Consider the following 141,834-nt stretch of genomic DNA (forward strand, 5'->3'; position numbering starts at 1 on the left):
CCACCACTACAATTTAGATTTGCTTTGGTTACAAGTGAAAATTTGACACATAATGAGTTTATAATAAGTAAGGGAACTAAATAGTTGCCTGCTTAAGTCCTCCATGATTAAAGGGGGCTGAGTGGAGCCTATATGAGGGGTATTACTGGGGCATCATGGTGATTTGGATGATTTGATTACTATCATGTACCACAGGGCATGTGATGCTCTGTCAGTGTGGAGAGGGAGGGGGGCGGGTACCATGGGCGTTCCCATTCCGGGGAGTGTCTGCCCTCAGCCAATCACGTTCCAGTCGTGAGGTTTATGGGCGTGGTCACCCCCCTCTCTCTCTCTCTCCCTCCCACACACACTCTCCTGTCCCAGCTGCATCACGCTTTTGTTCAAACTCTGAAGTTAAGACAGTCGGTCCTGCACAGAGGTGCGCGCTCCTGTGTTACTTTAACAGATGTTCACTAACAGGCTGAAAGCAGCGACGACATGGCTCCTAGCAAACACACTCAACTCGTTGTACTTTTGAGCTTCACGCTTCAGTTTGGGATGCTAGGTTAGTGGTTTCTTTTTTTTTTTTCGTCTGTGTGAAGTTTTTCAGACGGGGACAGCAAGGTGTCGCGAGCGAAGCAACTGGAGACCTGGAAGAAGGAGAAGAAGAGGAGGAGGGGAGGACTTTTTTTTCCTTCTTTTGAATCACTTCTCTGGCTGTGGTGTTGGGAGTATGACTGCTGCCATGTACAGCTGCTAGACGTTTCTCATGCTCTCTTTGACTTGAAAGGAGAGAGAGAGAGAGTAAAAGCTAACCCGACCCTTCATCCTCCTCCTCGCTGGATAGATAATCTATGGAGAGGGCGTCCTGGTGGCCGCTCACGCAGGCAGCTCCTGGAGTTACTTGCGGCTGAGACGACGGTCGTGAATGCTGAGCTGAACCCGACCTGGATAGTATAAAAAAGACTCAATTAACCTCATTTGAATGCCTTTGCAAGGAGTTTGCTGGTTTCTGTGCTGCAGGCAGGGCTTCAGTTTGCTCGGACGGGACTATGGGGAGAAAGAGGAGGAAGAGTCTTTTGAATTGCGCAACAAGGAGGACTTGACTCCCAATGGACGGGTAAAAAAAAAAAAAAAAAACTCTCTCCACCTGCACCACACAGCACAGCAGCTTTCAATACATGCATTGCACACTATTCACACACAGCATACCTACATTTGTAGAAGTTGTAGGCCTAAATCAGAGATGACAAGTACCCTAATGACTGTCTTTTACATGAGTATCTTGAACGTCTCATAAACTAGGATCAGCTTCAGGGGCATTAATTAGAGCTTTGTGCAAACAGATATGGCCTCAGGTTCTTGATAGGGAAATGATTATTTTTTGAAAAGTATATTTAGAGTGGACCTTCAAGGCATGATAAGAAATGTGGCTTGTGTTCACAAGATTACCCATATATATTTTTTTTTTTTTAAATTCAAGCCACATTTCAAGTTCACATGTTATCTGTTAACCTTGTTATCTGTGGGAATCATCAGTGTGTTCCGTGCAAGCCTCTGTCACTGATGCAGGACAGTGAATATACTGCGGCAGCCCAGTTTTGATGTTTTAGGTTTGCATGGTCTGGGGTAACACTGAGCACTCGCACACACACGCACACACACATTGACATAATGCATTTGCCAGACCCTAACCCACAAACTTAACCATCACAGCTAAATGCCTAACCCAAAACATAAACGTAAATCTACCCTTAACCCTCAAACAGCCCTTTGAAGTTGTGAGGACCGGCCAGTAATGTCCTCACAATGTCCTCGCAGTGAAGGTTTCCCAGAAAAAAAAATTGTCCACACATCATTGGAAAGACATGTACACACACATGCACATACACGCACACACACACATACATACACACACTGTGATGCAAGCTGTAAAACCCAGTGTGTTGAACTGATCCTGTGTGTTTGGCCTCTGTCCGCTCAATTGCAAATAAGACTGCGGCCTTGTCTTCTCTGTAATGTTAGTCATCTGATCAGGCACAGAGAGTTCAGCATTGTCCATCCGCTTGTGAGGGGGCATTGTTGCCTTGAATTGAGGTAGCCTCTTTCTGTATGACCCAACGTGCAGCTCCTCATGTACAGCGTCATAGAAAGATCTATCTGCAAGTATAAAAAAAATCAAGGTTTTTAAGGAGAATTTAGACCTCAGACTCATCCCAAGCTGCCTCAGCCTCTGACCTAGCACTAACAAGCTGTGCAAGTGAAAACAATACCTGACGCCACGACTTGCATATCCTGCTTATCTCTTTATTGGCCCTTTTGTCTGCTTCCAGCCAACCAGTGCAACACCACAGGGATTTGCATGAAAACGTTTGGGAATAGATAAGTTATACACGGTTACACAGTTAGTGCCTTTAACAGAAGTCTCAACAGCTCCAGCAGCAGCCAGATAAGAGCAACATCTGTTGCCCCGGGGTATCCAGTGAGGTGTTGGTGTGTGGCACTCCTCTTCTTGGCAAACATCCCCGTCTGTAGCAATAATGCACCATCTGCCTGGCTAGTGGTGGTCAAAGGAACCGAGACTGTGCCCCGTATCTGTAATCAATACAAGATTATAGTAACATGTCCCAGTGGAGAGGCCCGGTGGCCTTTTAGTGAGAGGCAAGGGGAGCTCTTCTTTCCTGTAACTTTCCCCAAATTTCTCATGAAAACACAAGGCGCAAAGGTGTTCCTTGTCATGGACTCAATTTAACATTGGTTTATTGAATTTTACATGTGTTTGCTTGGAGAGGAGCATGCTCGATGAAATAAACCCTAACTGAAGGACTGTCTTCTGTTCTGGCCAAGTTCTCCAAAAGATAAATTGCATAAAGGATGATCAGCGTTGCCAGACGTGATTAAATCTAGTGCTCCAATCAAAGCCAGGAAACCACCCAGCTGTTGTCAAAGTGCCTTAATGACAATTTTCTTTTATATTAAACGGCTAGCCTTCAGTTGTGTAAGAGAGAGCAGATGGAAAAGGAGATTGAAATGACATTTAGGTTTTTGTCAGTTATCAGTCACCAGTCATTGCATGTTGAGCCAAGCCTACTGAATGAAGCGCTGTCTCAATTCTATTAATCAGAGAGGAGGAAGTGCTGATTTATTGGACTGTAGCCAAATTATTCACCCATGGAAACTTTCCAAATGATGCAAAAACTATCACTCAAGAATAACCCTTTAAACAAAGTTGTCTTTATGTTTTAGTGGATACTTATGGCTGTGGAAAACTGTCTACTCTCAAACTCACAATGCTTCTTTCTGTACTCTCTCCGTCTCCTAGCCGTGTTGCATCATTGATTAGCCTCTTGGTTCTATTGATTATGTGCTCGTAAATATTCATAAATATGAGTCAACTTGTGCTGAACCATGAAATAATGGTCCTCTCCTTTTAATCAGAGTGATATATTCCTCTGTGAGGAGCGGTCTGTCTTAATCTATCATGTGGTCAGCCCTTCAGTTTATCAGATTAGTTCTTAATGGGAGGAACCACTTTATTGACTGACGTGACTGACACTGTTTCACCAAATGGCAGCTGCCCTTTGCCTGCTTTTTTTTGTCATAAAAAAAAAATCCACCCAGGCGTTCTGAAACGATTGATTATTGATTCCCTGGTGCTTCTAGGAAATCAGTCTGCTTCCACAAATCCTGGTTCCTCTTCATCTGTGTTATTGGTTTATGCCGGGTATTGTAACTCTGTGTCAATAGTTCACATTGAGCCAATTATTAAGACACAGCTGAGATACCAGCAGCTGAAGTACTGTATCGACAACAATAGCAGACTACTGTCTCCTGGAACTAACATCTACATATTTAGATGTTGTTGTGTAACATTTTCCTACATTTTAAAAGATATAACTGACAAAGTTTTAGTTGTTTGTTGGTGGTGATAGTCCTGCCCCCATTGTACCTGGCCAAGAGCCGGCTCCTTGGCTGGTTTGAAATTAGGCACCGGCTCCAAAGAGCACTGCCTTGCTTGAATAGGAGTAAATAATTCCCAGGGAAAGCCCTTCAGGGCTCTGTTCCCTCTTTTACCCAGAGAGCTGCATTTCTTCCCAGAGCTTGACAGGCAGCAGGTCAGACCTCCCTGGGTGTATGTGTGTGTCTCTTTTTGGCTTTGTAATGCTCAAATACTCCATTTAGTAGGACTCTGTCCAGCTCCTGCCAGGGGATGACCACAGCAACCCACAGGTCTGGTGGAGGCTCCCTCGCATAAGACATCCAAAACCTTCACCGCAATCTCCAGAGTTGTTTTACAGCATGCTGCCAGAAGATGCCACGACGTGTAGCATCCACAGCACCAAAGCCATAGGCAACACACTGTTTCTTGCCAGGACCGTTCTCACTGAGGTTGGAATCATGAGTCAGTGCTGACGCTTGTGAAGGCTTGGCCCTTAAGAGCACGGGGCCATGCCGGAACCCTTTTCCCTGCATGTTTACAGTCCTCATTCAATGAAACTGCTCTCCAACAGCTGCCCAAACAGTCACACTGAGCTGAATGCCTCCAGTGTTGGGACAGCAAGGCACTAATTTTAGGACAGGACATCCGTCATTCTCTCTTCTTTCCACGTTTCCAATGAAACTTTATTTAACTTTTATGCAACGTGAAGTCACGTTTACCAATAAACTCTGACCTCCGAGAGTTTCGTCCCCGCGCAGTTGCAAGTGTTGGATCGTGGCAACGCGGTGCATCCTGTTACTCGGAACAAACAGGTACAGTCCTGCTCTGCAGAGAGCGGGGTCCCATTAACTGTCACTGCTGCCCTCTGTCTTCAGAGGTGTCACGGTACGTTGGTTTATATTTGGTTTCCGTTGCGTCTCTGCCTCACCACCTCCAGGCCACACATCTGGTCTTCAGGCCGACACTGGCTGAGCCCAAGCATTTCCTCCTGGTTACTCAGCCTCCCAGGAGAGCTGAAGGGGGAGAGAGAGAGAGAGAGAGAGAGTAGACGGAGGGAAAGCGAGAGCGGAAGTCAGCCACGGAACGAACACATCACGGCATCTTTCCCTCTTTCCCTCCATGCTCTGCTCTAGTCTGGAGTGATTCATCCCCTGCCCGTCCAAAGGGAGAGCTTTTGCCAGGGCTCTGCATCGCACGCTATCCTTGTTCCTCATCCCACAGCCCATTAACTCCATTGGAAAGCTATTTTTCTGTGAATTGTCACGTTTGGTGCAGAATTACCCCAAAATATTCTAACTTGATCAACCTGACCCATTAGTTTATTGATCCCCGGATTAGTTTATATCGTAGATTTACAGCTTTTGCACTCGTTGATGTGATTAGTATTGATTTGTCATTTCCAGTCATAGCTGTCTGTCTGAATTTTCTTCTCCGGGTCTGCTGGCTTGGCTGAATCATTTATGGTTAACAGGCAGGGGTAGGGAATTACCGTACACACTCTGTTCCATTCACAAGTTGCTCTATGCTGCCGTTCAGTTATTCTTCCCTGTCTGGTTTGACATTTACAGCACCTCTCCCTGAGTTAAACATTAATCATATCTCATTATCCAAACCCTCATCTTTTCCTCATTTGCTTCAGAGTCCATCTGCCTTGTAAATATAACACAGATTCCATACAGGCCTATAAATTTGTAGTTCATGTTTTCTTTGTTAGTTTGGAGCCATCCAAAAAGAAGCAGTGGACTGTTTTTACAGAGCACGGCTATACTTAGGCTAGTTTGCCCAGTAGTAAAGTGTGGTGTGTGAACTGTGAGGGGCCCAGAGCTGACCTGGATAGAGTTTCAGGTAGGCCAACACCCCCCGAGCTGGGCCGGGGGCAGCCGCAGGAGCTGGCTCAAGGCTGTGGCTCGCAGAGACAACAAGTCAGGCCACGAGGGACACGCAGTGCTGCCTCACACACCAGGGAGATCGGTCCAGATTGCACACAGACCGAGCTCTGATGTCTGATGGGGTTTTCCGAAGTCAGGTTGGGGGAATCTAAAGGCCGTAACTCCGTGAAATGAGAAACATCCTCTCCCATCTTCTGCTTAACAGGGGAGTCCTGGAATGAAAAGTTCATTGTTCCACCCATGAAATTTGATTTTACGTGTCTGCCAGTGGCAGCCCCCATTTGTAGCCAGTAGAAGCACTTACTCCAATTTCTTTAGAAAACCAAGAGGGAATGTGATTTGATATGAGTGGCTGTGTAGCAGTCAGGACAACTTATCTAACTTTTATTATGGCTGTGCACGTCAGATAGTCATCATCAGTACACCTGCATTTCTGCTTTTAAGACAACCACCCCTCCCCCCTTGAGGTGTCTCACTTGCTTTTATCAAGCTAACAGCAATTTACCATCAACTGGTGTCTCTCTGAACTCGTCGATAGAGAGGCCGTTATGGGTGCAATCTCAAAACCCAGGTTTATTTTTAGGTTAAAAACCTTCACAGAGAAATAAATTGATCTGAATAAAAGCATTTTGGGGTTTGCACACGGCCGCAGCACAAAAGATTTCTCTGTTCCCTGCTATACTCCTATATTAAATGAGCCTGTTTTGCATGCCATATTTCTCCCCACCAGCTCACCCCTCACAAGTGAGAGCCAAGCATTACAGGAACAGAGCAGCTATGTGCTGAGACTGCCAGGAACGGCTGCATGCTCTACTGTAGCACAGCCACTGCAGGCAAATGGCTGCGGGACCTCTCCAACCTGTGGACTAGTTCTAAGGACAGACTACTGTTTGTGTTGCATTATCGTCTATTTACCCGATTCTCTCTCTCTTGTGTTGACAGAGTCCAGCTGAGGTGACTGTTTCTCAACCAACTCGCACAGCCAATGGAACAAACGGGTAAGGAGAGAGAGAGAGAAACAGATTTTTTTTTTCCTCCCCTTAAAATTTTTTAGGAAGTAATAGTTCCTTCTTCTTCTCGTATACTTCCCCCGGAGAGCTGGGGATTTCTGTATTTATCCTCAGGCAGTAAGTACATGCCAATCACTTGATTTTACACTTCCTCATGTGTTGTGCCTCACCATGACACATGTGCCTAACCTCATATGCTCACATGCAAGCGGACTCACATGAATATTGACAGAGTGTCTGTCGGTGGTACTTTAATTTGCTCATGGATATTGCAGCCGTCAGTTTTTGCCGGTTAACCTCTTGACTTTGTAGGTTTTTCCATTCAGAGGTCGACTTGGCTGCTGTCAGGGAGTTGCACTGGTCAATAATGTCAATTATCAGCCTAGATGTTTCACAGCTGACCTTGCGTGGCTTCCACATCCACAATCACGATCGCTTTGTTAGCTTGAAGGTTGTGCATTCAAACCGCCAGATATAAGCAAACACTATGCAACTCCATGAATGATGAAAGGGTCATGTGGTTAACAAGTGAACACTGGGGGACAATGAAAAGGAGTGATTCAGGAGCTCCTGGTCCAGACTATTAGTGCAGGGCTGTGATCTCAGACAGCGATGCAGCCATGGCTCTGATCGGCTCTATCTCTGGCATCATGCCCCTTATCATCATCCCCAGCCCCTCTTCCCTTTATCCACAATCTCCACTGTACATCTGCCGACTCACAGCCAATGCGTCACAAAGCTCGGCTGGTAGGACGATCACACACGCCATCAACGAACAAAAGAGGGTCCGCAGCGACTCTCAACATGAAGAGATCTGCCCCAGGAAGTGGTGACGGTGAGCTGAACCTGAAGGCATTTTTTCAGCAGTCATCCAGGACATGCCGTCTCTTGAGGGTTTGAAGGAAAGACGGAAAGGGAAGATGTGAGGAGGGAGGTACTGTAGGCCGACTGGACTGGGTGACTCACTCCTACCTCACTCGCAGCACTCCCAGAAGAGGTGTGGCTCAGATGTGTGCGTGTGCGCGTTTGTGTGTATCACCTCTACAGTATAGTGAAGGGGGCCTCGGGGCACATGGCATAATTAACTACTGATTTTGAAGGAGTGTGTTAAAAGCCTGGCTGTAATCGTCACACTCGGTGCAGAGATTAGCGAGCGCAGCGCGCGGTCATTACCTGGCCAGTGAATGGACACGCCCAGAAGATCAGCAGTTGTGTTTGTTCAACTAGACTGAGGTTAATATGGTAACGATCAGATACTTGGTACTTGGCTAGAGAGGGGAGATAAACCCGTCTCTGTCAGAACATAGTGATGGTACAGACACATGTCTGATGATACAGAGTGTGGGTCATTTCAGGATAATCTCCCAGAACCCCCCTAGATGAAGTATACAATTATGACTTTTGCAAAAATTACAATTTTGCTGATTTTTACATTTAGGCTCTAATATAAATAGTAATACAATTATTTTAATAGTCATTTTGATATGTAGCCTGGCATCTAATCTGGTTCTGTATTAGTTCAGTATTAGAGCAAACCTACTACAGTACAGTAGATGGTTTTGTTGCGTGTCTGTCAGGGGTCCTGTGATAGATTTGTGTGCTTGCCTCTGCGTGTGTGTGAATGATGGACGCATCTCTGCAGGCAGACTGTATAAGGTCTCACCCGTCGGTCTCTCAGTCAGCACAAAGTGCCAAGAAGCCTGTTCCCTCCTGCCGCGTTCACACTCAAATCTGTCTTACATCATCTCTATTTTTTCATCCCCACTTTCCTCACTGCTTCTCATAACCGGGGCAGGGCAGGGTACAAAGTGTACTAGAAAGTGGACACTCGAGGACCTCTGTCTCACTATTTGTTCCATCTGCTTTCTCATAACCCCACTCCCCCTCTTCGTTGATGCCTTTTGACAGTCAAAAACTTGAGACGTATTTTGGTGTGGGCTGCCAGGCAGTGGTGGCTGAAAGAGACCAGTGTTGGATGATGTATTTCATGTGTGTGAACACATGCGTGTGCATGAGAGAGAGAGAGAGAAAGAGAGCGTATGCATGAAACATGTGAGTGTTTGCGTGAAAAAGCTTAGAAGTGGGCCCCTGGTAATTGCCTGTCTGAGCGTCTGTCAGCGCGACTGTCAACCATCCAACCATCACAAACTGACCCCGTTTACAACATCGGCCGCCGCAGAACGTTTTCATTCACATCACCACGTTCCACTATCAGAGCCACTTCATTCAGACTTTCTAAAAAAGTCTCATATCATTAGATTTTGCCGGCGATTGACACTCTCTCTCCTTCAGTCACAAAGTCAGACTTCCTGTCTCACACACAAACACACGCCCCCCCACCTCCTCCTTTCTCAAAACATGACTTTTTTCCTCTCCTCTCTGCCTAGTCCAGAGTTTTCTTGGCAGTGGTCTTGAGTAAACAGCGTATTTTTAGCTGGGAGGTCATATAGGCCCAGTCTTAATCACCACATTCCCATTTTCCCACCAGCCCAGCTTCAGCCAGAGGCCTGAGCAGCCAGCCCATGCACAATGGGGGAGGGGAGAGAGGGAGACAGAGACAGAGAGATGGATTTCTACAAAGAGAAACTGTGATTATTTATTGCTGCAGTATGCCCTGCTGTATTATTAATGAAAGCTGCTTCAGATAGTGTTATTTATCCTTGAGGCTTGCTCAAATGTCTAATAAAATCTGTGTGACATGATGTACGACCGTCGTTTGTGTACAGTATACGAGCCTGGACATCCACAGAGCACAGGCAGCTGGTTTGAGTTAATTTGTTTGAATGCCTTTTTTGCCATCTGGGATTTTCAATCCATCAGATAGAGCTCCAAGTATTTATGTGACACATTACTGTACTGGTCAGTGTTTTTGTTGTTGCTGTTGCAAATGTGAATGTTTATCGTGGTCACACAACAAGGACCTGCTTTGTATGCTGGGACATGTCTCCGCTGTTTCCCGCCACGGTCATCGCAGCCCCGAGAGCAAGGACACTACTTTTCTAACTTTAATTAGCGTCTCGGCGTTTTGATTAGACCCTGGACCAAAATCAATTACTCATCGCTCCAGCAGCTACCGTCAGGCAAACGCTCGCAAACTAATCGCCTCATTGTGCTGCTCATACTCAGTTGATTTAAGTGTGTCACACTGAAAGGGCCTGCTCATCATATCGGCTGCGATGGCCCTATTTCGGTCTTTCGCTTTGTAGAGTAGATATCGCTGGATTCACAATGTCACACTCTTGAAATAGCCTGGGTTAGCTAACTTTGCTTTGTCATTCATTTGAACTGGAGCAGCTTTAAACTGTAGATCAGCTCAATCAGTTGCATTAGATCTTGTTCACTCATCTGCAACTGGTTCTTTTTGTATGGGACATACTGTCTGTCTGAAATACTCATCTTTACCAACTTCCTTATAATTAATTAGAGTTCTTCTCAGAACTGCGTGCACATATACAGTACAAAGTAACTTCGATCAGTCAGTGTGCTGCTTCCTGACTCTCCTGTTAGTTTTGTTTCACCTGTTTGGGCAGTACATTGTGCACGTTTCTCTATTGTACCTGCACATGTAATATAAATCTCCACCTAACTCGACCTGAGCAGATCTTTGCCAAACGTAACTGAAGACACGTGCGTGTGTGGGTGCTAAGGATCGTTAATAATGCAGTAGTGTGTTTTACGGCGCCATTAGTGTCTTTAAGGTATAGTATAGTATGTTGTATTGTGTTAATGTTGTGGGTTTTAAGTAATATAAGAGAGCGTTAGTACAGAATACTCAGTGTGTCCTTTTTGTTTTCTTCCACTTTCTTTTGCCATGTGGCTCTCATATACCTGTTGTTTTTAAGCCTACAAACTAATAACTAATCAAGATACTGAGAAGATTTTCAAATGTTTGAAGTGAACTGAATATCTCTGGATTTTCTAAGATTTTTCTTTTGAACTTTCTTTGGATGTGTGTGTGTGTGACATCGAGAAACTAGGACACACACAACGGTTTATAATGAACGTTTCAGTAATGAACATCTTGTTCTCACACAATATTCACAGTATAGCTCTATATACTGAGGCTATAAAAGACATTTACACATACACAAATTCACAGTACCTGAATAGACTCTGTGCATGAGATTTATCACTGAGGTTGTGTAGGGAAATATTTGTTCCTCTCTGAAGTCATGTTTCTTCTTTTCTGACTTCCCCTCTCTGACTCTGTGGGGAAGCCAGAATTTTTTTTTTGATTTCCTGATCTGAGCTGATCTATGCAATCAGGCATTTTCTTTTAAACTTCCATAAACAAATAATTGTGCCGGTATTTTCCTCATACTGTACTGTCCCCCCCCCCCCCCCCCCCCCCCTTAAGAGGAAAGTACTGACTTTTAAGTGTTTCCAAGATGAGAGCGAGTGTGAAGTCTGTGTCAGCTCGTGTCAAACAACAAACACCACACTATAGAGCAGGAGGAAATATCTTGACTTTCAACACATTTCAAGCTTCAGCAAGGAGTAGTGTGACTTTGAAATGATGTTCCTCCCTTGCAGTAGCTGATGTTAAGTCTTCAGGGGAGAGAGAGAGAGATGCTCTCACTCTGCTCTCTGTGCTGCTTAATCCCCATGTCAAATTGTTTCCTGCACTCCACAGGAAGTTGCCCACTAAAGGCCTCACTGTCACAGCCTCTGGTGGGGCTTCTGGGAATGCGTTGGGGGGGTGGGAGGAGGAGATTGCGGGGTGAGTGGGTGGGTTGGGGGGGTTGGGGGGGGGGGGGGGGGGGGGGGGTAGTAGGTCTGCTGGACAGCTGTGGAGATCCAAAGCCTTCACATCAGCAGTTGCCCCCAAGCTGTATGACATGCTCTTTTCTTCATCTGTCGGCCATGTTTGGTGTTGTTATTGATTTGATCGTGTCATGCAGATATTAAATGACAAATGTTGCCCTGGTCCCCCCCTCCCCCCTCCGCTCCGAGCTTGTTGGATGTGTGGATGTGTCTTGGGTACATGCACATTAAGGGGAAGGATGACATATAATGGGGATTTTTAGAGGAATAAATGACAACCTAGTACCTGTTGAGTAATAACACTATTGGCAAATGTTACCTGAATGAGTGTGTTTGGTTGACGGAGCTGCGTGTAATATTTTGAACCAAGGAAGTTTCACATCTCACATTTTAGCATATATTTTCCATGTGGTTTGTTTGAAACAGGCTGCTCTTGTTAATAAGTGACAGTGTTTGTTCCGTAACTGCAGAGAGCTGCAATGTGTGCGTGTGTGTGGTTGTTTTACATTGTATTATATCATAATGTCCCAGATACGCTACAGTATGGTTAGACTGTGACTGTTAGTTTGGTAAATTGTTCTTATATTGAAAAAGGAGAAGAATAACAAACAAGTCTGAGTGAAACAACAGAAGTGTGTAGAGGCGTCTTTACTTCGCTGCTGTGGTCTCCAGCCAGTCTCACAGGAAGATTTTGGACATTAGCCTGGCTTTTTGGACACAATGGACATATTGACTCTGCCAACGTTTAAATTGAAGGTCAGGCCGGTTTGTGCTGCTAAATGTCAAACCTTGGGTTTGGACTTGTTCTTCTGTCCTCCTCTAACCCCTGCTCCCTCTCCACTTGACCTAAAAGGGGGCATTGAAGTTGACTTATAAAGTTCTTCAAGTTAAAGATGGAGTTTGTCCAGTTGGGCGCAGAAAAAGAGAAATTCTCTCTGTTCTAGTTTTTACAGCAAAGTTCCCAGATTTCTGAGAAATCTGCAGACATAAAAAAAAAACAAGTTTGATGTTGAACAAGAATATTTTTCCAAGATTGACGGCCGTGTGTACCACACCTATTTTTTTATTTCTATAAAACCTGGCCTAGTTATAAATATAGTGCACAGTGTGTAAACCAAATTGAGATTAAAAAACCAAGTGTAAGGATTGCTCTTGACATTTTGGATCCAAGCCAGTGAGTCACAAACAATATCCAGTAATCCAAGGCATTGACCATAAACACGCCCGCTGTGTACACAAGTCTATATTCACCAGTGCAGGTGTAGTTTTTCTACAATTCTAATCCTTGTTCCATCTGAGCTGCATATAGACGAAGTGCCTGTCTGTGTGCATGTCTCCGTTATGTAGCAGGAGTTATTAACAACCTCAAATAAGAGACGTCCTCACATGTCTGTGTTTATTTTAATGCCTTTAATTGGGGTCTGTGGATGCAGGGCCTGTCAGAAGTCCCTGCAGGCTGCTGCTGTAGCAGGCCAGTCGGCTTAGTGAAACAGCCCGAGCGCGTATAATGTGACACAATCCTGAAACTCTCCTGCTCACTTCTGCTTTCTGGTGATGGCCTGGATGAGTTTATATACACATAGAGAAAAAACCGAGGCACCATATAGAGTTTCACAGTCTGAACATTATCTTAAATTAGAGACGCAAATCAGCAAGGGTCTTGACGCTGTTTGAGGAGTAACGTCAAATGGGTCAGCTGCTCGATAGACCATGGTATAGACACCAGGATAGGGTCAGGGCACGCAGGGAGAAAGGAAGTGGTCTCTGCAGCTCTGTAAGCTGAGTCAAAGCAGATGAGGCTATATTCAGACTCATTGATTATCACTGCCTTCCGTGAGGAGGAACCTTCCAGGAATTATCAGATCAATAAGGACATGAATCAGCCGGCGAATCAGTAGGTAACCAGAGGGCAAATATCCCAGGGAAGGATGGAGGAGGTGGAGGTGGGGGGGGTGGGGGGGGGGCAGTGGTGGGATCATTAATTTCCTGAAGCATGATCCCAGTAGGAGGAGGACAGGAAGGAAGGAGGGTCTTGTCACTTGCACCTCACATGCTAGTTAGACCCAGGAAATAGAGAAAATAAACGAGTAATTTGATAAATAAATGAGGAGAGATAAAACCTCTAAACAATCTTATAAGCTGGAAATGGACCTTGGCCTGAGATAACAGGGTCTGACTCTGTCCACAGCACTGCATGACCAGATGCTGTGAGTGTGGAAGTGGCTGCAAATTGTGATCGCGAGGCAATCGAAGAGGGAAGGGAACGACAGCGGTTTCAGCAGATTTACAGATGTTTTTGATGTTCAGATGTTTGGGTTTTTTTTGTTGTTTTTTTTAAAAAAAAAAAAAAAGCTTTCAAGGCTGTGACCTCTTGAACCCTCTGCCTTCCTCTGACCGGCGCGAGCTGCCTGGCTGGCTGGCTGGGAGTCAGACCGGCGTCGCTCTGTCACGTTTATTTTCAGTCGCCCGCTCGGCTCGCCGGGCCAAAGTGATAAAAGAGAGACGAGCTGTCCACAGTGGCGTGGTATGTATCAGTGTGTGTTTGTGCTCTTGCGTGCTGCTAGGGAGGGAAAGTGGGGAGAATGCTGGAGGACAGATATTCGTGGCACTTCTTCCAGTCTCTCCCCCCCCAACCCCCCCCCCCCCCCCCCCCTCCCTCTTCTACCTAAGAGTATCCGACTTGTAGTTGGCACAGAGTCACGTTGGAGGGTTAGAGGAGGAGGAGGAGGAGGGGGGGTTCACAGCCAACTGTGTGTCTCTGGGCCAATTAGCTATCCAATGGGGGGAGTAGTCAGGGGAAGACTCAAAGTGAGAGGGAGTTGGTTATTTACATTCTCTCCCTGCTCTTCCACACAGGCACACTGTCTCCGAGGTGTCTGAAGAGATGAAGAGCCTGATCATCGAGAAGAATAAGATGGGTCTGGAGGAAGAGCCGGAGCTGCTGGTCAAAGGTGAGTCTGAACGCAGCACACACCGTGCCTCTCCGTTACTCTGTCCTCCGTCCTTAGATCAGTACAGCATCCACCTGCTGTACCGTCAGCTACGATGAGATCAGTCATGCCGCCAAAAAGGAGAAGTCAATTATTCAATCTGGATTTAGAAACTTGGTCATAACTGCAAGGACTTCCTTTAATCAAACTGTTGCTCAACTTGAGCTCTGCTTATCAATCAACAGATTAACTGAGCGAAAAATAAAATCATCAATCTTCAGCCGAATGAGAAATTAAAAAAATAACCTTTAACTGCAGCCCTGCTTTGTTCCTGGGTTTATTAATGAAGTCCTTGCAGGGCCAGGTTGCTGCTGTTCATCTCATTTAGCGCAGTATACCCTAATTGTCTCCTAATAAGTACTGTCGCGGCTCCATGTTGCGCTGTCGCCCCATAGCCAACCCCTCTTTTGACCACATGTGGCCCACAGCTGCTCCTGCTCTCCCGCCGCCCTGTGTGCTCATGTAAGGGTAGCTACTGGCATCAGGAGCACCCGTCTTGCGTGTCTTGATGCTTTTGAGGAATGATCTCATAGGATATTTCTGTGTGATTTTCTTTTCTTTCTGTTTTTTTCTTTTTTTTTTTCTTTGCTTCTTGGCCTGCTACTGGAAGGGAGCAGTAAAATGCCAGCACTTGGATAAGTTACGTCCTGTTTGGAATGGCGGCAGTCAGATTGCCTAATTCTGACAGCAGTTACCATGCGCCCTCCCCTTGGCCTGTGCCTCTCCCTTAACTGCTGTCCCCTGTCTGTCGCTCTGTCTCGCTTGTCAGCAGAGAGAAGTGTGTGTATGCCTCTGTGTGTGTGTGTGGAGTCACTTTCCTTCCAAAACAGAGGACAGTTTCTTTCCTTGGGCCATTGATTACAGTGTCACTTTGTATTTCAGCTTGTACTCCACACCTGCATCCTTTAACCGAACACTCTGTTACAACAGCAGGACACCTCAGGGCGTTAGATAATCCCTCTCATGTCTCTCTTTGTGCTGCACAAAGATAGGTTTCCAATGTGTAGTCATTAGGGCTTCTCCTCTTGTTCTGTATGCTTTTTGTTTGTTTGTTTTATTTTTTTCTTTCTTCAGTGGGATACCCTCAGGCTACATGGGGATGAATGTTGCCCCAGTATCTAAAATAGGCCACCAACATGGCAGATATAGACTGACGAGGGATGAATTGAAAAACGCATGCAGGGGCGACAGAGAGAGATTCTGGCATTGGTTTATTGACATAGCTTTGTTGATTTACAGTTGTGATGAACTGCTTCTCACATGATGCAGAGCTTCTCATGCTTCAGTAAACTGCAGCTCAATCTGTCTGCGTCCGGTCTAGTCCTGTGTTGCTTGTACATAAATGTGAAGTTCAGGTTCATCCAGCTGACCTAATAATCTTTGGGCGTTGGAGCAAGTTGAAAAAAGAAACATAGTCCTTCAAACTGTGTGTTTTTTTTTTTTTTTTCAAAACTGTAATATGAAACCAAGTTTATGTCTTAGGGTTCAGGAGGTGACCTAAGAGTTCAGCGTTTAAAGAAGAAAATGTTTTCCAAAAGTGCCTAAAGTGAAATAGTGGTTTAATTTTAGTGATGATCCTAAACAGGTTTCTTGTGAAATACAAGCATGTGAAGGCCTGTAGAGCAGCATTTCAGAGTTCAACTCACTTCAATTGAACTAAAGTGAAGTGTCCTGTCCTCTTCATTTGCAACGGTCATATTTGATTAAAATCTTACATAATTTTATTTTTTTTTTGAAATCCATGGAGTAAACATTGAGTACTCGAAAATTGACAGGAGGTCTGCAGTAAAGAGATGGAAACGCACAGAGAGAGATTGTTTTCTCAATCTGTGTTTGAGGGGGCAGGGCGCTGGGGAGGGGGGAGGGGGGGGGGGCAGGGGTCACAAATGAAACAAATTAAGGGCGAGCCATGGCCCCCAGGGGAGACATTAGCAGGCCACAGAGATGGGATCCAGATGGAGGACCATGGGAGGTGTATACAGGGGGTCCCAGGACTCTACTGCTCTCTCTTCTGTTTCTGTCTCTCTACTTTTTTTATTTTTTTTGTTGCCTTTTCTTATCGCCTTGTTTAAAGCTCCCAAAAGCAGCAGTGTCTGTAGGACGTCCCGTGACTGTGAGAGAGTGAGAGAGAGAGGCGTCAAGGTAGCGGGCATGCCCTTCTCTCCATGTCTCTCACCCAGTCGGCTTGTCTGCCTCCCCCCTTGTCCCACATCCAGTCTGTCAGCAAGCTCAGCCCTACTTACCTCATAGTTTTTATTTATCCATTTCACATTGGGTTTTGATGCTGCCCCCCTCTGATGTGGTGTTAAGTACCTCCAGGGTTTTTACTTTGGGCTATATTGGGTGGGTTTATGGTGGGTTCAAACCTGGCACTTATATCATATAGAAGCATTCTCAGACGGGAAACATACTGTAGACTGAGAGGCTGAGCCCTCGCCCCCCTCCTCTCGCTCCTCTTATTTTTACTCTGGAGTAGTGAACGAGGCAGGGGAAGCTCAGCGCTGCGCTGCCTTGAAAACCACTTTTGAGGCAGGGATGAAAAGCGGCGGTGCAGGTGGACAGGTGGCGCGCAGCTTGCTAACCACAGAGGAAGTTGTGATGCTGGTGTGGCGTCATTGCCATGGTGGGAAGTTGGAGGTACATTGCCTAATTGTTCCCTTTAAAACCACTCACTGAAGTAAGCAAGCAAGCAAGCACACACCATATGCACTCACATGCACAGCCACCCCACATATGGCATGCTGCCAGCGGTATAGCAGGGCCTTGCCACCTCCAATAGTCCCACCCAGTTTAGTATCAGTCCATGACCCCTCTGCCAGCCTCTCCACCAGCCCTCCGGATGAACTCTGACCCCCTACCAGGACTCCTCAACCCTCCTCCTCCTCTGTCTGTTTCTCTCCAGGGAGCATCTGGACAGAGCTCTGCCAAGCTAGTTTATTTATCTACTCCAAGATTAAATATTTATTAGGAACAATTTGCACACATAGCTTAAGGGGGAGAGAGGAGGTTCACTGCTGTTTTGGAACAGTGGATCTGGGCTGTTGCAGTCTTTCCAAACCGTCGGGACTTTGGGAACACAACAGTCTTGCATTGTAGAGCCAGCCCTGGCGGGATCAGCAGGCATGCCTATGTGCTGGCTGGCTGAGGGCAAGTCTGCTTTGCTCTCTTTGTCTCCAGCTGTCACACTGTTCCAGTATCTCTCACTCTCTTCCTCTCTCTCCCTCCTTTTCTCACTCTGTCAACCACTAAAGTGGTAATTATGTTGGCTGCATGCAGGCTTTAATGCCTATGCCATTAGCTGGCTGTATTTTTATCCCCTAGTATTTACCCCAACAAGGCAGTCACACACAGGCTGCTACAAACTTTATGGATAATTACATGCCTTTGGGATTATTCTTAGTGAAGACATGGTGTGGCAGCACTGGTTCTGCAGCTTTGTGACGAGCCCACCTACCACTCAGGTCTTTTGAAGGATAATTCTCGTCTTGGCGTGTAGCTGCGTTTGAAACTGGTGATAAAATCAAAACTCTCTGCCTATATGATTCGTCAAATAGTGCATTGATGTCATTTATATTTTATTTTGTCATCATAGGTAAATTCATGCAAAACTGCTGATGCGTGTTCCCGTCGGGGCCAGTTTTTCGGCAAGCAGTCATTTGCCTCGAAAACAACACCGTCTCGTGACGTTCCGTTATTATCTTATAGTGTGGTGATTGTGCAGGTCACAATTTGTCCATGAGAGCGTTTTGGAGTTGTTGGATTGTGTGTTTGATGAGTTTGATGAGGGAAGCCCAGAAATCCCATGAGCCTCCGTAGCGTAGCTCTGAGCAGCTCGCGGCTCTGCTCCGCTGTTCTAAAAATAGCTTGCACCGACAATTAAAGGTAACAAACCTACTCGTAAAACTGTAGGGATTATGGCAATGGGCCAATTTGCCAAAATGTTGAACTATCCCTTTAAGTAAGACAAGAAGAAAACTGATTGGGAAATAATCAAGAAATTTCTATTATGGAATATTATTTCATGGTTGAATAATATGTATGTGTGTTATGTTGTTGTTATTTTAGGGTGGCTGTTGCGGGAGGTTCGAGGAAACTGGATCAAGCAGCGTCGGTACTGGTTTGTGCTGAGCCAGGACTCACTCGACTACTACAGCGGACCAGAGAAAGGAGCCCGCAGACTGGGCACCCTGGTCCTCACCAACCTCTGCTCCGTCATCTGGCCTGACAAACAGACCTACAAAGAAACAGGTGAGCAATGCATGCATGTATGTATGTTACAATACACAGACAGGCTGATGCACAGCTGACTCATGCTCTTGTGCACTTTGCCTGTACTCTCGGTAGATTCCAGCCACATCTGTCAATTCCCAGCATAGTGACTAGACTTTTTTTTTTTTTTAATTCCTAAGAAGTTGTTCAGGTTTTTTTTTACTCTCGTTTAATGTCCTGTGGTCCTGGTTCCTTTAAGTTTGGGAAGCCCCAGCTGTTTTTGGGCCATATATGGTTCAAGGTTGGTTTGGAAACCTCACATCTGAGTAATCAGCGGGGGCTTCTCCCTCCATTTCTCGGATCAAAGAAACAAAAGGCATTGAACTGAAAGAGCAGACTTGTTGCTGAATAGAAAGAGACACAGGGCTGACTTGTCCTTTTCGAGTTAATGTATTACTCAAACATGTCGCAGTCGCCCTCTGTCTAAGTCTCCGTCTGCCTGTCCATCAATGGAGGGGATTATGTCCTGCTGACTTCACCAAACCACTTAAAATCTCCAAACCAATGTACAAACCCAAATCCAAACATAGTTGTTACTAACTCAATATGCCATGGGACTTTTCTGGACAGAAGTGTGCTTTCAGCAGCGGCTTTGTCACAAGCTCCATGGGCTGTTTCACTACTGAGTAGCTTTGTGTTCCTCCTAAGCCACTTCCCTTTACGGGCTACATCCGTGGCATCTTTGACCCTCAACTCCAGAGTTAATGTAAGGGCTCCAAACAGGCTTAACGTGGGCAATGGCATTGCCACCATGTTGTAAATCCTCTTCATTTTGGGTTTGTACTTCATCGAGAATCTAAACAAAGAAGGATGTGGTGCCAAGTCACGTAGCAGGAAAGCCCGATAACAGCCATGGGGCTGCAGGCTGCCTGGGGTATGTCTAATACTTCCTCTGGACAAGGAGGAAGCACGCCTTGCGCACTTTTATTGCAGGTCATCTGAGAGAGACTCACTGAGGGGATTAACACTTGTCCTCAACCTCATCTGTAGAATGACTGTTCTTGTTTGGTTTTGGTGTGGTCTTAGGTTCCTCTCAACCTGACCTTTGATCCTTAGTGAAACTGAGAGAGGAAGTCAGAGAAGAGAGAGTCACGCCACGCCACACATGTGGGGTCTCTGTGGTGAACAAATTTCACTGGCCTCTTCCCCATTTGCGTGACTTGTTCGAATTACAAGTAGTATGGTTACATCATATGCAATGTTTTTTTGTTTTTGTATGTGTTTCTTTCAGGCTACTGGAGCATCACAGTATATGGGCGGAAGCACTGCTACAGGTTATACACCAAGCACTTCAACGAGGCTGTGCACTGGGCATGTGCCATCCAGAAAATAATAGACACCAAAGCACCGGTGGAAACGCCAACGCAGCTCCTGATCAGAGATATCGAGGTAGGCCGCACACACACACACACACACACACACACACACACACACACACACACACACACACACACACACACACACACACACACACACACACACACACACACACACACACACACACACACACACACAGTTGCTGCCTACATAGCTACTACCTGTGATAAGAACCACCAAACACAAACAATCATCAGGCCACGCATTATTTCCCGTCGGCTGTGTTGCCATAGAAACCACGCTGCCACATTGAGTCCAAAGTTTGCTTTTCTCTTTTTGAATGACCTCATCTTATTGCGCCGCACTAGGACGGGACTTAATCGCAGGCAGAACAGTCATGAGGGCATTTCCTATGAGTCAGTGCTTGCAGAAATTGTATTCATGGTGTTTGAAAAGATGCCCCCCCCCCCCCCCACACCCACCACCCACCCCACCCACCTACCTTCTCACATGGAGAGAGTGTATTTTTAAAGGACACCCATATTTTTAGACCAGGGGTTGCTAGAGAACACAGCGTGCTGGAATCTCATTGAGCAGACGGATGACTCGTCTTGCATCAGTCTGCCCCAGGGGTGAAGAGAGGGGCAGCTTTGGCAGAGGAGGTGGAGGAGGTGGAGGAGGAGGAGGAGGGCTCGGCGTGAAGCAGCAGGGCCCAGATAAGCAGTCCTGTGCCTGGCCTCCTGTCCCCGTAATCTCCCAACGAGAGTCTCTAATCTCAAAGAAAGTGGTTAATCTGTTTGCCTCCGTCTGCCCCTGTCTGCTTCACCAGGAGGGGCCAAGCTTGTGTTAAAAGAGGAAGAGAGGGGGGCTGCCTTTTAAAGTGCTCTTCGTTCATTGTTTTGGCTTTTCCCTGTGAAGACTCTTCCTCAGTCTTCAACATCGGCTCTCCGCGTGTTGCTTTCTCTCGCTCTCCGTTTCTCTCTCTCACCTTTATACACAGGCACACTTTCTCAAATAGGCGAGGTATTTCCCCCTCTCAAGTGTGAGATTAGGGCTGCTGCAAAAAAAAATTGCAGGGAGCGTTAACAGAGGAGGCTTTGTGTGCACAGAACTGCACGCTTATCTTAAAAGCATAAATTCATGTTCCAGCCACAGACACAAGGGAGAAGAAGGGATTGCAGTTTTAGTCTTGAACCCACAGCCAGAGGCCATGTGTGAAAGAGAGAAAAATGGAGAGAAGATCTGAAGAACAGATTAGTCGGGTTAACTGCTCTACTTTAAAGCTGCCACACATTGTTTAAAGGATAGCTCTTGCTTATTAACACCTGGGCCAGCTGGCCATCTTTTTTTTTTCTTTCTTTCTTTTTTGATCAGGCTGAAATCAAGGAGTGCAGCAACATTGCTGGCGTGGAAAATTACAACTAATTGGATTGTTTCCAAAAATTCTAGGAGCAGTTTTGGTTTTAGTTTAGAAACCGACTCCTGTTTTATCATCTGACTGGCTGTGTGTTTAGATGAAATAGGCCTACTGCTATGTTACCACCAGATATGAGTCATGGAAAAGTCAAAGTGATACAAATGCGAGAAAAAAGTTGTAAGAGATGATAAGAAATGAAAAAGACTGAGCCATTCGTTGTCTTTTAAATTATGATTATGAGCATAACAGTGCTTGCATGAAGCTATGTTAGCTTTGTATCTCCAATGCAAGTGTTATAAATTTCATCTAGCGTTTGGCAAGAAGGAGACCCAAGAGCTAACTCACTCACTGAATCTTATGTTACAATCTGTGAGACTTTGTGGAGAGCTTGGCTAGCTGTTCCCCTATTTTCAGTACTTGTGCAACATGTTAAGTTAATTCAGCTTCTGCACAATCATTAACAATGATTTCTCATCTAGTGTTTGCCAACAACGAGACCCAAGTGGTAAATAAATAAAGACTGAACTATGATAAATAAGAAACTTCGTACAGTGCTAGGCTAGCTGTTTTCAGTATTTGCGCCAGCCAAGCTAACTTAGCTGTATCGTCTGAACGATCATGACAGCAGAATTCAATCTAGTAAATAAAATAAAGATTAAACCCATATAATGAGGAATTGATGTATAGCTTTGTGTATTCCACCCCAAACATGACAGTGGTATCAATTTCATCTGGCAGTGGGCAAGATGAGAGGGGAATATTGAGTGTATTTCCCAAAATACAACTGCATGCGTCAGCAGAAGATCAAAGGGAGCACCTAGGGGTCCAACTGTGCGGTGCATGAATATCATCTGGGTTTGTGGTGCTGTATCCTGGTGCACGTGGCCCACAGAGCAGCATCTCATTCCCACAGTTCAAACAGACAAGCCTGTCACCAGTGTGCACCAAACACTTCAGAAGAATGTGTCAACTTTGGCCCACTAAGGAGTGGAGGGGGGAAGCAGGGCTTGTCTTGTAGCCAGAGAGAGAAAGGGTAGGTGGGTGGTTGGGGGAGGGAGAGGAGGAGGAGGGTAGGGGAGGTGAGGGGGGAGGGGGGGGGGGTCAGAGGCAGGAGAGAGCCGAGCAGTGGCAAGGTTACTAATGAGCAACAGGTGCTGGAGGGCAGGAGCATGGAAGCCATCTGTACCGCTGGAAGGCATCTATCCGCACAGGCAGTGAAAGACACAGGCGCACGAAACTCATTGACACCGACCAGCGGATAAAATATAACGTGTCAGCCATGCTAGTGTGGTTTGCTGGGTCATCACTTGACCTTCCTGCTGCTTTGAAAGTTGCCAGAGCCGAATAGTGACCCTGGTCAAATCGACCCCGGTCACCCCTGACAGACAAACTCAGACACTCAATCACCCTCTTGCTGACTTGCCTTCAGGTCAGCCACAGGCATATTGAAGACATATGAAAGTTTGTTATTTACTTTGTCCACAGATGTTATCGTCACACTATATATATATTTTTTTCCCACTTGTATACTTCAGGAGAATAAGTTCAACCCAGAGGTAGTGGAGCACATCTACCAGCACAACCCTATTCTGAAGTACACCCAGGGCCCCCTGTATGCCCCACTGCTCCCCTTCCCCTATGGCAGCCTGGAGCACACATGTAAGTAGTTACTTATGTACACGTCATACATTATCATATAAGTTGTGTGTATGTGTGTGTAGCCGCAGAGAAAAATGAAAATAATGATAAATAATTTTTACAGCACTTTGAGAAAGTGCTGATTGGCTGAGACTTCCTTCGAGCTATAACAAATGCACATCTTTACTATGCCATGCCGTGCTATGATTAGTAACTTATGTCTCGTGGAAAATGAACACTCGAGGCTTTATCTCTCTGCAGCTAAGCACCATTTTATATAACTGCACTTCAAGGACTTGAAATGCTAAGTGGAAAGAAGCGGTGTAATCGCTGTGACTACTGTGCAGTTTAAACTGCTGAGGGGCAGCATTAATCTCAATGCAGTGCAGGTCACTATCATAACTGCTCAGCTCCTTCTTTAAAAAAACTTGAAAACAGGTGCACGCCACTGAAAAAGATAAGAACAGACAACAATGAGATGGTTGTGATTCTCATTACATTGTAAAGCTTTGCTATAATTCAATGATATTCACATGAGAAAATGTTAATATTATGTGTCCCGGGGAGGTTGGGGGGCAAAACACAGCAGAGAGAGGTCAACACATTAACACAATAATGCGCCTCTCTCCCCAGACCACAGTGGGAAAGGCTATGGCTCGGTGCGTGAGGAGGCCGTGAAGCTCTTCAACTGCCTGCAGCAGCTGGAGTCGGCACGGGAGCCGATTCCCATTATCCAGGGCGTGCTGCAGACCTGCCTGGACCTGCGGCCTCTCCGCGACGAGGTCTACTGCCAGCTGGTGAAGCAGACGAGCTACACGCCTGCACCGTACACGGCCGCGCACCTCCGCTACTGGCAGCTCCTCACCTGCATGAGCTGCACCTTCCTGCCCGGGCCCACGGTGCTCAAGTACCTGCGGTTCCACCTCAAGAGGTGAGATAATAGTTTGTTTAACCCACCTGAGAGCAGGGATTTCCTTGTTATTGCTAGAAAGTTTGGAAAATTAGTACTCAAACTTTGAGTCCTCGTCAGTCTGACTTATATAAGCTGATGTAAACTCTGTTTTCAAATATAGCGCCTGTATTTTTTCCCTTTGCAATATAATGTGAATGCAGCATTCATGTTTGATTTATTCATGTTGGATTTAGCATAAATAAATCCTGCTGACTGAAGAAAGCTGTTCACATCATCTCCTACTTGTAATTGCCAGTGGAAAACATGGACTTTTTACATATTTTCTCTGGCTCTGATATGTCCCACTGGGAAACATGACTTGTGGTGGACAAGTGGAAAACACTGCAGCGAATTTGTCTATGTTGACAGCGTAAGGTAGCAGAAACCACAGTTGTCAGTTAACAGCAATATTGCAGTGTTTATTTTATAGTCATGAAAACGATTTTACAGGAGCGTGACCAAGTCAAGTCAAGTGTGAACTCAAGCTGTAGCAGCACGGTGCCATCACAGTGCCATATCACTGAGGCAGCAGACTAGGAGTCTGGGAGGCGGGAGGGGAGGGGGTGAGTGATCGAGGGAGATCAGGTTGAATTCTGGGAAGTAAAAGTAAACTAGTAGTGTGTAGTGTCAGAGAAAACCTGGGGTCTAGACTGGGGTCTATAGCGTAGGCGTCAGCATCCCTTCAGGCTCCAGTTTAGATATAGTAGCGTGATATGCCTTCACATTGTTAGCGTGTTCCCGCAGACAGCTCCAGTCTTTTAGAGCCGGATTTGCAGGTCTGAATTAGCCCCTCTGTCAAGCACGCCAATCGAAGTTATTAACAGTGCTAATCTCCTGCTCCAGATTTTCTGTCTAACGCCGTGCCATCAAACCACGACAGTTTTCTATCTATATTTCTGTACTGGGACTTGCCTCCAGCTAATGGAACAGTTGCATGCAACGGCGATTCATAATAACACTGTGGAACTCACTGCCTGTGTGTTTTGATACGTCTTTGCCGGCGCTCTCACGCACTCTCTCACTCGGTTGATCAGTGCTGAGGCTGCAGCTGGGCAGAGCTAAGACTGGAGCTGGGCAGTGGGCCCAGAAACCCTCCTCCACTCCCCCAGTGCCCTGAGAAACCCCCAGGGAATGTCTGCTGTCAGAGAGAATAGGCCAGAAGAAAGAAAGCAGAGGAGGAAGAGGAGGAGGAGGAGGAGGAGGAGGAGGGGGCAAGAGAGAAGGAAAGAGCAGAGAGGGGTGAAGAGAGGAGAGTATAGGAAGGCACACACAGACTGAGTGGAACATTCCTAATTATGTTTCAGCGGGACAAATCCCACCCTGTGGCCATATAGTTATGAGAGAGTGAGACATCGGAGGGAATGAGAGGCCCTCTCTCTTTCTGACAGAATATTTGAGGCACTCTTGTTTGCCTCCCTCTATCCTCTGTTTTGTGTATTTTGGGACGAACATCGTGGTATAATTGTTTCCTTCCTATTTTTTTCCTCCCCTCGGTGTTTACACAGGGCCGAGCTCGTAACTCAATCGGGTTGTATTTCGCACCTTTAGCAAAGTGCGTGTAAGACTTCAGGTTCCAGTTGGAGTGTGTCGTCCACTGCCTTTTTGTCCCTTTTTTTTTTAAAACACCGCCCCCTCTCCTACACACACTCACCTACCACTCCTGGATGCTCCACTGGGAGGAAGTGGCAGGTCACTCTGGTTCAGAGGAGCGGAAACACCTTTTCCTGTTTCGTGCGCTACCCAAAGTCAAACATGTTTTCTTTGCCATTTTCCTTTTCTTTGAAGGATTGAGGGATGTTGAGCCTTTTAAGTCCCTAAGAGCTAAAGTGAGAACATTTGTCATTCCTCGCCTCATTGACTTTCGAGCATTGCCAGCCCCAAAGAAAATAAAGAACCCGGTTGAATCAAAGGATGACGCAAAGTCCATAATCGCAGCATAACACTCTGCAGTCTTTGAGTCACTGTTAACATCACGCGCATTAACAAGTTCTCCCTTTTTAAGTATCGAATCTTTTCATTTTGCTGGCAAATATCTAGTAACTCTGAATGTACTTGCATGAGCACACACACACACACACAAACACATCTCCATCTCACTTTCTCACACTTTTCTTGCAGGATTCAGAGCCAAAGTCCTGAATCTGAGATGGATAACTATGCGTCATTCATCAGCGAGGCTCTGGAGAAGACCAAGTGTCGGGAGTGTGTGCCATCCTGGGAGGAGATCCAGATGCTGATGAGCAGACAGGAGATGCTGTGCACTGTGCACTATCCTGGCCCGGGATCCTGCCAGCTCTACATCAGCTCACACACCACTGCCAATGAGGTTTGGTCACATCTGTCTGCATTTTTTGTATTTTTTCTTCACCATTTCATCTTCTCACATGTTTCCCTAGCCCAGTCTGGAGTCTAGTCCAGTGACTAAGTAATGACAATCACAGCCCCTGTATTTTTTCGCCTTGTGTTTTTTTTTTCTTCCTCTTAAAGTCTAACCATCTGTGCGTCCACCTGTCCCCCCCCTTGTCTCTCACCAGGTGGTTCGAAGGATGCAGGAGAAGCTCGGCCTGCAGGAGAGCAAAAACACGTTTGCACTGTACGAGCAGAATGCACTGTGGGAGCAGCCGGTGGCGGGCAGCGCTCTGATCGCAGACATCCTGACCAGGTTTGAAAAGTAAATCAGTCGGTGTTCACCCTGTCAGACGCTGTGAGGGAGCGAGACACAGTAAAAAAAAAAGAAAAAAGAAAAAAAAGAAACAAGCAGACAGAGGCTCTATCAAAACACCTTGTCTAGTCTTAGGAATCCGAGCTGTCTGTCAGCGGTGGAGTGTTTATTTATCTTGACGTGTTCAACTCCCATAGTGAATGTTATGCAGTATCCTTGATAACTGGTGACCTTGGTCTGGTCCTGTTGGTCAAACATGACACCCTGGACCTGTGTTACTATCTCTGTCAGTAAAGCCGGCTGGCTGCCCCCCCCCCCCCCCCCCCCCCCCCCTGATCCCCCCACTGGGACAGCCAAGGTGAAGCTGATGTCATTTGGTTGTACAAGGCAAAGTCTAGAATGAAACGATAAGGCGTCCAGTGGGAATGAAAGGGAACTGTGTTTTTTTAACAGGCGTGGGCGTCCGTGTCCTCACAGCGCTGAGAGACAGGGTAAACATGAAACTCAGCAAACCGCCAAGTTACTAAACAACAATAGCACCGACCGGGGAGGGGGGCAGTATCTTGTAACATATTAACATCTAGACTTAAGATTATTGGTGTACCATGGCTGTACTGTTGTATTTGTCCCCCCACCCACCCACCCACCCACCCAGTTTGTTAACACTCGCTGTCCCTCCTCTGTTGCAGCTTCTCCACCAAAGAGTCGGAGTCTGAATCCCAATGGAAACTGTGCTTCAAGCTGTACTGCCTGTTGGACGCTGACGGCATATCAGTGGACAGCATCGAGTATCTCTTTCTGTTTGAGCAGGTAATGGAGCAGAACAAGCCCCCCCCCCACCCCCCACCCTCTAATGCCCACCCTGTCCAAAAAAGAAAAAGAAAAAAGAAGAAAAAAGGGATAGAGTTATCCTTCGAGAGCTGCTTTGTTACGGTGACCCCTCCTCTGGTGATAATGAGAAATAATTTATTGTCCTGCAGTGATTCATTGCTCGTATTTCATTGGATTATTATGTTTTTACTTAACAATCATTAATGTCTTCATGGGCTGTGATTCCAATAAAATGCACTGCATTAAAAAGTGTGACTAAGAGCACTGGCTGCGGTGCAGAATGGGGGCAAAAAGCAGCCAGCACTAGGCTTTATTAGAACATTTTTTCCCGAGGACTCCCATAAAAGAGTTATGGGACAAAATAAAACAGGGTGGGGTAGAGAGGATTGATGGAAGGACTGAGGCTATTGCTGATACACTGTACCTTATTTTGGTTCCTGTCTCTCCTCCCTTATTTTGGCCTCTGCGCCGCAGTGCCACGAGATGGTCGTGCGCGGCCAGCTGCCGGCCTGCGAGGAGGACCTGCAGGCCTTGGCCGCCCTGAGGCTCCAGTGTCTGATGGGCGACTTCAGCACGCACGCCCCCTGCCCGCCTCTGGACGAGCTCTTCCCGGGCCACATGCTGGAAGCCCGGGTCCTCATGTCCCTCTCCGCCCCGCAAGCCCTGCCTCCCTGTCTGGTGGCGGCTCAGGGCTGCCCCGCCACGCAGCGCTTCCCCACGGGCCTCCTGGCGGGGACGCTGTGGAGCCACACGGCCACGGCGGCGCACAAGCAAAAAGTGGAGCAGGACCTGCGCCTGAGGAGCCGGCTGAAGGAGGAGGCGGCGGCCGTCATGGGATCCATCTTGGAGCGTTGGAAAGGTCTGGCCGGCTACAGCTGCAGGGACAGTATGGCCGCCTACCTCACGATTGCACGCCAGTGGTCGGGCTTTGGATGCACTCTTTACGAAGTGGACTTTTATATTGTGAGTATTGTGAGGTCATGCTTTTTGGTTTCGCTCCCTCAGTGCTTCGGGGGGTTACTTGGACTCTTGAGGTAAATAAAAGGATAACTGTGAACTGTTTTGACATCTGTTTACTGCGTCCTCCCTGCAGAGTTCGACGGGGAGTTTTTCCCAGAAGCTGTGGCTGGGTGTAGCTGCTACATCCGTGTCTCTGTATCGGCAGGGAGAGGCGGAGGCCCTGGAGTCGTTTCCTTACGGCCAGATCTGCTCCTACGGTGTCTCTGACAGCAACACCTTCAAGATCACAGCTGGGGATCGGGATCTGCTATTTGAAACCACCAAGGTACAGCGGCTCATGTCCCCAATGCTAGCACACACACAGGGAAGTGAAACCCCCAAGTCGTTAGAGCAGTTCCTTCACTCTGCTTGGACGCAAACCTATCTCCTCCGCAGTTAGGATTCAGCTTGTGTACTGTGCAGGGCCAAGTGGCCTTATCACCATGCAGTGTTCTGCAGAGTAAGTGAAAGAGGCACGCTGTCTGCTCATGATACCCCCACCTCCCTGCAGCTCTCTGACCCACTTTAAAAACACTCATTAATTTGGTCTAAATAGAGAGCATACAACCTGCCGCATGCTAACCACCAAAAGTCTAACTTCCTGGCATTAAATGCCGACTGGGGGTGTGTTTTATTGCAGTGGTTAGATTAAAATATTAGGCAAAACATTTCTCAGAAACATGGATGTTCTTCCAAACAGACCTTTTTTTTCAGGGGAGAACAAGTCTTGCCTTTCACTGGGTAGATTTGCTTGCATCTTCCCACACGGAACAAAAAATCCCTCTGTGATGTCTCATGGGGCACAAAAGTGGCTTTTATTTATTTATTAGACACACAGGCAAATTGAAGTACAACTCGGAGAGGCTTCTACTTTTGTGAACTTAAGGCCTTGTGTTGCTCTGACATGGATTTTCAGGGTTTTGAGCCACTGGGCAGGAAAAAAAAAGTGAGCTGGATTTGCAGGGGGTGATTATGGTTAGGCCTTGAGTTAAGGGTGAGGGCAAGATTAGCTGCTGATTCAAGGGCTACAGTTAAAGTTGAAGAGTAGGTGAAGGTTGAAGTCTGAGGAGTCACGGCCCTCAGGCAAGCATTAGCAGGACTAGAGTAAGGGTAGCTGTTGTCACGGCGGCTTATGGTGGTTTTGGCGGTCATGTCCACCGAGGTCAGGTTAACGGAGAGACGGATGAACAAATGAACTCCTCCGCAATTCCCTCCCTCCCTTCAGTTTTTTTTTTCCACAACAGCTGCTGAGTAAAAATATATAAGTGGTGAAATATCCACACACATGTAAAGCCTCTTTTTTATGATCGAGGGTGTGTGTGTGTGTGTGTGAGTGTGTGTGAGTGAGTGTGTCCGCTAGAACCTGCCAAACAACATCATCCTCAGCTTTCTGGAGGATCCAGTTTTTCTAGCAGCTGGATGACATCATCCGTCTCCACCCTCCTGTGACAGTGCCAGACCGACACTGAGACTGCCACCAATCTGACCTCTCTCTCTCTCTCTCTCTCTCTCTCTCCCTCCCTCTCTCTCTCTCTCTCTCTCTCTCCCTCCCTCTGTCTCTCTCGTTCTCTGTCACAGCTGACTGAGATCATGCAGCTGATGAATGCATATTTCAGTGCCATCCGTCGCCAGCGAGGGAAAGGGGAAGACGCGGACATCACCATAGCCGGCAGCACGGAGATGAGCTTCCATCACCTGGCCTCCACGCCCACGCCGACCCTCCTGGAGCTGCCCTCGCACCCCGTTTGAGAGGGACGCATCGATTACCCTGACCCCCAGCAGCGTCACTACCACCACCACCACCACCACCATCATCACCATCATCATCATCATCTTCCGCCACGTGGCCCCTGTGAGGCCTAGCCCCCCCCACCCCCCTGGTCCTCAGGACCCCGCGCCTCCTCCACTGGGAACGGCACGGCAGCCAAAACAAAGAGAGAGCTGTTTTCGCTCCCCATCCGTGAAAATAAACCCTCGCTGAGCCTTCCAGCTGAAGGAGCTGGCCCGATGGAGGGAAGGGAAGGGGAGAGGGGAGGGGAGGGGGGGAGGAGGGAGAGAGGACGGGGAGAGAAGGCGAGGGGGCGAGAGGGGGCGAGGGGGGTTCTGTTTTGCGAGTGAGGCCAAAAAAACCCACAGAAACCAGTGCGGTTGCTGATGAGGTGTCACACACCCCCACACCCTATCCTGTCACGCAACCACCTCTGTTACCCTACAAGGCAACAACCCCCTCCCCCTCCCCCTCCTCCCCCTCCCCTCACCTCACAACCACCACCACCACCCCCCCCCCACCCCTGTGACAATGTGAGACGTTGGCGTGAGCCTTTGCTACAACAGGGAGAGATAGCATCACAAGAATTAAGGACTTGTGGCAACAATAAGCTGTGGTACTCTCCTCATGAAGGTCTGGCCTCCAGTGAAAACACTACTCTCTCTCCTTCTCTCTTTCTCTCTTTCTCTCTCTCTCTATCTTGAAGTGTGCCATATTTGTATTACCTTTCCTAGAAGGCAGTAGTCCCTCATGCACTGCTGGAATAGTGTTGAGAACATTCAGTGACAAACCCTGCCCTGTCTTTGGCTCCCTGTCACACACACACACACACACACACACACACACACACACGCAAACACACAGTGACGCACGCAACACACACTGACTCACTCTCTCTCACGTGCCCTTATGCTGACATGTTCATCAGAGACAGTTAGTTTTCATAAGGTCCCAGCCGGGCTTGCGTTACCTGGAACTGTTGATGCAGTGAGCCATGTGAACTTGGAACTGGAAACAGATGTTGAACTCTGTAGCTAAGTCACTCTCTGGCTGCCGCGGGACGTAAAGACTCTTACATATGGGATTATCAGTTGTGTGTGTGTGTGTGTGTGTGTGTGTGTGTATGTTTGTGTGTGTGAGTCTGTGTGTGTGTGCACCCTTGTGTATGTGGATCGTGTATTTTATCAAGAAAACCCCGTTTCCTGAGTGACACATTCAGAATCTGGGTTAATTGTGTTTCACAGAAACCAAAGGCTTTTTATTGGAGCTCTTTGTACATTGTTTCCACCAAATGCTCTGATTTGTCCTTTGTTGTGCTGCTTGTCTCGACATGAACCTTGGTTAACACTTGACTGATTGGATAATTTTTGCTTTCGTCAGTTACTCTCCTAATGCAGCTCTGTTCTGCTGAAAATAACAGGTGCTTCTCTGTTTTGTTTATCATTTTTCCACAATGTGTATATATATATATATATATATATATATATCATTGAAGAAATGAAACCCAGAGTACATATAGGATCATTTAAGTCAAAATGAAGTTACCGGTAATTGTTATTTAGATCATACACAACGAAGTGCACAAGGCCTTACTGTAGCTCAGTGTGCAGTCACATAGAAATATATTATGTACAGACGCAAACGTACATAATAAGAAGCGGCACCATATCTGCCATGTGTGGTGCTCGACCCGTCCCCTTGATATTTAAACAGAAACCTTTCCAATCAGGCCATTGATGCTTTTGTATTGTTATTTATGCAGACTTTTTTTTTTTTTTTTTTTTAACTGTCCTTCATGTCTTAAACGCAGACCCAGGTGCATTTTGATATTAGGTTTGCTTTAATTGATCAGAGCCATGACGACTCTTTTGGTTAAAACAGTTCAGATGTGTAAATCCTGTGTTGTTCCTTATGTTTATATTTCTAGTGTTCTTGTGAAACCAAAGTTTCGCCAAGTTATGGGTTTGAGCATGGACCAAAGATGTTATTTGTTTTTTTTTATAAGCTTTTATAACAAGAAATTTTCCCAAAGCAGACAGACCCCCCCCCCTCCTTCTGATTTGTATTTGACTGTTTTCACATTTATTGATTTTTCTTTACACTTGAATATCTTACAATATGAAGACTTCCTGTTATAGTACATTGCACACCTTGTTTTATTATAGTAACCATTTAGGAATCTGAGAATAATTGGTTTTATAAAGGTGATTTTTTACAGTACTGTCTGCTACACGACCCCATGTGGTAACTATCCCCAAAACTAATGTTTTCTTTACCATGGACGGCCTTGATGAGTCATTGCACAGCCAGCCCTCTCTCCTGCTCAGAAGCAGGTCTTTGCTTTTCTTTTTCTTTTTTTACTGCAGCTGCAGGCAGCTCCAAGCTACATGTATGAAATGACAAAAAAAAAAAACAGAAATTAAACCATGGATGTTGTTGCTATATGTATTATGCTTGTGTGTATGCTGCACGGTACCTTTTCATGTAATGTGTGTATAGTTAATTGCACTATTGTTTGTTTTTAACTAACTTGGAAGTGCAATAAAAACTATAAATACTGTATGTAATTAATAAAAACGGCACCATTTTACCATATTTAGTGTCGGGTCATATTGTTCAGCCTCAGTGCTCGTTTCCTCCGTTTCACTTTCAGAAAATGTGCTTTCTTGTGCCTCGACTGGTGAAGCAGTGTAAGACTATTGTTTTCACCAAGGCACATTTTCTAAAAGGCTTAAGTTTGGCGCCAGCAGCACAACTGAGAGCCCTCCCACCCCGCCCCAAGCGTTTCTGGTTAAAAACAATAGCTGGTTGAGCAAGCGTTGCTAAGTGCCTTTACGTTCCCCTGCGGTAATGAGCCTGAACTGAGTTAGATGAACGGCCACCAGGACACAGCAGCTCCAGGTGAAGGAGAAAATGGGGGTCATCATTTTGCAGGAAAGCAAAATGACCACATGTGATTACAGCAAAAAAAATAAAAAAAAATCATAGAAAAATGTGTTTATTCAGTTTTAAACAGGTCCAACAAGCAAAGCAACATGGGACAGTAGTTCCATTGAGACGATACAGAGAAAGCCAGTGAACCAGCTATTATTTAAAGTATATTTACAGGCATAGAAATGAAGTGTGAACAGAGAGCCATCCTTGTACATGTGTGTATTCATCTGCACAAACTGTTACTTTCCTTACCGCAGGTGACATGCTGTCAAAATGTCAATGCACTTAATATGGAAGGTATTCTCACACCATTTCTGGCCCGAGCCCAACTTTCAACTTGATGTTCTTGTTGGTCTTGTACAGTGGTGACAAATGAGCAACGTGTATCAGCAGCAGACAGACGGTACAAAGCACCATGTCAGAAATGTCAGGTGGTACAGGAACCTACATTAACCATCATGCAATGCACTCTGCCAGCCCTTTTCTCTCTTTATCCAAGGCAGTCACTTTGTGGAAGCTTTACTGTGAATCGGCTGTATTAGTTACAGTAGTCAGTAAAAAAATAAACCAAGAAAAGGCAACAGGTTGTCAAAGAAAGAGGCAAAGCTGAGTTATTAACAAACATTTATAGAGAAGTTATTCTTACTTTGATCTTACAGGACTATTAGGTTGAAGCTTGATTTATATAAACTAGGTTTTAGAATTTACCACTTAACCCTTTGGTTGATATAATGACAGTGGATGTTAACACTCATCCCTCAGTCTCTCGACTGAGTGAACTTTGAAACACATACACATCACATGCTGTAAAAAGCCAATAAATAGTTTTTCAACAGAAGCAGCTAAAGCCAAATGCCTGTTTATTTTGGGGACACCTATGTGCGTCATGGGACATAAATTGGGTTAGAGTACTCTAGCTAAAGGATGTATTGTTGATGGAGTTGTCGTTGTGGTACGAGCGGATCAGTCCATTCACTGTTCTTGTGTGCCCCAGGAAATGTAGTCGGGCCGCGTGGCCGCGCTGTACTCGTCCACCAGCTGCTGGACGACTTCGCGAGAGTTGTCCAGCTCGTCAAAGTTGTCCTTGAATATGTCCTCTTTGCGGAATTGCTCCAGGAAGGCCTCGCGCTTACGCAGTTTGTCATACTGCTTGCACGTCCGCTCAAACAGCTGTGGGACAGCAACAGAGAGGACATCAAAACTAACACCCTGGAAAGAGTTAAGTTTCTGGTTCTAAAAAACTTGAACACCTTCGGTTTTGTTTTTTGTTTTTTTCTCTGTAACTAGAAAAGAAAATGACTTCACTGAAACTTCTTCAGAAGACTGTAACTTTCCCTCGAGGAAGTTTGAGATCTAAAGCAATCACAAAACAATTTAATTTGGGCATTGTAATGTGGCTGCCTGTAAAGGCTTTCTCAGTCATCTCAGATGAAGTAATTTCATGACATCACAGGAATGACTCTTCCCTTGTCCTCACAGCTCATGTTTTAAACCAGCAAACAGAAAGAGGAATGGAAGTTTGGAGGAAATGTCTAGTTTGGCAGCGAAATGATCCAAAACCTAATTTTCATGGAATTCCCCCGCAAATGCTGCTGCGGCAGCTCGACTTCACTTCTTAGGACAATGCATCCCCTCAAGTATTGACTCTGAGCAAACACAGATGCAGGTCTTTACTGTATAAACACACAGAATGTAACAGAATGGGGAACGAGGCCATGTGACTGAGATGAGCACTTACAGAGGAGATGCTTGTGTGGTTGGCCATCATCAGGCCGCTGACTCTGTGGGCCGAGGGCAGGTACGGGGACTTCCTGGACAACGCCACCTGGATGCTGGCGGGACCCCAGGGAATGAAGCTGGCAAGTTTCCGTTCTCGGATCCTCTGGAGGCTTTTATGCACCTGCAGTGGAGTCGGTGGAAAAATGTTGTAACACTCTCCAGACACGAGGAACTCAAGAGATAGTTTATTATAGGAGGACACACTCATACCTGTGTGGGGTCGACCTCTCCCTGGATGATGTTGAGGATGGCGATGTAGCAGTGGCTCGGCTGCCTTTCTCTTCCCGTCGACACCATGACGTTCTTGGGCTGCAGGAGCCTCCTCATCACGTCCAGCACTGTGGTTTTTCTCACACTAGCAACCTGAGACGCAGCCGAGCGATTAAATAAATAAAAAAGTCAACATCTTACAGCAGTGTTTTTCAACCTTGGGGTCGGGACCCCATGTGGGGTCACCTGGAATTCAAATGGGGTCCCCTGCAATGTCTAGTAATTGATAACAAAAAAAATTACTGATAAAAATATATTTTTTTAACTAATAATTCATCTTTTTAAAATTATGATTAAAACACCACAAACAATCTTAAACAACTGTATTCTATACTTTCACTTTCTCAAATATAAATTGAGCATCTTGATTGACAGCCACGATCACATGGAGCAGGGGCGTCTCTAGGATTTTGACACATCCGGGGCTTAGCCCGGAAGAGTGACACATGCAATATATGCGCGCGCAGAGCGCGCGCCGAAATTTTTAGGCATAGAGACATTCTCCATCATTGGTGAAAAAGGTGAAAACGATGCAATCCACAGATCATCAAATGAATGACCCATTTTGAATTTAGTTCTATGTACTGACATTAGCTAGCTACGTAACAACACATTGTGTTTCCATTTAACACATTAGCAGCTACAGTAAAAGAGGCAGGCTGTGCGGGATCCCTGTCTGCTAACTAGCTGCTATCATGCATGAAAAAGAAAATAAACAAGATGGTTCGATGTTATAGCACATTAACTTCAGCAACTTTCCCCTCTAGAAGAAGCCCAAACTTAGTTATTTCTAGGTACACAATTCTCACACCCTACAATTGCATTTACAGATGCCAATAATTACAGATTGCTTTTTTTCTCATGTAATATCAACCAGAGCAATATCAACTAGCTGCTAGCTAGCTAACGTTAGCTACTACCCTCTTGTAGTTCCAGCTGCAACACTCTTTTCGAAATTATACATTTTTACATAATTTCTATTCCCATTACCTTTTTGATTGCTGACCACCTTTGGGGGAAAACATGGAAATCTTTTTTGTGGCATCTTGATACACTTTAGCTGCTACTAGCTACCAAAAGACAGCTGCAGCTTGCTGTTGTCAAACCTGCCTGCTGTCAGGTATTTGTTGTCAAGTTAAATGCGCCGCTGTTTTGGGTGAATGACGTCAAGTGCGACCTGGAGGTGTTAACCACTTGTGTGCCAAAGCCAAAGTAGTGGCTTTTTAAAAATATAATTAATTGTTACTCAAACCTGTCCAAAAACACTGTTTTATCGAAGCATCAACATAAGATAACCGTAGTTTGAGGATGTGATCTTAAAAAAAAAAAAAAAAAAAAAAAAATTTTTTTTTTTTTTTTTTTTTTTTTTGAAAATTAATATTCGGGGCTAATTAAAAAACATCCGGGGCTTTAGCCCCGAATGTTTTAGCCTAGGGACGCCACTGACATGGAGTCGCCAGAAATTTGATGTCAAAATGGGGTCACCAGCCAAAAAAAGGTTGGGAACCACAGACAGTATTTTAAATATTAACTGCTGATATTAACAATACTGCCAATCAAAGTGGACACTATCATTGAATGAATGTTTGCTTTCAGTGGTTCGAGCGCGACTCACCGACTGGTCGGTGGTGAGTGGCGTGTACCCAGTCATGAGGAAGTGGAGGCGGGGTGTGGGGATGAGGGATGCGATTAGGCCGATGAGGTCGTTGTTCATGTAGCCCGGGTAGCGCAGGGTGGTTGTACTCGCAGACATGATGGTGGAGACCTGCGTGTATGAAACTTTAATTAGACACACTCAGCTTTTAAAACAGCTCCTGTACAATATGGAAACCATCTACGTACACACCAAGGAAGTACTGCTGAGTTGGACTGTAAACCTTTTAGCTAGGTGTTCCTAATAAACTGACAACTGGGTGGTTATGCACCTGCAGCAGTTTACAAGACTGTCATAGTAAATTCCACTACAGTGTTGACAAGTACTCAAGTAAATCAAGTGTTATCTGGTTACGAGAGGTGCTGTCAGTTGATGGACATGTTACATCTCATGTTTTCTTGCTCAGATTTCCTCAGTGTAAAGTCCTCAAAAATGTTTCATGTTTTACTCTGCAGGAAACAATTAATTCAAAAACAGTGGATGAATGGAGGTTGTATTGGTTTGCTATACTGATAAACCCTAAAGGAGGACAGGAACCAAAAAGAAAAGAAAAAAAACACAAACTGACCAAAAATAGACAGTCAAAAAATATTATATTAAAAAAAGCAAATCGAATAAAAACCCGATGCTTAAGAATAAAAGTGTGTTTTGAGCCTGGATTTGAATGATACAGTGTGTGTGTGTGTCTCTTGTCAAACAAGTTGACATACCATTTGGAAAGTGCAGCCATGTGCAACTTATTTCCAGTCTGACATGCAACTGACTCGCCAAACTAGTTTGTGAATCTTGTAATTTCAGTGGTGAGCGACACACGTCTGGTACAGACTGTCTCAACGTTTGTCTTTGTTCAATTACAGTGAGGATGGCTGTAAATTAGAGCAACAACTAAAACCTGCTGACTGACGAGCGGATACTACGCTTTAAGTTGAGGGGAGGGGTACATCCAACTTACCAGCTGATTGATCTGGGAGAAGGAGGGGTTCTGGATATGCAGTCTGTCTGTAGCGATGCGATTTAGAGCCGTGTTATCCAACACCACCTGATGCACGACACACGCACACGCCCAGGAGGGTAATTATCAGACAAATGAAAAAGAAACAAAAAAAAAAAAGAAATAGAGGAAGAGAATCCCTCAGGCACAACAACATGGCAAAAGTCAATACACTGCTACGTAGTTAAAGAAAGAGTGAGAGGGTATCAGAGTAATGACGCAGTCAAGGAACCTTTTAAGAAGCAACACAGTGTGCTGTTGTTAGGAGAGCTGAACATAAAAGACACACTGTACGGCTGCAACAGGGGGACCAATTCTTGGACAGATTCTATTAGCTCTCCAGCTAATTTAATCAACATGAGGGCCTTATGCAAGACCCTGGAGGAAGTAGGTATTAGGCAGGAAACACCATTAGACTGTTAGAGCATCTCAGTCTAATACAATCACCAATTTAAGACTGAGATTTAATAAGTTCAATTTGTAATTCAGCAATGCTGGCGCTGCAGTTTGCTTCTTTATGCTACACAAGCACCACAGGGGCTGAAGAGGGAGCTGTTAAGTAAAAGGAACTGATTAAAATAAAAACTTTTGCACTACTTTTGTGTTTGTGTGTTTTAAATCACAAATCAGGCCGGTTAATTTAGACACTGGTTTCTGTTTCAGTGTTCAGTGTCATGAACACCATATAAACTGTGAAGATGAAGTTTATTGTGATAAGTTGAATAACTTTATAATAAAAGTGGTCAAATTACAAAACAAACCCCGAGGTGGTGAGGTTACACTGTCATAATATAATTTAATTATATATTTTATTGGGGAGTGTTTAAGACACTTGAGACAAGCCTAGCCAAAACTAGTCCAGTGCAGAACAGGTTTCTGTTAATAAAATACATTTTATACACCGTGAGAACAGTGTATAAAAGGCCTGAGGCTCAATCATATTTTATTCATTTAATATGTCTTATACAGTTTGACACATGTACGAGCAAGTGCTTGCTCCGTTTTGACCTTGGTCATTTACGTCAGAGCGCATGGAGCCAAATTTATTAAACAGTCTCATAATAATTTCATTGGCAAACTCGACTGACCACCATCTTAATAGAATTATTTGTGTTGTCCTGATTCAGCATGTCATTGATAGCGGAACAGTTTAGCTACTGTGTTGTATTTGTGCTTTGGTTTGTTCAAGTGGGACAGTTAATCGCTAATCGGGGCTTGTAAAACAAAAAAAAAGGAGGAATCCCAAATGCAGTCGTTTTTATGTCATCCTCTGAGGGTATTTAGTGTCATGGCTGTTTTGTGAAGCAAAAGGGAGCAGTGGGATTAATCAGACAGCATCCCATGATGAGGGGGTAGCGCTCACCACACAGTCTGCGTTCTGCGTGAGTCTCTTCAGCGTCAGCAGCGAGTTGTACGGCTGAACGACCACGTCACTCATCTCATCCTGGTTTGGGAAAACGGAGTAAGTCTGCACCAGCTTCTTTGGGTACCTGAAGATGGGTAAAAATAAGATTTATTCCCTCACACACACACACATACACCACATCACAAGAGTAAATGGATAATAAACAAGCTATGTGGTGTTGTTTGTGGACCTGTCATTGAGTTTCTCCAGCAGATAGGATCCCAGCCCGGAGCCCGTCCCCCCGGCGATGGAGTGACACAGGACAAACCCCTACGAAGACAAAGGGGTTACTCATTACTTGTCGTTGAGATTTACAGCTACAGCATGTGCCACGTGTGTGTAAAGCTTTCTGCAAACGCCACTGATGCAGAAAGCTGAGTGAGAGAGTGTGTGTGTGTGTGTGTGTGTGTGTGTGTGTGTGTGTGTGTGTGTGTGTGTGAGCAAATGCCTCTCTTCCACGGCAGTTATATAAATGGGAGTGCAGCCCCACCTCACAAATAGGCTCCCTCAACCCCCCCAGCACAGCCCTGTAATACCTGCCTTCTACACTTGCCCGGCTATTATCACCAGACATTCTACACGCCACACCCTGCCAACATACACACGCTCACGGCAGCCCGGCCCACCACCTTCCTATCCAATACACACACACACACACACACGAGTGCAGTGCACACACTAAATAATAATGTGGGGTCATAATGTGAATGACTTACAGAAATTGCAGACCTTAGAGAGGAAATACGAGTGTTATTTTATGGGAGGCTGGCAGCTGAAGAAAGTTCACCAAAACAAAAAAGGAAACTAAGAATAATAGTGAGGCATGGATATAAGACTGTGCTAGTTTCAAGATTACAGGCACCGCTTTAACATGTCATTTCTATCAAAGCCATTCATTTCTGTACGGGATTTTTTTTTTGTACCACAACAAGGACGAAAGACTGTGCCTGAGAGACGAAGAGAAGTCATGTGTGGATACAATCAAGTATTCCCTGATACAACTCAGACAACAGATGGACTGCTAAACAAGCCTACGGGTCACAGACACAGGGTCAGCGGGGCCACTGAGCATCTTCGGGAATGTAAATGTTGCAAAGAGAGATCCCACGAGATATGTAGACTACAGAGAGACCATGAAACAACAAAGTGACGCAAAACAACTATTAAGTAATGGAAATGACCCGACTGGCCGAAAATGACCACATCAAAATAAAAAATTGACTACAAAACAATTTTAAAGGAGACAGAAAAGCTCCAAAACGACCACAAAGAAATGAACATGTCTGCTCTCAGAATGTGTCACACAGATACGCTGATGCTATCTTGGATATTTGAGGTTAAGGCTCATGTAGAAATTTGTTCAAGTGGGATCAGAAGGTCGGTTGACTATACTAATTGCACACAGACACACACTTTTTACTTTATTTCTGAAACCATATTGAGAATTTGACACTGCCAAAGCCACATTACCCTCCCCCTGCCCCAGGGACAGCTGGTATGTGATAAATGCTGAACTTGCCTCCAAACTGTCACTGCCATCTGCCTCCCGGTCGATGATGTCAAAGATGTCTTCTTGGATTTTTTTGCCCTAAAAAGGTAAAAACATTATGTGTCAAGTTTATTATGGCTCCTTTACTAGTACAATAATACATGCAATGTAACATGTAATATCCGTTCATCACCTGTGAGTATCCACTAGCCCAGTTGTTGCCAGCACCTCCTCCATGCTCAGAGAGGTAGATGTTCTCTGGGTTGTACAGGTTTGCATAAGGCGAGTTAAGGATGGAGTGAATCACCCTCGGCTCCAGGTCCAGGAGGACTGCGCGGGGGATGTAGTGTTCATCATCAGCCTGTGGAGTTTTATCAACAAACAGGGGTTATCTGTTGAAACAGTCAGTGTGATACTGTACTTCCTACCAGGGTCTGGGTTATTTCAGTTTACACTACAAGCATGCCATCTAGTGGCAAACAACATTGTTGCAGCCCAAAATATAAACTCACCACTCATGTCACAGCAGTACAGTATATACCAGTGGTTCCCAATGTTTTCTGGCTAATGACCACATTTTGACATCACAAATTTCTGGTGACTCCGTCAATCGAGATGCACCAGCTCAGATATTTTTATATGCTGCATTTTATTTGAACTCGATTAAAATTCGAGAAAGTGAAAGTATAGAATACAGTTGTTTAGGATTATGTGTGGTGTTTCCCTGCTCCGACTGCTGCCCCCGCGACCCGATTCCGGATAAGCGGCGGACAATGGATGGATGGATGGATGGATGGATGTTTCTAATCATATTTTTTTTAAAGAATAATAAAGAGATATATTTGTATCTTTATTTTTTTATCAATTACTGGACATTTCAGTTGACCCCATTTGAATTCCAGGCGACCCCACATGGGCTCCTGACCCCAAGGTTGAAAAACACTGGTATATACAATCATCAGATCAATTTCACATCACATCAAAAAATGTGATCTCAACGACTGGAAACCGTGGTATAGTTGTTGGTGCCAGATGGGCCAAGTCTCAGTATTTCTACAGCTGCTGATCTCAGGGGATTTTCACACACAACGGTCCTGCTTCTGAACTTGGAGCAGCAGTTCTGAGGTGGGAACCAGCTTGTTGATGAAAGAAGTCTGGATGCAGTCCAGTTAGAGCAGACAAAGGAGCCATAGTAACTCAGATAACCACTCTTTACGAGTGTGGAGAGGAGAAAAGTTTAACCTCCGTTGTGCCAGGCTGCTGTGGTAATAGTGTGAAGAACATTTTCTTGGCACACTTAACGCTCATTAATACCAACCAGTCATTCTTAATGACACAAGCCATTTGAATATTACTACTGAGTACATGCCTCCCTTTATGGTGACAGTTTACAATCTTCAAATGGCGACTTCCAGATTGATAATACAGCATGTAACACAAAGCAAATGTCTCTCTAACTGGTTTCAGGTGAGTAGTATTGAGGTCAGTGAACCTCAGTGGTCTATCCAGATCCCACATCTAAATCTAGCACCACTGGGATGTGGCAGAATGGGAGATTGGCAGCCTGAGTGTGCAACTAACCAACAAAGCTATAATAGATACCGTTTTTAGGACAAGCTGCATGTGCTTTTATTGATGCTGTTTTATGTGCTTCTATGCATCATGAGTTCAAATGTGGTTTTCATGTGTGTAGTGCTTTTTATGTTTGAGCCCTAAACTTTAGACGATCTTCTACAGTATCACTAGGCGATGGACAATGGGCTTTATGCCCAGCTCCACTAATCCACTATTAATCCAGGTGTGTCTGACCATTGTTGTGAGGTCAAACACACCTGGATTAATCAATTTGTCCAATAATGTAAAACAGGAAATAAAGGAGCTGGCTTAAGTTCAGGAAGTAGTGGAACTGGGATCATCAACCTGCTTGTTTTACTTGCTACGTACCATATACACAAATCCAAATTCTCTAATCACAAACCATCTTTTTTAATTTTTGAGAAGGAGCTCAAACAATAAATGACAACAATCCAACACTCTATAAACAGAGAAGCCATCAAAACCACTGAGCCATGCACTCTGTATAACATTTTTATGAACTAATTTATCACTGTTTTGTATAATGTGACATTGTATTGTATTATATTAATGTTCTGTGTTTTTCACTAATTGTAATATCTGACTTTTCAATAAAGTTTGCTTTAAAAAAAAAAAAAAAAAAGTAGTGGAACTGGGCATAAAGCCTGAAATTATGTGATGCGTTCAAGTTCAAGGAGGTCAAGGGATATGTGTCCAACTGCCTTTGATAATAAATGAAGTCGTTTATGGAGCAAAGGGAGACCCTGCACAGTATGTTAGTAAGTGGACACACACAGTACGTTCATAATTCATGACAATAAGGTGGAGCTATATACATTAATTTCTCCAGTTACCTGATAGAAGAACACATCCTTCCTGTCGGTTCCTTCGGTTGCAAACTCCTCAACAATCCCCTCCGGACTGATGCCATGCTCCGCACACAGCTGCTTCCAAAACTCAAAACCAACTGGAACACAAAGAGACGAGAATAATCTGTTATCAATCGGTAAATTATCCAATATTTATTCATTTACAACACACCATAATATCAATTAGCATCATCTGCACCCCGGTAGCTAACGTTATCGTGTTTCAGTGGGCTAGTATTAGTATTTGGGTTAGTATTTGCTAGGTAGTTAGCACACAACCATTAGCCACAAGTTAACTAATTTATAGCTTACACTGATGTTGACGCTGTTGTCGTTTTATTTAGATTTTATCTTAACTTTATTTTAGCACTTCACGGTATTATTACGTTACACACACAGCATTGAGCCTGCTTGACATATCAGCACAGCTAGCAAACTCAAGCAGGGGGATGCTTTGCTCTATTTTGCGTCTTCCACCTACTTTGATTTCCACATTGTCCCAGCTGAAGCGTTATAATTTCTCGAGGCATGTTCAGTCCAGCGTTGCTCCTTATTTAGCTAGCCCAGTCGGACGACTTTGCTGGCTAAATAACACAAGAAAACAGGTCGCTCCTCCACCAGAAGCAGCAGCAGCCCGCTCCTTCCCGCTTGGTGCTGATGATGTGACGCTCAGAGTCAACGGTCGCAACCGATATCAAACGAGCACAGCGCCCCCTGCTGCGTCGGAGGGTGTAAAGCAGATTTACCGCTACAGTCTACCACTAAATACCTCTTCTATAACGATTTTTTGTTTGTTTCATAAGTGCCCTCGATCTTATGAAAAATAAAAATGACACTAAAGTGTTTGATATAATTGATAAATATGATTTACAAAAGAAGCCCTAGCCTTTGTTTTTTTCTTTCCCTGGGTTCTCATAGCACCTGTTCCTTTATTGAGTTGTTAAATATATAAATGTATGCCATGAATGTTTGTACATAATTATTTGTGCAATAAAAATGAATAAAATAAATAAATAAATAAAAAACTTGTGTTTTTTTGGCAGTTGGCAAGTAACCCACCACAGGGAGCATTACTGCCACCCACCAAGTATGGATCGAGAGATTGGCAGTTACAGACAGACTATAATTTACAAACAGTTCAAATAAATAAATAAATAAATATATTACAAATAAAATAAACAAATAAAAAAGTAAATTGATTAAATTCTTTCTATCAACCATGTGTTATTGAGCTATGCAAATGGTTACTTTTGGACACCCTTGGACTCTACTCTAAGTACATTTCCCAGATTACATCCTATTTTTGCACTTTCCACTGCTTCCTTGAGTATTTTCCTCCTCATACTTTCTACACTCCACCAGAACACCATGGATCTATTATAATACATCCATGTGCTGGACAGATTCAGTCATACCACAGTGCACACACTTTCCATCGGAATGCTTACCATTATCATGCAAGGTCTCATTTAAACCACACCATACATTACATTACAATGCATTTCAAGTTTGCACCATTTTTTGTGCTACCATACATATTGATAACATACATTTAATTGTTGATGTTTGTGCTAAAATTTCTACTCGAAATGGCATTGGTAATCCGGGCTCTGTTGCATTAATGGTCATAGGTACCTGTAGGATTGGTCGCAGTTGACAACACAGTGATTGTTTAGTTTTTCCACAAATAAATATGGCTCATACAAAACACGTATTTTTGGTTAATGGGATTTATTAAACAAACACTTCGTAAGGCAATCACAGTCCTCCTGACGACTTTTTTTTATTTGTTTGTCCACGAAGCAGTGGTGCAAGTAAACAAAGCTAAGATGTCCCTATTGTACCTGAACGCAGCCTGACACAGGGGCCACACGGCACACGGATTTTGATTGGACCGTTGCTGAACGTCTCTGAAAAACAGGTTACGCCATATTGTCCCTGTCCCCGAGGAGAGTGCTACATTTCTTCAAAAAATGGCAAAATAGTAGGTGTCAGTTTATCTAAAAATAATAACAATAATAATAATTACAACAGTGGCACTGATAACACGTTTGCTTTCTACACAAACAGGCGTTTATTATTTTAAAACGGAAACACGTTGACTCAATCAGCTAACGTGGCTAGGCGGCGGTTAGCTCAAATCCGTTAGCGCAGCTCTGCTAGCCGCCGGTGTTGTGAACGGAGCGGCTCAGAGTCGCTGCGCTCTTTACCTGTTTTTACCACAAGTATTTTATTTTTTTACAGGCTTGCTGTATATCTATGGCAGACACTAAGATGGCGGCTCACACCGGAGCAATGGAAGGCACATCTATGGAGGATTTCTGTAGCAAGCAGGGGTCTGGTGTGTGTCTGCGGAGTCGACCGTGCTCCAGCGAGAGAGACGGGCAGGTACGGGCTGTCAAAGCCGCTCTCCAGTCCAGGTTGGGGCCCTACGAGCCCGTCCTGACCTACCTACAGTCCGTCCTGGTGTGGGAGAGACCCTTTCAGTGTGTGCTTCTCTACGTTGTGGTCAACGTTGTGTTTTGGTGAGTTTCATTACAAACAAACATTTTAATGAATGCGTTTTAATGGCAGATCTTGTTATGTGTCCCCAAGTCCTTGTTAATTTTTTTTTTTTTAGCAACCCACATTTAGACAATACACAGACTGTTTTGGTCGTTTGGGCGAGAGGCAGCGTGACTAAAAACAGCTGGTGCTTGCTTTTACACAATGCAAACATTTCACCTGTCAATTCAAGACAAGACAGATGGCTGGCTAGTGGCTCCATTTATAGACCCACTCAACAGACACGAAAGACACTCCCAACCTTGTTGTTGCTCCTAACTGAACTGGTTCCTTTATATTGTGAACGGTGTGAATAATAAGCCTGAATAATGAGTCGTACCCTTTTCATTACTAATGCTTATGTGTATGGGAGATTGGAAATTGAAGCTGCATCTGAAATTTACAGGCTAATGTGTTGTTTGTGGCTCTGCTAGAGAAAGTCATCAAGTCATTGTCAATGAAGAGCAGTCTATTTACTGTATGTCTGTCTTATCATGTAGCCAAGTGTATCAAGTACCAGTTGTGGTTAATGGAGCAGTATTGGAAGATAACATCCCATGTTATAAAATGCACAAGAATAAGAATATCATAAGTTCAATGTATGTTACTATTTTAAGAAATTCAGAGTTATATTTTATTGCCTCCAAATTACCCACATCTAATACTGCACCAGTACATTCATTTAGCTATAAAATACATGTAGTGAAGAATAATGTGCAATATTTCCCTCTGTAATGGGGGTTTAAGTATAAAGCATTTACCCACTAGTAATAATTTTTATTCAGTTGTAATATTATATCAGCTTTAAACTTAGAAAGCACTTAAACGAGAAACAGGAGATGTGGGGCAGGTTTTGGCTGGATTGGGTGACTGTAATATTCTTGTTTGATAAGAATCACTGACCTGGGTCACAGCAGAGGGAAAGTCGGGCAGGCCAGGCCACCCTCCTTGTGCGTCTCAGGAATTCAGCCTTTATTCGATTAGACCACTGAGCATGTTAGGCCATTCATGCCGTCTCCCTTTTTACTTGTGCTCCAGTATACACTAAAGTGGTGCAGCAGGGTAGTTTCTGCCCAAAGTGATGCATTCCCATACAGTATAATGCATGAAGCGACAGATGATGGTATATCACATGGAGATGGGGAGGCTATTGAGGTTTATTCTTAATGCACAACCCATTTGAACAACCAGGAGTGAAAAACGGATATGATACAATAAAACCCTAATACAATCACTGTGTTTTGTCCGTATTGTTGCCGTGCTAGTTTTTATTTTTAAACTAACTGTTGCCACTAATTGCACTGCTACCACAAATTCTATTACATCTCATCCTGCCAACAAATTCTTTGTTAGGTTAATCTCTCACTGCTGATTGGCAGAATCCTATAACATTGTGGTGGTCAACAAGTTTTGAAGTCTTGTGATCAGAAACCAGGGTGAGGGATTTTTATTGAGGACAGTGAAATCCAGTTGTTTGAAAAAGGACAACACCTGAAACACCACCTGTGATATCGCAATATAGATTATGAACCTTACTTTATAGAGAGTTTTCAGGAGTGAAATAAATTCATCTTGACCAAAGGAAACAGTAGATAATCCCTCGAGGGTTTTGTAGTTTGATGAAGTTTTATGAATGCACTAAGTTGTTGAGTTACATAACTTGTTCATTGTTTACTCCTGGGGTAACAGGCATGGGATGTACTGTCTGTTCATGTGTTTTAATCCCCTCCAGGTTCTTTGCGCTGACTTCACTGCGCCTGCTGTTTCTGCTGGCTTCTGGTTTGGCTGTGGTTGTCTGTGTTGATACCTGGAGAAACAAAATCTGGCCAGAAATTAGAGGTGCTACAAGTTCCCTCAATGGGGGCCTTTATATTTCTCTGTGTGACATGTTCTGTTTTTTTTCCCTTTACTTTAAACCCTGAGTGCCTTAGGTTTCTTGTGCTAATTGTATCCCAGATATTCCCCGGTTTTATATGATTGCAACAAATGTACTTCTGTTATCAAAATAGACAGTCAGCACCCTGCACCATGGACTTTGCAAGTGTTTTGTGTTACATATGGAGCAGTTGATCTCATTTACCTGCTTTTGAACTTGAGTTATGTACAGAGTCCTGAGGAGACTTTAGATGGAAGTGACCTCAAGCTACTTATTCTACACTCTATACTTTACAATGCACAGTAACAAGTACACTACAGCCTATGTGAATATATCATGCACTCTGTGGTATGTGATGTTTCCTCAATTAATCTCTTCTCTTTTTTTCTCTCTCTCCTCCACAGTCAGGAACAAGGATGAATCAGAAAACGAGAGGTTTGTGACCTAAGCCACAGCTTTGTGTTGACTCTGACCACCAGCCACTGCTCTGACAGCGCTGATGATACAATAACATGTTGGATAAAAAGTATTGATAACACTGTCTGTCTGTCTAGTTGGGGTCTGGTGCAGCCTGGCGTCCTCAGTGTGCCTGAACTGTGCCACCACATCGCTGAGGCCTGGGTCAGCGCCAAAGTTCTCACATTCAGTATGGTGCAGTACAAAAGACAAAACCCTGGAAAGGTGAGGAGGAGCATACATACCACAAAAAAACGTCCATCTATATATATAACAAAGTGAAAAGTTACCTTTTTAAATGATGACCCTGTTCCCCTATTATGATTGCCTGCTGTCATTGTCATAGCACAATCCTGCAAATGAATAATTAACCAAGTTTCATGAGTAAACAATGGAAATGCACCATAGTCCACCTGTATTATTTTATGCTGACTTTTGTTTTGTTGCTCCCTTGCAGTTTTGCATAATGACCTGTGGAGTGTTCACCTGCTTGGCTGTGGTTGGACGCTACGTTCCTGGCCTGGTGCTCTCCTACTCCGCTGGTGAGTCGCGGCAGTTAAACTTTCAGCAGCCTCCACTACTTTTATCTGCTCCTCTTCACAAGACCATGGTGACAGGGAAACTCAGCCTGACTGGTTCTATTAAAAATGCATGGGTGGTGAAACCAGATCTGCGGTGCCCCAATAGAGAGGGGGCCCTAGCCCAGTGAGGTGATTAAAGCCAGGATGAGACACAAGGGGCAGGAATGAAGGTGGGAAGGGAGCCAGGCAAGAAAGCTAAGGAGGTCAGTCTGTGACCGGGCTAATCTCCTCACCTCCAACCAGTGTAGGCTGCAGAGCTGGGAGAGACAAGCCCTGCCAAGGCCCCTCCAATCTGACGTCTAAACCGATCCACAGCAGCTTGTACTCTACACGTTAACTCCCTGCTGCTCCCTCTGTCTGTATCTCTGTGCTGGAGATGACTCAGCCCTGTGAGGGTCTGTCTGCAGTTAGCAGAGCGTTAGATACAGTGTGTGTGTACAGATCATTTTCTTATCACGTACAGCAAACAACACCACAGAATGAGTCTTTCTTCACAATGACTAGTGTTTTCTCCCTTTGTCCTCTAGTGTTAGCCACTCTCCTGGCCCCTCTGGCAGCCTATAAGAGGGTTTTTCAGCATGTCTGCGTGAAGCTGGAGCCAGTCCTGCAGCGGCTGGACTTCAGCGTTCGTGGATACATGATGGCAAATCCAATTGATAATCAGTGTAAGTAGTACATCCAATTTTATTCTATCTGCATGCTGGTCTTGATATTAAATTAGGAAGCCACAAATGAACCTTTAACGAACAAATAAGGTTTAAGGTTAAACCTTATTTGTTCACAAACATAGTCAGACAAATTAAATAACTGACAATGCACCGAGTGGTAATCTGTTGTGTTCTGCTCTGCAGTTCTGCGGAAGTCCATCCGTGGTGCATCCTCAGGTGAAGCCAGTGATAGTGAGGAGGAGGAGTTGGCTGCTTTCTGCCCCACAGTAAGTCTGTTTAAATGATTGAAGCCGTCATAAACTCATTTTTCACTGATGTTAGTGAGCATCGTCCTCTTATTTCCTGCACTGTTACTAAAATGAACCAGTCATTGAGCCTGCCTTGCATAGGTTTTATATATTTCGTACTAAAAGTAGTAAAATTTATAGTTTGTTTTTCTTTCCGTCGAGAATTGAAAAAGTTTGTTCCATTAACATGCTGCCTTTTTGGCTTCCTGAATCTAATATGTACTGACTTTAACATGAACATTTGTTTTAGTAGTTCTATTATGACGTTAGTACATGTCTAAGCTTGTCTACTGAAAATATCATGATGGTAAACGCCTCTGTTGTGTTTATGGAGTGTGTGTGAGTGTCAACACCTGTGTCACATTGTTTATTCAATGTGAAAGTTGGCTGTTGGGAACTTGGAAAAGACTAATTCACCACATACCTGTAGCTCTGTATTTCATCAGTGTTATTTACAGTAGCAGATCTAAGTTACTTCCTGTTGAGGTCAGGAACTTCACATGAGTGCTGTGTTGTGTTTTGTTTTGCCTAAATGTGTACATGTGCGGTGAAGCCTGTACAGAGTATGAGCCCATATGGAAAGTGAAAGTAATGGTGGAACATAGTTTGCAAATGTTTTGTGGCTGAGCAACAGAGAGAAAGTTTTTGCATACAATTTGATCTAAAAAAAAAAAAAAAGCACACAACTTAAAAATATCTACCTTTTTATATCTGCTGTCTTTCAGTTTGACGATGCTGTTGTTGCGAAGGAACTTGCACTGACAGACTCTGAGCACTCAGATGCTGAGGTGTCCTACACTGACAATGGAACTTTTAACCTGTCGCGAGGCCAGACCCCGCTCACCGAGGGCTCTGAGGGTAAGTACGGGGGCGTTTTCTTTTCTTTCATTATCTTATCGTTTGTTCTTGAGTCTGATTTTGTTCTTGTCTGTGTGTTGCTCAGACTTTGACAGACACAGTGATGCTGAAGAGTCCTTTGCTCAGGACCTCCCAGACTTCCCCTCCATAAACCCCGATGCCACCCTGATGGACGATGACGACGACACAAGCATCGGGCTGCCTAGTCTGGGTCCAGCCGGGCTCGCCAGCCACCGAGCTTCCGTGCTGGACGTGGACGGTCATCTGGATTCTGACCAGGACGATCTGGACACAGAACTTTCTCTTAGCGGCCTTCCACCTATCACTGATTTCACGGGAGACTTGGCCGGAGTCATCGCCAGCAACATGATCCAGGCGGCGCTGGCCGGGGCGCTGCAGCCTCGACCTCCTGCCACCCGCCACAGAGAAGCACCTTCCAGGGCCAGAGCCCCCCGAAGCTACCGCAAACAGTCCAGCTCCGAGCTGGACACAGACTTGGACGGAGAGGACTTTGAAATGCTGGATCAGTCTGAACTGAACCAGATGGATCCCCTCGGAGGAGGAGGTCCTAGACGAGGAGAGAGCCAGGGGTCTAACTTCTTATCTAGCCTGCTGGGTAAACCGCAGTAAGGTGTGTATGTGTCTATAGGCGCGCGTGTGTGTGTGAATATGGATGAGCTGTGAATGTGTGTTGTGTGAAAGACGATTTTAGGTTCCAGCAGCCCTGCTTCTGATCGGCATCAGTTTATCACTGTGAAGTATTTTATTTTTTCTATCTTTTAAAACTCTCTTTCCCCCTTACTTTTAAACCCCAGTCATCCACAAGACTTTTTACTTTGTAGGCTGAGCAATAGAATAAAATGCAGCAACAAAAATAAAACGCATTCAGACATTGAATAAACCAGCATTATTGAGCCTTGTTGCCATCGTGTAACTTCATGCACCCATCAGCTACAAGGGTACCTGTTAGTGACTATAAAATGAAGAACAACAGTGCCCATAAAATCTTTTCTACTAGGAAGTCTAGACACACAGGGCTATTTAACATGGGACCAAATATCACATTCCTGTTGGTTGAGCTGAGCCATGTTGCTTTGATAATGCCGTTATGAAAAAGCATTTCATGTCTTAAGTTTCTTTTAGTGGGTGGAATAGTTGGAGTGGTCAAACCGGCCTCCACTTTCCATCGCACGTTGTCAAAGAAACAGCAGCTTTTGTCACTGTTGGTCCTCCATCTGATGTTACAGGATTTGACCAGCGATTCTCTTCAGTCATGAAGATGAATAATATTTTGACAAAAGTTTCAATTACTTTCCTGCGTGATTTTATTTTCTTAACTTTTTTCCTTTCCTGCTGACTAACACGTTCATACGTTAGTAGGAGCTTATTTTATTTTCCTAAAACAATGTCACATTGCAGTCTGAAGACATCTGACCCAGAGGAGCATTTAATATTATGTGTGTTGTTCATTGTATTTATGAACTTGTGCCCAAGGGTGAGATTTGCTTTTAATATTTTCCATGTCCCTGCCCTTTAATACAGCTCAATAACATATTGTGTCCATGTTTAATACCTTGAATGAGCCCTCAGCTTTGTGTGTATTCTTTTTCAGAAATAGTATTTTAAGAAAAGGTCCAACATCTTTGTATTTCATGTAATCGACAGTCATGCTGAACATTATAAGAGAAAAATCAGGTCTTCAGTTTATAGATATTTTACTTTTTTCAAGGGGAAACATGTTTACATCAAAATTGGTTTAAAAAAAAGTTAGTTGTTCCTTGTGTCCTTTTTTAAAGTGTTAATGGCTTTGTGTGCTGGTCAGCCTGATTTCCTCTCGATGGACACACCATGGCAGTATGTTGGAGTTTTACAGTGGAAATGGCACTTCAAAAATAAATAAAGCCAGAGTTGAGATTTATTGAGATCATATATCAAAGAGTCTTAAACATGCTGGGTTTTAGATAGAGGAAAAACATATTGTTCGCATTCATTGTGTTATGTTTGAGAAGAAAATCATAGCTGCGAGAGATGTAGCACAATAGTTTAAAAAAACAAAACTGCTGGATACAGAGTGACTCATGGAGGTGACAGAAAAAGTGTGCACTTAAAGGAAAATGCTGGTATTTTAGAGCTACAGATGAAGAACAGGAGGAGAGGTTAACTTCTGTGTCTGACCACCTCAGTCAACTAAAAAGTTGCTGATTGCTGCTTCACGAAGAGTCAGTTCCTCAGTACGAGTGATCTGTAGTCAGTTTGATAATGTAATGTGCATAGAGGTGTATTTTCTTCTCTGTAACTGGTTTTGATATGTTTTGATGTGCAAATCGTATTGAATAAAATGTTTGCCATTAAGTCTGTCTTTGGTGAAATGTGTACTAGATTAAGAAGCTTTTTGTTAGATTATTTCAAAGTGTTTGATTCAAGACTAAAATCACAAAGTCTTTTTGGCTTCATTTCTGTCTTGAATACACCACAGCTGTAGATTTTGAAGCCTACTGAGCAAATTGAATGGACCAGTCAAGCACACAGTGGGTATGACTGGCCCAGATAATTTCTTCTTTGAATTGGTAATTCATATTCTTAAGGCACACTGACCCCTGTGGTCCAACGTGCAAGACCCATTTCTAGTATCTGCCTTTTTATTCCCCAAATGCAACACAGTATGAATGTTTTTTTTTTATTACTAAAAATATGGTATTTGTAATCTTAATTACGGAACAGAACCTAATTTAGCGTTTTCGGATGTTGTTTACAATATGCTATTTTTAATATCTAAACATTGTAGGCAACAACCCTGAATTTACTGGCACAGAGCAGCCGAAATCACAGAGCTCCCACTCTGATCTCTTTTCCAGATGTCGTAACCCTCCAGAGAAGCTAGGAGCCATCAAGTCATCTACAGCTGTAAGAAATACTAGGGCCGCATTAACATTGCTCAAATATAGCCTTGTAAATATGTAAGAGTCTAATAATATCCACTAAATATTAAATGTCGGGGGTGGCTCATGAGCCATAGTTGTCCAGAGGAGTGATTTCAACTTGTATGATGCATCTTGTCGGATAAACGATCTTTGTCGTGACGCACATTTCCCGCGAAACTCGGTTTGGAAAAGCTAAAGGGAAAGTGGACTCGCGAAAAATGAGTAAAAAGGATAACGGTGAGTCAAAAGTTATAACGTTATACGAGATCTGTGGCTGCTGTCTGTGTCCGACTCTCGTGTCGAGAGGACGGTGTCTGTCAGATGTCACGTAGTTATTTATTTGTTTGACGTGTTAGCCAAGAAGCTATCGGCTAATGTTAGCTAACGTTACGTAGCCTACGCACTAAACTGACCGTAGCTCTCAAAACAATGCATGATTCAACTGCAAATACGCAACTTTAACACATGATACATTTCTTTTAAATATCAGACAATGAAATATATGTTTTACACATCACGTATAGGGCAACTTTAATGTTCGATAGAGAGGAAACTGTGGTGAAAAAACACAAAGATATGTTCACTCTGTCGGGACTTGGTGAAATTAACACAAACTAATGTACCAGCTCAGGAATAAATCAACCTTCATGAAAGTAGTTATGATCATGGTGTTCAGTTAGCTTGGTTGCATTTTTCTGTTTAAGTTGTTAGTCTGACATGTGTTTATATTATGATGTCTCTAGAACAAGTAAAAAGTAAGTGTGGGTGGGTTGAATAACAGTTTCACCAAACACAAAAACATGTCATTTATTATTGCAGGACTGCTGCTTTAGTTTTTAGCTTGAAGTGTTTCTAATACATTATTATGGCAGAAAATGATGAAAGGTAGCATTTTTAAAAGGAGAACTGAAAACTAGTCGTGGTATCTAGATATATAAAATACAATGCTATAGAGCAGCGAATGTGTGTTTGCTCATATGATATGCTGTCCTGCACAGGTGCATCACTCATCCTCGCCTATCTGAATGAGAAAAACCGGCCCTACAGTTCCCAGGATGTCTTTTGTAATCTACAAAAGCAGCATGGATTGGGCAAAACGGTAAATCTAACACTTCAATCCATTACATGCAGTGGTGTTTGTTTGTAGTTTAAAATGAATGGTTAATTGTGATATTTTGGGACTGACCAGGCGGTGGTCAAAGCCATGGAGCTGCTGGCTCTGGAGGGAAAGATAAAGGAGAAAATCTACGGCAAGCAAAAGATTTATTTTGCAGATCAGGTTTGTGTTTTTATCTTGATTCTGGTTTTGTTTTGGACGTTTGGCAGAGAGATTAACATATGCACAGACTGTTATGTTGATAACCCTGTATGATGCAGTTGAAACTGACTACTGAGTGACTGCTTCCCCTCCCTGCAGGCTCAGTTCAAAGATGTAAATGATGGAGACCTGAAGGCGATGGACGGTGACATCTCTAAGCTCAGCACAGAGTCACAGTCCCTCACACAGACCTGCAAACAGCTGGATGCAGGTGGAGTAAACTGTCAACCCTACACCTTCACAGCATGGTTTATGTTTCCTTAATGGCTACCAAAATATCAGCATGTTGACAAATGCTTTGCTCACAACCCATAAAAAAGTTCATTGGCTATTTTCTTCTTTAACGTGTTTTTGAAAAGGGATGTTCTTGTGTAACTTTGTGTGAAATCTGTGACTGCAGAGCTAAAGGAGCTCAACAGCTCGCTGACAACAGAGGAAATTACGTCAGAGATCAAAGAGCTGAAAGCAGAGTGTACGGGGTACAAAACACGTCTGGAGAAGATAAAGTCGGCCAAAAATCACGTAACACCTGAAGAGAAAGAGAAGGTGTGGAGGAGTCCATTATTTATGTTTTCAAACTACAGCCCTGCATCTTAAATGGACACTGCTGCTGTTCTCCCCCCTATTTACTTCACATTAAAACTCATGTATTTTAATTTACAGGTTTACAAAGAGCAGACTCTTTATGTCAAAGAGTGGAAAAAGAGGAAGAGACTGGTAAGGGATGGAGAGATGCTACAAGCGGTCGATTAAATAGATAAATCTATTCTGACGAAGAGTTTCAAGACAAATGTTCCCATTAAAGCTTTAAACCTTATCCTGCCTCGTTTCTCTCAGGCTTCAGATATGATGAATTCGATCCTGGAGGGCTATCCTAAGAGCAAGAAGGAGTTCCTGGTGAGTGAAAGCAATACAATTCACTTTCCAAACCTATGCACATCTTCCTTGAGATTCTGTTGACAGTACAAATGAATGACATGTCTGGTGTTGCCTTTACAGGATGAAGTTGGAGTGGAGACTGATGAAGACCATAAAGTGGTTGTTCCGAGTACTTGAAAGAACAAGAAAGCACTTGTTGAGCTACTTGAGCGATGTTCTGGAGATAATTACTCATCAGAGCAGCCTAAGCCACGGCACATTACTTTATTAAGAGCCTGTCTTTTGGACAAATAGTACACTGTTAATAAAAGTTGAAGGGAGAAAGCTTTTGCGATTTGAGGTACATTTGTACAAAAGACAGGTCTGTCAATTTGGAGACGCGACTTCACCTCATGGACAATATTGTTTTTCCATTTCCACGCCATGAAACCAGAGTCGTGAGCCGACAGTGAAAATGTCAACAAATTATTTATTATCATTTGGACAGGTTTACCGTCTTTGTTCTTATTCCATGTTTGAATCCATTTTGCTGCCATGTTTTGAAAGGATTAAAAAGAAAAAAGTATATTTTGTTAATCACACGTTGTACTGTTGATTCATTCAGTATTGTGGATATTAAATTGTCATGACACTGTGGTTTGTGCTGATTTTTGTCTGAAAACAACACAGTTTTGGAGATAAAAACTCAACTGACATGACTTTAGTGAAGGCAGGAGCTGTGTATTGGATTACATTGAGTGTATTGGCTTTATAACTGTCAAAAGAAAACACTTTAATCAACAAGACAGAGTCCAATTCCCTTATGTTTAAGGCAACAATAAAGTAAAGTGGTGTAAACTGGGTGAAGACCTGTGACCGTGTACAGTTCATCACAGTGATTCAGATTACCAGACCATTTCTAACCCATTACTGATCACAGAAGCCTCTGATTAAAACAAAGCAAACAGCATTTCCCACCATGCTCATCATGGCATTAAACCAACTTATGTTCCAACTGTTCAGATTTTGACTCGAGAACAAAACTGAAATTTGACAAATTCATCACAATCAACTCTTTATATTATAACATTCATCTTCCAAATACACACACACGACATGTATTACTGCAACTGAATAAATGTCCGTCGTCGTATATAAAGACAATCTTCACAATGTGGGGGCGTTGCTCACTTTAGCCAACATACTGTACATAAAGATTCATATGCTTATTACATTGCACCTGTCACCCATGAGATTTCAGCATCTTTTAATCAACACCTCGGTTTGTGATGAAACGCAGCCCAGAGCGTCTTCCTGATAGTGCAGTTAGGAGAAGTGACAGACACCCTGCTGTAGAAGAGGAGTGCAGCATTTTCTATCGTCTGCTATGGTTCAGGTCAGGAGTGGTGCGGCTGACTCACACAACTGTGTGTGTGCGTTGAAGCTGAGCGGAGCCCTTGCTCAATGTGACAGAGTGTGAAGGTGCAGGCTCACGAGTTTTCCATCCCCCTTCTCTCTCTCATTTCCACTTGAATTAAAACATTACAGAAGCAACACCATTAATTTACTCAAGTCATCATCATCGTCTGGGATGAGGCTCCCTGCCTGATGCATTTCATTTACACATTCATTTTTGCAAACTATTGTCATCCATGGATTCTGAAGTGTTGTGTTTCCCTGTGTTTCTTTAGCAGAGAAATAATAGAATGAGACATGAATAGTCAGCAGAGGCAGAAATATACCCAGGTTTCCATGTATGTACACTTGTAATCAGAGAGAGATCAGAAAACGATCTCCCTTCGACAGAAAAAACGCTCAATCCGATGCAATTTATCATCTCAGCCCATACCCAGGGGTTGAGGTAATCCAATTGCAGCCAGGGAGTCACGGATGAGCTGAAGTTGAGTGTAAATACTGTGATTTTGGCCTGAGGCTGATAAAAAAAAATGTTGTCTCTCCTCCCTGAGAGGCTAGAGCAAGAGTTCAGTTCAGAGGTTTTTGCTCGATCAATAAAGCTGACCGCTGAGCTGCCGCAGCACTCCGACAACAAACTCCCTCAGCGTCTGGGGAAGAAGAGAAGCAGTGTAATTATCTCCACTTTTACAAAGATGTGTTTATGATCGTGTCCTATCTGCTGCCTGCCGTTACAATAACGTGACTCCGTACCTGTGGTTTGCAGTGCTCCTCAATCCAGCTAAAAACGCAGGCGGACAGTTCCTGGAAGCTGTTCACTGACACAGAGTTGCTGAAGGACTGGAACAGCGAGTCCATGATGCTCTGAAAGATGTTGAACTTGACCTGGTCAGAAACCTGATCTCCCTGCTGTGGGTTGTCCTGGTGGGCCTTCACTATGTGCTCATAGTTCCTATTAAAAGAAAAAGAAAAAAAAAGACATTCACACAACTTCATCTACAGCCAGGGTATGAAGAGGATTCAGACAATTTGCATTCACAGTGAGTGTAATGTAATAAAAATCCTGCTGCAGCATTTAAAACCTGTAGTTCTTTTTTTTTCTTTTCTTTTTTTTAGATCTGATAGTAAGTTTAGTTAATGCTGTGTAAGAGCTGCTATCGAAGCATTTTTTACTCAGTTTTTCTTTCTGTCCAAGATCAGCATTTCCTCTCAAATCCATCTTTTCATCCATCTCCGAGTGCAGAACATTCAGGACTTTGGTATGCAAATGAGGCAAAAAAGAAAAAATCTTTACAGCATTGCGAGACAATTTCTCACGTTTTCATGATCTTCAATGCCATCACTTCTTTTCTTAGCACAGACACTTCCTCCTCTTGCTTCTTCTTTTCTTTATGAAGAAAATGGATGTAGTCAATTGCTGAAAAAAAGAAAATGCAAAACTGCATCAGTCAGGGATTTCTACATTCGCACAGACCAAAGTACTTTTTGACAACTTTCTATCAGCCTGAGGGTGTTGTCCCTCCAAAATCTTGCCATTTCTGCTTTTTCCTCTTTTAAAGAGAGAAAGTGGAGAGATCTCTGTGCTGTGAAATATTTGCCTTGTGCAATGTGAGTTTGTGAAACTGATGGCTAAATATAAGCAGACATGCAGATCTATGACACGTCACTCGGGTTTATGTAGCATGTTGGAAAACTACTGGATAATAATGACAAAGGTGGACAGCAACTGATGTTTATTGACTTTCTGTGAATTGTCAAATTAAGTATCAAGTACTTTTCCAAGTAGTTGCATCAGTTTCAGGACTGACTAATCGCTGTTAATCCTTTAATTCAACATCTCGTCTTACTTTTCTGCAGAATAGTAGCCTTGCTGATCTTCTGTGCGCCCACTGCGAATTCAGACTGCTGCTGACAGGTTGGCACTATAGTCTGGAGGTCATCGTAGCCTTTCTGGAGTTAGAAATAAGAAAAGTCGTTAAGAAATAAATGTGGTCCATCTGAGGTAGGTCACAGAGACACACTGCTGCAGCCTCACCTTGATCGCATCCCTTCGCTTCTGCTCAGCCTGCGTGTGTGCTTGTCTCCGTCGATCTTTATACTCATCTTTATATGACGTCTCACGTCTGTAGTCACTGTCTTCGTCATCTATTCATGGACAAAAAAAATATGATATGTATTAAAAACAAAGTAAGGTATGTAACTGTTATACTTTTTTTTTTTTTTTTACTCATTTAAAAGTTGGTCCAAAAACTGAAGCAATATTATTCTTTTCTGGCTGTGGGCTTTTTAATCTCAGAAAGACATAATGAATTCAAAAGTGTTTGTAGAATGAGACTCAACGTGCAAAGATTGAGCCATCTCAGTGGAGTAAATGTAAAGACGATGTTTCCTGTTTCAGTCAAGTAATTGATTTCTGTAATGCACTTTGAAGCAGCCTTATCAAAATATGTATCGACAACATTGATTATTTTTTTAAAGTTCTCTGCCTTCATTATATGTTATATATCCTGTAAATTATGTGCTCTATCCTATCTGTGTCCCATTTTACAATGACCTTTACTTTAAATAAAAATAATATACAAATTAGCTGTTGTTCATTATTTTTTAGGAATCAAATTTAAAATGTGTAACAGGATTAAAACAGCAAGTATGTGGATTTCACAGAAACCAGTCTGCTTGCTTTTTGCAGTCAAGCATCACTATCTAAATCCTCTCTTTTGACATAATCAAAAATGTCAGATTGAATTCGTCACAACCACAATACCTGTGTTTGGTACTGAAGAGGCACTTGTCGAGCCGATGCTGTTGGCCCTGGACACAACGGTTCCCTTTCTGCTAGTTTCAGCAAAGAAACCTACAGAGAGAGAAAGAGAAACATCAAACATATTTCACAGTGAGACCAGAATCGCAGAAACACAAGGCCACCATCACAAAGGCTAAATATCAAACAACGGGATATGAACTGACTTAGTACTTACTATGGTCGAAGCCACTGTCGCTGAAAGCACCGTCTGTCTGCCGTGCCATCACCAGACAACAGAGGATGGAAAAAGGAGAAAATAGAGACTGAGAAGCTGAAATAACAAGGACAAAAAAATTGTTCTGCCCTAAATGCATTTACAATAGACCAATAACTACCTGCCTGGATAAATGCCCTAAAACCCCCACTGAGTACTGCCCTGATTTGTCCTGTTTTACAAAGGGGACTAAATTACTACCTCAATCACAACCTGCACAATAGTTAGTCTGATTTATGGCTTCCGGTGTTAGGTCCAGTTTTTTACAGTTTCTATTTTATTTATTCATTTATTGCCATAAGCTTCAACAAAACCCATTGTTGCTATATGTTGGCAGTGTTTGACAAGGACCAAAGGTTTCTCTCTTTCCAACTACACTAGAGCAACAATGAACGGAGGACTGCTGAATCAAACCTGTATGTTTTATGACAGCTGTAATGAACACTTTTAATCATATGTCACAGACAGTCGCTCAACCATATTTACTGCTGCGTTATAACCAGATAAAACAGAGAGATACGGATTATTCACCGTGTTATGTTATGCAAAGCTCAGCTGTAGTAGATACGTTCAAGCATGACAACTTCACAAATCCTATCCTAATCACACATTCACAATATCATGAACCTACATTAATGTTTCCCAATTCCCACAAATTGAATTTAGTTCAGGTACAAACACTGACTTTATAAGCTAAATAACGACTGTGCATAATTGCAATACGACTCTTCAATTAAACCACACTTGGGGGAAAAAACTTAAGACAAAATTTAAATGTATTATTTCGTCCGTGAGTGCAGTTTGTAGTTGTGTTTCCTATTAAAAAATGAATTGCCCCCGGCGAACATGAGTTACCTCTTCATGACGCTTTGTTTACTTAACTAGCTGCTGACAACTACCGCTTTGGAGCGAGCATGCTAACGTTAGCCGCGCTGCTAACAAAGCCCCGTGTTTCCTCCATAAAACGTGAGCAAAACGTACATTTTCCGACAAAACATCGTTTGCCACTCGTCGCTGCTGTCGGGAAACAGACGTATGAGTGAGTTAGACTACAAGTCGAGGCTAGTTAATCATGAGTTAACTTACTTTCCAGTGGTTTTCTGGAGACGCTGACGGGTCCGTCATTTTGCAAGAAGCAATTTAACTACACAGCCGTGATGCGTTCACGTGCATCCCGTAAAATCCAGCTGTAGTACTCTTCGAAAACTTCCGGCAAACTGAGCTCCTTGCAAACGTTCAGCATTGAACTAAGACCGAAACTAACAGGTATTTACCTTATTAATTACTATATTAAATCAGTTACTCTGCTTTGTTTCTCATTTAATCGACTTTTAATTTACTCTATATTGATTTCAACAGGTTAAAGGCTCCCATACGTAAATTTAAAGGATGTCAGATTGAACTGGTAATCTTAATGTTAAAAACTATCTTGATTGAGATAAGCAGTTCATACATGTGAGGTGTTAAAATGAGGGGGGGGGGGGACCTAATTTTAACATGCAGTTAGGTAATTAGGAGTTTCCAACATAAGGGTCCAGTCAAAAAGAATTAAGAAACATGAAAGGGAAAATATTCAAGTACAATAGTAGGCTAGTAGTTCAGAGTTGTAGGCTAATTAAATAAGTAGGCTACTTCAGTAACTGTGGAATTTGCTCTGTTGTCTTTCACACCTGAAAATATCAAAATATCGGCTAAATAAAATTGATTTCTCACAGGCTCAACAGTAGGCTATCAACTCTAAAAGCTTTTATCACTTTTATCCTTTTAATTAATAATTGCTATTCACAACCAAACCATTATTATTTTAACTCCAGAAAACTAATTCACATTGTCATCATCAACAACATGAAGACTTTATGCTGAACAACAGATGCCCAAAGTTGATCTTTATTCCGTTAAATATCTAACCAATATTTGTTTGAGGGTCAATGTCCAGTCATTTAACACATTACAAACGTTATACAACAACTCTGCATGTGTGGTGGTAAATCACCTAAAAGCTGTAACTTGACAACCACTATAAAGCAAAATCAGAAAAAGCAGAAGCAGCAGCTGGAAAAAAAAGAGTCCAAACATGCAGTAACTACTGGATTCTACCACAGAGGGGCGTTGTTGCACAGCCTTGTTGTCACACAGCAGCAGCCACTCTTCTACCTGTCTGCCACAAACAATCTGGCCTCACTTTAAGCGAAATGACCAAAACAAATGCAGCCCCAGGCCAGGCCCTAAGCTGCCTTCAAGAGGATGAATGGCTCCAGTGCAGCGCATGTGGACTCATGGTGAAGCAGGAGAAAGTTTCTTGCACTTCATTCCACATCTGCACTTGCTTGGTTAGTGTTTTGGTTAGTGGTTTTCCTCAACCCTGGAGTCCTTCTGCAGTTTTTTTTTTTTTTTTTTTTTTTTAAATATCTCACTTATCTCACTCATCATCCACCTACTGCATGCATGCTGTAGCCTATAACAGTCACCATGTTTATCTTCCACCCCCTGTCCTCCACCCCAGGTTCTGTTGCTGTCATGCACAGGAAGTAACTCTTCTGCTTTTGTGCTTTTGTGGTTTCTGTCTGTGTGTTACATGGTGTGTGTGTCACCTCCCTCTCCTTCCTCTCAGAAACACAGCCATGTACTAACCTCAGCAGAGCAGAGCAGTTTTCGGTCAACAACTACAGAGAAACGTGTCTTGAGGTATAGGTGGGGCCTTTCCTTAAGCCCTCACAGGCTCAAAAAAAAAAAATCTTATTCTCAACGGCATTTGTAAACAGAAAGTGGCAGGTGGATGCGAGGACAGACATGAGGACAAACTACCGTCTTTCATCACCCAACATGTCCCCGGGGCCAACGCGGCGACAGTGAGCCAGCAGCTTGATGTTCCTCTCACTGAAGACCCAAAGACTTGGTTTGCTTTAGGCTTGTTTGTTCTTGCCATTTCAGAGTGACCGTCTTTTTTTCTGTCACTCTGTTTTGGAATACACTGATTTCTCAGGAGTTTGTGCAAAAGCTTTCCCCCTGGATTACTTGTGGAGATTAGTGATGGGGAATGCGGCTGCAGGGGGTTTGGAGCAGCAACCGGCCGAGGGCCAGAGAGAGGCCAGGAACTCGGTCGGGGCAACTCCAGGAATGAGTGACCCCGCACCAACTTTGCAGAAGAAGCAGCCGGCTCCCCCCAAACTGCCCATGCCCCCAGAGGAGGAGCTGGAGGAGCGCTTCAACGTGGTGCTGGTGAGTGGCTGCACAGACACAGACAATAAGGCGCACACGAAAACACAGAGATAGTGCACTTGGTGGAGATTGTTGCAGGAGGGACAGAAATAATTCAACATCTGTATTTTTAAATTGTTATAAATATCAAATGTTCTGAGTCCTCTTTTGAACATTTATGACTCACTTCTTCTGCCAGGAACTAATTCACACTCTAAATGTGGAGTCTGCTTTTTCCTGTCAGTCTTAGAAGATCTTAATCTAGTGTAGCGTGTACAAAGAGCCAAACTTACAGGTTTCTAAACATTGGCCTTCGGTGGACTACAGGCAAAGTTTCATTTGACCTTGCATTTTATCATAAGCTCCTCTAAGAGTAGGGATATCACAACCCACAAGATTTTTTTTTATCATCAATGTGTTATCAGATTCATCACAGCACTTCTTGCCCTCGCTGTGCGATTGGAAAATGTCAAAGTAGGAACATGGTGATTAGTGAACGCACAGGCAGCAGGCCTCAAGGGGAAGTTGAGCAACACATTTACATGAGAGAGACCATAAGACCGGAAAGCAACTGTTTCACCACTCTTACAACAGTCTTACAACAAGTTGGAAAACATAAGGCTTCACAATGAAGACTGTGAAAATTCAGGGGCATCATATTCAAAGGCATTAAAAGAGGCTGTTTAGCATCAAGGACTTTGATGCTCTTATGCTCATTGCTCAATATGTTTTTGTTATGTAGCTACTGTATCTGAACTGGAAGAAACAGTAACAACAATAGTAAATAATTTATTAATAGAATAATTTATCTTAATTTAAAGATCTGTTTTTATGTGTTGTGTTATTGAGTAAAAAAAGCCCCAGAAGTGAGTTAATTAAATGCAATAAAGACCATAAATGTGATGTCATCCTGACCCTGTGCAACCTATGACATCAACACACAGTCTGACTCCACTGTCAACCTCCTCAGCTTTTACACCTACACTGGCTCCATTTCCTCATAGTTACAACTTTGCTCTCTGCTCCCCTGGTAAAAAAAAAAAAAAAAAAAAGCAAAAAAGCAAGGAAAATAATTGCCTTTCATTTTTTATGATGCTGTATGAAAGTATTACATCATGGATTATCAGAGGGACAAAGTCTTTTCTGTCTCTGGGTGAACAGAATGAGCTAAACCAGTTGACTTGATTTAAGGTACAAGTGAAGGACACGTTCACATAAACACACAAAAAACAAAAAACAAAAAACAATAAAAACAACAAAAGGCATATTAAACGTAACCACCCACACAAAAAAATGAGAGACAGTGAGAGACAAACACTTTCATAATGTTGAAACTGTGTGTGAAGATGACAAAAAGTCATTTGAAAATGTAAATGTCACGATGTTTAAGGGCACAAGCAGCACTCACAAGAGCAAAGGTGGCATGGCATTAGCTGACATCATGACCTCACTTCCTCTTTCGGGCAAAATACTTCCAATCCAAGACAGATGTCATTCTGTACTTTTCTTAAGTGTTAGTGTGTGTGTGTTGATCAACTCTGAGAGGAAATGAGTAGTTGTGCACTTTCCTCTTCTTCTCCAAATTGTTCTGCTACTGAAGGAGCGCTTTCTGTCACGCTCACGTAAGTTAATGCAACTGAACATGTACACAAAATAAGGCCATGCAGTTCATCAACCAAGTGCTGAAACCCACACTGAGACCCCACCCTTACCTCACCCAGGGCAGAGGCTCTAGCAGCAAAGCAATGGGGCCATTTCCGTTTCTACTTCTCTCTGTGTCTCTCTCTGTGTCTCTCTCTGTGTCTCTCTTTTTAAAAAAAGGTGTGAAATAGAAAAATTCAAATGCTGAATGTGCACAATAGCAGCCCAAAGGACAACACCCAGGATGGAGCAGTTACACACAAACTAACTCATTTGGTTCAGAATCAACAATGTTAACTTAATTAGGGTCCATTAATCCATCTGAATAGGGGGAAATTACCTGAAGGTCTGGACTCTTACATGTAACTGTAGGTTGATGGTGGAAACTCATATTGAAACTTTAACAGTAATGTCAACTCCTTAATCTGCACGAAAAGGTTGTGACAGTGGGTGGGGAGGATCTTCATCTCAAGTCTCCATACAATTGAGGGGACCAGACAAAACTGCATTTTATTCTTCAATATTTAAAATTTGATGTCATTAATATTAATATTAATAATAATAATGTTTAAAAAATCAAAACGTAAAAGTAATTAAAAATGGTCTGTGGTGCTTAGGTTGCAATATACAGTCAAATTTAACCTCAAGTTTAGTTCAATAATTAGTTTGCTATGGTTACGTAATATAACCACAACAACTTACCGGTATGGTAGCCTACCGGTACCCACTGACAACCATCAATACAGACATGTAAACACTGAGTCATGCGCACTTCCGGCAGGTAGTGAACACCCTTCTGTTTTACTTTTGAAAGTACATCTGTGGTTTTAAAAATGTTAACGTTGTTACATAAGCAGGAAAAATGACGAAAAATAGCAGATATCAGAATATCACACAGAATATCAGATAAAGATATAGCCTAGGCCCACCTAATGATAGCGGGCTGAGCAAAAGTGGAAATGTGGAAACGGGCTGTAGTGTGACAGACATGAAATGTATGGTTTCTTTCTGAGTCATTTACTTTCATCACTTCAGATTCTTTTGAGTGTTAACATTTGTCTTGTTTCTTCTTTCAGAGCTACATGAACTTGCCTCCAGATAAACTGAAGCTGTTGAGTCAATACGACAACGATAAGAAGTGGGAGTTAGTCTGTGATCAGGTGAGAGCTTTTTGTATTTTTATTTATTTATTTATTTATTTTAACCAATTTCACCTCATCAAACGTCATCAAACAGAGAAAGAGTGGATGTGCGGTACAGAGGGAGCAGGGTGCACTGAGAAAACCTTTGCAGCACAGTTTCTGTGGTGGCGAGTGTGATAGAGGTGTTGGCATGGCAACAGTGAGCGGTTTGTGTGTGTGTGTTCTATTTACACACACACACACAAACACAATATGAACGTCAGATGCTGCTGAGTTCAGGTGCCTCCGGTCTGCATATAGGCCTAGTTGTCAGGCTATTGATAAAAAATCTACGATCAAAAGCTTCAGTTTGACTCTGAATGTTTCCTACAGGAGCGTTTCCAGGTGAAGAGCCCCCCCTCCACGTACCTGACAAAGATCAAGAGCTTCTACCAGGACCTGGGAGGGGTGACTCGCAGGGTCAGTGTGAAGCAAAACATCTCTTCTTCATAATATATTTTACACATTGTCATTTTCCTTGCTGCACAACTGACTGTGTCTTGACTCTCTCACGTCCTCTTCCCCCTCAACAGAAGAAAAGGATCCAAGATGCAACTCAGGTGCTTAAAGATCTGGAGATATCACTTCGCACAAATCACATTGGGTGAGTTTGTTGAGTCTGGATGTGTCCCACTTGATGTTTGATCATTTGTTTATGTATTTTTTTGTTTTATCCTTTACAGTTTTTTTTATATTCCATATCTTTCTCATATTTTCATCATTTTTTAATCATTACTGAAAGATGCCTATTGCATGTGCATTTCATAACTCCACAAGGCATCGTCACCATAAGTGCTATAATTAAGTTTTCAATTATTACCGTTATTATTATGAGAAGTGGTCAGTTTAAGTTCCCTGGGCGTTAAAGGATTGAAGCATATTTGCAACAGTAGCACTGGCCCAGTGAAAGCATCTACACAACAATGTCGATCAAAGGTTTTTTGATATAAGCTACTGGTCACACTGCTGAGTAAACTGAATTGAGCAGAGTGTGTTTTTATTGATTATGAATTCAACATTACAGTCCAATCTCATCACAGAGCCTGTGATATCTGATGAATAAATAAATATTAAATAAATATTCCTCTATCAATGTTTCATGTCTCTTGCTTTATTGCTTTATTTTTGCAGATGGGCCCAAGAGTTCCTCAATGAGCACAATAATGGTTTGGACGTCCTGGTGGAATACCTGTCCCACGCACAAAGTGACGCCTCGTGAGTATAGCAGCAGGGTGTGAACACAACCTCAGGATCTGATGGTGCTTTTACAGTATGATGAAAAAAATATAAATGATTTTGTCACGGTGGCTGTTTATTATAAATTTTTTTGTAGGTTTGATTCGGAGAGCGTCGAAAATGGTGGCACCCTGTCAGAGAAAGCGAAGCCAGCAGAGAGGTCGATGGAGGACCTGACCAAGAGCTCCCACTCCCACGGGATGACGAGAGCCGCTCGTGCACTGACCGTCAGGTGAGAAGCAACTGACTGACTGTTTTAACGGTGTGTGTGTGTGTGTGTGTATGTATGAAAAGTGACTGAGTTCACTCCACCACATCATGGATTCCTCTCAAAGAGGAACTTGGTGCTCAATGCTCATACAGTTGCACAGAGTCAGAAAACAGAATCACGTAAGTGAGAAGTGGTATGGTGCCACGCTGTAGCGTCACTCTCAAATTACCTGCTTATTTTGCATATCTCGGTTCAAAGCCACAAATTCCTCATAACTAGACATTAAATGTATCTCAATTATTAATTACTACTGTTTCCTATCTTATCTTTTTGAAAAAGTCAAAGTCTGCACACTGTTGTAGCTCCTCAAATGTTTATTGTAGGCTGTAAGATCAATGTTCCGATCACATAGATCTTCGTCAGGATAAAGGACAAAGGAGACACCTTGCTCATATAAGTAACTGGTCCCAACCCTTTTTCAAAAAGTCTGTTTGTTTGTTAGTCCTGCACCTGTAATACTTTGGATGTGCGTGCGCTATCCCACTATTGTGTCCTATCTTATCTTAGACATTAGTTCCTCTTCAAACTGTTATCAAACTCAACTGTTGAGAGCTTCATTCTTTATTTTCCGTTCCACATGATGACACATGAGCTCGCAGACAGACACAGTGGATGTGCTATAATTAGCTAAATATACTGAGAGCTGTTGTCTGCAGTGTGTCTTATTATTTCAGGGGCCTCTGCACACGCATGAACTTTTGTTTAAGTGTCCACTGACTTGTTATCCCTCCACAGAATAAGCTCCACTATAGGGCACAAGATGCACAGGATGAAGTCCCAATCATCCAGCCAGAGAGATGACGTACACGTGTGCATAATGTGCCTGCGAGCCATCATGAACTACCAGGTAGAGCGGTTACATCCTCAGCTGTTCTTACTGTGCAGAAATCTGTTCTGTTTTTTTTGTCAATGGGTTGATGTAATCACTCTGCAGTGTTATAATCTGCTGGATGAAAGAAAAACACTAACATGCACAAACTAAACAAACACTTTTGCTGCATATTTAAGCACATCAACATCAACTCCCTAGAAGCAGCAGCTCTTTATTTTCCTTCTTTTTCTTTCAGTCTGGTTTTAACCTGGTGATGACTCACCCACGCTGTGTGAACGAGATCACCCTCAGCCTTAACAGCAGGAATCCCAGGTGAGTGTCTGTGTGTGTGAGACAGAGCATGTGTTATCTGTTTGTCTGCAAACATGTCCATCATTACCACCACCTCTCCTCTGCTGCATCAGGACCAAAGCCCTGGTGCTGGAGTTGCTGGCTGCCGTGTGTCTGGTCAGGGGAGGACACGATATCATCCTCTCTGCTTTTGACAACTTCAAGGAGGTGATTTGACTTTTTCATAGTAATTTATAATGTGATGTGGCTTCATTTGACTGTCTGCTCTTTATTAGACATCTCGTCTCTCATTAGTCATCCTGTGACTGGCAAAATCCCCTCCTCTCACATGCACTGTGTTCGTAACGATAATGCACAACGGTCAAAGCTGAACTGTTTACCTAGACTAGGCTACCACATGTAATATATCCATCTATGCCTGCTGATGCCCCCATGTGGCCCAAAAAAAAAGCACATTCAGAAAAGTTCATATTTGTTCTTAGGCAAGCAAAGAAAGGAACCGCTTTGAGAAGCTGATGGAGTACTTCATCAATGATGACAGCAACATTGACTTCATGGTAGGTCTATAACTCTATTAGCCACACATTAGTTAAGCTGTAGATGTACTTGAGCTTGAACTGTCATTGTGTCTTTTTTCCAGGTGGCCTGCATGCAGTTCATAAACATCGTGGTCCATTCGGTGGAGAACATGAACTTCCGTGTTCACCTGCAGTATGAGTACACTCACCTCGGATTAGACAAGTATCTAGAGGTATGTATATATATATATATTTTTTAAAGTCAGTTTGCCCACAAGACCCTACTCAGACACATTTAGATGCCAGCTGGTGAACATGGTGGAGCTTTAACAGCTCAAGAGTCAGATATTTCCCTCAGGAGGTGGTGGAGGAGACCCAAAGTAGAGATAAAAGAGTGTGAATATTGAGTTTACGTTTTTACCAGGTGGCCAGAAACACCACTACAGTATATAAATAAATGCTAACTGTTGCTGACTAACTGCTGGGTGTGGGAACAAGCAGCTGTTTGTTAACTCGTTCAATGCATCAACGTGCAAAGTTAAAAGAAACAAAAAGCCACTAACAACTGATAAGTATCTGTAACTTCGTCGTGACTCATCACCTTTCTATATTTCAAAATTGTATGCACATCATATGATGAGTCTTCAGTAACTTGTGTCCAGCTTCAGGTCAGGTCTTGTGCACATCCTCTTCCTCATTAAGAAGGATGTGGCCGTTGCATGTTTGCTCAGTTTGTTTTAAAAAAAATTTTTTTTGTTAAAGACAACTTGTACCGTGTACTGAAAAATAACTTCCCTGATTTAAACTTAAATGCTGGTTTCTAATTAAATGAACATTTTGTCTATAGAAAAATCAAACAGTGCAAAACTGAATGCTTAAAACAAGGGGAAGTAACAGGAGCTCCCAGTTACAGAATAACAACTTCAGTTTACATTATTACTTAATAACTTGCAACAAATATCATATGAGTTCGAGTGTATTCCAATAATCCATTACCTCTGGGTGTGTGTGTGTAGCGTCTGAAGGCAACGGAGAGCGAGAAGCTGCAGGTGCAGATCCAGGCCTACCTGGACAACGTGTTAGATGTGGGAGCCCTGCTGGAGGATGCTGAGAACAGAGGAGGGGTGCTGGAGCACGTGGACGAGCTGCAGGAACACAACGTACAGGTCAGTGGGAAAACAAAGACACAGAAATCCCAATGAGCCAAAAGAAAACGTAATTACATTAAAGTGGTTGTTGTCTGTGCTCCGCGTTGCAGCTGAGCGCCCGGCTGCAGGAGATTGAGGGCCAGGCGACAGGGCGGATATCTGAGCTGGAGACTCAGCTCATGCAGGCGACCAAGGAGGCAGAGCTGCTCAAAGTAAGTGACACGTACAATGTTTGATACAATTAATCAGCCAGGGAAGATGGGACGTCCGCTGTGATGAGGTCAAAAGAGAGGCACTTCACTTCATTTTAATAATCTTAATATGAAAGTGAAAATACATCATCTTCACCAGTTGGCAGCATGACAGTGTCAGTCTGTCGGTCTGTTCGGTCAGTTGCTCCAACAGATATTTGATGAATTAAAGTCAAATGCTGAGAGACGTGTGTCGTTCCAAGAGGATGAATCCTAATGATTTTGGTGGTTTTCCTCCAGCAACACTTTGTGAAATGTCTCGACAAGTGCTGGATCGTTTACTGTGAAATTTTGTGCACACACTCCCGTCCCCCTCAGGATGAATTGTTCTAACTTTGATGACTTTTCTACTTTTTTTCCCCCCAGAACATTAACACACCAAGCTAAGATTGTAAACATGACAAAATGATCTCCGTGTGTTATATGAAGTTAAGTAGTGTGTGCAGGGTTCCTACGCAAGTATGGAAAAGTATGGAATTTGATTTTATACATTTCCAGGTCTGGAAAAGTATGGAAAATGGAAATTATTGCATGGAAATATATTTATCTTAATACTTATCTGGTTTGGTCTTATCTGAAGTTATCTGGGTTAATTATTTTTGTATGCGCTATTGTACCTATAGCTACAATCTCCTGGAAATGATTTGGTTACATAATGGCATACACATTCAGAATAATGAAAACAAATGATTAATTGCATGATTTTTTTTATATAATGCACAACTATTTACTCAAATGTCACAAATTATTTGAATTTTTTTTACCGAGAAGTCTGGAAATTAGGGTCTGGAAAAAGTATGGAATTTGGAAAAGTGTGTGTGTTATATGTGTTTTGTTCTTTTTACCTTAAAGGAAAGCCTGCGGGAGTCCTGTTCCCAGGTCAGTTCTTTGCAGCAGAGAGAGAGAGAGCGGGAGCTGGACAGGGAGAGGGAGCGGGACAGGGAGCGCCTGAGCACCTCGGCCCCTCAGGCTTCCTCCTCGGAGCTGGAGCAGAAGATCCAGGAGCTGCAGGACAAGGGTCTGATCCGCCTGGGACGCACGGCCTCCGGAGGTCTGGACGTCCAGGTCGTGCCGGTCACGGTGGTCGAGTACGTTGAAGTCCCGACCCCGGCCGCGACCCCAACCACGACCCCGACCTCAGCCGATCAGCCCAGCCCTGCTGGTTCTGCCCCTCCTCCTCCTCCACCTCCCCCTCCTCCCCCTCCATGTGGTGGAGAACAGACTGCTTCTCCAGCTGCGGCGCCTCCCCCTCCTCCTCCTCCTCCTCCTCCTCCTCCCCCCCCAGGCTCCGCTGGACCCCCACCACCTCCGCCTCCCCCGCCCCCACCTGGTGCTGGACCTCCACCCCCTCCTCCCCCACCCGGTGGCGGACCCCCACCTCCGCCTGGTGCCGGACCCCCGCCCCCTCCCGGAGCTCCAAACGGTGAGGAGTCGGAGCGAGGAATGTGAAAAGTGGTGGAAGGGATCTTTTTTTTAATTTTTTTTTTTACTTTTTTTAATTTAATTTCAAGGAAAAATAACACGAAAAAGAAAAACAGCAGTGTCAGGGGGATACATGACTTTTGTTGTGGTATTACAATGTTTTTAACTTCATTCAGAGTCTCCAGTGGCATCTCTGCAGTGAGATTTATACGTTGTCCATTTGTCCCATTTAGTGTTGAATCCTGTTTGTTGGAGTGGTGGAAGGGATCTTTAAAGATCACATGTGATGAATCAGTCCTCTTCCCTTTTCTGCTTCTTCAGGGCTCAAGAGCAAGAAAACCATTCAGACCAAGTTCAGGATGCCGTTGTTGAACTGGCAGGCCTTGAAACCGAACCAAGTGACCGGCACCGTCTTCAACGAGTTAGATGACGAGCAGGTCCTCGGGGTAAGAACACGCATCCCATCCAGAGTCTATTTGCTACTTGTTCTGTGAGGAATATCCTGAGAGAAAACTCAGTTTATGATCATAAAAACTTCACTTTGTCTCTTGTTCCGTCTCCACCAGGAGTTGAACATGGATATGTTTGAGGAACAGTTCAAGACAAGAGCCCAGGGCAAACCAACAGACCTGTCCGTTATTACGAAGAAGGTGGTCCAGAAAGCCCCCAGCAAGACGTCCTTGATCGACCCCAACAAGGCCAAGAATCTAGCCATCACTCTACGCAAGGGAGGAATGAACCCTGGCGCCATCTGCACCGCCATAGAGACGTATGTGCTCTTGCATTGTCGGCCTTTTTATGTGTTCATGGCCTTACACTACACACCGCCTCATGGATTACTGCCGTTTTTCACAGGTACGACCAGAAGGCTTTGTCCATCGACTTCCTGGAGCTGCTTGAGCCCTTCATACCGTCAGACTTTGAGAAGAAGCTCCTGATTAACTACGAGAAGGACGGTCGCCCGCTGGAGGATCTGACGAACGAGGACCAATTTATGTTGCGCTTTGGGAAGATTCCTCGTTTAAATCAGAGAATAAACACTCTGACTTTCATGGGAAACTTCCCGGACACCGTCAAACGCCTGCAGCCGGTCAGTTTGCCAGATGCGCCGTAGCTCGAATTGGATGAAACTGAGGTTTAAAACATCTGTACTGACTTCCGTTTTTATTTCATCCACAGCAACTGAACTCCATCATTGCTGCGTCCATGTCGCTCAAGTCTTCAACTAAACTGAAGAAGATTTTAGAGGTAAGTGAAGGACAATACGACGACTGACGGACCTTCAAAATGTGTGATCTTTGCAGAAATCATCTCGTTTCTGTTCAGATTGTTCTGGCCTTCGGTAACTACATGAACAGCAGTAAGAGGGGAGCAGCGTACGGTTTTCGGCTGCAGAGTCTGGACCTTGTGAGTAGCATTTATTTCTAGAGATTTACTATTTCAATCCAAGAGGATTTATGTAACCAAAACAAATTTTCCACTGTCTTCACTTTTCAGCTGTTGGAGACCAAGTCCACCGATCGCTCACAGACGCTACTGCAGTACATCACCAGTATCATCGAGGAAAAATACCTTGACTTGACCAACTTCCACACCGAGCTGCACTTTGTGGACAAGGCAGGACTTGGTACATGCACACACAACACACACACACTCAGGCTGCCCAGTTATTGAGCTTGTTATATCAAGATTTATATGGAACTAAACTCATCCTTCTCTCTTTTCCAGTGTCCCTTGACAGCATTCTCCAGGATATCCGCTCATTAGAGCGAGGGATGGAGATGACCAAGAAGGAGTTCCTGGTGCAGGACGACTGCCCCGTGTTGAAGGAATTCATCAAAACAAACAGCGAGCAGCTGGATGCTTTGATCAAGGACAGCAAAACAGCACAGGTTAGTGTGCAGCTCATAGCGAATGCACACACAAATCTGATCAATATCTCATCTCCTGCTAACCCACATACATTCACTTTTGCTCATCTTCCCCCAGGAGGCTTACGGCTCTGTGGTGGAGTATTTCGGAGAGAACCCCAAAACCACGCAGCCGTCCATGTTTTTCCCAATGTTTGGACGTTTCATAAAAGCCTACAAGGTGAGGATGTGCAGCAGGTTTCTGATATTTATCAATCTCAGAATATCATGTGTTGCTATGAATGTTAATGTTTTCTTTTTCCACTGGATTGAACTCAGACAGCACAGCAAGACATTCAGCAAAGAAAGAAAAAGGAGAGTGAGAGTGAGGAGAAAGAGTCGTCATCTCCCAGCAGAGCCGGATCTGGATCACAGAAGGTAAGAGATTTAAGGTTCGGCGTGTGAAGGCATGATGTGGCATAGAGTTGTATGAATGATTACATCCAACATGCTTTTATTTTGAAATGTCACTAGGGGCCTATGATGCCCAAGATGCCGCAGATGGACCTGATAGCAGAGCTGAAGAAGAGGCAGGTGAAGCCGCAGGTGCGCGAAGGCAAGGACGGCGCTCTGGAGGACATCATCACAGGTATGTTTCACATTTCAATCTTGCATGTGCTGCATGTTTGATATTTAGTTTTGATATTTAATCGTGTTCGAAAATCTACCTTTATCTCTTGTGCCTCAGATTTGAGAAACACACCATACAGGCGGACAGATGGGCGACGGCCAGCGCAGCGCCAGGACACTTGAACCGTTTCTGATCCGAGACATTAAAAAAAAAAAAAAACCTGGAATCACAGTCAAACATACAGACAAAAAAGTGTTCTGTATATATTCTTACAGTCAAAATAATAATTTACCGTATGGTACTGTGTATTTTTTGTGTGTGAATTTGTTATGTATATAGTCGTAGTTGAACTATTTGATATTTTAGTTCAACAGCTCATGAATTTGATTACAAATCTTGTTAAACAATAAATTGCAACCTGAGTTCTCCTGCGGTGCTTCATGCACACCTGTAAGAAAAAAACAATCCTGACTGTATTTTAAAATAAACCTATTTTCTAACCTCTCTTTCTGTCTTTGTATTTTCTCTTCAAAATAAGGGTTAGGGTTAGGCCTTTTACTGCGTGTCAATCCCCCTCTCTCTGCCTCATTTCCTGTCTCTCTTAACTTACTATCTAATAAAGGCATAAAACACCCCAAAATATACTTAAAAATAGAAATGTATCCACATTTCCTGATGTTAAAGATGACGCCATTTTTTTCCTGAAAAGAAAACTTGAAGCAGGTCGGTATGAAACAAGATCAGACGCCGCCACTGTACAAGAGAGCTGCACTTTATTGGACACACAATCACAGCAAATTATGTACAAAAGAAGGCAAGTTCAACTGCCTACTGTCTTCTCACAGGAAAAACACACACATTTCTCACAGAATATCATGGCATCCACACTGATAAATTAGTATCTCCAGTGTCAGTAGGTTTTTAAATTTCATATATCATTATATTATAGATCTATTTTCTGTATTATTTTTGTTCTTATATCACACTACTCTACAAATGGGAGAATCACTCGGTGGAAAGAGTTCACCGTCAACTGGTGGCTTCTCTGGTTGGGGTGCGTTTCCGAAATCCCTTCTAGACATCCAACACACTCAGCCACTATCATCATCATCATCATCATCATCATCATCATCATCATCATTATCATCATCATCATCCTCACTGTCACATAACATCACAGTAAGACTGAACATGCCTGTGTCACAGAAACCAAAATAACATCTCATTCCTCGTGTTTGTAAACCTCGAACATAGAACCACGTTCTCCTCTTCCTCGCGCTCTCTTTCTCAATTTTTTCGAGAAAACATGTAGACAACATTTTTAATCGACTGCACCGTGCGATTGCTTGAGACTATACATGCATTGTTTTGTATATACCTTTGTACCCATCATCATAGTTTATTATTAAAACATCTTCTTTTGGACATAACAATTTGTCGAACTCGCTAGGAATGACTCGACCTATTTACAAGTCAATTTTGTTTTTCTTTGTTTTCGATGCCAAGATTTTTGAACATCCACACATTCATGTAAAAACCTCATATACATACTATAGAATGTAGGTTCATTATATAAAAAAAGAGACAATGGCAAAAGAAGAGATAAAACTTTGATTTCAAACAACTTCACATTGTTCCCTTATTGATCCGTCTTGGGGTGGTTTTTAACAACTCTTGTGGTTTTTAGCTTCACTGCTACTTAAAGCCACAACTGGAGCAGAATAAGCAACAAAACATACTTCCACCTGTTGTAACGACTGAGAGCGTGTCGTCTCTGAACGCTGACATTGCTACCTTTCTCGTTTTCACATGCAAACATGACAGAGCAAAAATATTAAAGCCATCTCACTTCCTGTGTAAGCAGCAAGGCTCCGTGTGTGTGTGAAGCCTTCAGGCCCATTAACTCGTCTTTCACTACAATATCATCACTAAAATCCAGCTCAACCACTAAACACAGGATGGGGTGAAACAAAAAAACAAACAGACCACAGATACACAAAACAACCCCCTACCCACCCACCCCCACTGCCTGAAAAGTAATTAAAAAATGAAATAAATAATAATAAAAAAAAGATCAGAGGATAGTAGCAAAATAAGCCCCTAAGCACAGGCACGGGTCCAGCCTCTTCCTCCTCAGTGTGAGCCTTCACACCGGGAGGGGAACGAGCCGGACGAGCGTTTTCAGGGACGAGCTCTTTGTAAATCAAAATTACATAAACTCAAATCCTAGAATTCAAAAATGAACTTCAGTGTATATTACAGAGGCTAACTTTTTATCTATACAGATATTTTTTTTAAACAAATATAAAAATGTTCTGCATATGAATAAATAATCTCAGTGTGAAATGTTATTATCTCTCTCAATGAATTAAAAAAGAAAAAATCTGTACAAAATGGTCACTAATATATAAAACTGAAGAGATGATGACATTTTACAGAATATAATTTAATCTAGGCCTATGTATATATCACACTTTTCTTCACAATTATAATATCATACACAAACATCTCACTTAGATATATTTATATATGTATATTTCTCCTATGGTTGATTTCAAGTTTGCATGAGTTTTTCTGATTGCCAGGGGCGTCCACTGTGAGTGTCTTCAACATGCCCTCGCAGCCTGCGGCCATGTTGAAATCACAGCCCACTAACACTTGTCTTGGAAGGAAAAAAAAAAAAAAAAAAAAAAATCATTCCAGAAAGCACTGTCACGCAATTCTGGGAGGGTTTCATCTCAGACTTTACTTGGGGAAAGCAGTCAAGCGTGAACACTTCCTCCCCAACGCTCACCAGACGCAAATGCAGCGAATTTAACTCGGAGAGTTATGGATTTGAGTGTGGAACAGCATGAGTAAGTGAATTTCTTTCATTTGACTTCACTCAATATGAAACCCAGGGCTTGAACCTGCCTGGCAGAGCTACAGAGCACCCAGGGTGAGGCTTAATTCGCTGTGCTGCGAGCTTGCAGTTTTGCACATTGTCAGAGCTGGGGGAGTGTTTAGTCAAATGCCACTGCTGCAACCTGACACACTCTGCATTTCAAGAGATGTGTTTGTGTTTTCTCTCTTTCTTTCTCTCTCTCTCTCTGCAAAAAAAAAAAAAAAGAAAAAAAAGTGGACAAGCCAATTTTTGCAGCCTCTTCTTTGGGTAAAGTGTGATTCTGTCATTGTGTGTGATCTAATACTGTCACTCGAGAACAAAGTCTTAGAGGCACTGGGAAAAAGAAAACACTGTTACAGGTCCTTGCAGACAAACGGGCAGGAGTGTTCTCAAAGGGCAAGAGAGTGCTAATTACATATTGCACACGCTGTTCATAATTGAGGCCCATCAAGCTTTGTCCTAGCATAACCTCAGCTTAGTGGGGTTTTTTTTCTGTCACGGACGCCCCGCACCAAAGACAAAGCAAAGTGAAAGGGGCCGGGGACGAACAGCCGCTCAATGGCTCTGACTGTCAAACCCTTTCCTCTCATCTCTTTGGGTCTTTTATATCACAAGCACTCTCGATGGAGATAAGGCAAGTCAAAGCCGCTCTTATTAAAGTAGCCTTCAAACACATGTCCCCAAACTAATCCCCTCTCCTCAAGCTGCCTACTCTTTGACATGAGCCCCTTTGCACATGTTTTAATCTCGATGCCACAAAGAATCGATTTCTCGCAGTCATTCTGGTGAATAACTGTGGAAAAAGAAAAAATCCCTTTGTCTACTACTGTCCGTTCACCTCCCCAGTGGGCAGCCATGAGGAAACAACAGAGGACAGGGAGCGTCAAAATAGCTCCTCTTGCAGGATTAACACTTAAGGGAACCACCGAGAGGACTTTGATGTGCTTTAAATAATGATAACTTCAACTTCTGTCATCGAGGCACACCAAAGGCCTAACATTCATAATGTTTTATGTTTCAACATGCATGTAATTAAACCAAACGAGGAAACAGCACTAGTGGTAAATTCAGTGTACGGCATCTTAAAACGTCTTTTTTTATATATATCTTCTTCTCCCCCCCTCAGGAAATGTTTGTAGCTTTGTGCTTGTCACAATTAACCAGATTCACAAAGTCATAAAATTAGCGGACAGGGTCACGTGTTTGAGAGGAAACTGTGTGCTCTATTTACATCTCTGTATATTCTCCTCTCTCTGACACCGAGACACCGAGACACCAGAGTCAGGCTACAGCTGAAGTCTCTAAATATGTGCTGCTGATCAATGATCGCTATCTCTCAAGAGCTGAAACAGCGTCATACACGTCGAAGTGCAATCGATGCGTGTTCGCCGAAGGTATCGAGTTCTACAATAAGGCCGGCAAATTGGAAACTGAAAACTCTCAAGTTAAAAACAAACTAGTGTCCGGAAAAAAAACAACAAAAAAACACCTGATCTATCAGATTATTTAAGGGCTGAAATCGTGTTCTGGTCCATATGGCATTTTCTTTTCTTTTTTATACCAGAGTGCTCTTTTTTTTCAGTGGCGCAACAGATGTGAGTGAAAATGAATCATCATGAAACAACAACAACAAAAATAAATTGATGAATAAAAAAAAGCAGAGTCTGTGCTTCTGCAAACAGCTTGGCTTTCCAAGTGTACGTGTGTGTGTGTGTGTGTGTGTGTGTGTGTGTGTGTGTGTGTGTGTGTGTGTGTGTGTGTGTGTGTGTGTGTGTGTGTGTGTGTGTGTGTGTGTGTGTGTGTGTGTGTCAGAATGTGTGTATTATTCATCCCGGTGTGTGTGCTTGAGTCTTTGGGATGGTCTGTGATGTCAGGTGCTGAAATGCCAGCGCAACCTGTGAGATGCTACCGTGGAAACATCCTGATTGTCATAATTAACTAGTTTTTGTACACACATACAGGAATTCAACATTTGTATATAATACATAATTTGCATTTTTCCCTTCTGTTTGTGTTACTGTGCTGCTTCGTTCCATTTTAAATAGAGATGTGCTGTAATGAGACTGCTCCCTACGGTGTGCTTTTGTGTAGTGTAGTCAGTGTAATTTCTTTTTTTTTTTTCCAGAAAAAGAGAACTTTTCTGTAATTAATTTCTCATTTCTTAAGGGAGTGGATGTGTAATTATCTGATTAATGTGAGATAAATGAAAGCAGACGGTGGGGGATGTGCACTGACAACAAAGTGCAGGTCAAAGATCTGGGACAGTCGTGTAAACTTCACACAGTGTGAACAAACAGAGGGGAAAATATAGCACCAGTTCAGAGTCAAAACACATGTGATGCATGAAAAAGCCACAAATGCCCTTTGAACAACAAAACAGCTTGAAACCACAATCATCACCTTGTTCTGTTTGATTTTTTCTTTTTTTCTGAGCAGGCTCACACTCTGCCAGGTGATGCAGGTTAAGTGAGAGCAAATATTATCCAGGACACACACAACTACAGGACTCACGTTGTGATTATTGCATTCTATTTTCTATGATAAAAGTCACAGTCTAGATATTTTATATCTACTCCACTAACATCCCATTGAGTGAAGGGGTATATATGAGACTGGTGCTGTCAGTAAATCCATCCAGATCCACGTCAGCTTATATCAGGCAGCTGGTTTGTGCGCTCTCTAGCTGGGACGCTGGCAGTACGACTGTGTGGGAGAACTTCAGAGAAACTATGGAACCAGATCAGAGAAGGAAACTTGTCTAAGAAGAAGGTTGTGACTCCATTTACAGTATGCTAGTTCTTTACCATGGGAATAAGAAGACTCTGCCGACTGGAGTGAGGCCAAAAGTGGAGAGGAAAAAGAAGAAAAAGCCAAAAAAAAAAAAAAAAAAAAAGTCCCTTTACGGTCCATGATGTGATGGCGCATGAAATGCATTCCCCGCTGTCCTCAACCTCCTCCTCCTCATCACCGAGAGTTGCCGCGGGCGACGTCCTTATTCACAGGTTTGTTGCCCCCCTCCTTGGATCCATCAAGGCTTTGACTACTGGGCTTCAGAACCGCAGAGGTGAGGGCGAGGGGACTCAGAGGGGTGGGAGAGGAGGGGGACAAGGATGGAGTAGGGGTGGTGGGAGAGGAGGAGGCGGAGGAGGAGGAGGTAGCGGTGGGAGCAGGGGAGGAGCAATGGCTGCTGGGCAGAGGCAGGGAGGAGGCTCGCTGCTCCCGCAGGAGCCGGTGATGTCGGATTGTGGAGGAGAGGAGCAGCGCCTCGGCGCTCAGGCCCGAGGCGGACAGGCTCGCCAGCAGAGCCTTCGCCTGACTGGAGGAGGCCGTCAAGGAGGGGAGGGCCCCCTCCTGGGGGTACTTCCTCAGGCCGGGGGCAAACGCCGTCGCAGGAGAGGGCACTCGGCTTGAGAAGATGCCCGTTTTGATACCAGAGAGGTACGGCTCAATACTGCCACTGGTGCTGCTGTTGGTCCCCAAGGCCTTCAGGTGGATCGGGGGGGGGGGACACAGGAGACAGGAGGAGGGGAGGGAGGGAGGCGGGGGGGTGGAAAGAGATGAGGTTTCCAGGGATCAAAGGGGAAATCATGAAAAATTAAAGTCTTAAAATTGGCTGTGGCTGAGGCACTGTCGCCTGCAGCGCCACCTCCCCTTACCGTCACCGTCAAACATGCCCATGCACGCATGCTTGCACACAAACACACTCACACACACACACACACGCACGTCCACGAATGCACACAGAGTGAGGACTTTGTAGAAAACACTGGAGGTGTGAAGGTAGCTGATGATGAAGTGTAGAGGGCAGATGAGTGTGTGTAGCTCTGTGGCCGGGTGAACATGAAGAGGAGGAGGAGGAGGAGGAGGAACTGAAGAGGCCGGACACGGACAGGTCGCTCACTGCTGCAGGGTCACGGGTGAAGAGGGTGCGGCAGGCCGGGAGGGTGCAGGGCGGCACGGGGTCACGCAGGAGACAGAGTGTCCAGGAGAAACATGGAGTCGGGAGGGGGAGGGGGAGGAGGAGGGAGAGGTGAAAACAGAACAAGTGACAAACACAGGAGATCGTTAATCAGGTTGATGTCAGCATGTGTGACGCAGACCAGGAGACAGGCTGCCATCTACACATGATGAGGAAACCTCCTTCGCTAAACACAAGGCGGTCGGCTGCTCACTACACCGTTGACCATCTTTATTTTGACTCTTGTTTTAATGATTGATCATCACTCATTAAAAAAAATAGCAAAATACTCCGATGGACAGGGCTGCGCCACACCTTCAGTCCCTTTGTGTGATGCTGGAATCAGCCAGCGGGTGGCACTGTTCCAACATATGAAACATTCACAACATCTCTTTTAACAGTTTGTGTGTTTTCTGTGCAGGGAACAGACAAAATGTACCCGAGTCCTGACAGGATGAGCCAAGCCTCACTTTTTTTCATTTTTTATTTTTAAACAATTTTTACACTTCAGGGAAGTTTTATTTGTGCTTATAATAAGAAAGCAACAGGAGAAAAAGTTTTGGCTGCGGCTGCTAAAGTTTGAAACGGTGTTTCTATGGGGATTACGGGGATTAGTTCTGTGTGAGAGGAGAGCAGGTGTACTCGTCGTCTAGACTGCGCTGCTGCTGGGAGGCGTTCACCTGCTCCGCTGCAGCTACACGGGGCCGCGGCTGCCAAGCGTCCCCGGAGTGCAGGCAGGGCCCTCCCTTCTGCTCCGGGAACTCCTCTCATGCCTGGCCGACACATTTATTCAGGGGTTGTGAGTGCGCCAGAGCAGCCGGCCTTCATCTCACGCACTTAGAGAGTTCCTGCCAAACGACTGTCTCCCAGGACAGACCCTCACAACCTCCACCTCATGCCCGGCACCTTTAATTAGCCCCTTTCAGCGCCAGGAGTAGTAAGAGGCCAAATGGGAAAATAAAATACGGTTTTGTGGCATGAAAGCGATTCACATTGTCATGCCCTTGTTGATCTGTGCCAAAGCAAACGGGGGGGAGTTATTATGGTTTTGAACTGTCTATTCTCATCCACTGCATTAATTTGAAGGATCCTGGTGCCTGAGATGCTCCAGTGCGTCTGAGTGAAGCTCCAGTGAACAGAGCACAGCGGCACCACCGCATCGTCAGAAAGGCTCTGTTAATTTTAACACCGGCAATTAACACACTGAGATAACATTGGAGCGGAAACTGATGACGGACCTGACACTGTAAAGACTTGAACATTAGTGCCACTTCTCTCTCTCTGTCTCATGATCCAGTCTGTTTGGCCCGCATCATTTGCAGGAGTAGTTTGTGGAGTGTGGTTCACAGTAACAAGGCATAACACCGAGTTTGTGCTGTCAGCATGTTTTATGTTGATGAAATTAAAGATTTAACAGACTGACCTGAAATTGGCAAAAGCTAAACTTAGACGTGACTCCACAGAAGTTGGGTCAGTGCATCTTGTTACACAGTGATGTCTGTTTTTTACAGCGTGTTGATGAACATCAGCTGCCTGTCAGTCTGAATTGGTGGAAACTGTTACGTCTATTGTGGCCAATATTCATATGATCAGAATATCTAGACATTTTGCTATGTGTGTTTTGCTTAGATTAAAAACAAGATTGAAAAAATGTGGAGAGAAACCATTTATCCGACAGCATCCACATAAAAAGAATCAATTATCCTTAACAAAGAATACAAAATGCAACCTAATGAACTGATAACAAACATCTGCCATCATGACAATGTATGTACCACTAATTCTTAAAGGGATAGTTCAACATTTTGGCAAATTGGCCCATTGCCATAATCGCTATAGTCATAGCAGTAGGTTCGTTACCTTTATTTGTCGGTGTAAGCTATTTTTAGAACGGAGGAGCGGAGCGGCAGGCTGTTCAGAGCTACACTATGGAGGCTAATGGAATTTCTTGGTTTCCCTCATCAAACTCATCAAATACAAAATCCCAAAACTCCAAAACGCTTTCGTGGACAAGTTGTGACCTGCACAATCACCACGCTATGAGATAATAATGGAACGTTACGAAACGGAGCCGTTTTCGAGGTAAATACTGAGTCTGCTTGCTGAAAAACTGTCCCTGAACGCAACGCGCATCAGCGGTTTTGCATGAATTTACCTCTAAAACAACTCTGTCTCGTAACGTTCTATTATTATCTCATAGCGTGGTGATTGTGCAGCTCACAACTTGTCCACGAAAGCGTTTTGGAGTTTTGGGATTTTGTATTTGATGAGTTTGATGAGGGAAACCAAGAAATTCCATTAGCCTCCATAGTGTAGCTCTGAACAGCCTGCCGCTCCGCTCCTCCGTTCTAAAAATAGCTTACACCGACAAATAAAGGTAACGAACCTACTGCTATGACTATAGCGATTATGGCAATGGGCCAATTTGCCAAAATGTTGAACTAAACCTTTTAAGGTATTTATATTTAGATCTACCACTGGGAGACTCCAAAGTGCTGTGCTCATTCCTCGAGTTTGTGCTCTGTTCACAACATCCCAGAAACGTCAGTTAACATTTGGCCGGAAGAGACAAAAGAGAACAATCTGAAACACCAATGGGAGCTGGAAGGAGGGTGAAAGTTTGGGGTGGGGGGTAGGGGGGTTACATTAAGGGAGTCATGTCCGGGAAAAAGGTTTAAAGAGAAGAGATACTTTTACCTTTAACTGTGGGCCGAGCAGAGAGGTCACCCACGGTGGGCATGTCTGATTGTCAGAACAACAATGTCAGTGAGAAGAAGCGTGAGATCAGCAGGTGTGAGGTTGAAGATGACACGTTCTGCCTCAGACAGGAACCGCAGCTTTAAGGTGTAACATGTCGTAGACATGACAGAGGCTGCGTGACTGATAAATATAGTCTTTATAAATAACCTGCTTTAATTGACTGATGTCAGTAGTGGGTTTAAAAAAAAAAACACACACACAAACTCTGGGTGAAACGAATATAAAGTCGGCAAAAGTTTCTAATTAGCTCTTAAAAAGGCGGTATGCAAATGAGACAGCCGCCTCGATAATTTGATGAGATGAACTGAAGATAATCAGCATGTTTTTGCGGCATACTGTAGTCCGTGTTCAGCTGTTTCATTATTGTGAAATTAAAACGATATAGCAGACAGATTTGGCTTCACCCATCTGTAAGCTAAATTGTCAGGATCTGTGCTGCTTTCCTGGTTTGACATTGAGGAAGAAAAAAAGAAGAGGAAGAAAAAGAGAAGAGGAAAAAAGAGCGTATTTCATGCGAATGACAGCCTGTGAAACAACACAAGACTGGGTTCTCTGCATCGTGACTTCATTAAGGTTTGAAGAGGGGGTCAGTGGTGCTGCATTGTTAACAGAGGGAGGAAGTGCTCAATATTTAGGAAATAAAGAAGAAATATTAATAATATCAATAATATTCCAAGCACATAACCTTGTCTAGCTGGTTAGCCAGCGCCATGCGCAGCCTTGTTAAGGTTAATAAATAAAAGGAGATGTTTGTCTGCATGTGTTTATTAGCAGCTAGATTAGCTAGTTTATTCAGAGTTATGTCATTGTTACTGTACTGGAGAGGCAGGGGGATGTGATTAGCTAAAAGGCATGAAATAGAAATTGGCATTACATCAAAGGCTTATTGGGCAAAATGAAATAATGAAATAAAAACAGTTTTTTATTTCAGAAAAGGGCATTTTTAAATGATAATTTATATCTATGAAAATAAAAGCGATTTCCTTTAAATTATTCAATTTAATACTCAAATTTGACTTGTATGTTTTGCACAATTTATTCGTGTGATTATATGCATTTATTCAATATTGACCTTTATGGTGCTGCATACAGGTGAGGATTATGTAGACGTAGTAATAAGACGGATACAACACTGTTTTGCAGATGTACAGTTATATTATATTGAAACTGCTCTGCTTTCCCTGCAAATGTAACTGTGTTTGTTTTTGTAGAACAAAAAACTCTTCAAACCTCTCGCAGCTGCTGCAGTGACTGACTACTTGACCTCTCAGCTACTCACCGCACCTCATACTTCAAAATGCCACAAATTTCAGTTATTGACATAGTGAAAAGTGTTTATTCTCTCAGTTTGGGTCAGCTGCCTCTTTGTTTTCTGTTGTTCTTTATGCCGTTGCAGTTATGGTGCCACCCTACACAGCTTGGCACCGGCGGCTTCCCACGCTGACAATTAGCTTTGAGTGTCCACTGTCCCCTTTGAGGATAGCGCTTTCACACATGCGGCGTCTTTTCACAATGACTGTTTTGAACAGTTTTGTGGACAAAAGGGAGCGTGCTGTGTGCGAGTGTCATACTGAAATAATGGGATTAATTTTGCTTTCATTGGACTACTGTAGGAATTCACTCTGCTCCCAAATCACAGGGAACGAGAGACACTGACGGGGGAAAAGTCAAAAGGAGAAGGGGGGGGGGCGAGTGTGTAAATTGCAGAGTACAGAAAGCGGAAGAAGGAAAGAGCGACGTAAAGGAGAGGAAATGTGAAAGACTTAATGGTGGTGACAGAGAAATAGTCCTCTTCATACTGAATAATCAGTGATTGCCACCGACTCGAGGGGCGATTATTACATAGCGCTGCAGAGATTCCTTCCAATCTTCCCTCAGTCTGAGGCGACCAAAGCTTCATTACTCCCCCCATCTCTCAAATCTCTCTCTCTGTGCCTAACGCATTTATTTCTCTGAAATCTTCCAGACTGCATTTGTGTCTGAATGGTCTGTCGAATTCTGTGCAGTATGAAGGTTTAGGTCCACTTCACTGCTCCTCTTATTTTTCAAATTACATTGACAATAAGCTTTTTCCCCTGTGCACAGGCATGGTGCAAAAACCTTCTTCTGGCTTTACTGGACTGATATGCTTCAACAATTCAATTTCTTCGCCCCCAGAGGCCATCAAGCATCCTTATGTCCAGTCTTTTCTAATATTATTACGCTAAAATGCTGGAAAATCAAAAAAAAATTGTAGAGCTGGCAATCAGGCGATCTTATAATAACAGAATGTATAGAGGGAGGGAGGCTTTAAAAGTTTTATAAATGAATGCCTGGCTTTCCGCCACACTTCAGCGATCAAACATTTCTGAAGGAGTAAACACATTTACAGTGTTTTTAGTCACCCAAACAAATAGACAAAGTTTTACACTTTTTAAAACCAATAAAAACAAATTCAATGCAAAACTGTTAAGGTATGGTTGGTTGTACATAAGGCTAAATAAAAGTTTTTAATGAGTCTAGATACAATAATTTCTATACTTTTAGAGATAACAACAATGTTTAGGTAAGTGGCTCATTCTCCACCATATCATCCTGTCCTCATGCAGATATGCTCCTTAGATCTGTTTTGACAATCCCATGATAATGAGCTGTCACCATGGCGTGATTCCACCATCAAAAAAACGTCCTATCTTCAGGTTGACCCGTTTTAAATTCATCATCATTTTATCAATACTGTTTAAAATGCAGAAAACTTAAATCGCATGTCTTGAATATTAAGGAATATTTTACATAATCTGCTCAGTGAAAGCTGAGGAGTGCAGTGCGATGGGGACATGCAGTAGTGCTTTAGGTGATTCAGGTGTACAGAGAGATAGTAAAGACATAATTATGTTTAATATGGCAGGGGCGGTATGGCAGTTCTGAATATTTCATCAGCTCCAAGGTTCAGATGCAAATGTTCTGCTTGCTTTTTTAAAAAATATATATAATTTCAAAGCTTGCTGAAGCTGTTTGGATGTGTCATCACCCCCATGAAAAATTGTGTTTTTATATGACAAACAAGGTCATTAAAGGTATATGTGAAAAAAAAAAAGTTTTTAATCTTGTTGCACAGCTACTGTAAAATCTCTTTCCCCCATCCGTCTTGATTTATAATAGACATGGATCATTACCTTCCCAATTTCAGACTGAGGGAACGGTAATATGGAATGTCCTTCCATAATAATAATCATCTTCTCTTTTTATGATTTTTATATGCCAATTATGTAAAACTCTTCTTTAAATACCTAAAAAAAGAGGTTGGAGGTTGAAACTAAAGGTCTGCAGGCTTGCTGCCAGTTCAAGCGTAGTATTAGCCAAAGCTGTCCTAAATATAAAGAAGATACCTGCTGCTGGCCCTGGCTCTTCAGGAAGTCCTCTCTTTTGCCACTTCTAGTCTTGTCTGTGCTGTTCTGCTGCAGGTGCTTCAGCTTGGAGGCGGCCGAGGAGTGAAGAACCTTCCCGATGCTGGAGCTGTTCCCTCCCTGAGAGGTTGGAGAGAAGAAGAGCGCAGAGAGTGTGAATCAGACCGTGGACACACAGTACATGCTCGTACATTTCATTTCTCCTCTTCAGTGCCTTTAGTTTGTGGCGCAGACACACATAAACTCCATACAGAGTCTGATTCTGCCAAGCGAGCCCGTCTCTCGAGACCAATGAGGTTTTTAAGATCAGAGCTTGTAGCCAATATAAAAACTGAAATATCCACTTCACAGAGTTTCACCATCTATCAGTGGAAAGCGACAAAGACGAGAATATAGAAACGCCCCATCAAAACTGACGTTGCATGGCCTATCCTCACCGCAGGCAGAGTGCTTAATGATCTTTCCTGCTGAGTTACTACGTCGACTGTCTAATACACACATAAACAAAATACACATCCAGTGAAATTTCCATCCAACTGCGCCTCCTCTGCACACACACACATTAGCTGAAGGGAAAACAAACAAAAAAAAAATTAACCGCAATCTCAAATAGCCAGTCTTTCCTCTGCTACGCTAATTCATGCCTGTCTTCCCTCTTTGCTGATTTCCTCTCCTGACGTAAAGCTGAATTTTTAAAATACAGGAAAAAATATCCAGTCTACTAAATACTTAATGGATCAATCCTCGTTCTAATGTCTTAATTGAAAGCTGAACTGCGATGGGCCTTGACAGTGAGATCACTTGTCAGCGTGAATCTGGTTAAAAGCGCACGAGCAAACGTTGGACAAGAGTAGGAAGAAGGGGTCATGCTGAAATGATGGAGCGTGGTTGAAGTTGGAGTGATGAAATAATGTGTGAAGACTCTGTAATCCTCACCCACACCCATGGGAACGCTCCCTGGCTCCACATCAGAGGGGCTGAAACTCACCAAGACAGCGTGACTGTCAAGCGTGGCAGCCCTGCCCTGAGTGGGAGGCTCCACTTTGGAGCAGCAGGGAATAGTACGCCGAGCTGTCAGAGACACCTCACTGAAGTGGCAGCTGACACGGTGATATGCAATGAGTCTTTTGATTAATGCGCTAATCTTTTGTGGAGGTGCGGTCAACTGGAGGTGAGTTGAAAGGAGGCTACTCGTAATACAGTTTAACACGTGGACGGCAGCTGTTAACAAAGGGGTGGATTAGAAGTCATGTTGGCTTTGCAGTAAGAGACGGGTTTCTGTTCTGGTAAAGAATCAACTGATGATGATTGATGATGAAGTTACTTGTTATTTTTTCCTTTTAATTTTTAAACAGAAGGTCAGCAAGTAACTATAATAATGATGTGACAGTACATGACATTTGCATTTATTTAAATAAATATGAAACAGATATACGATTTGAAAGGGATAATGTTGAATTAAAGGGATAGTTCACCCAAAATTCAAATTTCACTCATTATCTACTCCCCCTCATGTCGACTAAGGGCTGGGAGAAGTTTCAGAGTCCTCCGTGCCTTCTCAGAGTTACAGCGGGGCTCCGTGCAGCACTGCATGTCCATACGACGGTAGCGAACAGAGCTCACTTTTCTTCGTCCAAAAAGACACACCAAAAAACATCCAAATACCTACCTACATAGTGCTCGTCTGTAATGTCCCTCTTGTATTGAAGCCCTGACACGAGAAATTGTTCTGAAAAAAATTAAATAAATCTATGTTTTAAGCTTGTTTGTAGCGGAAGCTCCCAGTGCCTGTGTCTGTGCAAATCTCGCGCAATTTGCATTGACACCCAATTCACGGCTCGCGCGAGATTCCAGCAGAGCAACACTGGGAGCTTCCGCTACAAACAAGCTTCAAACATATACTTATTTAATTTTTTTCGGAACAATTTCTCATGTCGGGGCTTCAATACAAGAGGGACATTACAGACGAGCACTATGGAGGTATTTGGATGGTTTTTTTGGTGTGTCTTTTTGGACGAAGAAAAGTGAACTCCGTTTGCAACCATCATATGGACATGCAGTGCTGCACGGAGCCCCGCTGTAACTCAGAGAAGGCACGGAGGACTCTGAAATTTCTCCCAGCCCTTAAATTTTTGAATTTTGGGTGAACTATCCCTTTAAGACAATTAGATGAGAAGACACTGATTTGACAGCGCTAAGAGGAGAAAGAAGAAGAAGAAGAAGAAGAAGGAATTAGAAGTGTTTGCTTTCTCTACGTAACTTTTTATTGCCTGTTTGGTTTAACAAAGGGTTCAACGGGCGAGGTTAACAGAGTGAAAACAGATGCTGTGGCACATCAATGAAGAAACAATTAACAACTTCATGGCTCAGCAGGGCAGCAGCTCCAGCGCTAATCACAGCACAGACAAGAAGGGAAGAAGTCTGTTGTCTGTCCCTTCTTCATATTTCCAATTACAAATACAGTTTGATGTCGATTTAATCAGGGAGCAGACACCAGAGGCTTGAAAGTGAAGTTCCAACAACCACCCAGAGAGGAGAGAGGAAGTGAGGAAACAAAGCAGGAGCATGCTGCTTTTTTAAGAGCAGGAATCTGCACAGCAGGTGTGAAGCAATGAACCTGGTTCGATGTTGGACTCAAGGACGACGGCTTGGGTGGGACCGCGGGCCTCTTGGTCTCTGAGGTTGGACTGCCGTTCGTCCGTGCAGGAGCGCTGTCGACGGTCGTCTCGGTGTACAGCTGCTCTACAGTCGGGTGGCCGCCGATCTCTATCAAGGTGTTCTCCAGCTCTCGGATCGTCTCCTCCAAGCTGTCCAGCCTCATGTAGGTGCTGCGTCGGACGTCGGACGTCGTTCTCGTCCGACCGGCCTGGCTATCCACAGAGCTGGTAGACGCCCTGTACTCAACCGTAGTGTTTACTGAACCCTGTCGTTCCTCGGTGTCAGTGTTCTGCTGGAGTGTCAGTGTCCTGTCCCCCGTCTCCATCCCTCTCCTCAGAGCCTCCACCAGGGAGCTCTGCTGGCCCGGGTGAAGGGAGGGTTTTATCCTGGGTTTGGGAACCGGCTTGGATGACTCCAGAAGGGAATACAACAGCCTGTACGCCTCTCTGACTGTCTTCTCCTCCCTGAACAGCACCAGGAGCGGTCGGCCGCCCAGCTCAACCTCAGACACTTCTTTTGTCTGCGGTGAAATGGTCAGAGTGTGTAAAACTCCTGGCGTCCCGCTGAGCTCCTGGGCCTCGAGAGAAGACAGCACCCTCACCTCCGTCTCTGTCAACAGCAGGGCAGGCCCCTGTTTTAATCCCATATCCTTTTTAAAACACAGCTGCTCTCGCTGAGCCGAACCTCCAAATGAATCTCTCCGCTTTGACAATTGAGCCTCGTAGGCTGTGCGATGACCCATCCAATCTCGTGATGGACTCTCCTCCACGGAGTCGTTTGCTAAATCTCTGACGGGTTCCTCTGAGGCAGCGGGCGAAGCTGGCAAACACTCTGTCAACACGATGTGGGGGACAGGAGACAATCGACTTCCCTATAAATGAGGAAAGCACTTGAGCTTTACATTCAAACACAATGAACTGGTCTGAACTTTAGCACAGTCCAACAGCCTTAAGTGAGACTGATGGTCACTGCACAATGAGACCAAGCAGGAATACGAAAAAAGAAAAGAAAAGTAGGAGTGTTGAGTGTAATGTACTTCTATATAAATTCCTATTAACATAATTGGTCCTCACACTTTAAACAACTGCAAACCCAGTGTAAACAACACTCCCTATGTGTGGTTGTTGGTTGTATGCATTTATATGTACAGGAATGAAATGTCTGACTGCAAATTAACAACATTGTTTTTATGCAAAAGTTAAATCTACATCAACTAATATTCTCTGTGTTCTCAATGAATTAATAAGAGAACAATGTTTGGTGTTACAGTGACGTTCAAATTATCACCCAACTTTACAGGTCTTCATGCTGTAACAACTTTGGAGCTATTATATTTTTTAATCCACTGTTTTGACTTTGAAATATATTATCCTTGACTGAGCGTGAAGTAAATGCCAACAAAGGCAGCTGTTGTTTCCTGCAAAACAAACATCTGTATGCCAACAGTCCTGCTACAACTCCAGCAACAACCATACCAGAGCTAATGGAGAGTGATTAGCCTTGATAATAAAACTCACAAAACTAAAAAAAAAAAAAAAGATTTGAGTAATTCAAATTCTTGTGGTTACGGTACATAGTCACATTGGGTAATCAAAAACATAACAAATTAGTGTGAAGCCCCTCCTGTGGGGTATTCAACACATGTTTTGGTTGGGACCCTTAGACCCAGAGTGTGTGCAGATTAACAACAAAATGAGACACTGGAGAGCAATAAAAATCTGCTGGGTTAATTTCAGGCTGAAGAGGAGGAGAGTGTGTGTGTGTCTAGTCTAGAGGGGGTTTGTGTGTGTGTGTGTGTGTGTGTGTGTGTGATAGAGAGGTTAGGAGGAACAGAGACTGAGGTTTGAGAGGTTTTAATCCACGGCACTCAGGGTTAGCCGGAGCGTTACCTCGGTGCCTGGGGCCTGACAGGGCCACAGGTCCGGTCTGCAGGGGGACACGCTTGTCCTGTTGCGAAGGCTAACAGGCAAGAAATGGGGAGAGGGCAGGGGGAGCCTAAGTGGGGCTCTCTCAAATAGCTGGGGAGGGAAAAGGGAGGTTCAAAAAGCTGTCACGGACAGGATGAAAACACAACAGCCAGTGGATAATCGGAATCAGTGGCGGCTGACTCTTCACATCAAATTTCAGGGCAGGCCGTCTCAAACACAGTCCAAGCAGCCATGAGGGTCCATCTGTCTGGCGTTGATCTGTGAGCCCTGGGTGATGATGTGTGTGACTGAGCAGTGTGTGATCTTTGGGCTCTCCCACAGCCATGGGCAGGGGGACATATGGCACCTGCTGCTTGAACATGTGGTAATGATGGTGTTGCTGAGCATATCTGCACAGCGCGCACACACACATACACACACACACACAGTAAACGTGCACACATACCGCCATGTGCACGCGCCACATCCAGTAGCAGATTGCGGATGCAACATAAATAACAAAAAGAGCGCAGTTTTCCCACTCATTGAACACCGGGCTATTGAGGATACGATCAACATATTGCACAACTAAAGTGTTTTGGTTTACCTCCAGTTCGGCAGCAATCCTCTCCTCCTCTCCCTCCTCTTTGTCCCCGTGGGCCAGTGTGGGGGGCGTAGACGCAGGGCGAGGGTTTTCAGACACGGCCCTCCTCAGTTTTACATGAGGCTTCTGGCATTCAGCCTCTTCAGATTCAGACTTCTGTAAATACAATCACAGCATGCGTTTAATACATTTTCTTAATTCTACAAAACCACAGATTAGTTCCCAAAAACTTAACAATAAACTTCTTTCTATAATCTGTTGATATGAGGAAGATACTGCTCATATCTTATCAAAAATATCCTGCATAACGTACTGCAGTGGAAGAGTAAAACGGTATCTTACCTTTATACTCTTTCCAGGAATGAGGGGCTCTCCACTGCGGCTGGTAATTCCTGGAGAGGATGGGAAGCTACGTCTAGGTGGTGGTGGGGGAGGAGACTTGGAGGGTTTCTCTGTGCGATATCGAGGCACCGTCAGCTCATCTGGAGAAAATAATAGCATGGCCATCTTAAGTAAGAAGATCTTCTATATTTGTTACAGCTTGTAATTCGGACTGACTTGCTGCATTAACAAAAAACAAAAAAAACGTACTCCCTTTAAAATCACACCTTCCTTCAGGTTGGAGTGCACACTGTGATTTGGAAAAATATTTTGAAACTAATTGCACTATTTATTAGGCTATTTTTCTTGGCTCTTTAAAAGTTGACAGTTTGAAGAGGCAAATTTTTCTCTTGATGACAGTGGAACAAGTTGAACTCTCCATCTCACCAGAGCCACGCCGGGACCCTCCCTCCTTCCCAGAGAGCTTGTGCTGGGGCTTGTTAGCGCGGTGCTCTGAGGTTGCCATCCCACTCTGAAGGGGCTGAGAGGTCGTCGGGTTGGGGTTGGACTTGATCTGCTTGGCAGCGAAGTCCAGGTCAGGAATGGCCTTCATTAACTCGGCCTGGGTCTCCTCCAGCAGCCGGTTGATGTCCTGAGCGCTGTACTGGGTCAAACTGGCCCGCTTCTCTTCCCAATCACGCTCTGCCGCCTGCAGGGTGGAGAAACGGAGCTAAACACTTTATAAACACACACCCACCATGGTGTTACTACGTTATAAGATTTGTAAAGCCTATCATACACAGTGGGTGGTGGAAAAAAAAGAGAGGAAAATGCGATGAACAGCAGAAATTGCTCCTTACCAGTCGGACTTCTACAGACAAAGCTTTGTCCGCGGCGGCTCGGCGCTCCAGCTCCTCCAGGGCTTTTCCCTTGTGGGGCACAGGAGGGTAGTTGTCCTTGTGGGGGCCGGACGGGTTCCCGTGGCCTCGGCTGAGGCTGGTGTGGGGGCTCCAGTTGGACAGGCTGTTGCCGCCCCCGAGATCATTGATGGTGAGCGGTGGGCTGGTGGGAATGTCAAAGTCGGCAAACTTTCGCAAGTCGTCGTTGTGCTTTGATGAAGGACTGGAGAAGTCCTCCTGCTTCTTCCACACCCCCTCATTCGCTTGTCTGCCAAGACAGTGAATATGAATACATTAATAAACTGAAATGTAACACAAAATAAAACATGAATAATCCATGGCTGAAGGTGAAAACTCAGTTAAAGCAGTTAGGAGGTGCGAACCTCCACCTGCCCTGAATAATTCTCCACATTGCTGTTGCATACAACGATGAAAGAAAAAGTCAAATCAGATGAGCTCTTTTTTTTATTAGATCAGATGGTGAGGTGCTTAAACAACAGAAAAAGGCCCAGGTTAAAGGGTTGAATGTGCTATTTAAGGACATACAGTGGGGAAAATAAGTATTTGATCCCCTGCTGATGTTTTGCCGTCATTTCACTTGATCGTTTTGTTGATATTTTGTCTCTTTCCGTCCCCACTCTAAGTCCAAGTCTATACTTACCAGAAAATAGAAAACAATCTTATAAGAACAGTTGGTTATATTAAGAATAACAGGTTGAATGCAGCTTTTTTCTACATACATTATGATTTATAAAAAGGCAGCGAGAGGTACAAATACACAGATGTACAAATCTGTCCTTGAATCGATTACAAATGAGCAACTTTCCATGTCAGCTTGTTAGACATATTCCACTTTCATCATGGCTATCCAGGAATAAATATATCACAAAAGGTTCCACGAGTACAGTATTTATACGATTATTTCAAAACCTTTCAGTCTCCAAGGACAGTCTCAGTATGTGACGCACAAAAGCTTTCTCCAGTAGAGTGGTAAAGGTAAAGTAGCTGCTGATAAACTGTAGCTTTCACATGGAACGGGTTCATACTTGCGCATGGTGGCGAGAGTGTCGGTTATGCTCTTGCAGCGTTTTAACAGGGCGTCCAGTCTGTGCGGCTCCTCTTTCAGGAACTTGACGGCCTCCACTTCAACCCTGAGCACCACCCGCATCTTACTCTGCAGGCCTGGGAACTGATCTGCAGGAGAAAGCAGCTGAGTAACACAAGGCAGCCGACCGTATTTCCCACCCACAAACAAATCAATTGTACTTGTCAAAGGCGCTGAAAGCCTTTTAATGTAATCAAACAAAACATTTTTTGGACTACTGTAAATGTTCAGGGAGTCCATTAAGACAATGCACATTCCCAGTAATCTGCCACTGATTAAATGTTTGACAGACTGCCTGTGGGTGACTAAAAGATAATCAGTGCCGTGGTGAGTAATTAGTGCATTATAAACTGTCAGCCGGAGTACAAGCCTGGGTGTTTTCTTGTTTTCTGCCTGTTCACAGAAAATGAAATCTGTGCCAACGTGACTCACTCTTCAGCTCTGTGAGTGTTTCTCCCAGCTTTCTCAGAACGGTGGCCTTCTCCTCCAGCTCCTGCACCGTCACGAGCTTGTGGTTGACAGATGATTCCTTCTGGATCTCCTCCACCGACTTCTCCAGGTCGCTGAGATGGAACAGACAGAAGGGCTGAATACCAGGGATTCCTCAGTGAAGCTTAAATATTAATGAATATTTATCTCTTTTTTCATCTAGTTTAGGAGACATTTCTGCCAATAAACTGCCTCCCAGTCAACTGGCAGCTAGATTTACATTTCTAGACAGCTGAACTGGAGGAGTACAGATTGATATCTGAAAGTTTCATGCAACAACTGCGGTGAAAGATGGAACAGAGAGTCTCTATTCAAACGTCACTTTGTGTAAGCTCAAATGCGTGTGTGAGTGTGTCTTGGTCTGGTCAAAGACTTGGAGTCAAGTAAATCTGTCCCAAGTTGTGTCAGAAACTCAAGTTCTATGTATAATTAAGCAGAATGAATTGGCCGTTAGCGAGGGAGAACAACAGAGAATGATTAGTGCGGATCATAACAGTTCAACCAATTAGTCTGATCCGAATGCAGCTTTCAGCCAGGAACTACTCACAGAGAGATCCAAGAAATACTGCTGCTCTGAACATTTCCACATATGAGGCAGAAGCAAGTTATCTGATTATTAAATCTCAAGGTAGCTCTCTGCTCTGGGTTTGCAGTCGCTTCAATTAGTTGCTGGACCGTCTCATACATCAGATCTTAATAAGCATCTTGCTCTGCGCTGGGTTTAATTACAGCTACAATTTCATCCGACCATTGCGTCACCCTGTAAAGTCGTCTAATTATAATCCAGATATGAACTTTGTCATATTTAAAGCAATTATTAACCGGATGATTAAATCTCATCTGAAACCATATAACTGTCAATTTATGTAATGAATACGCCCAAAGAAAAAAAAATCACTCAGTGGTTTTGTAGATGAATCACAGATAAACACATTTTCACTGTGGGATTACTATTCTCCTCTTATGCTGATACTGACTGGAGCTGCTGGATGATGAGCTCCTCCTCATTGAGGTACTTGAGTCTCTCCTCCTCCACCAGGAGGCGCTGCCTCTGCAGAGGATCCTCCTGCTTCCTCAGGGCGTCGGCAACGCGCACGTTCAGCTCCGCTTCTGTCCTCTTCAGCAGGGTTTTCACTGAATCCTGGTTCTCCAGCTGCGCGCGCGCACACACACACACACACGCACACACATTCAAACATTACAGATAACATGCACGGCTCTTACTTCAGCAGGGCCTGTTGTGCACTCTGCAGGTGTTTGGAGATGAAATGTATCAACATTTGCTGCAGTAGCCTCAGGCGAATAGATGTTGAAGCCAAGAAATCTCCCACTGCAGCCACCTCAGCATAACAACAAGACAATGAGGAGGGAAAAAAAAAACTTGTGGCTCAGACCTCAGTGATTTGGAGCAGATGCACCTTTAGTTTGTCTCCATCCTTGAGAGGACAGACTGTGGCCTCTTGTTACACCGCTCAACCTTCACAGCAGTGTTACCTGAGAAGAATGTTTTGTTCTATCCTTTAGCCTTCACACTGGCTGCCTTGTTTTCTGAAGACACTGCATGAAAGGCAGCGAGGAGAAGTTCACTCTGTGGTAGGGTGTGCATATGTGTGTGAGAGCGTGTATAAGCATCTGTGTGTAATAATATTTAGCTTAACACAGAAAGCTGGGAAGCCCTGAGGAGAGTGAAGGCTGTTCATGGCAGAGGCACCGAGCATGAACTCAGCTCAGCGCTCGCTGTTATGAATGGAATATTCTACAGGACTAGTGGATGTAATACAACTCCCCGAGATGAAAGCACCTGGTAAGCAAGAAAAAATTAATAATTGATCAGCCTTATGTTCCAGGAAGTGAAGCAAGCCGACAATATTTCTCACATTTAAAATTACAGAGTGTTCCCCCACTACACTGCTGTCGGTGGTGATGCAGATGTGGCTAAAATTAGGATTGTGCAAGTGACATAGTGTATTTTAAAAGTGACCTGTATCTAGAAAAATACATCTTTACTTTTTTTTTTTTTTTGCAGTAGTGTCCTTCCTTTTTTTCCCCCCAGTTACCTGCCTCTCCCGCGCCTTCCCTCTGTATAATTCATATACCACATGTAAAATTTAAGGAGCTGGCCATCGCTGTGGGCAACAACATGGGTCCAGGTGCAGGAGTTCCACTCGGGCAAACAGACAGGTAAACGGCAAAGTGTCGTTCGGCTGTTTGGCTCTAAACATGTGACTGCTGTGATGGAACTAATAAAAGCACTGCATACCCATCATCTGTCACCGCCGTTCGTTGCTCTTGCCTTTTTCTTTGCCGCCCTACAACACACTTAAATGCTTCCAGAGGCAGAGGAGAACAGTCATGTCATCATCTCTCCCCGACTCCTCCTTCAGTAACCATGGCACCGCATGCACCAGTGATAAATGGAATAAATAAAGACTTCATCTCCACTTTTTTTTTTTTTTCTTATCCCTTCCTCATGGCATTTCATCCGATTCGGCATCCATCGTCACGTCCTGTATCTCTGTACAATAGCACGCCATGTGAACTCATCTTTCATCTTTCCATTTCATCATTAATCCTCAAAAGGTACAGTGCCCTGGATGTGTCATGCAGTACAACTATGTGAACCTGCAGGTGTTATTTACAGTAGGGATGGTATTGAAGTGAAGATCAAATAGACATCAAAGCCAGCGTTCCTGCATACATACATGTTGAAAGACTTGGTGCTATACATCCTACATGATAACAATCTTAGGTAATGACTGCATGTATTGTATAGAAATATTGTTGATAAATTTAGGAGGTAGCTACAGCTTTAGGGCAATCTGTGGACATCTGTACCAGAGGCAAACTACATCCAGTGTGAACTTAACATCTGTTTTACACACTGCGGATGGTTCAACAGTTCAGTCTTGCACACTTTCAAAAAATGGAAAATGAGAAACAGTAACACTTTTTACAGAAACAACAACATCCTTGGTAAAAAAAAAAAGATGTCAATTGTTGACGAGTCTCTGAGTAATTATGACATTGTTTCTGGAAAGACGCCTTGCTTTGTATTCTCAATGCTTTGAACATCGAGGGAGAAATCTAAGGAAAGCACATTAGTTCAGAATTTGACTCCTTTTCCCAGCTGTTTGATGTTTTACACTGTTTTTTAAATATTGTTTTAAATCAGCAGCCCCAAACAATACTCAGTGTTGTTATGCACCTGCAGATTGACTGTGGACTGTGTGCTCCGCAGCCGAAAATAACTGTATGGAAACAACAGATGCAGGAAGAGCTGTAGATTCAAAACATGTTGTCTGTTTCTCTTGCACAGAGCGTCGTGGGATGTGAGAGGAGCTGAGGTGTCCGTGTTAATGATAGAAAACCGATGTGTAAATCTACAGTCCCGTGTTCAGACAGTTACAAACTGATGTTGCTCATCATCACGGTCTAATTTGAGAGGGTTTTAGGTGAATATAGAAACAACTGTGTTGGAGATTAAGTTATTTTAATACACTGTCCAGAGAGAAAAATAATTGCTTGGATTCTCCCTAAGTCAAGGATGAAATGTGATATTTTGTGTGAAATCATTTGTAGTCGGCGGATGCCTGAATTCTTCGGCACCACAGACTTCAGCAGGCGCTCTGTATTTGTGTCTTCTGCCCTCCCAGCTCCAACTTCAGCCCTTGTTTACAGTGGGGTCTCTCTGCCTATAGTCTGGTCTGCAGCAGCTCAGTCGGTCTGGGGTCAGGTGAGGACTTTCCACCTTCTCACACTGAGAAGCTTTGACCCTGTGTTTATGATTGTTGTTCTGCTGAATGATGAAATGTCGTCCACTGAATGTCGATGTGTTTGGCTGAATCACAGCACTGCTGTGCAACTGCAATCAACCTGTTGCTTCTTTTCATTGCTTTGATTGTGATGACCATTGTAATAATTCCCATTTGCATGCTCACCTATTTTCTCCTCATGCTCGGCTTTCAAAAAGACATTTAAGTGCCCAATTATTTTTGAACCCGTGCAATTTGGCTTCTCTTGACTGTGTGTGAGACAAGGGCAGCTATGTCTCTCACACAGTTTTTCTTTTCTTTTCTTTTTTTTAAATATTGACATAAACATACTCAAATTCAAGCTGAGACTTCTATCTATAATTTTACTTTACTTTTTTTTGTCAGTAATGCTAGACAGTTGGCAACAGGTGTCATGGTTATGACCTCCATGTTCCCAAACATCTACTGCATTGCACCAGCAGCCAGCTGGCAACATAAAACTACATTAAAAGCAAGTTTAAAACATGCTATGACAGGGAAAAGGAGATAAATTATGACCTAGAATAAGTTTTTTTTTTTTCATTTCTTTCTAACATAGTAAAACAGACTCAAGAAGAAACAAAACTCAAATGTCAGTGGATTTCACATACCTGCATCTTGCGCAGCTGGCTGAGCTGTTTGCGCAGGTCGGTGGTGTTTTGCTGCAGGCCGTGCAGGTGGAGGTGCATCTGCAAGCGGCCGACACTGTTCACCTGGTTTAGGTTAGAAGGTGGTGGTGGCATCAGAGCTAGAGGTGCCGATGGTGTGTGAGCTGCCAATCACAAAGCAGGACATGGGAGGGGGGGGGGGGGGGGGGGGGGGGGGGGGTCACCGGGGAGGTTGTTGGGAAACAAATTGGTTAGTTTGCTGGGCTGTGCTCCAAAGAGATTTGCCGGCACCCAGCATGATACACGGTACAAACAGTAACAACACAGCATACGGGTTCAAAGAAATGTGCACACACAGAAAAATCTGGGTGCACTGCACACACACACTTGGACTGAAACAGTGTGTGAATGCAAAAGAAAAAGCACCATATTCACAAAACTCTAATTGCCCAGCGGGAGAAACGTGAGCTCATGCTATTAGTAACCTATATATGTAGTAGTGCAATTAGTCTGTTCAATAGTGACACACGGGGGGATACCCATGCTCTTATCTTAACGCAAGGCTTTGTGAGTATGGTCATTGACTCACCAGCTAATTTCTCCCACACACATACACACACACACACACACACACACACACACACACACACACACACACACACACACACACACACACACTCACACACAATCATAAAGAAGTGCTGTGACAAAACAACCCTCTGAATTTCCCAAAGGAAAAACCAAGCAGAAGTTCAAACGGCAGAGACAAGAGGACAGGGCGAGGGAAGGTCCGCTCTCCGTGAAAACCAACCAGGAAGGAGAAAACGTGAGGATAAGACACCGCCAGCTATACGCAGAAACACCACACACCCATATACAAAAGGGCAGAGAGCCATGAGAGAGGTCTGATAGGAGAAATGAAAAAAAAGAAAAAGAGGAAAGAGTAGGAGATGGCAACTACCTTTCTGCTTCAGTCGTCCAGCTGGAATATAGAAAGAGTGAGCCAGTTACCCAGAAATTAATGAGTGTGAAAGAGATACAGCAAGGGAGAGGAAAGGCTTAAACTTCACATTTAGAGAATGATGATCCGGGATAGCATTTGTATTTACTACACAGTGGAGAAAATTATCCCAGTGATAGCTTGGACTTTTGGCAGCGGATCGATCGGTGAGGAAGCTTCAAAGACAACTGTGTCCTTGCAGCGGCCTCATGAAGGTCTGGCTACAGACGAGCTTTGTTCGTGCCAAAAACAAACCACAAAGTTATACCATATTAAAAAAAAAGAGGGTAGAAAACAGAAACAGGGAGGTGAGGAATAAGAGAGGAGAAAAGGAGTGTTTCTTTCAGTATGTACAGGCCATGCATGCTGAAAAACGATATTGTGTGTTAGTATTTCAAACAATGCTATACTGAAAAATATCTGTTTTATACGTTTTAAAACAAATCTCCTTGCATCCAGTACAGCACCTCTCCTTGCTCTTAGTATCTGAGCTCCCCCTAAAAAAAACTAAAAAAAACTAAAAAAAACGCCTCCATACTTGATGAAGTAAGATGAGATTAACTAGTTTTCTCATTTGACCAAGCAGGATAATACTCGGATGTCTTGCTCTGGAATTTCACTGTTCACTTTAAGGTTTGCGGTGCCCTCTGTCTTCAAACCACTCTATCAAGTGGATTTTCAAAAGCCGTCACTTTTGTTATCTATGTTTTCAAATGGTGAACGAGTAAATGAAACACTTCAACTTCAGTAGAGAAAGACATAGCGGAAGAGAAACAGATGAAAGAGATTGAGAGATGCATGAAGTAGACATTTTTAGTGAAAATGTTACGGAGCTTTCACACTTAACCCATTTGGTCTGGTTGGAAGAAACGTATGCGTATTTTGTCTGTGTGGTTTTATTCCTGTGGGCTGGTGTGAAAACTGTTCATTAAACTCTGTGAAAGTCCATTCAGAAAATAGAGACATAGAGATAGATCGCACTAGAGCTGTTCGTTAATTATTTAGGCTGACAGCATTAGTAGTTAGATATATCAATAATATTTTTGTGATTTTTCTTACAACTTCTTTTTGTTACAGCTTCTCCAGTGTGAGGATCTGATGCTCTGCCATGCAGGAACAAAATACAGTATAGTGACTCGCTGTCAGTCACCAGAACTTGATTTCACTATGAAGTCTGTATAACTTTGTGATTGTAGCTCTGTGTTCATTCCTCAGAAGTCGGTGTACACAGGAAACTAAAAGGAAACTGAACTACAGTAGTGAAAGCATCCTTAACCACCTCAACAGCTCTGAACCAAACCAACAAGGTGATAAGGACAACAGCGTCCTGGCCCGATCACATGGTGTCCTCACTCCCATTGGGACGTCGCTGTCGAATTTATTCTTAAAACCAGGAGATCACCGTTTCCCTTTTTGTAAATTCATCATCCTCTGTAAAATCCAGTTCATTGTTAGTGAGACAAAGAAAAGGTAAAAGAATCTCGAGACAGTGCGGGGATCAGCACGGTCGCAGCAGTGTTAGTAACAAGTGGACTAGCGAGAAACGGTTCGGTACACAGTTCACTATATTACGCGGATGGCTGTACTCACTTCCGGTGGCGGAGCCGTCACTGTTGGTTTCGGTCTTCTCGCTGGAAGAGAAAGGTAATGGCCGTGAGAACTCCGTCCCTTGGTCCGGAGGGCAGCCCGCCATCATGCAGAGACGCAGCAGGCCGCATCTGAGGATGAACGGCCACAGGGCAAGGCAATTACAGTGCTAACGCTAACAGCGCTACTACAGTACTGGACACTATCAGACTGATAACATTAACAAGTCTTTGTCTTGTTAATGAGACTCTATTGTGTCCATGGGGGTGAGAGTGCCATGATAACAGTGTTCAGTGTTCAATGTAAATTAACTCAAAATCTGAAGCTATCTTGCACATCAGTCCGTATCAATGTATAAATCAATAGTGCTGCACCTTGGGGCGAATGTTTAGCGCTCTGTACTTGTGCTGTGCTCACACAAAGTAATGCACCACTTCACTTCTATGGACCTGATAATGGCTGCGATAATAGCCTGCTGCTGCTTGTGTCAATAACGCTGCCCATGTGTCTGAGCTGAAGCTGGATCTGTGAGGTTTTTTTTTTTGGGGTGGGGTGGGGGGGGGTTAATGGGGGATAATGGAGAGTCTTACGTGCTGTCACTGTCTGGTGCTCTGGTCAGCACACTCTGGACCAGGCCAGTCAGGCTGGCTATCTGCTTCTCCATGGCCTCCATACGCTCCAGGCGATGATCCCTAAAAAAAAAGAAAAAGTAAAGTAAAAGCTACAATTGTGTAACAGAACACTTGATGTGCTCATGAGGAGATAATTGAAAAATCTGGATTAGACGCAATTGGGTACATAATTGCATTTGCATTTCTGTAATGCCTTAGGATAAGAAGTAAAGCTTTTATACAGCAGCTAAAAACTTTAAATCAGGAATTTTTCAAAAACATCTTTGACTTATTAAGTAACAAATCAAAGCTGAAGTATATATTATTAGATATAAAATATAAAATGGTATAAAACATATTCTTTATGTAAATTAATTCAACATCAGCAAGGGGAACAGACAAAACTTAAATAAAGAACTCATGGAAAATTATGTTAGAGACTCTCCTAAAACAGACTTAGTGAACGTCAACACAGAAACCGGTTCTGACCTGCTGGTGTCAGGGTCTTGTCCAGATAATGAAGAACCAAAACCGGGTGTGGCCCTGCCCCCCTCCCCCGGCCCGGCCGTCAGACACAGAGGCTCTGACCCGGAGCTGGGCCTGGACTTGGGGCTCTCCACAAACACGGAGGACGAGTCCTTGCGAAAGCTCGCCCTGACGGGTGAGGCTCTGCTGGGCGAGCTGGAGTACGAGTCCCTGTCCCTGAGCTGCATGTCGGGGATTTTCTGCGGGGACGAGGGCGGCATGCGAAAGCCCATGCCCAGGGTGGCGGAGGAGTACGTGTCGGAGTACAGAGAGCCTCCGGGCTTGTAGAGGGAGTCCTCCAGGTCGCCCTGGAGAGCGGCGGCCGAGTAGGTGCTGAGGGATCGCACCGAGCCACGGCGGTACAGGCCACTGGAAACGGGGAAGCTAAAGGGGTCTCCGATGGCGGCTAGAGACTGGGTGGAGGCGATGCTGAGGCGACCCTCGTGCATCAAGCTGTAGGGATCCGCGTACAGCCCCTCGTTCTTCATTAACGCCATGTTTTTCGCGGACACTTCTTCGTCGGGCTTGACGTCGCGGCGCTCCAGGATGGCGCTGGGCGAAGGGGACAGGCCCGCGTTGGGGGCGTGACCGGCCGAGGGGTGGTGGGGGTGTCGGGGCTGCTGTTCGTGCTGAGGATGGGAGCCGGAGAAGGACGGGGGGCGGCCGCCGCTGTAGGAGAGCCGCGAGCGCGACGGAGAGCCAGAAGATGCTGAGGCCGTGGAGGAGGGGAGGGTGTTGATGCGGCGAGTTGGAGAGGAGTCGCGAGACGAGTACACCATCTCCCTCTGCAATGAACAAACAGGGCTGGAGGTTACCATGGAGATCTGCTGTGTGTCAGTCTGACATGAACATTGCTTCGATCTGAACAAGCTGTTGTGATCTGCAGAGATGATAAAGTCCTCAGATTGATGGCAGAATTTAGTGTCTAGAGATGAGACTTTTAAAATTAAGGAAAATGGATCATTAGAGCTAAAATGGAAATATTTCCATAGTCAATATATGCGTTTAATCCTCTCACTAGAGAGATGACACAGCACAGGTATAATCCTATCCTCCATTTCCAGCTTAGCTTTTACTTTTCTCTACTTGCCTTTGTTTGTACATCACATTATAACATCATTAAACACGTCCAGATGCTTTTGTCAACACTTACGCTCATGCCTCGCGTTTCCTGTTATGGATTTACACCTGCTGTGACTTTTCTGATTTCTGCAGCTTTCAAAAAGCCAAATACTGTTTTCCCTTGTCAGATAACTACTTTTTTGTTTTTTTGTTTAACTCATGCCTGTTTTTGCTCTTTGTTTTCGTTTGCATCTCAGCTTTCAAACCAACCTTGTCATGCTGCACTATGTTGTACACAGAAAATATTAGAGCGAGACAAAAAGAATCTGTTCTGTCGAGCTATTTACGCCCAGTGACAAATTCATAAACATATATTCACAGTTATATGAGATGGTGCGGTTTGCACAATCTGTATGGGGACAGTTTAAACAAGCAGCAAAACAGACAGAAACCTTGACTTGCTCCACAAGACAGAATCAAATGCACGACATGCACAGGAGTACATGAGTGGCAAGATGCTTGTTAAGATGCAGCCTGCGTCTGGTCTTCAACAGTTATAAAGATGATACATCCTCTTGCACTGTGGCCTGTGAATTTCACATTTACTGTGAAAGATGATGAGTGACTTTGATGAATCTCAGCGTTGCTCGATAAAAGTGTCAATTAGAATTGTGCCTGTAGAATTTCCCTGCATCAAACTCAGTTTGAGGCTGTTTTAAGAAGCAGAAGTGCTTCTGCAGTTTGACGGTGTGAGTCAGGTGATTCTTTACTTTAGTCTTTCCACACAGTCACAATCATGCACACAAGCGTGCACTAATACACACAAAACATACAGCACATCGCGTGCGCACCACAATATAGACAGACATAATTGTCGTTTTTCACTGCCTGTTTGCATCGTTAATAGCAGTATTGTGTGAATAATGCAGATGGTAAGCAGGGTTTTGTATAAAATAATTAAAAAAAGGTTTCCCTCAGGCTTCCTTGATCTTCACTGAAGCAGAAATAGCTTCGGATGTTAAAATATGCTCATTTCACAGAGGAACATTGTTCTCTGGTGTCTGCACAGCAACAGATGGCCTACTTGAAGATAAGAAAATCCATTTCCAGGAGGAATACCTGTTAAATTACTAGCCCACATACACTGCAATGGCCTGTCAAAGTTACCATTTGAAATACTAAAAAACACTATTACTTTGCCAGAGAAATACACTGCTCCTCTTTCTGTAGAGGCACATTATTATAGCAGTTCTCACTGACGATTCAGTTGTCAAAAATCTGACTTGCAGGAGATCAGAATCCCATTTTTTTTCCTTTTTTGCTTGAAAATCCCCTGATATGCCCTGTTCACCTCCCCATTCCCCCCGCTCCCTTCTCCTCACCCTCAGGTCTCCGTTAGCCAGGTGTGCAGCGGCGGGGTAGGAGGCGTAGATGGGCTCTTTGCGGAAAATCTTGATGATGCTGCGGTCCTGGATGTCCCGCACGTCCTCCAGCTCGTAGAAGACGTTACGCGCCTCGTCCTTGATCAAGATGGCTGTGTTGGCCGACTTCAGCATACCAGCTGTCAACTTCTGAGGGAACATGTGGACGATGAGGGCGTGCAGCGTGTCCAGGCTGCTCAGCTCGTGGGTGATGTGCACCCGGCGCGTCTCATCCCCATATTGCAGGAACAGCACGCCTGAATAAGAGTGAAGAGGAAAGACGGTTGAGTCAGATGTTCGAGGCTTTCATGGATAGAGAGAACAACTAGGAAGGTGATTCTTTCAAATCTTGTTGCATGTTTTGCCATTTTTAAGCTACAGTGCTGTTAATTAAGTCCTCTGCCTCTTGGTGTTCTAGTTCTAGATAATGATTTTTACCATAAGATCTCAGCATGAATAATCAGAGACAGTGTAAACATAATTTCTCTCTTTCTGGATGTGAGAACAGGCCTGTGGGAGCTGGCTGAGAATTAACAACTATTGTAGAGGTGCAAAGATTTATCTGTAAGCTAGGTTGAACTGTTAGTAAGAATACGATGAATAATTTAATAGAAAACAGTGGATATTAGAAAAAAAAAAACCCAAACAGCCACAATCCACAGAAAACTTTGCTGCAAACCTTGATTTCATAGGAAAAGACGAGTCTGGTGCCTGACTAACCTGAATATTCATCTTCATACACCGTGGGACAAACAAAAAGAACAAACAAAGCAAAGAAAGACCAGTGATTAAAAGTCAAGCAAAAGGTAAGTGAGATACTGCAGACGAGTCAGGGAGAGAAGAACACAAAGACAGTGGTTAGTATAGAGACATGGAGTGGAAAGACGGGCAGTCTGATCTTCTGCTCAGTCACTGCCACTTAAGTTTTACAACGTTTTTCTTTTTTTTTTCTAATCTCACCGTGGCTGATATAACACCACACCTTGGTCTTTATGGCTTTGAACCAGCCTCACACTAATCCTCTCTACACTCCCAAGGTCCTTTTGTCGTAAACCTGTTCCTGACTCTGTAGTTTACTCATGCAGTTGCACATAAACATACTCGGTCCTGCATGGCTAACACAGCCCAGGGTTACAGTCAAATAAACAGTCATTAATTACCTGAGCAAAATGGAACGGTCCATGCTAAATGTTGACAAATACACCTGAAAGCTCATAAACTTTAGTCCTTTGAGAGAAAAGTTTGTCCGTGCAGTCTGGCTGAATAAATTGTGACTACACAGTCTAGGAAATGTTATATTGTTAGATTAAAAAAGTGTAACATCATGCCTGGTGGCTCTGCAGTTCTCTGCAATGGAGCAATTAGACTAAACGGAAACGGTTTCATTAAATGAAGTGGGAGAATAACTCCCATTCTGGTTCACATCACTAGCTGTATTAATTAAACAGACAGCCACACATTTTCCTCGTGTCCTCGGTGCTTTCAGTGTTAACCTGGAGATCGTAGCTTATTCTGGCTGGCAGAGCGGGACAGCGGCAGGCTCTGGCGGAAACGGTTCATCCGGTTGAACCCGAGGGGCATGTCGGCTTCTGACATGGTCTCCAGGGACTCAGCGGAGGCGAAGGAGAGCTTGGCGGCCTGGTCGGCAAGCCCAGACTGGGTAGACTGGGAATGCCGTGGACTGCGGCTCTGCAGGGAGGAGAACGCACACGGAAAAAACACACAATCATCTGACTGAGACGTTAAATCTAGGCAGAGAGAATGGATTAGACGTGGCCAATGAAGTAACACCAACCAGAGAAGAGACAGTGAACACACAATGAGACTCCACACAATGAGCCACATAACACGATTAACAAGACCTTGACAATGGTTTAGCTACTAGTCATTCACTAAGAATTACCAGTGTCACAGTATCTGACATCGGTTCAATGGTGCAGAAGGAAAACACAATAAAGTTGTACTCAAATGGCCAAACACTCCAGGGCATCAGCCCCCGTGAATCACCTACTGTAGGGTGGGTGAGGAGCAAAACTAAGCTGGAAACTGTGTTCCAGCTTAGCATAAGTTATGTCATGTTTACTCAACTCTGCACACCTCCCACATGCCCTCATCCAAACTCTTGTCCCTGTGCAGCTACAAACTTTAAATGAATGCTTGTGGGATGGGAGGAGAAGCTCATGCAAATCCCGGGCTGTCACTGTGGGTTTATCCCGCTAGCCTATGCCCAGGCGTCTCTCAATGAAAGACTGTTAGTGCAGCTGGGGCTGAGCTCACTGAACTGGCTCCCTGATCCCCCGCTGCTGTAGCGTCTCCTCCAGCTCAGGGGCTGCTGTAATGAGCTCCCAGAATGCTATCTTCTGATTGTTTGGATGGCAGAGGCAGACACATCCTTAGCCACAGTACAGTAGCCGTGCCTGTCTCCTCCTCCCTGCACCATGACCAGTTTTTCCCTCTTTTCAAGGATTTCTTCCTCTGCCTTCTTCGTCTGCCCGAGTCAAACTACAGCATGGCTCCGCTGTGGGTTTCATTAATGTGGTATTTAATTAATGTGAGACTCTGACGGAAGCTACACAGAGGGCCATCTCTGCACTCACAGCAGTGAGCTGTTTCAATTCATTCATACACACACACACGACACTAAACAGGACACATTTGTACATCCATTTGTGATTTTGTTGCTGGGCAATAAGCCAGGAGGCCACTCTGCACAGTAAACTGGGGCTGCAACCAGAAATCACTTCCATCACACATAGTTTCTCAATTAACTGATCATTTAATCCGTAAAATGTCTATAAACAATGATGTAAATCCAAGAAATGCAGCATATCATTACACTAAAACCGACAAACGGCTTTGATTTCTAGCTATGCCAGTGACTCTATCGTTGGTGATGCAACTATTGGATGGACAACTGTGAAATTTTGCATCAACATCCATTGTTCAATAGATTACTGCTAAATGTAATGCTTAAAAAAACGAGAACAGTGGAAGCAACATGACATTACACCAACACTTGCAAAGCTGTATCTGATTCTTCAGATTGCTACTTGATAAATGTGTTAGCCAATTAATCCTGTAACTCATTTATCAATGAGATAAATGATTGCTGCTGATTTTAAACTAATGGATTAAATAATTCATTGTTGCCACACTAGAGTAACTAAACTACAGTACAGAGGACTGCAACTCATTGGGAATTCGCTCTCTCACATAACTTGTGTTTACGAGGCAAGTTACAAACCCACCCCCCCGTCAGGTCTGAGACCTGGAAAAATCCTTTTTATAATGTACTCTCCCTCTGTCACTATCATACATAATTCAGTCACACACACCCACGCACAGAGTGATAGTGGTGGTGTCCAGTGATAGTGGTGGCAGACAGTGTCTGAGCACGCAGAGGGATGGTGATTCTGACAGATAACACCCACCATGTTTTCTAATAGGGTAATTTATCTAAACTGTGACCACACTGAACAACAATAACACAGTCAAAAGCTCCGCTCCACAGAGGAGCAGCACACAATAACACTATACTGTACTGTGAGATATTAAAGACATTAGGGGCAAATTCATTGTGAACATATTATAGGAGACAGTATCTGGTAAGGTTGAAGTTCAGTGGCATTTTAAGTTACCTGAATCCAGCAATGAATTCATAATGAATTACAATATCATTGAATCCTTTATGTTTTTTTTTTTAGGTCTCATAAATTTCAGGTGGCAAAAATTACAAGTTACTTCACGTTTAAAGAAATCATTTGACAGTTTGATTGACACCACTAATGTCTGTATAGTTCATATGAAGCTACCACCATCACTTGTTAGCTTAACCAAAGATATTCAATATAAACCGTCTTTGGCTTAATTTAGGACAGAGACTAGAAACAGGGGGAGATAGCTAGCCTAGCTCTTCTCTAAACCACAATTTCTTGGCTCAGAGCCGTTGCCAGGAAACCTGCAGATACCAAGAAGTCTAGAAATATACACATAAGTCACCATTAAACAGTGAATTGTTTTAGTTCTGCAAGAAATAACTGGTAAACCGGCAAGTTTCAGAGATGCTAACAGGTGGATTTTGATGGAGCCAGGGATACATGGTTTTGGACTAAGCTAAGCTAACTGGCTACAACTTCACATTTCATACAAACTAATCTTCTAAGACGTGAAACTCAAAATATTATTATTCAACAAATTAGACGGATTTTCTTAATGCTAATGAAAAAAAAAGCAAGAATAAAAGTTTTCATATAAAATGTTAGATACTGAGTTGAACAAATCCTGGTATTGATCCAACTTGGAAAAGGAACTGTATGTAAAGGAGCCGGCTGTCTGAGCTCAACCCAATTACTCAGTAAGGGTAGCAGAAATGTATTTGTCATAGTAGCAGAGGAATAACAGCTTTGAATTTGAATAGAAATGGCCAATATGTCGGAAAAAACATCAAAGAAGGTTTTTCCTGAGAATGATATCTGCTCTTTTTTTCCTGCACAGCTGAGAGAAAAGAAAAACACTTAGCAAGTCCACATTTCAAAATCTTGAGTCATTCTTCTACTGCTGCATGTGAGAATTTTATCTCAAGGCTAAATAACCTAGCTGGAGCTTTCTATGAAAAGGAGAAGGGAATTGAGAATACTGTACGGTACTACTGCTGCAGCTGCATGGCTGAGCTCACTTCCCACAATGCCTGCATCTTAAATTTCTGAAGCGGTTGAAAAGGGAAAGAAATCTGTCAGAGGAAAGTGACAAGAGTAATGCTCTACACTCCTAACAGCTACTATGATGAAACCCCAATACTGTATGAATGTGTGTGTGTAATCTTACCCCAGCTGTTGTTATACATACTTTTAATCAGCTTGCCTTGTTACAACAGGCTTGTTACAACACTGACTCCCATATTGGTGGTTTATGTGATATGAAAACTGAAAATATATATCTGCAGTAATTTTGCATTGTAAATGTTATATGTGAATACACCATCTGGTCATGCATCTGGTCCTGCTAGACATGCCACTGTTATACATGATGGTGTGTTCACGGCCTCCTTTCAAGGAAACTGGTTCAACCTCCTTCTTTATCTTCCTCTACAATCCTCCCTCTCTTACACATCCCTCCCTCCACCTCAACCTTTTCTTTTAAGTGTAATCCAGACTTTTTTTTTTTTACAGCACTCAATTACTGTTATAAGGGCATGGCGAAACTGAGGAACAAGGACGGAACAGGATGATCTTACACGCAACATACGCGAATGGAGTGGAAAGCGGGACACAGACCTTAGGCTACAAACTGCATTAAACTCAACGCAGCCTGCCACCATGTCTTTTCTTGTTTTGTGTGTTCTTGTACATACAAGCATGAGCGCGTCTACACACACACACACACACACACACACACCCTGTCTTCTATATACACCGGGAGCTCTGTTTTAAGGTCAGGATGATGGTAGATTTTTGTATGTCTGGGAGAGGACATTTCATCCAAATTTCATCCCACTGACATTTCACTGTTGTCTTAGTCTACCAACCTCTTAACCCTCTAAAAACTCGGTGTGTTTTCACCTTGACTTCAACATAAGTTGCTAGAAGATAGTTTGCAACGGCTGATTATTTGCCTTATAATGGCCAACGAGCTACCGTAGCTGTTGGACGACCGGATGCAATTCTGGAATTACATCATGACTCATGATTATCTATTTATTACTTTTGTGCACTTTATTCTGATTTTATCATGTACTGTATTGGGTGTATGCTGTGTTTTTATGTTTTTATGTCAGTGTGTGAAGCCCACCGAAACAAATCCCAATCAACAATGTTGTTGACATGGCAATAAAGTATTGAAACTTGACTTATGTCACCAGTAATGAATGTAACTTAATTTTATTTTACGTGGTGTAGCTAAAATTGTAGCCAAGATGTATTCTAACATACAGTATCTTCATATTCTAATCACAAAAAGAGGTTGCGCTTCAACGAAAAGGCTCATTCAAATTAGAGTGCTGAACCAAAGACTTAATATAAATCAAAAAGCTTGCAATGGTAGCACATCTTAATTTGTAAATTTGAAGACAAAATACTAATAATAAATCATGTGAAAAGTGAGTATTTTGTCCTCAAATATACTAATTAAGATGTGCTACCATTGCAAGTTTTTTGCAAGCTTTTTGATTCATATCTTCATATTCCGTCCTGTATCACCTTTTAAATGTTTATTAATCTGTTATAATTATAATTAATACAAAGTGTCAAAACACCTGCTCGTCTGTAACTACCTAGGCTGAGGTTCTGTAATTGGTACTAAAAAGTCCAGTCATCACCATCACATGACGGTTTCTGTAAAGGTGCAGAGCTCTGCTTTTCTAACTGTTTCCCCTTCAGTGCATTACTCTGCAGGACTTGAGTAAGATGTTACTGACAGACTTGTCAAACATAGCTTGATGTGTGCGAAATGTCTTTGGCTCCACGGCATCAAATGGAGACAGGTGTTGAATGGGTAAAATTGCAATCCTCACACCGCTACCTATATCTTTCCCATCTTTTTTTCTACACTTTTTCCCATTTCTCCATTTAATTATATCTTTCTCTACCCCAGCAGCCTGTGCCTGTCTTTGCCTCCAGTTGTCTGTCTTCTTCTCTGCGCATTTCATCCCCTGTCACTCATTTGTCCTCTCCCACCACTCCCAAAGCTTGCTACTGATTCTTGCTGAGCCGCTTTATGTCAACATATCTGTCTCTTTCTCTGCCTGGAGCAGCAGAGGACAAAGCTGCATCAAGGTAGTCTGCTTTTGCTGTTCATGTCTGCATTTTCTCCCTCTGCTCCTATAACCTGGCTCTTTCTCCTCACACACAAAAAAGTCCACAGCTCTCATTTTCACAAAAATGGAGAAAGAAAACAACTCCCCGAATCAATCCATCACTCACATCCGCTCGCCTCTGCTCGCCTTTCGCCCACTATCATTATTTTTCTCGGTCTATTTCAACTCTCAGGCCTATCTTCTGCTTGGACATGCAATCTCTCAACTCCCAACACTCCTGGACATCCGTCTCTTAACAATACCAAGAGTCATCAATGAATGGAATAAATTGCTTTGCCAAATTGCTGTGAATTGTGAGGTCGCGTCGTGGTTTGCTCAGAGGCGGTGGGAGCAAAATGGCGTCCCTTTTCAGAGGCGAGATGATGACGGAGATTGTCACCTCGTACCGTCTAGAAGAAAAGCAGCAATCGAATCCTGATGGAAAGCTACATATTCCAGATCATTTGCCTTTTTAGATACATGCAACTCTGCATTGCTCTCGTGCTCATCGCCTCTAATAGTGATCTGTCTGAGTTTATGATCCTTAATATGACTGTGTGTTTTTTTTTTTCAGAGGTGTAAAACGAGTGTAGTGAAGTCAGTCCTCATGGTAGTCCTGTTCGGTGTTTATTTTCAGTAGGCAGGGGAATCGAAGGAGAGTTGAGCTCAGATTAGAGGTGGTGGGATGAGGGAGTAGGATGGGGCTTTCAGAAGCTTTACTGTGAAATGAAGAAAACTGAGCAGGATGAGGTGTCAACAACAGTGTGTGCGTTGAAAGCAAATAGCTTTAGATCTGGAGCCACATGGAGCATTTTGGTTCTTTCACTCTACGTTTTATTACCACTGCAGCACCTTGTGGTGCCAATAAATAAATTGTGTAAGTCTTGCTGTGAGGTGATAAAGCTACCTCCACTTGATGTTTTTTTTTTTGGCCACTGCAAAAGCAAGAACAAGTGATTAACTGCAATTTACTCTGGTGGGGAGTGCAAGAAATCAAATCGTAAGAAATCATACATACAGTACATAAAACACAATGTTCTTTTCGAGCAGCGACAATTAGAAGATGAATTGATTATCAGAATCCAAGCCTGTGACTATTTATTAGTTGACTCTTAATTTTAAAGCAATTCATATGAATCATTCCCTGTTCCCTGAGCTTCTATTGCATTGTGTGATTATTACATACTGTAATATTGCAAATGATTATCAGTTACAGCTCAACTTTTTAAAAACTTTTTCTGTCTTGCTGGAACCTTATGTCTTAGGTTTGATTCCTTAATTAAAGCTCTCAGGTGGTTTGACAGTTACTCTTTATACCCATGCCTACTCACACTCGCCTACATACTTACAAGGGTTTTGCAAACACCCCCTGTAGAGTTTTAAATCGTTTGGTTTGTGCGGTAAATTCATGTGACAGTCAGGGACTCCAAATTCCATTTCATATCACTCTAGTTTGAGGTTAAAGTACTTGAGGGAGTGAGGGATAAATTGCTTAGCCTCTCCCATGGGTCAGGGCATATGGCTATTGATATTCAGTAACATTTCCACCCTGTCCAAATGATACTGTGAGCAAGGGATTCGGGGGAAGACTACACCACAGATAAGCCCTGCTCTCTCCCCTTGCTCACACACACACACATCAATATCTTGAGTTATTTATTTAACCTCCTTTCCTCTGTGAGGGACCACAACAGAGTGATGCACACTGCGATGCACGGCCAGTTAACAAGTAGGCAGCTAAACTTGTTGAAGTCAATGTAAGTGATGTACACCTGTAATACATCTTAATGCTGGCCTTCAATGGCATAGACAAGCCATTTTTCCCTCCGTACAACCTGTGGATAGGAGCCATTGAGCGGCCCAGCAGTGCTCCGAGCATTTCTGCTAATGTCAAAGCATTATCTCAGTAGCATGTCTGACTGTCCTCTTAATGTCTCAGTCTGTCTGAGTAATACTTAGGCGAGGTCACGTGACTTCAAACCATTAATGCTGGCTGACTGAGGCATCATAAATCCTGAGAGAATCGTCTTCCGCAGATTAAATGGAGAAGTTTAAGCCGTCGCCACCCCTGGCACCTCTGCCACCGCGACCCGACACGCACTCTACAGTCACAGTCGCAGACACACACACACACACACACAGACAGAGTGCCCAAGGAGCCAAGAGATGCCAAGTTAGCTGGGAGTTGCAGGACCAGGCAGGGAGATAGGCTGGTGATGCCTGAGGAGTCTGGCGTGATCCTGCAGCACCAGTGACAAACACACGCACACACAGACACACACATACAGTACACACACAAACACAGGACAGGAAGAGTGACAAACACACAGGGACATTTAGTCAGGCAGCACTGACCTTAAAGCTCCAGTAGTTGGGTTGTTGCTGTGAAGTTTCGTGAAGGACAAAAAGAAAGAAGGAGACAGAGAAGGAAAAGTTAGATTTTAAACAATGGCATAAAGGTTTAAGAAACTGGATTGGTCATAAAGACAAGAGGCTGCGGGACTTGGACACAAACATCAAACACATCCTGGGCAAAGAGTTGCATTTTATGAAGCGTTTTAGTGCGATACGTTACATTTATGACTGTTTGTTCAACCCATTAACACCGCTGACGGCCTCATCTAATGCAGCCATCTACACCCCCATCATTAGAAGTGTGACTGTGACTGTTAATTCAGAGGGGTGGGCTGTGTTTCCACAGGCGTCAGGTTGCAAAAACGCACCTGAAACAAGACTGCGCTGTTGGCTGCAGCTGGTGAAGGGGAGGAAAATGAATAGAGTGAAATCGAATCAAACAGCGGCCCACTCTGTTGTTGTGACGCTGGCCTCTCTCCCAGACTTTCACCGCCACAGGCAAGCAACAACCGCTCTGTCTCCTCCTCGCTCTTCGTCTGTCTCTTTCGCTCTCCGTCCACCTGCCGCGCTCTTTCCCACCCCCCCCTTGAATCTTGTCGCCTCACCTGCTTATTTTATTTTTCAGAGGAGGCACATGGCTGGTATATCGCATCTCACTGCTCTTCCCGCTGCTCTGCCACATGTGAAAAGGTGCTCGCATGTTGGCAGCAGCCTCAGGAAGTCAGCTTTCCATTAACACATAATTACCTTACAGTTAAAGTCAAGCCAAGCCACTGATGGCCCAGAAATACCTCAAAATGACACGGAAAATTAAAAAAAAAGAGATTGGGCAGAGTTCATGAATTTTAATTCTAATCCAAACTCTTATTCTTATCTGCAGGCAATTTTCAGTCTATTCAGCCTCTCTGCTACAGGACCCACATTACTCTCCAGGCGCAGGGAAGGGAGAGAGAGAAGAAAAAAAAAAGAAAAACAGCGACAGGCAAGTTTTGATTTATGATAGCAGGTGGTTTTTCATTATCAGCCTTCCATTTTAATACTGTCTCAACAAAAGCCAAGATTATTTCAGTAAACACGCGCATCAGGGCCAGCATCTTCCCTGATTGTGACCTTATTGTAATCTAATCTTTCACTTAATGTTCCCTAATTTGGCCCTGTTGTCATTTCTTTCAGTCTGTCCCACTTGATGCTCCTTTCTAAGTCTTTCCTTTTACTTTTATCTTCTGTTTCTATTTTCGAACATCTGGTTTGGTCTTGATCCAGTATGAGGTGTTCTACTTACAGTAATCCAAGGACGTAATGTGTCCTGGCCAAGAAAACATCGAGTCTAACATATTGCAACATTTACAGGATATAAAAGCTGCATCCCAGTTTACACTGTGGACACGCAGCACAAAATGTGCTCTTGCTAGTTTATATTTTCAGTTTATGTAATGAATTGCTCAATTTTACGGTGTTGTACACAGAGAAGTTAAACGTATGATATCAAACTTCACAAAGGGACATCAAACGGCTTTTTTCCCCCTCCAAACATATTTATCATTTTGCTATTTTTCATTTTTTCGCAGGTGTTCAGCTGCAGCTGTTTGACCACCAACAACTCACAGCAGAGCAGCTCTTGCACTTTCATTAAATTCTCAACTTCACATTGTTTGTGCATTCCCCCCCTGTATGCTATATTTCTACCTCAATGTATCCCCCCAGGCTGGAACTGCCCAAACATTCGTACAGCCCTGGGAAGTAAAGTGAGTATGATTTTAAAACTGAAATGACCTGCAGATTACTCAAGAGTGGCCAATAAATCAATATACACTTCTTGGTTGCAGCTGAGTCCACTTCATTTCTGATATAATCATCGATGACACGACTCCAAATCTGACATAACTGACTTCCTCCAGTTGAAGACAAGAGACTGTCTCATTAAACCACCTCCTAAAACAAGGAGGAGAGGCAGACTCGTATTCCCTCAAAGTGATACTTTAGCAAACAAACATTAAAGCCTGCTGGGTCTCATTTTAGAGGAAGCAAAGACGACTACAGAGTCTGGGTTGTTTTGTTTCCTATTATTCTTAACGTCCTCCTGACACAGAGGAGAATTTATGTCTCTTTATAAGATTTGTAAGTTTTTAGTGATATATTTCTGCCGCTGATACGGATCATCTATGAGTGAGATTGACCGATACATGGCTGATATGATTATTTTTTGGCATTATATCAGTCTCACACACTCTGCTTACTGTGATTGGTAAAGGTGTTGATTCCAATCTACCAGTCACATACTTTTAAATGGAAATCAGTCGATAATGATCAGCCGCCAATCAGTCGAGACAACTAACTTTCAGTGGCAGGTGAAAACCATATAGCTCCTGAAGGATTAAATGCTCCCATATGCACTGATATTAATAAGCATCTTTAAAGACTGCAAGATGTATTTATGCAGAGGCTTAAATCCTGGGTGACTGACAGGACAGTGAGAAATCTGAACATAAGAAACAACGCCATAGGGCAGGGGTGTCAAACTCATTTTAGTTCGAGTAAAATAACAGCATAATAACCTATAAATATTGAGAACTCTAAATGTTGCTTTATTTGTTGTATCTAGTGCAAATAAGTACATTATTAAGATGTTTAGAATTAGTGAACTATCCTTTTACAAAACATTATGAACGTCCTGGAATTTCATGAGAAAAATATATGCAATTTCAGCAATATTATGCCCCTTTTGTCTTCTACATAGTTTTCACACTTGGCAAATTCATCCCGGGGACCAGATTGGATCCTCTGGCAGGCCGGTTTTGGCCCACGGGCCGCACGTTTGACTCTCATAGGGTCTTAATAAAAGCTGGTCCTTGGCCAGACTGGGGCGGGGCTCATGGGTAAAATGGGTCAGTGCTGCTAGGGATAAGATAAGAGCGGTTGGACCTGCGCCGGCCTTGACCACCTCATGTGTCAGTCAGTGATTTGACAGAGCCAGCCAGTGAAGCCTCGTCCTTGACAATCTGTTGAACTGACAGCAGCTCAGGGGCACCACTGGTGCATTGTAAATAATTGCTGTTCACTTGTTCAGACAACATTAATAATTGTACCCCCCCCCCCCCCCCCCCACACACACACAAAGCTAAATTACTCTGAGGTCTTTAATGGTGCAGAAGTGATTTGTGGTCTTGTGTGTCTGTCTCTGTCAGTGTTTCTCTGTTTGTTGCTTTAATGAGGCTTACTCACAGTTCTCAGGTAAAGTAAACAGTCGTTCTTCAACACCTCGTGTTGTTGTGATCGTTGCTCTGCTGACAGCTGCAGATATACTGAACTTGGACTTTGAGATGCAAATACTAGCTCTGGGAGGGCGTGTGTGTGCAAACTGGACAGGGACTACTTCATTTCCCTATGACCGTTCTCCGTCCTGGAAATCATCGCTGCAATCAATGCATTTCTCCTGCACAGAAAATATTATTCCAGATGCTGTTTTATATGAGTTATCAACACTAACCCCTGATGACAGATGAAACTCTACTACTGAGGTGCATCTTGTCATTTAATACCTCCTGCTGAATTAAATATGTTGCCAGCCCCGAGGGGACAGAAGAGCTGATGTATGTTTGTAACGTCAGAATAAACTTGGGGCTGAGGGCTAAATGCATTCCTGCCTGCTTATTAGTAAAGACACCCATGTGTAGATCTACACACACACACACACACACACACACACACACACACACACACACACACACACACACACACACACACACACACACACACACACACACACACACACACACACACAGAGAGGCGTGTATGTACAGTCAGTTGGCCACAGAGCTCCAACATAAGGACGTAGCCTCCGAGAGTGGAGCGCTGCATTACCTGACCTGCATGTAAAGAAGGCTGCTCTCACACCACCCCTCCTCCACCTCTCTTCTCTTTCTCATGTCGTCATCCTCTCTGCACCCCCCGCCCCCCTTCTCAAACATCCCCCCCCCCCCCCCCCCCACCCCCCGACTTCAATCCTCCTCCGGTCCAGTTTGGTGTCTTAACACCACCGCAGCCTTTTTTCCTCTCTCTTTTTCTTTCTTTCTATCTCCATCTTAACAACACCCACTCTAGCCTGCACATTGCCTTTAACGCTCACCCAGACACATACAAAAAAAAAAAAAAAAAAAGGTTCTGTGTACAGTTTACAGTGTCGTCCACTCAGCCATCGTCTAGCCTGGGCTTCTGCCTTCTGAGCATATGCACACCGTCACCACAACAACCACAACAAACATAACAGGCGTGGAATCTAATCCCAGCTGGCACATCCTCATCCCACACACACACACACACACAGACACACACACACACACACACGCTTCACAACAGCCTCTGGCTTCCAGTTTTAAGCTTCCAGTCCCGTCTCACCTGCAGTGCACCTGTGCCTGTCCACCTCTCCAGTCATCCCTGGCTGTCCGTCAGGTGCAGCGAATCCTCATCGTCTTTTTGCCTGTCTCTCCCTCCCTCTGCTTCTCTTACCCTCCCTCCCTCTCCCTCAGTCAATCTCCCCCTTTCTCTCTCTCTCTCTCTCTCTCTCTCCTTCTCTCTCTCTCTGTCTCGCTCTCCAGTAGCACATGCGGCGGAAACTCTTTATTTAATTCATTACAACACCAGCCGATTAACTCCTTCGCAGATGGGTGCCTGGCTCCTGCTGGTGCTGGCTAATTGAGCAGCGGGCTGCTTGACTGGCTGCTCCGCTCCTCCCCGGCTCCTCCCCACCCCTCCCTCCTCCCCTTCCTCGCTGTCCACGCTTTGCATATCCACGAGATGACAAGGAACCCAGCTCTGCTGCTGCTTCCTCCCACGTGTTGTGAAAATGCCCCGTCATTTTTAGGACAGCCCAATCTTCCAGCTCCTGCTTAATTTTTTTATTTTCTTTTAATCTCACGCTTGCCCTCTCCTTCCTGTGGTCATTATTTTACAATTCCTCTCTCTCTCTCTCTCTCCACACAAACCTGACCTTTGCAATGCGATATCCCTGCTTGCCATATATGGGAGAGGTTGCCACGGCAACTACGGACTCCACTTGTCTTTCACACACCCTCCCTCTCTCACTCACTTGCTCTCTCTTCCTTTCATTTGCCCCCGCCTCTCCTGACGTACTCTTTCTGTCACGTCACTACACCAAATTTACCTTCTTTTTTTTTTTTTTCTTCAATACAAACAAACACACAGCAGCAGCGCTCACACAAGGTGAGTGTGTCTGTGTACGTCCAATAGGCGTGTGTGTGTGTGTAGAGGAAAAACAGTGACAGAAAGGTGGGGAATAATGTCGATGAACAGATTAAGAGCCGAGAAAAAACATTATCACCAAATGTTTCAGAATCTGTGTCAGTATGTGGTGTGTTCAGTGTGTGTGTGTGTGTGTGTGTGTATGTATATATCCCAGCATCAGCTCTGCTCCTTTATGTTACTGTAAGTTCTGCACAAAGAGAAGTTTGACTCTGACAGTTTAATGACGACTTGTGCGAACACAAAGACCACCTGACAGCCTCCACTCACGCTTTTACTCTCCCTTAATTATCTCAATGAGCACAATGTGAGTCATTGTGCTGCTTTCACTCTGGATCTTATCTGACAGGAGACTTATTGTTGTCCCTAATGATACATATGACTCCCTGAAGGTGATGGGACAGTCTAGTCGACATGTAACAGAGTTTTTTTCTGTTGACACCACCATGTTAATGCCCAATGAGAGACACGAGAACCAGATAAAATGCAAGTGATAAGAAAACCACACCTACAGGTTATTAATTCATTGATAACAAATTGTTTTGACAATGATATTAGGATGTTTACCTATCCTCAAGTTTCTGAACGTCATCTATGGTCAAAACCGGCTTTCCGGTGGAATTGTACGTTTCAGTCGTTGTCATAGTTGCGGTAAACGAATGGATCTATTAACGCTGGCTTTTAACACGTATGTCAATTTGTGTGATATCCATTGTTAAAAACTGGTGTGATGATCCATGCGTTTTTACAGATTCATTGAAAAAAAAAAAGAAAGAAATCCATGCATTTACAGCGACTACTGAAACCATGGAAACGTAAACATAAAATCCCACGGAAGAGCAAAACCGGCTTACGTTTTTGACGTTCGGCAAAAGGTGGATAGCAGTAACCAAACAAAATCCTTCTAGGACTGTGTGAACTGTTTACCTGCTCGCGTGCGGACCGCTCTGACGTGCCCCTCATGCTGGCGTGGGAGGGGGAGGGCGACGGCGGGGTGTGGTGCGGGCTGTGGTGCGGATGCTGCAGCTGCTGCTGTTGCTGGTACTTGCTCTTCAGGTGGTCCATGAAGGCGTCCCTCTTCCGCTCCATGTCGGCCTTGTGCAGGTTGGTCAGCGCCTCCAGGCTCTGGGCGGCGCTGACGGTGTGGCGATGCTCCGACGTGTGCACCAGGCCCACGTTGGAGAAGCGCCGGGCGCTGTTCCCCAGCGTCCGGTACTCCCTTGGATACTCCAAGTCATCTGTCGAGATCATGTGACTGCCACCACGCTCGGGATCTGAAGGAGGAGGACAGAAGAGAAGAAGGGAGGATAAAGGAAGGACGGAAGGAAGGAAAGAAGGCAGGAAGGAAGAGAAGAAAAGAAAGAAGGAAGGAGTGGAAAGTGTGCAAGAAGGAGGTGAATCACCACCCATACAGGCATGCAGAAAGACACACACACACCGAACAGGCACACAAAGGTGGAAACAAATGAAGCAGAGAGAGAAGGGGAGTGGAAAAAATTAAGGCACAGAGGGGACAGAAGAGAGAGAGAAAAGGAGAGAGAGAAAAAGAAAATGGGATGGGATGTTAGACTATTTGCCACCAGGACGGAGCGGTTCCCTGCAGAATTATTGATTTCAAGTTCTGAAGGGAAGAAAAATGAGAAAAGTAAAATGCTTCTGCAATAGATCAAAGGAAGAAGCTAAAACTGAATTTGTTTTGCTGGATATTCCATTGTGATATGCCTGCTTGTCATCTTAAGGGGCTTTTATTGTTTGCTTAGGAAACAGAGAAACAACAAAGTGGAGGAAATTGAGTGACTGAAAAGTCAGGTGGGAACATGCCGGAGCACTTCTTTCATTTCTGTCCGTGTTCTCCTCCACGCTCACTCCTGTCCTTCTCTGAGTTCCCCCTCCATCCCATGACACCGTCTGCTCCTTTTCTCTACATATTCTTACTGTCTCCTGTCTCGGGAGGTTACTGATTCTGCTGTCCGTTTTTAAGGAGGCGCATCACTCTGACAGCCCTTGGCCTTTTATCAGTGCTCTAACTGACAGACAACACAGCCTTGAGGTGGAAGGCACACAGGAAAAGGAAGGGAGGCAGCCAGGGAGGAGACAGTATGGTTACACAAAGAATATGTGACTGGAAAAACCAATGAACGTAAAGCGTGATAAAAGAGTAGGGAGCCATTCGCCCGGTGAGTTACCTTGTTTAGGAAAACAGGCCCCGGCGTTGGCTAGAAGAAAAACATGCCAAGGGTTAATTTGTGTGTTTGTGCACAGATGTGCGAGCAAACACACCAGAACATCATCACAGGACAGGACCATCAGAAAAGCGCTATTGTGGAGGGATAGCACTTTGTCTGAATTACAATAAGTTAATGCATTATATAAATGCATTATAATGTATTCATAGGGGTTAACGTATGGGTAATGGTTTGCTAAGAATACTAATAGTGTCTTACAAAAACCTGAAGAATGGTAAAAGACTCTCATCATGCACTTTTACCGAGTAACACATGTAACAATCAACTTCTAATGAACCAAGACTGGAAGCAAGTAGAGAGACAATCGCTCCAGAGATGGTTAAAAAACACCGGTTAAAGTGAAAACATAAAAAGTGCTGAGGCTTAATCGGGCTGAATGAAGAGGCCCATCTGTACATTAAAGGCTCATCAGCAGCATTAGGACGAGCTGAGCGAGCGAGCGAGCGGGGGAAGCCTCCTCGGGGCAGGAGCAACAAATGGACTGTTAATGAACACGGAGGAAAGAGAGGAGGAGGTGTAAGCCGAGCCAGATGGAGGCTGCGACGCTCTCCGGTGGTCAAACCCGAACACAGAGGTAAGCGTGTTAAGGGCAGAAGGTCCGCGATCATTTCAACGTAGTGCGCAGTTAAACTGGCGCTGCCCGTCGTGAACCCACATTCAGAGATATCTCGCGCTCACAGTGTGATGGGCCGTTTCCGACACCCTGCCCTCTCATCCGCCACATTAGGAGACGCTGATAAACCGAGCAGAGGTGAGGTGAAATGGACTGACCTCCTGGTTAATAGCATTACCATCGAGCTCGCCGCTGCAAAACAAGGCTGCCAGACTATATTCATCTGCCCAGCCCTCGCAGCCTCCCAGATCTTTGGTTAACACTTCATTAGGCCGGGGCTTATTGTGTATCAGCTAACAAGGGTCTGACTCAAGGGCCCCATTACAATGCTGGGGAAAGCCGGGTCTATGCGCTCGGCCTTATTACTGTGACTAAGCATCCTCAGCGACAGCAAAAAAGCTGAGTTGGCTATGCTGGCCCATAGAAGCTGCGAGGAGAGTGAAACATTGCATCAACAAAACCATTATAGTAACATTTATAGTTCAATTTCTGACTGTTTTAAGCTCTAATAAGAGTTCAAATCATAGGTTTCTTACAATAAACACTAGACAAGTTAATAACCAACAAGAAGTGAACCCAGCTGGTCGGGAACGTAACCCCAAACTTCCCAAACTGCAGTTTCTGAATATACTTTGCAAAGCTGTATATAAAGCTCTCGTCTTGAAAACCAGGGGAATAAAAGTTGTGTGGGCAGGAGAGTAAGAATAGAAAATTGGAACAGGTTATTCATCTTTACTTCCGTCATTCAGAGCCAATATATTTCCACATAAGCTGGCAGACAATAACCCTGGCAGCCAAAACAATCTGTGCAAGCCCACGCAACGCCAGCATCATTTAAACCTACATAAAAGGCCCTTGATGGGGTAGGTTTCTGGCGGACCCTTTATCACACGAAAGCAATGTTTGTCAGCAAGACTTGGTCTGCAGCAGGCTAAATTGCAACTACAAAGACGCAGAACCTCCAGGAAAAAAAAAAGAAAAAAAGCTGCAGCCTGTTGGTCAAGGCAATAATAGGAGGAATTGAATGACAACAGGAGCCCACAATCAGAAGAGATAAGATCTGTGAGCCCCAGCCAATGAGGTCTGGGCTGCACTTCCAAGATAGAGAGCACACTCAAGAGCATTAACCTGACTGAATAAAAAGCGCCCGCTGCGGTGGGCGTCGAGCGATAAGACAAACAGGGGAGGAGAAATTACCTGCTCGGAGAAAAAGATACTGCGAGGCCAAGGAGAGGGAAAAAAAAAAACACAATGATTTCTAACAAACCAGCGCAGCCTGATTACACATTAAACTCAATTTGGTCTTTCATGAATCATAAGAGAGTTGACAAATGTGTTTCTTAATTTATTGCTTCATATAATGTAATTAGAAGCCATTTCCATTTTTCTCTACATCTTCCTGACTTTTCAACCCACCCACACTCACGAACACGTCGCACATACTGTACATATATAATGATATTCTGAATCTGCATCACCCTGCTGCATAACCTGCTGAACTGGACTCTCGTGGAGGAGAAATTGCTGTTCAACAAATGCAGAGACATATGGTCTGGAGAATCTGGAGGAGAGGACTGAGTGTGCTTTGATGGATTTGGAGGAGGTGTGCAGAGCAGCTTCATATTCTGGGTACATTAACAAGTGGGTCAGTGGAAGTGGAAGGGACAGGACTCAGGAGGGACTCCAAGTATCCAAGAAATGATGAGAAAGCACAATATTCAAACAGGGCTCTGCAGCTTCAGAGGTACTTCACACATTTTGACCCTATATGGCCACACAGGCAGCTACGGTACCGTCTGATGCTATACAGGCATGTAAATATAATTTAAAACTGGATGCATGGACACATTGCTGGAAAACACTATGGTAACTGTCATTACTATCAATTAGGGCTGGAACGAGAACTTTCATTATCAGTTAATTGGTCGTTTTTTTCCCCATTATACGATTCATTATTTGGTCTTTAAAATATCAGAATATATTGGAAAAACAGCAATTATGCTTCCACAAAATTCATGGCAATGTCTTCAAATCTGTTCTTTTATTCAACTAATGACAACTCAATTACTTGTCTAAATCATTCAGCTCTAATAAACAGCTCCATAGAAACTGGACAAAAAAAAAAAGAGAAGTTTCAATAAGTTTGTTTCCCAGACACCAGACAGATTGTTTTTGCGGCTGTGAAACGGAGTAATTACTAGTGTGTGTGTGTGTGTTTGTGCTGTTTAAAATGTAGCTGTGTGCTCAGCCCTCTGACACATACATGGTCTCCTCGAGCTGCGATTCGTCTCGACTGTGCTCTGTTAGACGCCAGGGAAATGAAGTGGGATCACTACATAAATAAACACAACGGTAACAAATCGAAAAAACATGTCGCCTGTTTCACAAAGTCCCAGGGACGGAACTCTCCGTCCGTCCAGAAGACTTTGAAATGTGTTTGCACTTCAGAGCTTCTCATTTCAGTCGCCTAATAAATTCAGCATCATTTTTATCAGACAAACTTTGCATTAATGAAGCCACTGAAGCCTAAAGAAAGGCAATGTTTTAGAAATTTGTGTAAGTGTGAAACTGTGTGTTTAGTGATGTCAAAACATTTAACGTAATTCACTGCGATCTGTCTCGCACCTCATTAAACACGGTCCTCATGACTCAATGTACATTTCTTACATTATGTCTGTTTAAATGTGCTTTTTATATATTTCACTATTTGTTCTTTATCTGAGCTCAAATTTATATGAAATATTAAGCTGTGGCTTTTAATATTTAACTTTCTATTACATACTATGTGCTTAAACTAGACAAAATCATTCCCATTAGCTCTCTCCCCCACTCTCAGTGGACACATTACTGCTGGGCCAACTCTCTCTTATTTCCCCATGTTGTATACTGTGCTATTAAAAAGGACCTTTTCTTTCCAAGTTTCTCTGATAGTGCAGTGTCCTCACCAGAAGCTCTGATGTTATGTTCATGGTTGGGAGAGGCAGGGCGAACTCTTCCCTCTGATACACAGCCTAATTTACTGCAAGCATGGCAGCCGGGCCCCTCGTGGGATGCCGGCCGTGACAGCACAGGGCGAATAGACCCCAGGAATATTAACCAAAAGAAGAAAGAGAGGGAAGAGGTAAAAAAAAAAAAATGGAGCAGAGGTAGGTGAAAACAGCACACTGCAAATCTGGCATGTCTATTAAGGCTACAGGCAACAGGAAACAAGCCAATCAGCCAGGCCTACAGCTGTTGGCAGTTGTAACTCTATCTGCTCCAGTGGGAACGGTTAAAACAAATAACTAGAAGGAGAGAAGGGCATGGCTGGATTAAATATAACCTTCTTTAAACCCACTATTCAGCCTTCTTAACACCCTGCAGGTCACAACTCAAGAAGCAACTTTAGGGCTGCGGTTTCACACGTACAGTATTAAACCTTTAAAAATAACAGCTGAGGGCCTTTTCACCCCACAGCCATGTGACGATGGTGAGAAAGACTGGAAGACTAACACACTGAGCCCAGCGCAGGTGCTGTCTGTGGACTCTGTGATGCTGCTGTGACAGTTTCCTGCTACATACCGACTTCAAAAAGGGACAAGTGTGAGCCGTCACACAGACCTTGAAATTTACAACAGCAGACATTGATTTTCATTAAACAGCCTAAAAAAAGGAGACTTTGATCTCGAAACAGGAACTTTTGTTCCCATCCCCTCTCATGGTGCTTTCTGTGTTCTCACTGGCTGTGCTCCCTATACTTAAAAACGATGAGGCTCGGGGTAGAGGTACACATAACCCAGCAGGTATGTGCATTTCACTTTTTTTCTCTCCATTAAGGTAATCTCTAAAAGCTCCTAGGCACTGCTGTGCCAGAAGAGGGGAGTTAAAAGGGGTGAAATTGACGGCCGGGCAGTAAGAGCAAGCCATCATGGAGAAGGTCAGCCTGTGTGTGTCTGTGCTGCCGGACGTAATAACAGCCCGAGACAATCACAAGGCTCCAGGCAGCCTCATGTAAAACTGACAGAGACAACCGCAATCTGTTGCTCAGCACAAAGTGGTAGGAACGCCCTCTTGATCATTAAAACGTGCACAATGCGAAGTGACATGCTCATTTTTTTCACCTACTGCCCTCCTCTGTCTATCCATCATCTGTCTCGCTCCCACACACAAACCCTCCTCCCACCTCCAAACTTGTTTTTTTATTTTACCCAGGCAACGCTGGGGAATACTGTGAAAGCAGCCAAGTTAAAACTGCAGCTGTAATGTGGATCCAGGAAAAAGCACCTGTTAATACACCGAGGGCCATACTCAGACAATTAGAGCATGATGCAGCTCCACCGGTAACATCTCTGGAGCCAATTCCAAGCTCCACACAACAAATGTGTGTATTCAACTGGATGAGCAAGGATGAAGTCAACAGATGATATATAATTGTGACAGAGACTGGTGGTGTGGGGGAAGGAGAGAAAGACACAGAAAGAGAGAGAGAGAGAGAGGAGAAGAGTGTGGAAACGAGTGCAGGTAGCAAGCATAACACGTCTCTTTGTTTCACGTGTCATCCTGGTAAAAGCCGGCTGTCTTTCTAAGGAATAAGAGCGGGCGCAGGAGCAGGTGAGAGAGCCTCTTAATCACAGCCTGTTGTTGAGCCGTGTCAGTCAGCACACTACCACCGTTGTACGTGGGGAAGAAGACACTCCACGAACACCTCATTACATCAGTGCTGCTCCGTTTATCTCACAGGGGGGAGGCAGGTGCTATACCTTGAGTAAAAGATGCAAGAAGGAGACAGGCAGAGATAATAGAGGTTAAGAGATGGTGGATGGAAAAATGGGACGTTTGGATAGCGTGGAGGTTTCCACCGCAAGCTCGCCTGCATACCGAGCTACATCAAAGTGCTGCACCTCCTTTGTCAGCGGGGACCCGGACCTCTGATCTCCACGGGGGGGGTTGGTGGAGGGGGGGCAGCACTGACTGGTATAGTCTCAGGTGGAAGGTGCTTCAGTCAAAGACCTTCACAGCACTGCATGGATGCATGGATGCAGCGCAGCATCAATTAACCTTCACTTGTTTCATCCATAGTTTAAAGCGCCACACTGGTGTTTATGCAGGGGTTTTTTTATACATTAATTGCCTCCATTATACATCATGTAAAACTATTTGTAACATTGTTTGAAAGGTAACCATCATGGTGAACACTGTTATTGAGTTGTAGAGTTAGATTTGAAGTTTCTTGCCTATAGAAAGATATGTTGATATGCTGATGATGGATTAGTGTTTTCTGATAACCACTTCCATTTCCACACCACGATGCCTATAAACTACTGGCTACTTCATGTGTGGAAGAACAACCTAACACAGTACACAAAAGGCTAACCATTAATGTGAAGTTATCTACACCAACCCTTCCAAAAAACATCAGGATAGTTTGAAAGCGGAGTCACTGCTGCTTAAAAAAAACATTTTTTTGTGGATAAAAAAAAAAAAAAGACCTGACATTATAAGTGGTGTTACTGTGATGGCTGATTTTTAGAGATTGGCCTCCCTTTTATTCAGTGTCCCTCTTCAAATTTTGTTAATATCATAGCCCATAAAATAAAGTGGTGGGTGTTACACACAGTGAATATGAATGGCAGAGACAGTGGACTGCAGGGTCTGAGTCACCATAACATCACAACAAGACAGTTGCTGGAAATACAACCCCCTACCAGAGTCGTTTAATGAGCTCGGTTCACTGCCACACGCACCAGAAACACAAGCAAAATCACACATCTATTTGTTTAGAGCTACTTGCAGATGTAAAAGCCACAGGACCATCCGTTATTATTGTTATTTTCGTGAATATGATATCATATTGATCCCTGCTGGAAATGTCTCTTCCTGTCTGGCCCTGTCCACATGCAAATCGCAGCACGGTGTCAGTTACTGAACCTGCTCTGGTGCTGGTAAGTTATTAGTGTCAAAGTAGATCCTTGCTGAAAAAAAATCAAATATCCAAGGTTCTCAAATTCAAGGGCCATCTCAGGCTACACTATTGTCCTTGTCACCACTGCTGACTTCCTCTGTGCAAAGTGAAATGAAGCAAGAAAGTAAAACGAGGGTAACTGTGCAGATCACGCCTTGTTTGTTAGATGAGATGCTGCATGTATTTATCTCTGCTTTACTTTCTGCTACATTGAATCCACAAGTACCTGCATGAAACCACACAGGACCTGTTGCCTTTTTGTGTGCCGAGTCGACCCCCCCCCCCTTTCCCCTATCAAAATATTCACAATATACCACAGAGGAGAGAAACAACAACATGCAAACAGACAGCAAAACAAACAAATATCCATCGGAACAAGTCCAATTCATCCTGCGCTTGTCAGAGATGGAGGTAGCACTTCAGTGCGAGAGAAGAGCCCAGTGTGCCTTCAAGCTAATCTCAATGGATTCAGCCGAGCAGCACGATGCAGCGCGCCGCTGAGCCACTGAGGCAAGTGATGAAAGCAGCAACAAAACAAAGCATAAAAGACTGGTTTTGGAGCTGGGGAACAGCATCGCCAGTGGTACAGTACCACGCAGCCGGCTCGTCTTGTACTCAGTAAACACTGTTTTTTTCCGAAGGCATTTGTCTTGGTTTAAAACTAAATTTGTAATTCTTAGGTCTCTGTTTTCTTTTATTATAAATATAAACATTGCATGCATGTGTTGGAAGCCCCTTATAGACTACTGAGTGATGCAATGTGGAGCATTCAGAGTAGCTTAACAGTCCTGTTCACTCCGACAAAATAAAACACAGAAGAAGCTGCTGTTTTATTGTAATGACATAATTACTGCAGACAAGCAAACAAGTTAATGTGCTTGCAGAGTGAAAGAGATGTAGGAGTGACAGAAGGATGGAGAAGGCAGGCAGACTTTCCTGAGGGGTTGAACGTGACTCCTTCTCATGCAAACGGGCCAAACTGCAGCTGCAGCAGGTGGATGGAAACGCTCTCCCAATCAGAAACCACTGCTTCCTTCAGTCTCTCTCACATACTGCCACAAATCTCCCTGAGAAAAAACACCTGAGCCACATGGTGAGCAATAAAAGGTACTACACTGCCCCACCTGACAGAAGGGGGGAGCTGCAGTATCTGAGCAATAAAAAGCCAGCATTAAAACACAGTGGGGTGGAGGTCACTGCTAACAGAGATACCGCCTGTGACAGCTGCCAAGGACTCCGTACTAAATCTCTGAGATCTAATAAGTCATTATCTATCCCACAGGCTTTTCATTATTAACAGCAGAGCACATGCATGCCTACACACGGGCATCCAGATGCATGTTGATGCATAAAATGCATACCGAGCAACCACTAACTGAAATATGACTGAAGGGGTGGAATTTGGTGGAGTAGCTTAAGCAGCAAAGAAAATCTGACGACATAAACGGAAGATTTAAGGAGGCCTCTCTATCTGAGCTGATACACACAGCGTCTGCATATTCATGAGATGAGCAGGGTTATTATGAAGGAGAGGGGGGCGACACCAGAGGAAGACGGTGGCAAGGGAGTCATAAATCTTTCCACAAGAGTGCCTCTGTTTTGTGTGTGTACAGTAGGACTGTGTTTCTCTATATCAGACCTACTTTATACTTTAATGGTACAAAATTGTTTTAAAAAGGAGGTAAAATGCATACTTAAAGCTCCCCTGATCTATGAATAAAATAACTATCTGGAATATGCAAAGGGAGGAGAGAATTACCACCCAATCCTACAACTATTCAGAGCTTGATGGCCACATTTAGTTCATTGTTTTTAGTTTTATGGCCCACGCATTTACCATTATGTTTAAATCTCACTGTTCAGCCACAACATTAATATTTCTTCTTGTCTCCTTAATGTGAGAATATGCTATTGTTTTTGGCTACACAATTCAGCTTCTTCTCAGGCTATTCTGTCTAAAAGAGGAATACTGTAATGCATGAATGACGGTGCTTCTGCTCGTGTTTTCACATTGTTCCACTGGTCTGCAGGTGGCAATATTGACCATGAGCAAAAAGCAGGAAAGAAGAAGAATGTTTATGTAGTAAAAAATAGTAATTTGCTTGTATTTCCTGTCACAGTAAGACAGTGTTTCCTGTTGCTGTACATCAGTGACTGCAGGTCATTAAACTTGCTCTGGACAGGTCATAGCCTCTGTCTGTTTCTCTCCTCCAGAGGCCGACATGCTGACAGCACTGGGCTGATTGCACAACAGCCCTCTGCAGGCATGTTGCCAAGACTGACGTGAGGAAACCAGAGCTGTCAAAACCTCCAATCTGTATGTTTGGAGCGTGAGAGCCGGGGTGGCTTTTTTAGAGATGCTGCAGGATGCTGGCAAGTTCTCAGTCTGTCAAAAAGAAGGCCCCAATGGGCAAAAGCAGCAGGTAAATAATGAGAAGACATAATGTCAAATAAAAGAGACGTAACATGAAAAATCGAGATGTGTGTACAGGATAGGAGAGATAAGTGTTTTCTCTCAAGTGGGAGGAAAAACAAAAATCATATTACTTTGCCGTCGCTACGACAGGACAGGGTGGATAATGGATTAAATAAATTATATCAGGAGTTGTTGTAAAGAAAAAAATAAACTGAAGGTTTGAGATGCAGACAAAACAATTGTTATGACACAGTCCTGCTACAGAGAAAACGCTCACGTCCAACTCCTCCTCTGATAACAGCTGAGCTTGTCAGACTCACCAGGCCAAGTAATGACAAAGCACTTCATGTTTAGAGGCTGCCTGCCAACACTGAACACCTCATTCAAATTTGGCTGTCATTTATTGAATTAAACCCTATTAATTGGCAGGTTCCTAAAGTAAAAAAAAAAAAAAAAAGTACTCCAGTAAAAATGTATTGGTAACTGGAAATAGCAAATCTTTTTTTATGTTATGGTATCTAATTAAATACTTAAGTACCAAAATAATGCCCTTAACAAGATTATTATTGTTTTAATCATTCCAGTAAAGCGAAAGCCAAAACCCGATTCATGCTGCTAAGATTGGAAAGCCTAAGGTTTCCTAATGGTCGTGTAATGATGTGTAATTTGCAGTAAATCTCGTCATTGCTGCTGGTTAAGAGGATCTCAGCTGCTAGTGGAGCAGCAGCGTTAAGGTTACTTCTTTTACAGGGCAGGATTACCGAGCTGGCTCCGACGTGCAGTTTGTTGCCTGCACTCTCGCTAGACCTGCTGCCAAGCCTCCTGTAGCATTAGCATGCTGCCACTCTCGTTGCAGACAGGCTAACCTAACAAGCGGTCTCCCACAGGAACACATCTGTTGTCAGATTAGTTAGGCTCTGGCCATGGGGTTATCAATCACAGTGGTGAATTACATGACAAACTGAAATCCATTCATCAGTTACATCAGGTGATTAAATGATTTAGCAGAACAGATGTAGTCAGGAGCGGCGGAGAGAGGCGCTGAAAGACATGGAGGATGTGAAAAGAGAGGACACATTCAGCTCCACGAGCCAAAGACAGGCAACTGTGAGCGATGAAAAGTGAGAAAAATGAGTTCGGGAGCTCATCTGCTGATGAGACAAAAGCATCCCTGGCACTGAATCTGGCTGCATTTCACTCTGCAGCATTATCATTTAATGGGTTTGTGACATTCGCAAGTGTCAGTGTGCTTGATTCTGTATTAAATCAACGCACTAGCCTTGATATTTGACTAAACACAACGGTACAGTAGCTGGCGACAGCTGCCTCTGGAGCTGACTAATTGTCAAGCAGAGTGCCTATTGATGCACACAGGTGGTGTGTTTGTCAGTGACAGGTGTGATGGGAGGGTTGGGCCGCCGAGATAGCTGGGCGCCAGGTGATTAGCACTTAAAACTATGCAGCTCCAGCTGAGACCCTGGCAACCCGGACGAGGACGAGAGTCTCGGTGTAAAGCGGCAAAGGTCAGGTTCACGGCCCGGCTTCGAATCTGCTTCACCGGTCTACCTGTGGAGGAGGAGGAGGGCGCACAGTCTCACAAGTACTGATGTTCTTCGAATCAAATCATGAGAACGACGTGAGAACAATTTTCCTCTTCAATGGGAATTATCCTGACAGTTTAATTGGAGTGTTATCGCCACATTTTTCTTTAATTAAAAGAGCATGAGGTAAAAAAAAAAAATAAAAAATAAAAACTACCTCAGAGAAACTGAGACAGAAAGAAAAGGGAATCAATCAACACAGCCAGTCATTAACCAAGATGCATATGACAGCGGCTGTCATTGCAGAGCGGTCGCCTTGGCAACAGGTCAGCTGTTTTACAAGCTGCACTTGGCACTAGCCACCACACACACACACACAAACACACACACACACACACACCAACCCACACAACATGCACACATTTTGTCCGACAACAAACACACAGTTAGAGGTTGCACAAGCCTGACGGTGAACGACACAGCCAGTGACAGATGTGGCACGAGCGGGGCAGCAGAGATTACAAGTTGTTGAGTCAACATGGCTCAGATCTGTGTTATGATGCTGATAGTCATGTGTCACAAGTACAAACTGCTCCCTGTCAGCTGCCATCAAACAAAAGACAAATGGAGAAGAGGCAGAGCGGGTGGGCGGAGGATTTTCCTACGGCTGCCTCTCAGGGGATGGATTTTACAGTGAAGTTAGAGAATCAAAATTAAACCCGACTCTTTTGTCTTCACCTCATTTTTATTTTTTTTGCGATGACAAAAAAAAGAAAAAGAAAACACTGATCTAAGAGGAAATGTAAAGATTAGAAAATGCAGCAGTTTAAGGTGTCATAAACGCAAAGACGCCGTTTGTATTTGAAGTGAAGGGAAAGCGGTGGTGGCACAGATTAGAGATGAAACCCTGTATTGAGCATTTCAGCCTGCTTGGGAGGGTTTTTGTCACGCCTGTTGAGATCCAGGAACAAATGGGGGGATGAGTGGCACACAGCAGTCCCTAGTGGGGCGCTGGAGTAATTGCTTGTTTCACCGTTCCCAAGAGGATATGACAAAGAGGGCTGCAGGGAGGCTCTGCAAAACAGCAGCCCCACCTTCACATCTCCCATCATCCTCTGTAGCCTGAAAATGCTGCTGTCTGAAAAACTTAATTCAACCTTTTACTTGACCCTCTGTAGAGTAAGAGTCTCAGGAACTGTTAACAGAGATTATACTCCAGTTATTGCTGTATTACAGTAAGAAAAAAGGCCCATGGAAAGATATATTCTATATTTTGATATTCTTCTAAGCACATTATAGGGATAAACTTGGGAGCTCAAAATCTTGCATCATTTTGGATCATTAGTGGTGATATGGGACGGAAATCTCCAGACGTCAGACATAAATGTGAGATGATTGGACTTTGAACAGCCCTAAAAAGCAGCTTGGAGAAAGAAAACGACCTTTAAATGGGCGCAGACCTCTCAGGATTATATGAGGTGAAATCTTTACCTATATGATTGATTCATCCATTATGAGGATGGAAAAACCTGAGCTGGAAGCTAAGCCTGTAAAGCCTGGGATAATGTAAGTTACATTAAGTTATATCCAGTAGTGCAACTCTACATTTCTTTTGCTATATTATGAATCTATATGAATCTACGCTCAGATTTCTCTCTTGAGTAACAGCAAAACACAAAAGGCAGCATGTATTCACACAGCAGCAGGGCAGCAGACGTATAGAAAAACATTTCCTGTGATAAATTATTGCTAACTGCTTTTAGCTTCACTGAGACTTGTGCTGTGATGATGATGGGCTATAGGCAGCGCATCACATCCGGCTCATCCATCACTTCCTCCTCCTGTGTGTGCATTGATTGGCTGTCTGTCTACACGCCACTTAAGTCCACAGACTAATGGACATGCAGTAATGTATGCCACATCATGTGTGTGTGTGTGCGTTAGGATGCAGATTTTTTTCCCATTTACCCATCAGCCAGGCATTGATCTTTGTGCAACATGCATTAAGGGTATCATCACATTCTTTGGTTTCTTAAAGCAACACAGCAGCCACTCGTCGTCTCCTCCTCCTCCTCCTCCTCCTCCTCCTCCTCCTCCCCTGTCATGCCTCTTTTCCTCTCTCCGTCTCGTCTCCCTGCCGGCACAGCCTGTGTGTTTTTGAGTGTTTCATTTGGGTTGGAGAGCAGAGGGACGACGGGGCGGGGCAGCCGTACAGATGGATGCGTGGGTTTCCGTGGTGATGTACGGTAGGTGAGCGGCGAAGAGCAGCCAGTTGGCACGAAAGAGGAGGAGGAGATGACGAGTTAGACGTTAACAAGCTGTCACTGCCAGCACAACACCGGCGCCCACTGCAACAACAAAAAACAACAAAGACAACCCCCTGACAAGCCTGGTGCGATAAACAACAACCAACACAGGCGTGCACTCTGTTCCACCCGCAGAGGAGAGGAGCACACTGCAGGTCAGACGGAGCCGGGATGAAAACTGAAAAAAACCTAATACATGCCAATGAAACGTTTGCTATAAACTGCAGCTTCCGTTGGTGGAAAGTTGAGGGAAGAGCGGCAAAGTTTCCTGTCCCCTTCCAGGCTAACCTTGGCGTCTCAGCTCACTCCCAAACGGCTTACTGCAGCAGGACGAGGATTAGTGAATGTTGCTGCTGCCACATCAGAGATTTTCTTCAACTGTGGCCTTCAAAGCAATAAGAAAACATTTTAAAAAGTTCAACTTGGATCAGCTTTGTTTTTTTTTTTTTGTTTTTTTTTTAACTTGTTAATTGTTAGGGAATAAGCCAAACATTTAACACAAGCTCTGATTTGACTTTACAGGAGACACATTAGACGCATTCACACATCAAGGAATACTTGATCAAAACTTGACTTTTTGATGTCATTATTAACAAATTACTCCTATAATCTCTGAATGCTCTGATCACGAATGTCTCAGCGAGTTCCTCCGAGTGTATTTTTAGTCGCGTAACGTGGCGTACGATGGGATCAATCGCTGCAGGGAACCGATGCAGACATCCTAACATTTCCCAGTCCCCCAATACTCAAAGCATCAAGTAACATTTAACAAAGTAAGCATGACATTTATGATGAGTCCTAAGGGCCGCTCTGATTGGATGGTTCCCTTCAGTCTCGAGGCCTCGTGCTGCCAATCACACCCACGGGAAAGCTGCCTCTCTGGACACACACGCACATGCGTACACGATGGCTACCACGCCTTTGAAGTTAAAGCAGGACTCCTGTGGGACCCGGCTCCTTTAAGAAACTAAACGACACTACAGCAGCATTTCACATGAAACGACATATCAAAAACATGTGTCTAATCTGTTTCACTTCTTTCTTCTTTCCACCTGCTGGTTGAATGAGGCTGAAATTTGACAATTGTTAAGTGTTCTGCCCCAGAGCCTGAGAGCTGAGCAGCCCATGGCTAATCCAGAGAGCACTGAGTCACAGTTGGCCGGAAGAGAGAGACAGGAAGAGATTGACAGAAGAGGAGGATGGGGTGGAGCGAGTGGAGCGAGTGAGTGAGTGAGTATAGATGTGGATAAAACTTTGGGAGCCACAGACAAAATTGTGTGGATTCAGGAGCTGGCAGAGACGGAGAGGCTGCATGGTGAAGAGGAGGCAAATTGATGGTTGGTGATGGTGTAAGGTGTTGGAAACCCAGTGAAAAGTGGAGGCGCAGCAGTGGAGAGAAGTGGGCCAGGGGGGCGGACGGTTTATACACAGTGAAACAAACAAAAACCAAGAAGGAAGGAAGGAAGGAAGGAAGAAGTGGGCATCGAGGCCAAGGGGTTGGATGAGTGATGGGAGTGGAGGGTGCCGAGAGGAGGAAGCTGGGGAGAGCAAGGTGTCCTCCAAATCCATTTGTCACCCAGAGGCTCATTAGTGTTTGTGAGTGGGTGTCTGGTTATAAATAGGCTTTGGAGCGTGTGTTTGACAGGAGGGAGTCTGGGATTTGACGGCAGGACATTAATCTCTGCAGAGAACTCCCGGAAGACGGACGGAGAGACAAACAGACGGATCTCCCAAAAACAAGAGCAGTGTTTTATCAGCTAGCAGCCTCAGAGCGGCTGGTTAACTTAACTCTGTCACCTGGCACAGGCGCAAAAACGACCTTGATATGAAAGATGCTGTAATAAGCTACTTTGTCCTTTAACATGGCTGCTTTATGAGATTTCAAAAGCAGAGCCTTCTTCTATTCTCTCTTACCGTCTCTGCTGCTTTTTGGCCGCCGTTTTCATTTTCCCTCCGAGTTGTGACTCTAGAGCTCTTCATGCTTCGCTACACGCTTTTGAGATATTTCCAGTTCCCGCTTAAAAGCTTGTCAGTCACTCAAGGCATGTTCTCCAACTTCTTTGTCTCTCTTAGGCTCGCTCTGCTCTTATTTTGCAGCCTTTCCTTACAGCAACTAAAAAGATGCAACACTCTCGCTGCCTTTAATTAAAGAGAAAAAAAAAGATCCAACTTCTCTCATTTCCAGCTGACGTTCGCTCGTATCTGGAGCAGATGTGTATAAATGCCATCTGTAGATGGCGCCTCTGGCTAAAGCTTTGCCCTAATGTCACCCCCTTACCAACAGCCTGCCAGACACACAAACTATTTCAAGCTCCACAAATCCAGTCTCCCAGCAGCAGTATAGATCCTCCAAAAACCTATGTCTCAGTCTCACATCCCCCAACCCACCCGTTCTACCCTTTAGCCCCAACATGTTGCAGATCAACAGGGCATGAAGCTGTCGATGAGCCCAGGGAATGAATGAATGAATGAATGAATGAATGAATGAATGAGTGAAGCTCAGAGCTATGGGGCAATTATGACCTGAAGCCGTGTCCAAATAACTTAACTGGAGCTGCTTTAAAGTGACACAGTCATTACACCAGTCATTAGTAGTGATCTGATCGGTCTGGTCCCCTCGCTCCTCTCTGCAACCTCATCTATCAGACCTCCTGATATCAGACTTCTTCTGCTAAGTGACATAATCGATATACGTAATAACGATGTACATAATGATATAGCAAATGACAATGTGAAAGCGACTTGAAAAATGTTGCTGGTGGCGCCGTCGAAGCAACACCTGAATCCGCAGCTCCACTCGGCTTTTCAGAGCTTCATCATCTGATTCCTTAGCTTGTCAGCCCACAGCTGGTTCGCTTTGGTTCGCTCTCACCGCCCTCACTGCAAACAAGCATTAAAAAAAGCCACCGACTGACTGATGACTGTTGCTATACTAGTCTGTTTCATGTTCAGACTGACAGACAAACCAAAAAGGAGGAGGTATGAAGTCATACGCACTGACAGGTAAGTCATTCATTAGACAATTTCTGGGACTTTCATCCTGTATAATCAGCGGTAAAGGGTCCCATGGGGAAGAATTTGGCTGACTGACAGAGGCATGTTATTATGTATTCTTTCTGATGGTCATGAAGAGCTAATGAAGAAATAACTGATTGTGAGAGGGGGAAAAAAGTCAAGAAAAATGTAATTCAGATTTTAAAAAGGCTCTTTTTTCATTTGTTGTGTCAAAATATTGTTTTTTTGTGTCTGGAAAATGGAGTATGGTGCAGAATTTAAATCATTTGGGGATTTGTGTGTTTTGATGTGAGGTTGAAAGCCCTTGGGTTTCATTACTTTCATACAGTATTGGATTATTTTCTGAGGTAAAGGTTTTGCCCAAACAAATAATCTTGATTCAGATTCAGAATTACCTTATTTATCCTCTTATACTTTGTTAAAGAAAAAGTCTTGGGCTTTGAAATGTCATAAGGGTCATGTATCACTTTAATGCAAATTAAGTCTAGTATGGATCAGACAGGGTTTTAGGATGTATAAGATGAAAACTGCCCTTTACAGCTTCCTTTAAACTTATGTCTCTTTAAGGAGGAATGGTCGAAGAAGAGAGTTTCCCTGTTAACGATCGGTGAAATATCCCATGTTGTAAATGTGATTGAGTGTGTGCTGAATCCATTAGTGAGAACGTCATGTATTTCAACATTTGCATGTGTCAGCAGTGAGAAAAAAACGATTTTTCAAGGAAACTGCCTTTTGCCGATAGACTCTGGGTAAAACCTGAACTCCCAAGAGATCGCATCACCAGACGGAGCAAATGTCAGAGGTCGAAAAAGGATAAACAAAAAGGAAAACATCGCTTTTGTGGTGAGATGGAGCTCTTAGAAATGCTGCCACAGCCCTTCTTCATCTCCTCTCTCTCTCTTCACGACCAATTTCACCCTCGCATCTCGCTTCACTTCTCCACGGTTGTGACAAACGTGGCAGATCCCGAGTTCTGAGTCCAGTCCGGAGTAAAAATCGAGGCTGAGCGGAGCTGCATCTTTCAAAGCGAACCCTTGTTACCACACACTGTTTCAACTTTGCTCCAGTACACAATCATTCAGGATCTGTAAGGCATTAACAGTTATCTGCGCAGCATGTATTGAGAAGCTGTCTGAGGCAGTTCAGGTTCAGCACTGAAATAAGGTGATTAACTGATTGGTTAAACGACAGATTTAGTCTGCTAAATTATTCAAGTTATTTAACAAGGGAAGTTTTCCACTTCTCCAGTGTGAGGGGTTTGCTGTAGCTCTATCTGATATCACTGTAAACTCAAGTCCTTATTTAATGCTGATGGTTTGAATCACTGCTGGAGACGGCCCTCGCATCGACTCGCATTTTAGTGGCTGAATCTCATCAGAGACTTGTTTCTGTTTGCTGCACCGATGCTTTCAGCTCAGGTGCTATAGACGTCAGGAAAAGCGGACTAAACTACTTTCAAACAAGGCACCAAGGCGAAACCCGTCATTTGTCCAACGTGACTTGGTGTTTGTCCTCTTAGCGGGATGATGCACACTTTTCGTGTTGTCGTAACATCACAGATGCCCGACAAATCACACCTCATTAATTCCAACAACATCAACTACGACATTCCCACTCGCTCTGATTAATCCATCCATACAGTGAGCTGAGTCAAGCTGACCCTATACGTCCTGATTCATCTACGCCACACATGCCTTGTTTTTTTCTGTTTTCGAAACCACACAAGAAGGTAAGAAGGCAATAGTTAATTAGAAAGCAACACAACCATGTGATACGTCTCAGAGTAGAGAGACAGCAACACAACAAACACAAACAAAACCATCAGCTTCTCACTTTTGATCCGCCACAGCTTGTTCTTGAATCCTGCAAACTCATTTTCTGAAGACAACAGTGTAGCTGTGTTCAGCAGATGAGAAAAGTCATTAATGCAGTGGACAGTTTGTCTTGGTTTAATCTCTCTAAAAGTGAACACCTAAGTGTGTGAGTCTCAGATGGTCTGACTTTGTGAACTCTGCATCTTCCTGGTATTGATTGTAAATGCACACACACACACACACACACACACACACACACACGCACACACACACACACACGCACACAAACTTTCTATTCAGTGCTCAAATCGAATGGAGGGCATGATGAATAAATAATGGTTTAAACTCTGGAGGTTAACTTGACTAATTAACGGGGGAAAAAGATTCTTCTCAGAAGAAGCAACAACAGAGGAGAACGAGGGCAGGCCAAGTAGTGAATCAAGGATCACTGCACACAGGCTTCACACAACACACGCACACTTGACATTAAACACACACACGCTACATACACACCACATACGTGTGCATCCTAATTTGTGATTCAGTGTGCTGTGAAGGGAAAAGACAAAAGAGGGGAGGAGAGGTGTTGGCCTCTATTGACTCAAAACCCTGTGGGCTAATGAGAACTCAAACACACTAAAAAAAAAAAAAACACCCATACACACACACACTCATTACTGTCATAGGCTGACGGCGGCGGGTTAGCGTCTCACCACAGTCCTCCTCCTCCTCCTCCGGGGTTATCGTGGAGGAATATCTACAGAGAGGATTCCCAGTCGGTTGTCAGCGTCCTTATCGCACTGTGAGCTTTGTGGTCACCGAACTACACAAACACACAAACACACACACACACACCAACACTCACACTGTCTGTGAGGTCATTAGAGTGGTATAATTATGAAGAATAACCGGTCTATCCGGCCCAGCTGTTCTACAAACATCATCCAACTAGCCCCCCCACCCCACCACACAGGGAGAGTTTGAAAAGGGAGTGGCAACGATGACTTACGTACTGGGCAGGGGGATTTGGTTTTGGCATGCTTACGTCTCCTTGGAAACAGATGTGCTCGATATACAAGGGGGATAGCAGCACACAGAGAAACCAAACAGTAAATCCAAATCAGCCTCAACAGCAACAACAAAAAACATTTTCACTCTCACAAACATGCAAATATGAAAACCAGCGTGACGGCAGAAGAAGAAGCAACAATAGGAAATCAAATGAACTAAAACTGACTGGCTACAAATGACTTAAAAAGTCCCAAAGGGGCACACACACGCACACACACACACACACACGGGGA

At 43.8% G+C, this 141,834-nt stretch overlaps 8 protein-coding genes across 13 annotated transcripts; 4 read left to right on the forward strand and 4 right to left on the reverse strand.

Annotated features, from left to right (window-relative positions):
• The first annotated feature begins 392 nt into the window (after positions 1 to 392).
• plekhh3 (pleckstrin homology, MyTH4 and FERM domain containing H3) lies at positions 393 to 33,020 on the forward strand. Of its 2 annotated transcripts, XM_083977676.1 has the most exons (13): positions 393 to 1,099; positions 6,751 to 6,806; positions 14,439 to 14,533; positions 18,638 to 18,820; positions 20,073 to 20,230; positions 23,111 to 23,234; positions 23,847 to 24,144; positions 26,284 to 26,491; positions 26,700 to 26,827; positions 27,517 to 27,637; positions 28,133 to 28,621; positions 28,752 to 28,943; positions 30,236 to 33,020. In XM_083977676.1, exons 1-13 carry the CDS (start codon positions 965 to 967, stop codon positions 30,404 to 30,406), a joined length of 2,358 nt encoding a protein of 785 aa, XP_083833802.1. In that variant the 5' UTR covers positions 393 to 964; the 3' UTR covers positions 30,407 to 33,020. The 2 variants fall into 2 exon arrangements, with proteins under 2 accessions (XP_083833802.1, XP_083833803.1); XM_083977677.1 differs by lacking the exon at positions 6,751 to 6,806 and having other exon boundaries at positions 1,049 to 1,099.
• A 407-nt stretch (positions 33,021 to 33,427) lies between these two features.
• tubg1 (tubulin, gamma 1) lies at positions 33,428 to 44,029 on the reverse strand. Its single transcript, XM_083976826.1, has 11 exons — positions 43,873 to 44,029; positions 43,377 to 43,489; positions 41,141 to 41,308; positions 40,978 to 41,046; positions 39,649 to 39,728; positions 39,417 to 39,543; positions 38,015 to 38,101; positions 37,024 to 37,173; positions 35,349 to 35,501; positions 35,098 to 35,259; positions 33,428 to 34,529 (listed from the first exon to the last, which is right to left on the reverse strand). The coding sequence occupies exons 1-11, from the start codon at positions 43,919 to 43,921 to the stop codon at positions 34,332 to 34,334; spliced, it is 1,356 nt and encodes a 451-aa protein (XP_083832952.1). The 5' UTR covers positions 43,922 to 44,029; the 3' UTR covers positions 33,428 to 34,331.
• Positions 44,030 to 45,301: 1,272 nt separating this feature from the next.
• Positions 45,302 to 53,007, forward strand: retreg3 (reticulophagy regulator family member 3). Its single transcript, XM_083977411.1, has 10 exons — positions 45,302 to 45,375; positions 45,636 to 45,916; positions 47,668 to 47,774; positions 48,216 to 48,246; positions 48,366 to 48,492; positions 48,725 to 48,809; positions 49,376 to 49,513; positions 49,700 to 49,782; positions 50,529 to 50,661; positions 50,747 to 53,007. The coding sequence occupies exons 2-10, from the start codon at positions 45,651 to 45,653 to the stop codon at positions 51,289 to 51,291; spliced, it is 1,515 nt and encodes a 504-aa protein (XP_083833537.1). The 5' UTR covers positions 45,302 to 45,375; positions 45,636 to 45,650; the 3' UTR covers positions 51,292 to 53,007.
• A 701-nt stretch (positions 53,008 to 53,708) lies between these two features.
• psmc3ip (PSMC3 interacting protein) lies at positions 53,709 to 56,188 on the forward strand. Its single transcript, XM_083977675.1, has 8 exons — positions 53,709 to 53,819; positions 54,581 to 54,681; positions 54,772 to 54,861; positions 55,000 to 55,111; positions 55,301 to 55,446; positions 55,564 to 55,617; positions 55,738 to 55,797; positions 55,900 to 56,188. The coding sequence occupies exons 1-8, from the start codon at positions 53,801 to 53,803 to the stop codon at positions 55,954 to 55,956; spliced, it is 639 nt and encodes a 212-aa protein (XP_083833801.1). The 5' UTR covers positions 53,709 to 53,800; the 3' UTR covers positions 55,957 to 56,188.
• Positions 56,189 to 56,492: 304 nt separating this feature from the next.
• On the reverse strand, positions 56,493 to 61,364 carry mlx (MAX dimerization protein MLX). Its single transcript, XM_083977674.1, has 8 exons — positions 61,275 to 61,364; positions 60,150 to 60,186; positions 59,936 to 60,025; positions 59,207 to 59,316; positions 59,019 to 59,121; positions 58,489 to 58,588; positions 57,925 to 58,123; positions 56,493 to 57,821 (listed from the first exon to the last, which is right to left on the reverse strand). Exons 1-8 carry the CDS (start codon positions 61,311 to 61,313, stop codon positions 57,765 to 57,767), a joined length of 735 nt encoding a protein of 244 aa, XP_083833800.1. The 5' UTR covers positions 61,314 to 61,364; the 3' UTR covers positions 56,493 to 57,764.
• Positions 61,365 to 62,741: 1,377 nt separating this feature from the next.
• On the forward strand, positions 62,742 to 75,151 carry fmnl1a (formin-like 1a). The gene is made up of 25 exons (XM_083978149.1): positions 62,742 to 63,407; positions 66,104 to 66,187; positions 66,542 to 66,628; positions 66,742 to 66,812; positions 67,340 to 67,423; positions 67,542 to 67,676; positions 68,451 to 68,562; positions 68,783 to 68,859; positions 68,952 to 69,045; positions 69,321 to 69,395; positions 69,479 to 69,589; positions 70,373 to 70,522; positions 70,615 to 70,716; positions 71,608 to 72,178; positions 72,499 to 72,623; positions 72,744 to 72,946; positions 73,033 to 73,267; positions 73,357 to 73,425; positions 73,504 to 73,584; positions 73,675 to 73,804; positions 73,906 to 74,069; positions 74,167 to 74,268; positions 74,367 to 74,465; positions 74,562 to 74,676; positions 74,776 to 75,151. Exons 1-25 carry the CDS (start codon positions 63,219 to 63,221, stop codon positions 74,838 to 74,840), a joined length of 3,330 nt encoding a protein of 1,109 aa, XP_083834275.1. The 5' UTR covers positions 62,742 to 63,218; the 3' UTR covers positions 74,841 to 75,151.
• A 258-nt stretch (positions 75,152 to 75,409) lies between these two features.
• On the reverse strand, positions 75,410 to 81,220 carry LOC310989842 (uncharacterized protein; the record flags this gene model as incomplete). Its single annotated transcript, XM_083976994.1, has 2 exons — positions 75,410 to 81,102; positions 81,199 to 81,220. The coding sequence occupies 2 exons, from the start codon at positions 81,218 to 81,220 to the stop codon at positions 80,507 to 80,509; spliced, it is 618 nt and encodes a 205-aa protein (XP_083833120.1). The 3' UTR covers positions 75,410 to 80,506.
• Positions 80,994 to 120,067, reverse strand: LOC310989938 (SRC kinase signaling inhibitor 1-like). 5 transcript variants are annotated; one of them, XM_083977118.1, is made up of 20 exons: positions 119,775 to 120,067; positions 115,380 to 115,406; positions 107,728 to 107,923; positions 106,196 to 106,491; positions 103,716 to 104,536; positions 103,206 to 103,307; positions 102,619 to 102,746; positions 100,990 to 101,010; positions 100,032 to 100,192; positions 96,607 to 96,782; positions 95,573 to 95,703; positions 95,082 to 95,229; positions 93,997 to 94,303; positions 93,584 to 93,845; positions 93,158 to 93,297; positions 92,819 to 92,971; positions 92,194 to 92,322; positions 90,264 to 91,175; positions 87,629 to 87,766; positions 80,994 to 81,445 (listed from the first exon to the last, which is right to left on the reverse strand). In XM_083977118.1, the coding sequence occupies exons 3-20, from the start codon at positions 107,828 to 107,830 to the stop codon at positions 81,440 to 81,442; spliced, it is 4,134 nt and encodes a 1,377-aa protein (XP_083833244.1). In that variant the 5' UTR covers positions 107,831 to 107,923; positions 115,380 to 115,406; positions 119,775 to 120,067; the 3' UTR covers positions 80,994 to 81,439. The 5 variants fall into 5 exon arrangements, with proteins under 5 accessions (XP_083833244.1, XP_083833246.1, XP_083833247.1 ...); XM_083977120.1 differs by having other exon boundaries at positions 102,619 to 102,659; positions 119,775 to 120,066; XM_083977121.1 differs by lacking the exon at positions 100,990 to 101,010 and having other exon boundaries at positions 102,619 to 102,659; positions 119,775 to 120,066.
• Between the last annotated feature and the right edge of the window lie 21,767 nt (positions 120,068 to 141,834).

The sequence above is a fragment of the Trachurus trachurus genome (assembly GCF_905171665.1).
Source record: "Trachurus trachurus genome assembly, chromosome: 8".
In the NCBI taxonomy this organism is placed as follows: domain Eukaryota; kingdom Metazoa; phylum Chordata; class Actinopteri; order Carangiformes; family Carangidae; genus Trachurus; species Trachurus trachurus.

What these genes read in the sequence shown, in the direction of transcription:
- plekhh3 (XM_083977676.1), top strand. Translation starts at nt 965, where the DNA reads ATGCCTTTGCAAGGAGTTTGCTGGTTTCTGTGCTGCAGGCAGGGCTTC. An exon ending in ACAGCCAATGGAACAAACGG is followed by an intron (nt 6,807 to 14,438) that starts GTAAGGAGAGAG and finishes TCTTCCACACAG; the next exon opens with GCACACTGTCTCCGAGGTGT. An exon ending in TCCTGATCAGAGATATCGAG is followed by an intron (nt 20,231 to 23,110) that starts GTAGGCCGCACA and finishes TGTATACTTCAG; the next exon opens with GAGAATAAGTTCAACCCAGA.
- tubg1 (XM_083976826.1), bottom strand. Translation starts at nt 43,921, where the DNA reads ATGCCTCGAGAAATTATAACGCTTCAGCTGGGACAATGTGGAAATCAA. An exon ending in AGGATGTGTTCTTCTATCAG is followed by an intron (nt 41,309 to 43,376) that starts GTAACTGGAGAA and finishes AAAACTCCACAG; the next exon opens with GCTGATGATGAACACTACAT. An exon ending in ATGGCAGTGACAGTTTGGAG is followed by an intron (nt 39,729 to 40,977) that starts GCAAGTTCAGCA and finishes TTGTCTTCGTAG; the next exon opens with GGGTTTGTCCTGTGTCACTC.
- retreg3 (XM_083977411.1), top strand. Translation starts at nt 45,651, where the DNA reads ATGGCAGACACTAAGATGGCGGCTCACACCGGAGCAATGGAAGGCACA. An exon ending in GTGGTCAACGTTGTGTTTTG is followed by an intron (nt 45,917 to 47,667) that starts GTGAGTTTCATT and finishes AATCCCCTCCAG; the next exon opens with GTTCTTTGCGCTGACTTCAC. An exon ending in GGTGCTCTCCTACTCCGCTG is followed by an intron (nt 48,810 to 49,375) that starts GTGAGTCGCGGC and finishes TTTGTCCTCTAG; the next exon opens with TGTTAGCCACTCTCCTGGCC.
- psmc3ip (XM_083977675.1), top strand. An exon ending in AGCATGGATTGGGCAAAACG is followed by an intron (nt 54,682 to 54,771) that starts GTAAATCTAACA and finishes GGGACTGACCAG; the next exon opens with GCGGTGGTCAAAGCCATGGA. An exon ending in GGAAAAAGAGGAAGAGACTG is followed by an intron (nt 55,618 to 55,737) that starts GTAAGGGATGGA and finishes CGTTTCTCTCAG; the next exon opens with GCTTCAGATATGATGAATTC.
- mlx (XM_083977674.1), bottom strand. Translation starts at nt 61,313, where the DNA reads ATGACGGACCCGTCAGCGTCTCCAGAAAACCACTGGAAA. An exon ending in CTCTTCAGTACCAAACACAG is followed by an intron (nt 59,317 to 59,935) that starts GTATTGTGGTTG and finishes GTCCATGAATAG; the next exon opens with ATGACGAAGACAGTGACTAC. An exon ending in GCATTGAAGATCATGAAAAC is followed by an intron (nt 58,124 to 58,488) that starts GTGAGAAATTGT and finishes TTCTTTTAATAG; the next exon opens with GAACTATGAGCACATAGTGA.
- fmnl1a (XM_083978149.1), top strand. Translation starts at nt 63,219, where the DNA reads ATGGGGAATGCGGCTGCAGGGGGTTTGGAGCAGCAACCGGCCGAGGGC. An exon ending in GATTAGACAAGTATCTAGAG is followed by an intron (nt 69,590 to 70,372) that starts GTATGTATATAT and finishes GTGTGTGTGTAG; the next exon opens with CGTCTGAAGGCAACGGAGAG. An exon ending in TGTGGACAAGGCAGGACTTG is followed by an intron (nt 73,805 to 73,905) that starts GTACATGCACAC and finishes TCTCTTTTCCAG; the next exon opens with TGTCCCTTGACAGCATTCTC.
- LOC310989938 (XM_083977118.1), bottom strand. Translation starts at nt 107,830, where the DNA reads ATGTCAGAAGCCGACATGCCCCTCGGGTTCAACCGGATGAACCGTTTC. An exon ending in AGGGTCCCGGCGTGGCTCTG is followed by an intron (nt 93,298 to 93,583) that starts GTGAGATGGAGA and finishes TATTTTCTCCAG; the next exon opens with ATGAGCTGACGGTGCCTCGA. An exon ending in GGATTGCTGCCGAACTGGAG is followed by an intron (nt 92,323 to 92,818) that starts GTAAACCAAAAC and finishes TTCCCTCCCCAG; the next exon opens with CTATTTGAGAGAGCCCCACT.